This window comes from Diabrotica virgifera, chromosome 6 (genome assembly GCF_917563875.1).
Source record: "Diabrotica virgifera virgifera chromosome 6, PGI_DIABVI_V3a".
Lineage (NCBI taxonomy): Eukaryota > Metazoa > Arthropoda > Insecta > Coleoptera > Chrysomelidae > Diabrotica > Diabrotica virgifera.
In genome coordinates this window covers 99494967-99639145 of record NC_065448.1, presented here as the reverse complement: position 1 = coordinate 99639145, position 144179 = coordinate 99494967, and the positions used below count along the sequence as shown (strand labels likewise).

The window sequence follows — 144179 nt, the reverse complement described above, 5'->3', positions numbered from 1 at the left end:
ACTAATGTCACCATATGTCACCTCTAATGTCACCATATGTGGCCACTTACGTCACCATGTGTCGCCACTACTGTCACCATATGTCACCATGTGTCACCACCAATGTCACCATATGGTTCCCCACGTTGGGCGCCAAATTGTAACGCGCAAGACGGGTTAGCACGTAGATAAATACTAAAACAAACACCACAGCACTAATGCTACTCACCTTGCAGTTATATGTAGGCCGTTGTCGTTCTTCAACGGTACTGGCTCCGAACTAACTCACCGGTGGCGGGGTGGATTCAAATAGAACGATAAAATATACTTGGGCGCCAGCTTCCTTTATTGCCAGCCAGTACAAACAGATAACTATAACTTATTCCCCAAATGAAGCAAAGGAATAATAATAAGACACGAGTAACCCATATACAACTTTTATTACCCTATGATGTAATACTAACGTCGGTTACGAGGTTGTCTCTTACAAACACACTATACAAGTGATTAGGTGACATTAACTATCTGAAATATTCAAAGAGTGACTACAAGTATTTTTTTTTTAGTGACAAATTATCTAAATAATGAAAAAAAAAATAAAAGTGACAAAATTATCTTACAGCAATATAACTATTAAAATTTTAAATCCACTATTTTAAATATATACATTTCCCCTATACCATTAAATTCAATTAAAAAAAAAAACAACAACAAGGCTTGGTAACAAAGACTAAGGCGAACGAACTTCGGGTAACGCGGCGGTTAGCAATGGGCCCATAGCGTACGCAAGCGCAGAATGAAACACACTGTAGGTAATATTTGAAAAGTTTTAAATGATAGATTCCAATAAAATCCCTGCCTTTGTCCCATTACAATTTATACTGTGATGTAGGTATTTTAAAAACTTTAGATATTGTTTACTTTAAATAAATGGTAGCAGTAAAAAAAAAGAAAAATTAATAACTGCCTATTACACCCTAAGGTTATATGTTTCTGTTCATGAGAAATAAGTTACTAACATCGGCAAAAGAAAAAAATCAATAGATACTCCTAATGATCCTAGATGATCTATCCTCTTAATGAAGTTTAAATTAAAAATGTACAAATAATAAAGTTCATCCTCTTAATACTATCAAAAAAATTAAGTCCAAACAAAGCATGAATATAACTTAATTAATATAATGAAGTGTAAAAAAAAACCTTAATTCTGACTCTTCTTCACAGATTACCATATCTACAACGGATTATGTAGGGGCTTATGATTCTACCATCGGGTCCATCAGTCCATTCCCTGACATGCCATGACGCTCAAATGGCCTCTCTGTTGAAAGCGTGTGACTTCAAAAAAAACGTCCCGTACTAAAAGGTCCCGTACTAAAACCCTTAAATAAAAATAGTCCCATTAAGTACCCGAATTATGTACTTTAATTTACAAGATTTAAATATCCCCATAATAACAAGTAGCTGTTTCGATTAAGTATTTTATTTCTCTACAAAAAAATTAAATAGAACTACTTTGAAGAGCACTTCAATAAATAAATGCCTTCATAAAACTACATCTGTATAGTTGATTACATTTAAATCCTCTATGGCAATATAGCCTAACTTTTACCAAGTTATCCCACCCCATGTAATGAAACAAAAAGAATATATTCAAATGCTGCTAAACCCATCCCAGAATATATATTACATTACCAAAATCTGCCGCTTAAATTTAAAATATGTTTTAAAGTTATTCCTTTAAATGTAGCTACTTTTTTATCCAATCAACTTTTTTACACCCACAGTAAAACAGTTGACAAGCAAAATGAATTTGACTCTATTTATTACTAACCTACAGCTATTAAAAAAACAAAAGAACAACGACATACCTGTTTTCTTTCAAACACAGGGTTAAAATTAATTTCTCCACTCAGTTTTATCTCTCCTTCAATGCAATCCTTTTTTTTAACTGGTCCGGTTTGGAGCAAATTTATCCGAAAATAATTCGGCTTTTCCTATTCCCTATTACAAAAGATTCTCAGCACTTCCTTAAGAATCTTACCACAGCCATCACCAATTCGTAGGAAAAATTTCACCAAAAATATGGTCGTATCCAAAACATATATTTTTGATCGCCTTCATCGGCAATTTTACACCATACACTTTTTGTAACAGCTCCAATGACTAGTTTCAACAAAGAACCACACCCAACAACGACTCGTTTGTCCAAAAATCAAGCACCATCGTCTTAGAGAGAAATAGAAAATCACAACGAAACACATGCGCCATCCATCAAAAAGGCCGTGTTTCGAATATGTCAAGTACGTACACATCATTCAACAATATTATTTAATTAGGCATTCCAATGAAACGTCAAACATGGCCGGGTGTGGGCAAAATCTAACCTTACATCGACATTAATTTGTAAAGAAAATCCTGTTTGGTTGTTTTTTTATGTTAATTGTGTAGGGAAATCTGCGAAATTGTGATAACAAATTAAATATGAAGTGGTTTATCGCCTACAGAACTGAATTATCCCATATTAGTTACCAGTTTGTGTCAATAACTACTATGGGATAATTCAGTTCTGTAGGTGATAAACTAGTTTATATTTATTTGCTATCACAATTTCGGTGCACAATTAACAATAAAAAACAAAACCAAACAGGATATTCTTTACAAAAACTGATGTAAACCCTATATTATTAAATTTTTGCCCACTGCCGGCCATATTATATCACGTGATTTGGAATGGTCAATTGTTGGCTTTATCATTGACGTATAGAAGGTAGAACTGGTTGTCTACACTCGAGGAGAATGTCTTAAGTTTCTTGGCAAAATATTATACCGTTACAACATGTGTCCTAAAAATGTGTGTTCCGGGCAGCGAGGCACCGACTTAAGTCGGTGTTCCGCTATCCGCAAATGTTCCCAGTAAATAAAGTTCGGTTATATTTTGTTTTTTTTTTCTTGTCATTTCTTCTTTTTCGGCTTTTCTTTTTCGATTTGTGTACCAGATAATTTTCTTTGAATCCATTTTTATTTAAATAAATAAAAATAATAACTTTAAAACCTCAAGATTATACTTCTGTAGTAATGTGAAACCGTAATTTAACAATAGTACTGAGTAGGTAGCAAATAATTTTATATTAATTGAATGCAGCACTAGATTCTTTAACTTAAAGAGTACAACTGACAAACTATTCTGTAATATTCACATGAAATACCTAATACTAAATCTAAAGAGCTCTACACTAAATATGTAAAATAGTTTTTTAATATTATGTTCTTATGGGATTAATACTTAAATTAGACAGGACAGGCGGCAAGAAAACAGTATCTCAATCTTGTTTGTTTACTAGAAATCATTCATTTCCTCTCATAACTGCTGATACAAAACTAACAACTTGCAAGAATTTGAAGAAAATATACAAAGCATTCTCATCAAGAGCAGAGTTGTTTGGTTGAAATATGATATCTTTGACCAATAAATTATATTACTACATGGTAAGAATTCTACGAGGCATTGCATATTTTTGTATATTTTACATGTGTGATATGCAAAACTAACAAACACAGATTAGGGTATTATGACGAATTTAAACTACATTTAAAAAATGATTTTTCTATTTTAGTATTTTGCATAACACCAGCAAAAAATTCTCATCCTGGCGCCCCCCAAAGAGATGCGCCCGCCTGCAGTGCATCCCTTGCAGGCCCGTTATCGCCGGCCCTGGTGTGTAGTGTATGTATTTAGTAAATGTCGTGTTACTTTGAAAAGGCGATTTCATTTTTTTTTTACAAAGAGACTCTAATTGTATCCGAACGTCTGCAGTCCTTCCGGTGAGTACCGATCCCACAAGGATAGAAACATTTTCATTTATTAATTTTTTAATAAATGGAAAATTTCGCACCGAGCTAAGATTCGGACTCACGACCCCTGAATCAAAAGGAAGATAGGCTCTCTTAACACTGAGCCACAGAGGGGAGTAAAATATGTTTAAAAGACTTTAAAATTGGTATTTTTTCACGTTTCAATTAAAAAATATTTAAATTTTCCCCTTTTTTCCAATTTTTCCAATAGTTTGGGAAAAAATGGAAAAACCTGTTTTTTCCGATATGTTAAATCTCTACATATGCCTCTAGAAAGTACATGACTCATCGTCTCTAGATGCTTCTAACTAGACTATATGAGTCATTTTTATCTAGATTATCAAATAAGATCATAAAAGATTTTAGATTTGAATAGCATACATTGACGCGAGCTGCCGTCTTAACAATAGGAGGGGGTTGGAAAGTAAAATAGAAACTAAATTATAAGATGTTTTAAATAGAAAGCTTACGTCCCCGGTGTCGCTCCGTTCCCTTGTATGATTAGCCAATGCTTTTCATATCAGACATTCTTCAATGTGCCCCGTAAGACAGCCGTGTCGTCCACGTCCCCGCATTAACATAAATCTGGCTTTTAATCATAACTAATAACATCACATTATTGGATTATTTTAAAAATGTGTTTCCTGTTTTATAAATAACTTTTTTTACTAATAAATTATGTACATATTATAAATGAAAGTTTACAAAAGGTAAAGAAAAACATCTGTGCTGGAATGGTTTGAGTCGGTCGATGTCATTCCGGACCCTCTAAAACGTGTCAACTTGTTGTCGACTCTCAAAGCAGCTTTATTACCGAAAGTTTTCGACACCAAATATGTAGTAATAGTAATACAACAAATTTGCGGATATAACTGAATAGGAATGAAGGATCGTCTTCACGCTACATCTTATTCCCACATAACAATGATGTTCGTATCATGTTCTAAGCATATACTACCAACATTCGTCGGAGTATATTCTGTTTAATATATGCGTAGTACAAGCATAGCATGTACCTTAAAAAACATTCTAAATTTCATGTTCTTTGCATATACTTTAAAGTATATTCTCGTACCGAATATACTGAGTACATTCGTGTACGTAGTAACTCGGAATATTCGTAAAAGTTTATTCTTAGAATATACCTTCATCGAATATTCTTAGCACATACTTATAAGTACATTCTTAACACATACTTATAAGTAGATACTATTCTTAGAATATACCTTTATCGAATATTCTTAGCACATCCCAGATAGCACAAGTACGTTTTATGGACATCCAATGGACGTACATCTGTGTACATTGGAACGTCCAATGGACGTCCCGCCAAGGTACAATGGACATCCGATGGACGTCCAACGAACGTCCAGTGTTCACAAAATTGGACGTCCATAGAACGTCCGCTACAAACGTACATTGTACGTTGTATTGGAGCTTTCAGTGTACACCTTATGTACATTCAATGTACGTCTTATGGACATTTGTAGGGCACTTTTCAGAAAGCAATCTAGTATCCATAATTTTGTGAATACATAGCAAAAAGCCTTTATAGGAAATAGTTCCTTATAATACTAAACGTATACTTAAAAATATTACACAAAAGACCTTTTTTATTTCTCTTTACTATAACTTCATTATAATATATACTTTATTATAGGAACTTCATTAATGCACGACTGCACTTGCACGATAAACAGAAAACACAAATATATCACAGGATGTATTTTCATAAAGACGAGATTCAGATAATGACGCCTTAGGAAGCATAAAGCATGCACATTAAAAAGGTTTAATCTCTGTTCTGTTTCTGTTCCAAACTATTTTAGAGTCAGTACCGTTGTTGTATATTACAAGGAGGTTTGCCATTCTGTGAATTATCATAAATAAACCCTCCTTCAGTATTCCACAACAATTAACAGCAATAATCCCCTAAAAGTACCTGCCTAATACCACCTTTCACGACCGATAGCGCGAAGAGCGACAACGTTGTCAAGAAGATTCTCATTTAGTTTGTATTGGGACTTAATATAATAGTCGCGTTTTGTGTAAAATATCCATGGACCACAAATGGATGTCCAATGTACGTTGAAATCAAACGTCCAATGGACGTCCCGTAATGTACGTACATACCCTAATAACACAAAACATTCCATGAATGTTCCTAGAATGTACTCACAGGACATTCCAAACATTCCTGGAATGTCCCCAAATGCACACGAATGTCCCTGGAAAGTCCCTGGAATGTGCTGTGTCAGCATTTTAAATATTCTTAGAATGTTCTGTTGGAACATTCCATGAATGTCTACGAATGTTCTTTGGACATTCACAGTATATGTTTTAGACTGAATGTCTTGTTGAAACATTCCATGAATGTTCTTTGGACATTCACAGTATATTTTTAGACTGAATGTCTTGTTGGGACATTCCATGAATGTTGGAACATTCCATGAATGTTCTTTGGACATTCACAGTATATTTTTTAGACTAAATGTCTTGTTGGAACATTCCATGAATGTCTACGAACGTTCTTTGAACATTCACAGTATATTTTTTAGACATTCTCTGAAATATATCGTCAGTGCTGTGACAATACCTCCTATATCTTTTTTCATGAGGTTTGCAGGAGACGAAAAACATTTTTTAAGGTCACCTCCTGTTGCATACGTAAGTTCTGGCTTGTTTTGTAGTAAATAGATAGTTAAATTTACTGCAAAACAAGTCAAAAAATATATGAAAACAGGAGGTGGCCCAAACAAGTTTTTAGTCTATCTTACAAATCTCATGAAAAAACAGATAGGAGGTATTGTCACATCACTGACGATATGTGGCCATACCAAATAATGCATCCTTGATAAATATAAACATTTTTATTGCAAAAAATTTTTTCATACATTTTTTTAATGTAATTTACTGATATTCCTATAAAAAATGTGTCACATTTGCTTTGTAAACCTTTCTTTTGCCTTTCATAGCCACATATTCCATTTCCTTCCTGGTTTTTTGTAGACCACTTCTCTCAGCTGATTCTAAAAGAAAATAAAATAAATGGTAATTTTTCTATCCTTTACAATTAACAATCAGAAGAAATATTTACAGGTAATAATATGCATATAATAATAATAATAAAATAAATAATAAATTAAATAATATTTAAATAAATAATAAATAATATTTAATAAAGAAAATAATAAAACATTTTGTATTTTGACAACGACGTCCGATGTGGAAGTAGAAACCATAATAAAGTTATTTTTTCAAGTAAATTCTGGCTTATTTCCCCATTAAAATAGTTACAATAATTACAAAAATGCCACAAAGAAATAGCTTTTTCACAAACTAATAAGTATTTTGTTTTATTATATTTATTGTTTTTATTATTTACTTTAACTTAAGATTATAACTTAATTCTTGTTTTCTATTTCTGATGTTTTTATTTATTTGCATTCAATATTAATCTGTTTTCTTGTATAATCTACTTCGCAATAATTATGTGATATATTGGACTTAAAATGAATTCAAAAATTTTTTGTAATTGGGCAACAATGTCAACTTAGATCTCTGATGTAGATAATGAAGAACAACGGTATCTACAGTTGGAAAAATGAAAGAATAGGGCTTTTCATCAATTGTCATTTGTTTCGAGCTTCTGTCATGTGTCACATAATATTAATATATCTACGTCATATGTCTTTGGTTTGTATCTATTATTGTATATACCAATAACGTATGTCGTAGATATATTAATATTATGTGACACATGACAAAAGCTCGAAACAAATGACTGTGAATGAAAAGCCCTATACCCATGAACGATCACATCAATCACTTATTTTGTATTTGCTATCTTTTTCTATTTTAGAACAAATAGAAAATGATATAAAAACATTAAAAATAAAAAACTGGAGAAAAAAAGCACGAAACAGATCAGAGTGGAGAAGAATCCTGGAACAGGCCAAGACCCAGAAAGGGCTGTCGAGCCAATGATGATGATGATCTTTTTCTATAGGTAACAAACGTTTGTGATTTATAGAAAAAGACAGCAAATAGGGCTTTTCATCAACTGTCATTTGTTTCGAGCTTCTGTCATGTGTCACATAATATTAATATATCTACGTCATACGTCTTTGGTTTGTATCATTGGTATATGCCAATAACTTATGACGTAGATATAGTAATATTGTGTGACACATGACAGAAGCTCGAAACAAATGACTGTGAATGAAAAAGCCCTATACAAAATAAGTGATTGATGTGATCGTTCATGGTTATAGGGTTTTTCATTCAGTCATTTGTTTCGAGCTTCTGTCATGTGTCACATAATATTAATATATCTACGTCATACGTTATTGATATAATCAATGATACAAACCAAAGATGTATGACGTAGATATATTAATATATGTGACACATGACAGAAGCTCGAAACAAATGACAATGAACAAAGCCCTATATTGCTTTTCATCGATTGTCATTTGTTTCGAGCTTCTGTCATATGTTATATAATCTGTGTATAATATTAATACAACACGGATTATACGACATATGACAGTAGCTCGAAACAAATGACTGTAAATGAAAAGCCCTATTCTTTAATTTTTCCAACTGTATATTGTAATTGTATTATTAATTGGGTTAAGCATATTACCTGTGTGATATAAGCTATTGGAACAGCACAGTCTCTCAAACGGTTGAAAGTGAAGTTCACGGTTGAAAGTGAAGTTCTGTCAATATCTTTTTCTAAAAAATGTTTTGAACATACTGCTCTATTAACAAATCTGATCAATACTTCATGCCTTCTTCGCAGGATCTTCTGGAAAGCTAAAAATACAAAATATATGCATTACTGAGCATTATTAACAAATTTTAGTTTTAAATAAAAAATATGATTAATGAACTCACAAAATATTATAAAAAGCAGCTTAGAAATTGTTTATTAGTATAGTCGTTTCCCTAGCCACAACTGGCTAGTGATTTTAGTAGGTAATTTTTTTGTTTTTGGCCATTTTTGCCAAAATTACTAACTATTTAGTTATTTTTTTGCCAATTTTACCAAATTGTCAAAATTATTTACTAAAATCACTAGCCAGTTGTGTCTGAGACTAAGTTTAGCGAACCGACTGTACTATTCATACTGTGTATTCATTAGTTGGTACTATTATAGTGTGTGGTCTACCATCCTGTTTATAAACGCATACATTAGCAAAAACGCAAAAAAAATTTTAATTTTACAAATAATCCGTTTGTTATTATCTCTATTTACTATTTTTGTTAGGAATAAGCAAGTTTGTGGCTTATTCGCAATTATTAAAATAATAAATGGATATTTTCTGAAATAGGGGCATGCCTTTGTTTACATATTTGCATATACTAACCTTTGAAACATTATTCCTGCAGATTTTTTATCTACATTGCTTCTGCTACTCCAACTGATTTTATGCACTATATTAATAATACTATTAAAGTTATTATAAAAGTATCCGAATTAAAAAATATTCTTAAAAAGCACAAATAAAAACAAACAACGATCACGCACGGCAAGGTGGCCAAGGCCAAGATGCATGTCAAGATGGCCGAAGCACCGAAGTCTGAAGTGAGGTCATTGGTCGTTTTTAGTCACGTGATGCCCTCTCTAAGCACCATGCACAAATACATGCGCCGTGAGTTTGAAAATGAACATATTAACAAAAGGAACATTGGTAGTATGTTCACAGAATGTCTTATGGTAACATTCCACGAATAATTTAATCAGATGTTCACCGAATGTTCCCTAAATGTCCAGGACATTCAAATATTGATAGAACTTTGGTAGTACATTCCTGGAATGTTGTGTGTTGTTAGGGTAGTACGTCCAGTTTTGGTCCATGGACGTTTGGACTTTAAATGTACGTTATATGGACGTACATCGGACGTTGTGTGCTATATGGGATACTTATAAGTACATTCTTAACACATACTTGATAAGTAGATACTTTTAAAATATCTTAAAAATAATATGTATGTACAGTATAGGAAGTTTATCAACGTTATATTTTAGAATAATTAATAAAATTTATGTATATAGGTAGTATTGGACGAATTTCATTTCAAAATTGTTGTATGGTAAAAAAATTTAAACATTAATTGTATTAACGTTTACATAGATACTATTAAAAATTCGTTTTCATAATTGAAATGACTTTACCATTTCGAGTTTATCATGAATCATGAGTATTTTTATATCCTTGGAATTTGAATTTAGGTACATTTCGCAGAACCAAAACGTGCCAAACTGCACAACCAAAGGCTTTGGCGTTGCCAACCGTCGAGTAAGCTTTTTCCGTCAACTTACCGTAAAAATTCCCACTTTTATAAAAAAAACTTCCCTCCTGTTTACAAAATCTGAGAAGATATATTATTTTCAAATATTTTGATTTTTTCTTAATATTTTACAATTTGGAATGGATAAGTTACCTTTTGAGTTAACTTTTTCCTTTTATCACCTTTTATGTTGAAAATTCCCGCAAAAAGGGAAATTTCTCTCCGTTTGGCAACACTGACCACCGATGTTATTCCACAATACAAACATTCATATCCCCCATCTGACCATTTCTTGAATGGATCAGGGATAGGAAAAAACCGTAAAATATGAAAAAGAAAACAGGCATTATTTCATTATTTGTATCATCTATGGATCTATGCAGTGTTGAGGATGAAGACGAATGATGTAGTACTAGGACTAAAGAACATACATACAATATCTTTATTGTAATATCTTTATTTTGTTTGCGGTGCTTCAAAATACATAAAATATAATATATTTTGGTAACTCATTAAATAGGTAAGTACATATAAGTATTATATAAATTTTAGTTACTTATGCATAGTTTAGTTTAGCTAAATATATAATGATTTATATAAATGACTAAAATTTATAAATATGTACTTACTTTTTAAGTAATATTGTAGAATGTAGGTACTAACTACATTCTCATTTGCAATTAAAATATGTAAATATAATAAGTATTTGGTAGAACCAGTAGAACCTAAGATGAGATTAGGTGATGCTGAAAACATACTTCTAAGCAATATAGCACTTGATAGCACTTTCTTAGAATATTCTTAAAAATATATATATTCTTCCCATACAAAGATGTGCGGTAGTAGGTACGGTCTAAGTATATAAATAGAAGGTTTATAGCACTTCCTTGGAATATTCTAAAAAGTACCTTCTTGGTATAAACTAAAAAGATGTGCGGTAGTATGTTCTAAGTATACACATAGAAGGTTTATAGCACGTCCTTGGAATGTTCTAAAAAGAACATTCTTGGTATATACTGAAAAGAAGTGCGGTAGTACATTCTAAGTATATACATAGAACGTTTAAGTACTGTAATGTAGTATATACTCAGTATGTGCTCTGCACATTCTCAATGGTAATTACGCATATTCTCAGTATATACTTTTTCTGAAAAGTATGTTCTATGAATCTACTAAGAACATGAAATTGTTATGTGGGTTGTACGTTTTGTGTGTCATGCAAAACTTACGACAAAACGTACGTTTTATCAAGTGTATAGATACATATTAACGTTTTTCAAACAATGTGTTCAATATTCGAGACAAAACAATCACGCGACTACAAATCGCAAGTGGAGTTCGGCGCTTATGCTTTTCACATCACATCTTCGATCTGACCTTGGATTTCATTTCGATTCATTTCATTTGTTGTTATACACTTCACAAAACGTACGTTTTGTCGTACATTTTGCATGACACACAAAACGTACAATAAGACTGAGCGTGAAAACAACTCTTAAGAGGAAACAGTAGCGATCAACAGGTAGCGAAAACGCGTTCCAAGATTCTGGCTGTAATTTTGAATATTTTTTCGAGATATTTGGCACACGTATTCGTAATATAATAAAGAATGGCGGTACAGAGCCCAATTTGAAAAATATATTAGGGTGGTTCGCCAAAATAAGCGCCATATTGTGTAACTCGCTTTTTTCTTAAGTCCTTTACATACTGTGTTTCAAATTATGTTGCCAAAGTTAAGTTATACAATAGATGAATATACGCCACTTAACATTAATTAAAAAAAAAAGTATTTTTACAAGCATTTTATGCAATTTTAATGTCAAAATATCAACTCCGAGGCTGTAACCCACCTTGTTTTTTGATCTGTTTTATAGTATTACACACTGAAAAGTTACAAAAGTGCAGATTATTTTATCAATAATTAATTAAAAATCCAATGTAATTTAAAACTGTCAAATTGATAACTTTCATTTTTAAAATTAAACCATAAAAATCTACTACTAAAAACTGTAACCAACTTTGTGCATCAACACCGAGGCCTCATGAAAATATATGAAAATTTAAACCAAACTGCACTCTACCGTATGGCAGGCAGTTTGACAAGAGAGGAACGCTTCAGTCTAACCCAAATTGTGGAAGAAAGTGGACGAAAATGATATCGTTAAGCGATAGAAAATTTTTCAAGGTGTCTTAAGCTAAGCGTATGTTTTTATACAGTCAACACCGAAGCCTTCGTAAAATCCTCATTTTGCTAATTTTTTAATATGCTTTTCTTCTAAGTATGCGCTATAAAGTTTTTTTGGCACACGATGAATAAAGCAGAATTATTTTTAATATTTGTAGAAAGTAGAATTAAAAATGTATGAAATTATCAACACCGAAGCAATCAACTCCGAAGCCTAGTCGTTCCTCGGAGTTGACGAACGTGCCTCGGAGTTGACGAACGTGCCTCGGAGTTGTTGAAAGTGTGTGAGTGGTCATCCTTAAACTAAAAAAATACAATTTAAATTTAGTCTGATATAGGAAACGGGTTACTGGGCAAGCTCTCAAGATGTTTCGGTCGGTTTGGTAAGATTATCTTCTTTTTATAGAAAATGGCTCGTATACACTGGAGTACGACGAAAAAATGAAGGCGAAAACCCCCAAAATAGTTAAATAAAGATTTTATGAAAGAAAATAATATTTTATGCAGCTATGCTTATTTCTGTAAGAATATACCATTTTGGGTAGTCTTTTCTAATGTTGATAAAAGAGAAATTTGTCATTGTAGGTACATTATTTGAAAACATGGAGCTCATGTGTGGAAGCGGATAACAAATCATTATGTTGCGGAGAAAAGATAGAAGAATGTATAGAAAGGAAATGCCAAGATTGTGTTTAAAAGCAGATTAGATTTTTGAAGTTAAACGGAGAAGACACGGCTACATATGGGAAAGTTTTTTCAACACGAAGGCCGGTCTAAATCAACTCCGACGCAATTGATATTTTACATATTTTTCATGTTTTTCAGTAGTAGTTTATATCAAAATGGAAGTGTTTCGTATAGTTTTATTACATACCAATTTTTATTTAATTGTTACTATCATAAATTTCAATTAACAGAGAATTACGTCAACACCGTGGACACTTAGTCAACATTTCCGTTTCTCGAAAAATATTTAAAAATGATCTCTGCTGGTATCATGGGTAAGTTGAATAGCTCATTTTATAAAAAATATTTGAAAATGAACTAATTCTAAGCCATGTTTTAAATTAAATTTCTCTACCTCGAAAGTGCCGTCTATTTTGGCGAATCACCCATTAATATGTGGAAATTACTCTGTAATTAAATACAATATTAAAAAAACGAGCCTGTACCGCCATTAAGAAGAACAAAAAAATACACTTTCTTCAAATAAACTTTTTTATCCGATGCCTAGATTTTGTGTCATTTTGGAACTACTAAAATTTTTTATTTCATTATCTATCTACGAATCCTAAGATATCGTGGGTTTCGCACATTTCCAATGAAGATGTTCTTCAAATGATGAATTCAGAACGTCTGCTCATAAGCATCATAAAGAGGAGAAAAACAGAATACTTCGGCCATATAATTCGAGGACCTAAATACCATCTGCCTTATAATACAAGGAAAAGTGTAGGGAACGAGATGGATTGGTCGAAAGAAACTTTCATGGCTGCGTAATATTAGACAATGGTGTGGCTGCACAGTGGAAGAATTATTTCGCGCAGCAGCCGATAGAGAGAGATTTCAGGAAATTGTAAACATGATGACGGCCAACGTCTGAATACAGACACGGCACCTAAAGAAGAAGAACAGTTAACTGCACTTTAAATGTATTATAAATTTGTAAAAAAAACTTACGTAGTAGCTGAATATTTCTGTATTATGTTCTCCTCGCCAGATTCTTTGAAATTACGGGAATGACTGTTCGTATTAATCGTATTAATTTAATGTTAAAAAATTTAAAGGATAGCTTACATAGCCCTAATAGCACAAGGACGTCCAATGGACGTCCATTGGACGTCCTTCACGGACTTTAGGGACGTCCTTTGGACGTCCGTTTTCGTCCGAGGAACGTCCTTTATACGTCCTATTTTGGTCCAAATGTCGCGCTACCGAACGTCCATTGGACGTCCATCTAAGGTCCGAGGGGACGTATATTGGAACTTAATCGGACGCAAATTGGACCTTAATCGGACGTCCTAGGGGACGTAAATTGGACCTTAATCGGACGTAAATTGGACCTTAATCGGACATAAATTGGACCTTAATCGGACGTCCTAGGGGACGTAAATTGGACCTTAATCGGACGTAAATTGGACCTTAATCGGACGTAAATTGGACCTTAATCGGACATAAATTGGACCTTAATAGGACGTAAATTTGACCTTAATCGGACGTAAATTGGACCTTAATCGGACGTAAATTGGACCTTAATCGGACGTAAATTGGACCTTAATCGGACGTAAATTGGACTTTAATCGGACGTAAATGGGACCTTAAGCGGACGTAAATTGTACCTTAATCGGACGTAAATTGGACCTTAATCGGACGTCCTAGGGGACGTGAATTGGACCTTAATCGGACGTCCTAGGGGACGTGAATTGGACCTTAACAGGACGTCCAATTTTGGTCCAAAGGCCAAGTTGTTAAACGTCCAATGGAGGTCCACCTAACGTCGGAGGGGACGTTCGGTGGACGTCATTTGGGCATTCATAGGATGTCCCAGTTTGGTCCAATGTCTTGCTGCTGAACATCCATCTAACGTCCTGGAAGGTCATTCGGTGGACGTCTAGCGACGATATTTAGACCTGTGGAGAATGTATTGTGGGAAATAAAAAATATATTTTTTAAGGAACTTATATTTCATCTTATATCAAATTACAATTATTGGATATTACAGTATTTACATTAAATTACAATACACTTCTCCAAGAAATTAACGCACCACCTTAAATATGGGGTATATTTGATGTCTCGTATTTCCTAAACCTGTTGTCCCATCTAAGTGATGTTTTTATAATATTATAGCCTAGGCTATAGGTTACCTCCTTAAGCTTGTCATGCTGTAATATATGTATATTATATCATATCGCTCTCTATAGTAATGTGATATAATATATATTACAGTATAGCTCCCTGTGCATGACAAGCATAAGGAGGTAACATATTCTAGGGCCTGGGCTAGAATATTATAAAAAAAATCACCTAGATGCAACAACAGGTTTAGGAAATTCGAGACATCAAAAATGCCCAATTTTTAAGGTGGTGCGTAATGGGCTGTATATACAGGGTGTAACAAAAATACAGGTCATAAATTAAATCACATTATTCTGGGACCAAAAATAGTTCAAATGAACCTAACTTACCTTGTACAAATATGCACATAAAAAGTTACAGCCCTTTGAAATTACAAAATGAAAATGGATTTTTTCGATTATATCGAAAACTATTAGCGATTTTTTATTGAAAATGGACATGTGACATGTGGCATTATTATGGCAGGAATATCTTAAAGAAAAATTATGGTGAAATTTGTGCACCCCATAAAAATTTTATGGGGGTTTTGATCCCTTAAATCCTCCCAAACTTTTGTGTATGTTCCAATTCAATTTTATTATTGTGGTACCATTAGTTAAATTCAATATTTTTGTTTCTTAGTATTTTTCAGATAAGGCAGTTTTTATCGAGTTGCGACTTCTTTTTTAATATGTCCACGTAAAAATTTTATGGGGGTTTTGTTCCTTTAAACCCCCCAAATGTTGTATGTTCCAATTAAACTATTACTGAGGTACCATTAGTTAAACAGAGTGTTTTCAAAACTTTTTTGCCTCTCTGTATTTTTTCGATAAGGCACGTTTTATCGAGTCTGGCTTCTTTTTTAATATGGTTCAAAATATACCTAAAAATGTAAAGCATAAATAAGTTTGCATATTATTACCAAGTCTCCATAATCGTACTTAACCATATACAAATATGTGGTGGATTTGACAAATATTCACAATATTTCGATAAAAATTGACTTTTCGAAAAAGCAATAAGAGGCAAAAAAGTTTTTAAAACGTTGTTTAAATGGTAGGTACTACAATAATAATTAAATTGAAACGTGCACAAAAGCACATTGTTTTCGATACATTGGAAAAAATCACTTTTCATTTTGTAACTTCAAATGAGTGATAAAGGCACAGAGACTTAGATCACGAGGTCACATTGAAAGGATGCCAAAAACGAGGACTCCGAAAAGGGTACTAAACTACACTATAGCTTCAAGAAAGAGAAGAGGAAGACCGGAAAATAGATGGAAGCAAGAGGTCGAAAAAGATTTGGAAAGAATGGTGTTACAGGGTCAGAAAAGAAAAATGAATAAGAGGAAGGAATGGAGAAAAATCACATATCAAGCCAGAGAAGATCTCAGTACATAAAGAAACGTGAAAATGAAGAAAAAACAAACTTTTCAAGCCATGGGCCTCTAAGGCCCTTGGTGCTATTAATATATAACTTCAAAGGGCTGTAACTTTTCTTTTGTGCACATTTGTACTAAGGTAAGTTAGGTCCAATCAAACTATTTTTGGTCCCAGGATATGTGATTAAATTTATGACCTGTATTTTTGTTACACCCTGTATATATATAAAGGTTATATTTGGTTCTTGGGACATCAAAGTATATTTTTTAGACATTCCCTGGATATAGTCACTGATGTGACATACCTCCGATTTGTTTTTTCATGAGTTTTGTAAGAGAGACTAAAAACTTTTTTATGGTTACCTCCTGTTTTCATATATTTTTTGACATGTTTTGTAGTAAATTCAACTATCTATTTACTACAAGACATGTCAAAATTTACATGTGAAAGCAGGAGATGATCCTAAAAATGGTTTTTCGTCTCCTACAAAATTCATGAAAAATCAGATAGGAGAATTTGTACATTACAATTCTCTGATGTTTGGGAAAAAGGGCTTAAGTCAGAAATGCACATCGATAATGTTTTGATGATTTCTGGACCAGAAAAATCGGCTCTTTTTATTGGTACATACAGTTTACGTCTACAACAGTTTTTTGCTGGTCCAGAAATCATCAAAACATTAGCAATGTGCAATTCTGACTTACGCCCTTTTTGCCAAACATAAAAAAAGCAATCTGGTCATAACTGACCAATGAGCAATTTTAATTTAACCTAAATTACTAATGTTTCTTAAAATGAAGAGCTTACCCGATAGCGTCTCTTATCTAATCTAACAAGATCGTGCACTATTCTAACATACACAGCCACATCACGCACTATGCTCTGCTTTTCACTATCACCTATCACTCAAACTAGTTCAAAAGGCTTTGTCCTCTTCAATCTTCTAGTTTGCCCAGTAGTATCGAGGAGGATTTCCTCAATATTCTTGTACTTATTTAAGTTGTTTGTCGGGATTCCTGCTATCTTCTTGATGATTATATCCAGGTTCCATTCCTAGGTATTAATATTTGTTTATAAAGTAATAACTTATTATGCATGGACAATGTTGTTTCTTCCAATTAGCCAATACACTTTTTATATCTTTATTTTGGTTATATCTGGTTTTTTGTAGACCACTTTCAGCTGATTCTAAAAAAAATTAAAATGAACGGTAATTTTTCTATTCTTTACAATTAAAAATCAAAATATTTACAGGTAATACATGCATAAATGATTCGTTTCATAAAGAAAATTGAAAACGGATTTTATAATACTTACATAATTGTTTAAGAGATCCAGCCATAGCCAAAACTAGCATACTAAACAGTACAGTTGAGTACAGCAAAAAAAGCCACTAATTTCCATTTTTCACCCCCTTATCGATGCATTTTTTTCCAATCAAAATTTTTACTAAATTTTTAGGTTATCTTATGATGAAAATGAAATAATTGATGACCAATGACCACGCGACGCTACATAGATACTCGCGCGGCAAATTTGAAAATGAACGCAAATTGAATAGTAAATGGCCTCTCTTTAGAGTATGGAAAATTTTACCCCTCCAGGAGGACATTGTACTCTTTTCATAGAATATCTTGTGGTAACTTTCCAGCCATAATTTAATCAGATGTTCACGGAATAGAACTTTGATAGTAGAATTCCTGGAATGTTTTGTTGTTAGGGGAAACTTTTATTTTATTTATTCTTGAATATTTCCTGTTGTTAAACATTGTAACCAATAATTTACAAATAAGATTTTCATTACATTACATGAAATCAAAACATGTTTTGGATATTAAACTATATAGTTTTATAATTGTAATAATTTAATATACAATTTTGAATTAAGATTTAATCTTTCGATCTAATCGATTTAAACTACAGCAAAACTTGTGTTACCGGCCCCCTGCCAACACCGGCCACCTGTACTAACGGCCAGTTTAAAAATTCCCCACACTAATTACAGTAAAACCTGTCAGTAACGGCCGCTAAAAATGAAAAAGCTATTGGCCGATATAGAAAGGTGACCGGTATTGCCAGTTTTTGTAGTCTAGATATAATTGGTTTGGGGAATTTTTAAACTGGCCGTTAGTACAGGTGGCCAGTAACACAGGTTGTACTGTATATCTAGGCTACAAAAACTGGCAATAACGACCACTTTTCTATATCGGCCAATAGTTCTTTCATTTTAGTGGCCGTTAGTGACAGGTTTGACTGTATTTCATTAACGTAAAGTTAACGCAAGTTAATATTTTATTGAATTATTTTGCTATTTGATCTCGTAATTGGTATAATGTGTCCAATATAAGCGTTCATAAAACGTCCGTATTTCGTCCAGTATGGACGTCCAAAGTCGGACGTCCAAAGGACGTCCATATTTATTCCGTCCGAAGGACGTCCATATTTATTCCTTCCGAAGGACGTCCAACATGGGACGTCCGTTTATAGTCCATGGACGTTAGGACCAAAAATGGACCTATTTTGGACGTCCAAATGACGTCGTGTGCTATTAGGGAGTAATTGTCTCTGATACTTCCTTAGCTGCCTCTCCAGAATACCGGGCTCGTCTATAAAATTCAGAATTAAATATTTAAAAAAAATTAATGTGTTACTTACTTTAGTATCTACAGTTTCCGCTTCTACTAACTCTTTACTCATTTCTGAATAACTAGTGGATCGTCTGCAACAGTAAAATTAAATACATAGTTACATAAATAAGCGGTATCAAGGATGACTTATCTACTTAATTAATATCTATTATTGGTTTTCTTATTATATAGATTATGATATACTCATAAGGAAAAACAATACAATACGCTTCTACATTTCAATTTGAATTACGTAGAAAATTACGAAAATGGCGGGAAGAAAGAGGCTCTCAGTAAGAGAGTAGATTTGTAATTGGTGGACTTTGTTCAGTCCAGTTTTATTATCGAGGTACTTTAGTTGACATCTTTGACAAATGTAATAAATCATTTGATGTGATCATTTGATATGACCACAAACCAATGAACTGTCAATACGGATGGAATAGGCACAAAGACAACTAATGCAGCCACGATACAAGAGAGAGGTCCTAGAGAGAGACAGACAAGGTGGTGGAAACTTTGACAGGCCGTGTAATTTGAGTTGCCTATATCAACTTAAATCGGGGAAATGGACCTCATATTTTTTTAACTGGGCTGATGGGGCAGTATTTCCAAATTTAAATACTTTTTTGTATTTAAATACGTCAGAACTCTCTTCTTCATTTAAAGAAGTACTGGTTTTAATCTGTCTTTTTGTCATTGTCATTAAGTGATACACAATAAAATGACATATATATCATGGCGCAGTTCTAAAACCTACAAAATAGAATATGCCAAAAGCAAAGACTAAAACCAGTACTTCTTTTAATGAAAAAGAGAGTTCTGACGTATTTAAATACAAATGAAGGGATTTAATGCGGTCAGAATGAGAGCAATAGCCAGGGAAAGAGGGAAGATAATCGCCACCTTTCGTAAACAAACAAATTCATAGTGGTAGACGGTAGTTGAAAGTTGTAGTAATAAATATTTTACATCAAAAGACATGAGAGACTATTTGTAGAGGATTGAAATCTATATTAAAAACAGCTGTTAAAATTGTTCTACAAACATATTCCAAAATTTTGTAAAAAATGTTATTCAGTTTTTAAATTAACATGCCACAGTTAAGTTAGGCCACACACATTGCAACAACGCTTTTTTCCAATTTAATTCTTTATTATAAAGCTTTTTTAAAGAAGTGGCACACGAAAGTTAAAAATATTGAACACAGAGGTGAAACTGATTCAGCAAATTTATTACTACATATTACAATGCTATTACCCTTAATAGACCTGTTGGAACCGTTTCCTAAAAGTGTTTATGCATTGTGGGAGTTTAGTTACAATAGAATAAATTGTATGTATATACCTACGTAAAATTATTGAAAAAAAAAGTAACAATAACATAATCAAGGACTTCTTCACTTTATATAAAACACTAATTTAGCATTTAAACAGTTTTAAAACTATTTAACTCCCAAATACTTTAGGAAAGTAGGTATTTGTTTTGATAAATACAAATAACAATTCTGAAAAGTATTTAAACACCAAGTATGGCACTGTGTACTCTATTTATCCCCTAAATACAAAAAAGTGGTTGAATTTTGAAATATGTACTGCCAATCAGCATTAGGCCTTAGCCAAGTTAAAATATAAGTTAAAATATTCAACGAACTGTAAATACTGATTCAATCGGGTCCATTTATATAGGCAACTCAAATTACACGGCCTGTCAAAGTTTCCACCACCTTGTCTGTCTCTCTCTAGGACCTCTCTCTTGTATGTTGGTGTCAATCTTGCTTCACTATTTGAATGGGACATGGCCATTCCATCCGTATTGACAGTTCATTGCCACAAACATATCTACAATCGGCAAAAACTTCCAACAATCCAACAAATAGTTTACTCCTTTAAACGAGAATAAAATTTAATGCGAAAATTATTGGTATATGGATAGATTTTATAGATCATATTTTGACTATAAATTTAAAATTAATTTGAAAAATACAAAAGTAATTAATTTGATTTATGTAAAAAAGTACTTACTTCGTCTATTTCTTCGCCTCTCAGTAACACATTTCTTGTAAAAACGTCCCATATTTTAATTTGCGCAAATAAAGAAATAAATAAAGTCTTTATAAATTAATTTAGTAATATGTACTACATTTATACCACGAACATTCAAAAACTGAACGAAACCGAAAAAGCCATCTCTACCTTTCTAATGACAATGTCACTGTCAACCTAATGTTTACATCTGCAGTTTCCATACCAGTGAGAATTTTACTACACGTAATTTGCCGTGTAAAGACAGAAAAAGTAGGGAAAGCCGTGAAATATTTGTGAATTATGTTCCCATAGCCTTAAGAAAAAATCCCGAAACAGGTCGATTTTCATTTTTAAATTATGATTTTTTCTCATATATACCATACTAGTGACGTCATCGATCTGGGCGTGATGGCGTAATCGATGATTTTTTAAATGAGAGTAGGGATCGTGTAATAGCTCATTTGAAAGGTTATTTAATTTTCTACTCAGTAATATAAACATTACCATAATTATTTATACAAGGTGCTCTAAAACAGTTTTTTAATTAAATTAATTGAGACAAAAAGAAGAATGTATGTAATTTATTTATTTGAAATACATGTTGTTGTTACCAGAAAACAGAAAAAGAAATGTTTATTTTAAAAATAAACATTGCTTTTAGCTTATCAAGTGTTTAAACTGCCAAGAGGAAGGTGGGTGGCAGCTTTAATATTGAATTTAAGCAAAGAAAAATATGTATTTGGCAAATAAAACTTTTTCCTGATTTCTGACAACAGTAATATATTTTTCGAATTAAACAAATTACAGTATTTCTCATGATCATCTTTCAGTGCGTCACAGTTTTTCGATTTCTTTCTAACGCATTAAATTGTATGTGACAGAAAAAAAGGCACGTCGGTGATTACATTTCGTCGGTGACATTTTTATAACATTTATTCTAGTTATTCTAGTTGTCGATAGTGGCGCCATAATAAAAAAATATTTTTTTTTAATTAGATAATAATATTACAAATATAATCTGTATAATAAGCGAAAAGTACGAACACACCTCACAAAGGCACAAAAACACCACCCTAAAAGTGCAGTAGAACGAACGACATTACCCCGGTATTTAGGAGGAAGAGGACTTATGGATATAGGTGAGCAATTAGATAAACAGATTGCTAATTTAAGAACTTATTTTCAGATGCAGGCTGAGACATCTAATCTACACCGCGCCATTTGCGCAGTAGATGACACAACACCGATCAAGCTGAGGGAACCAGAAATGCGCATAAACCACCTTACTAAGGACGAAAAACTGCGCACCTGGATGGGCAAACCTCTGCACGGGCGACATCCCAATGAGGTCAGCCAAGACTATGTCGACAATACAGCGTCGAACTATTGGTTGACATCGGGTAAGATGTTCCCTGAAATAGAAGGTTCAATACTAGCCATTCAGGATCAGGTTATACCAACTAAAAATTACCTGAAACACATCGTCAAAGACCCTCAGATCCAGAACGACAAATGCCGATATGGATGCCGAACCCAAGAAACCATCCAACATCTTACAGGGAGCTGCCAGGCATTTGCTGCAACTGAATACAAGGAACGGCATGACGCAGTGGCAAAAATCCTTCATCAAGCGATAGCTATCAAGCTGGGACTTCTCCAAACGGACCATGTCCCATATTATCAATACGTCCCTGAGAGTATGCTTGAGGATGGCAACTACAAGCTATACTGGGACCGTACTGTGCTCACAGACCAAACAGTGGCGCATAATAGACCAGATCTCGTACTAGTTAATAAATTAACAAGGCAAACAACATTGATTGATGTGGCGATACCTAACAATAATAATCTACGTAGTAAATTTACTGAAAAGATCGCCAAGTACAGAGATCTGGAAATTCAAATACGAAGACAATGGAGAATACAAAGTACCCAGACGATACCTATTATTATGTCTACTACTGGAGTCATTCCGAAGAACCTCCTCGAAAACATAAAAAAGCTGGGTCTAAATGAACACCTTTATAAGACCATGCAGAAAGCTGTACTACTCGCGACGGCCAGATGTGTACGAAAATTTCTGGGAGATACTCCAGCATACCAAGTCACCTTGGGCTCGATAACACGGAAAGAGTCCCACCAGAGCTCAATCCTTTTGATACCGTAGGTATCTGGGATGAGTCAATTTTCCCCTTACAGGGAGTGTGAGCCGTATGGCTAAATCTGGAATCTGTATAATTTATAAGACTATACAAATCAAAGAAAATACCATTTTATAAATGCAAGAAACACTTTTGATTTGTTTTAATTCCAAATTGAAAATAAAATGTGACAACTGTCAGATTTAACTAAAATGTCATGTTAGAATAAATGTCATAAATGTGTATTATCACGGACTTACCCTTTTTCCTATCATTTGTTACGCACTGAAAAATGATCATGAGAAATACTGTACACACATTTTTCTTTTTGTTTCAATTAATTTAATTGAAAACAATTTTTTTAGAGCACTTTGTATAAATAATTATATTAATGGTTATATTTCTGAATAGAGAATTAAATAACCTTTCAAATGTGCTATCATGCGACCCCTATTATCATTTGAAAAAATCATCGATTACGTCATCACACCTAGATAAATGACGTCATTAGTATGATATATATGCCAAAAAATCATAATTTAAAAATAAAAATCGACCTGTTCCTGGATTTTTTCTTAAAGTCACCGGTTTACTAAATAATGAATTTATTCCAACCTTTACGTGCTCACTGTATATCGATTCTGGCACTAGAAATACAACTGCAGGTAATCTTTTATTTAAACATTTTTGTTCAATAAATTTACCCTACGAAGAGACCAAACTAAATATGACTTTAGCAGACGGACATGTACGCCAAGTACAGGCTAGAATTTATAATGCTATTGTAGATCTACGAGGAAGGAAAATTCCCACTACTTTCCTTGCAATACCTGAGCATGAAAATAATAAAACACTCTTTGGTATAGATTTTATTTCAGATGCTCAAATGGTGTTAAATATACCTAAATGGCAGTGGTTCTTTGAGGATGATCCCTTACAAACTTTTGTTTTTTTTAAGGAGCAGATGCAAGATACCTCTTGTGCAATTTCTCAGACAGAACTACAACTTGAGCCTACTGATGGTAAAAATTTAAATCCCAATGAAAAAATTCAATTGGAGTAGTTAATTCAAACACATTCTTCAGTTTTTGAAAAGAGTAAAGAACAAACCTATATGCTGAACATAGTATCCAGTTGACAGATGATTATCCGATTTTCCAAACTCCTTATCGTCTTGCACCTGCTCAGAAGGAAATTCTGCGTTCTTTACTAGACGAACTCCTAGAAGATGGAATCATCGCAGAATGTGAATCACCTTATGCATTCCCAGTGGTTTTAGTTCCAAAACCTGGTGGAAAAATGAGACTTTGTATTGATTATAGGCGTTTGAACAATATTAGTGTACATATCCAATACCCATTACCTAAAATTGATGATTTACTTCATCCTACTGCCAAGGCCGTTTTCATTACCACGTTAGATTTAAGAAGTGGATATCACCAGATACCAATGAAGGAGGAAGACAGAGATAAAACATCATTTATCACTCCTTTTGGTACATATAGGTAGAATGCTATGCCCTGTGGATTAAGGACAGCACCAGCTACATTTCAGCGTCTTATGGAACGTTTCAAATCAGGCTTACCACATATCTCTATGCTTGCTTATTTGGATGACCTCATAATAATGTCTCCTACTTTTGAAAGGCATCTCAAAGATTTGGATGAGGTTCTTAGAAGACTAAAAATTTTTAAACTTCACGTTAATCGTGCCAAATGTGTTTTCAGCACCGATAAGGTAAAATATATTGGACATATTGTTAATCAGGATGGTTTCACCCCCTGCCTAGACAAGATAGCTGCTATTAAGGACATGCGTGTTCCACAAAATGTAAAACAGGTCCTTAGCTTTCTACAGACCTGCTCTTGGTTCCGAAGATTTGTGCCAAATTTTGCACAAATTTCCAGACCTTTAAGCCAACTTACTCGCAAGAGATCTACTTGGGAATGGGGTCCCTCCCAAGAAAATGCCTTCACCGAATTGAAACGGCTATTGACTCACTCCCCTATACTGGGTCAGGCTGATCCTACTAAACCATTTATCGTTAGAACTGATGCTAGTTCATATGCCTTAGGAGCAGCTTTACTCCAGGGGGAGGGTCCTGAAGAAAGACCAATAGAATATGCAAGTTGTTTGCTCACTGATGCACAGAAGAATTATCATACCACAGAAGGTGAGGCTCTAGCAGTGGTATGGGTTTTTTTCGAAATTTCGTGGATACATAGAGTACACACATCATTAAAAATTATTTAAGATCGAAAATGATTCAACAAAGGTAATATTGGAATATTAGCAATTGAACACGAAATTTTTGATGGAATAAATTTTAGCAATGTAATTAATAAACTTGTAACAGCAAATTCTCGAAAAAATATCGCTACTAGAATAGCGATTTTTATTTTTCTATTCTACCTAGATTTGATTTTATCATGAAGTTACCTAGGTATTTTTTATCAAAAGTATCTGCATATTTTTTAAAATATCTACATAATTATAACTAGAAAATATTACTTACAGTGTGTCTGCGTAATACTTAGAACCATATGGGAAACTTTTTTAATATCAATTTTACGAAAAAAAGTTATTCTTTATAAAGTGGTCTGCATAGTCTGAAACCTTAGATGCAATCATCGGATATCAAATTTTATCAATAATATACGAGGTATGTCAGAAAATATGAATTTCGCTCAAGAGTAAAGTGCCTTGATATTTCACAATATCGAAAATTGTTATCGAAACAATATCGAAAAAGAAAAGTTGATTGGAATTAAAAATTTATAATATACATTTACACTCTTCTAATTGTAAAAAACAATTTTTTTAAAATTTTACTCAAATTGCGGATACCCAACATCATTTTTATTTAAGATAACTCCGTTATTATTAATTTTGCAAAAAAAAATAATCTTTATAAAAATGTCTGAATAGTCAAAAAACTAAGATGCAATCATAATATATCAATTTTATACGAGGTATGTCAAAAAACATGAATTTCGCTCGAGAGAAAATGCCTTTATAGATACAAGAACAAGGGTGTGAACAAGAATTTATTTTAATTTATTTTGATTTGATTCTGTTTGTTTCAGTTTGATATTTTAGTCTGAAATTAAACATGACTTCTAAACTTCAGTTTTTTGCTTAATTTCAAACACCTACCAACCTACTTTCGAATAAATAAATATAAACATGATCCCACATGCCTTAAAGGGTGCCAAAAACTTTTTTTGGGCACAGGCGCCAGTAGCTCTTACGAGACACTCATGTTTATTTATTCACTGCTTAAAACTATGCCTCAAATTTGTATGTGTAAAAGCCGCGTTCCACCATCAAATAATTTGATCAAACTGGTTTGAGCAAACTGAAAGTGACAGTTAGTGACGTCACATCCTGAGTGTTCGTTGTGGATAATAATGAAAAATTTTAATTTTAAATAAAGTACAAACAAGTTAGACAACTCAATACAAAAAATTTGATCAAACTAGACTGATAGTGAGAGCACAGATTTTTAGAATTTCAAAAAAACTGCAATTGTGACGTCACTTTGACGTACTTCCTCAAGTACTGACGTACTTCCTCAAGTACGTCAAGTTTGCTCAAACTGTTTGATGAAATTATTTTATGGTGAGACGCGGCCTTCAGGTGCCGAAACGTAGTGAGTGGTTTCCGAAAGTCGTTATAACGTACGTGAATATCGTGATAATGTTAGGTGCTTCAGAGTGGTCTTCAGTTTTGCAGAAAAAATTTTTAAGGTGAAATACTATTTTCGGTCATACGGAAAAGTGCACGAAAACTGTCCAAGCTTAAAATCAACAATGGTTTCAGAAGGACGGGATAACCTGTCACACTGCCAGAGTCTCTTCGAATACTGCGCGATCATTTTGGGAGTTACCACTCACCAGATGCGTACATATGGGGAATGCTGAAGGAGTCCAGATAGATCCACCGTCTGCCATTTGGGAGTTGAGGACTAGAATTAAAGACTTTTTCGTGGCAGAGGCAGTGGCAGATCTAGAAATTTGCCTTAGGGGGGAACTTCCAATGAAAAACCAACCAAAAAATACAAACTCAGGTTACATAAAAGACATAAATAATAACTTATATGCTTTAAGGCCCGTTTCATAATCAACTTAAAGTGAACATTAACTAAAGTTCGCTTTAAAGTTGACATTTACCCACAGGAATTGCATTGTAAAGGTACCAACTTAAATTTATAATACACTTTAACTTTATTATGAAATCGAATGTAAGTAGCGTGTTTATTTGGTTTGGATTTGTCTTTCTGTGGTTTCGATTTCATATTAGCTAAGTATATTTTTATGTTTGAACACTTTTTTTTTTCAAAAAATTTTGGACCTTGTTAGGGGGGAAATTTCCTTATTTTCCCTCCCCGTAGATCCGCTATTGGCCAGAGGGCATCTTTAACATCGGTTTTATCGGGAACGTGCGTCGTCGGGAATAATGTTTCCAAGGCTATATCAGTATACTAGATATATAAATAATCATAAGCATTTTAATATTCATTTCAGTACTGTTTATTTTGCCGCATACTATGTACTTCTACAATTAAAAACTACACAAATACAACTAAAAAACTGTTAATGGTGAAAAACTTAAAAAAAAACAAACACAAAATTCGACAGTTTGCCTCCCAGCGTTTTCATAAACGCCAAAGTCTTGGAATGTCCTATTGGTACGGTATAGGCCATTCCAAGATGGTGTCAATTTTAACTCAATCTGACAGCCGGGCGGCAAACATAAATGTTATTCTATCAGTTCTTAATGTGTTTTAGAATATTTAAGTTGCATTTATTTGTAATTTTGTTTTGTACAAGGATTAATTTAACATTTTTACTGGAATAATCGATAATATGCTTCATTTCTATTGTGTGGAATGCGAAGTAATCGTGATAAAGTTCAGTTTTATCGGTTACCATCAGTGCTACATTTTAAGCATAAAACCAACTGAACTAAATAAGTTATGATCTGAGAGACAAAAACAATGGTTAAATATAATAATAAAGCTATAAAATGTCCTATAAAAATGCTAAACAAGTCACTACTGTACTTACTATAGCAACATCTGTATTGTCTGCCAACAACTTTCGAAAATATTCACTCGTCTTTATTTATTCACTGCTTAAAACTAAATAAAATCGTTCAAGTACTTCTACAACTACAAACTACACAAAATCAACAACAAAATGTTCGCAAAATACAACTAGAAAACTATTACGCCCGGTTTCATAATCAAGTTTTAAAGTGAACATTAACTAAAGTTCACTTGAATGTGTATTACAATTCCATTGATAAAGGTACCAACTTAAAGTTTAAAGTCTACTTTAACTATTATGAAACCGAGCGTAAAGGGGGTAAAAAATTTAAGAAACACAATATCAAAAAATATAATCAAATAAAATATGTTCATTCGTGGACCCTGTCGCGGACTTTTAGGCATGGCATGCTCCACTTGTCGCAGACTAGTCCCTGACTGTCTCTGCTAATACACTTAGGCCTTTCGCACACGCAGCTACTAAAAAGAAACTAAACTAGTTGGTAACTAGAATTATCAACTGGGCCATGTTAAACAAAAAGCAACCAACCCTCAATTTGTAAATTAAGAGAAAATTAACTTTTTATATTTTTCTAAATATTTAATTTTTCGTCGTATTTTTTTAAATGATAACTTCACTAATCAATAGTTTAATTTTAGAGCAAGTTTATCATAGTATTATCAAAATTATCCTAATAAATGTTTACAAAAAAAAAATAGCCATATTGAGGGTTGGTTTCTATTTGCTGTTGGAAATATATCTAATAAAATGCAATCTGCAAAATCCAACCAACCCACAAAATCCATGAATAAAACCGAATAATTTCAGTCAACTCAGTAATTCCATACAATAGAATTTCGACTATTAAACATAATATCAATACAAATAAAAAATATGCGATAATCAGTCAAAACAACAAACCATAATATTTAAAAAGTAAGATAAACATAGCCTTAATCCTAAAACTTAAAATTTTCTGCAATTTCGCGAGCCGCTTTAATTATTATACGCTCTGAGCTTCGCTGGTGGCGCTCCTAGCAGATTACTAATTCAACTTTCACCGGTAATTTTTAAATTTATTATTTAATTGTTATCGCTTAATATTTACAACGCAAAAAAGTAATTAAATTGTAATCGATTTTTTTTTTAATTTTGCTAATCATTTTGACGTTCTATTGATAAAATATGAATTTTTTACTTCAGATACTTTCACAATTATCGTGTAGATGGCGCTAGTTAATTTATAATTACATATTACGGAACATTAAAAAAACTTAAATTCGGTATTTAAAACGTAATTATATTTAAGGTAAAAATATGTACCACAGCTTTGACCAACTAATATTTTTTATAATTAATGTTTTTAATTTTAATTTTAAATTAATCACTTTGACATTTATGTCAAATTTCCGGTAAACGTTTACAGACTTGCCACTATTGGCGCTCACGAATTTGTAAATATCCCCTCTACGTACGAGCTCACAGCGTATAACAGTTCTTGATTTAAACATATTTTTCGCATTAAAGATTAAAAGATTTCTTCATAATATAATAGATATAACACAATAAATATTTTAATATTTAAGCACGAACTAATATTGGTCAGTACCTACACGTAAAAACAAAAAGATGCAACATTCCAGGAACCGTAATCGGCATAACAATATCAACCCACTTGGCTGGTACTTTTCGACAGTGAAATGTAATAATGGGTGCGTTCGGACGACCACAGCGGCTGGACAGCTGAGCCAGCAGTAGCTGTCAGACGTCACCGCTGGAAGCCAGCCGCTGAGAGATTTACTAAGCTTTCCCTATCACGGCTGGATGCAACCACTCAGCCGATTTCTGCTGGCAGCCAGCCGCTATGGTCGTCCGAACGCACCCAATATGTTCAGTCACACGGACAATCCAAGTGGGTTGGTTGTCTTATGCGAAATCTTAAATGAACTATTATTAAACAGAAATAATTTGGAGTAGTATTTTTCATGGTTTAATATTTAGAATAGCTTGGTTGCTTTTTACACAATGTAGAATACACATTTTTAAATCGATATGTGACATTATCTTGTTTTCCTCAAAAATGTGGGTTGGTTGCTTTTTGCATAACAAGGCCCAACTATGGCTCGCACACTACGCTACTGAAAATTAATAAAACGAGTCACTTCTTGACTACTTTGTATGGACCGCGATAGTCGTGACGTCAAAACGTCAAAAAAAAAGGTTTCCAAACACGTTGTGTCTAGGTACACGCTAAAATTTACGCAAATAAAAAAGTTAAACTTCGTCAAGCTAGTGTGACTATTTAGCGTGGGCAGTGACTGTATATATTTTGATACACGCTATTTTGAAATTGTTTGATAGAAAAATAATTTGTTATGACCTTTAATTCTACCTAACTTTTTTATTTGCGTACACGTTAGCGTATACCTAGACACAACGTGTTTGGAAAAATTTTGACGTTTTGACGTCACACTATCACGGTCCGAGTAGCTTTGTTAGGCGGAGTTTAAGTTTATATATGTTGTTCTGAAGCTATTTTCTTGTGGAATTTTTGATAGAAAAATAATTTGTTATGACCTTTAATTCTACCTAACTTTTTTATTTGCGTACACGTTAGCGTATACCTAGACACAACGTGTTTGGAAAAATTTTGACGTTTTGACGTCACACTATCACGGTCCGAGTAGCTTTGTTAGGCGGAGTTTAAGTTTATATATGTTGTTCTGAAGCTATTTTCTTGTGGAATTTTTGTAATTAACTAGTTTTTGATGGGAAATAAGCCACAATTTTACTAAAAAATGATTTTATTAACGTTTCGATGTCCAAATCGGATGCCGTTGTCAAAATACAAAAAATATTAATGAATTAAACAAAAATGTTGTTGCTTAGTAAAAAATTCTTCTAATAATTATTTATTTAATCTGACTCATTTATATCGGCAATTCAGACATATATTATACATTTTAAAGTAGAAGACTTTAAAATGATATTGTTGTTATCATTTAAGTTGGATTTATAGTTTGACGTAGCGTAGACGTAGACGCAACGTAGACGTAAGAAACGGACTGGAGACGGAAGAAAATAGGGAGTTTTTGTGCACACAAATACGTAAACGTAACGCATCTTTTTGACATATACGCTTGCGCATTAATGGTTGAACTCCCGTATCGCGATACGTATTACCCAAGGTCCCTATACCATAGGTTGTATGGTAACTTTGACATTGACAAATGAAATATTGTCATCGTGACGTCACCCAGACGATCAATTTTACGAATTGTTTGTAAACATAATAGGATACGTGGTTTGGAGGCTATATTTTGTTATTAAATATCGTTAGTGTTTAAATTTGTGTTTATATCTTGCGATATAATGTATCTATAGATATCATTAAGTGTTTTTAGTATAATAACTTAAACCCAAAACTCTTTTACAAGAAGTGTTACGCCTAGAAGTGTTACGTTGACGCCTAGCCCTATTTCTTTCGCATTTTCTTTAAGCTCCACATACAGTTCTGTAATATCTCTTGTGGTTCTTCACATCAAGTTTACATCATTTGTGTACGTTACAATCTGCTTAGACTTATTGAACAATATATCATAATCATATATCTAATTAAGTCTATAGATAATAGATCTATTATATGTACCTAATTGTTTCATAAAAAATTATAACTAATATTGCAGCCATCTGAAGATCGTTTGAATAAACAATTATAAAGTAAATGAATATATAAAATGGGGAAAATTCCCTTTATTGCACACAAGAATCTACAGGTCGAGCAAGTCTCGTAAATTTCACGATTGCGAGCCACGCTTCACGCAACCGTGTTTGCGTACTTGTGTTTCGAGTTGCGTGGTCGTGCGGAGTTATATTTACCAAATTTAAATATAATCGTTTTCAAAATTAAATCAATATGGCTACTGGGTGTAAAAGATAAATCTTATTCTATCTGTTCTTAATGAGTTTTAGATAATTTTAGTTGTATTTCTTTGTAATTTTGTGTTGTACAAAGATTAATTTAACATTTTCTCTGGAAGTATTAATTTAGAAAGATAATAAATATGCTTCATTGGTGTTGTGTTTTGAAGTGTGAAATGCAAAGTAATTGTGATAAAGTCAAGATAAAGTTCACTTTTAAACTGAACTAAATAAGGTATCTGAGAGATAACAATGGTTAAATGCAATACAATGTACAGGTTTTACTAGCGAAATGAAAATTTTCCTGTCCTGTCTGCTGTAATCATTTTATATCTGGTAAGTTACAATTACAACAGTAACGATTTTTGAAGATGTTAACATTTTAATCTTATAGGAAAACCAGCCGACTTAATCGATAATAACAATCTCCAGATTGGGTTCCTTCAATAAATATGGTCTATAAACACAATGAAATAAGTTCCCCAAAATCTAAAATGGAGTGGTATCAAAGGAGAATTAAAGGGAAAAATATTCATATTGAAATTATTTATAAGGCACTGGACTGTCTTAAATTCTACAATAATACTAGGTGGGTAAATGATTTTAGACATTTTTCATTAAGAGTAGATTAAGATTAAGTAGATTGTCATTCAGTAGATTTAAGACTTGTTTACACGGGTAGAGTAATGATGCAAGTACTTGATAGAGTAGAGTAACTCTACCTGTAAAAATGCTCAGCACAGTAGAATAGCTAGTAGAGTGTATAGTAGGAGTTAAAGTAGAGTGACTAGCAACATATGGCAAAGTAACAACTACTCTATGACCACCACCACTGCCAAAATGTCTACTCGGCTGCACACTCTACCCATGGAACACGCTCAATTATGGCAGAATAGAGTAGGTAGGAGAGTACATGGGGGCGCTGTCATTCTGGCTGGAATTGTGTTTTGTGTAAATAGTGAAAATGAAGTTCACCGAAGATGAAACTTTAAAACTTGTAGAGCTATAATAGGCGAATACCAGTGTTTATGGAATTTAGGTACCCTAATAACACAAAACATTCCATGAATGTTCCTAGAATGTACACACAGGACATTGAAAACATTCCTGGAATGTCCCCAAATGCACACGAATGTCCCTGGAAAGTTCCAGGAAAGTGCTGTCAGCATTTTAAATATTCTTAGAATGTTCTGTTGGAACATTCCATGAATGTCTACGAATGTTCTTTGGACATTCACAGTCTATTTTTTAGACTGAATGTCTTGTTGGAACATTCCATGAATGTTCTTTGGACATTCACAGTATATTTTTAGACTGAATGTCTTGTTAGAACATTCCATGAATGTCTACGAACGTTCTTTGAACATTCACAGTATATTTTTTAGACATTCACTGAAATATATCGTCAGTAATGTGACAATACCTCCTATATGTTTTTTCATGAGGTTTGCAGGAGACGAAAAACATTTTTTAAGGTCACTTTCTGTTTTCGTACGTATTCTGACTTTTTTGTAGTAAATAGATAGTTGAATTTACTGCAAAACAAGTCAAAAAATATATGAAAACAGGAGGTGGCCGAAACAAGTTTTTAGTCTATCTTACAAATCTCTTGAAAAAAACAGATAGGAGGTATTGTCACATCACTGACGATATGTGGCCATACCAAATAATACATCCTTGATAAATATAAACATTTTTATTGCAAAAAATCTTTACATACATTTTTTAATGTAATTTACTGACATTCCTAAATATTATAAAAAAATGTGTCACATTTGCTTTGTAAACCTTTCTTTTGCTTTTCGTAGCCACATATTCCGTTTCCTTTCTGGTTTTTTGTAGACCACTTCTCTCAGCTGATTCTAAAAGAAAATAAAATAAAAGGTAATTTTTCTATCCTTTACAATTAACAATCAGAAGAAATATTATTTACAGGTAATAATACGCATAAATAATAATAATAAAAAAATAAATATTAAATAATATTTAAATAAATAATAAATAATATTTAATAAATAAAATAATAATAATGAACATTTTGTATTTTGACAACGACATCCGACGTGGAAGTAGAAACCTTAATAAAATTATTTTTTCAAGTAAATTGTGGCTTATTTCCTCATTAGAATAGTTAATTACAAAAAAGCCACAAAGAAATAGATTTTTCACAAACAAATAAGTATTTAGTATTCATTATATTTATTGTTTTTATTATTTACTTTAATGTCCTACTGGTACATTATTTGACAAATAATGACATTTCGAAGTCTGTTAAGTATGATATAACGCCCTTGGGCATTAAATTTAAATAACGACTTAGATACTGTCAAGTTGACAAATATCAACCTAAGTAAAACTATGGTTACCACAATTATGTTACTACTGTTACTGGTAAATGTACTTATTTAAAAACTAATCAATTCAAAATTCATTCAAATTTTTCGCATATAAAGAATAATTTAGTCAGACATTAAACGTTGAAGGCACCACAGGTATTATAATAATAACGCTTTCAGTCAACGTATATCCCTCAGGCCCTTGTTAAAAACACCATTGACCTCAAGCGTTATTATCCTTATAATACCCTTGGTACCTTAATAACTGTAACATAAGATTATACCTTAATTCTTGTTTTCTATTTCTGATGTTTTTATTTATTTACATTGAATATTAATCTGTTTTGTTGTATAATCTACTTCGCAATAATTATGTGATATATTTGACTTAAAATGAATTCAAAAATTTTTTGCAGTTGGGCAACAATGTCAACTTAGATCTCTGATGTAGATAATGAATTACAACAGTATCTATATTGTACAGACTGTATTATTAATTAGGTTATTTATTTATTTATTTATTGAAATATACATCCACCAGGTATAAACCCATAAAGGTGTACATAAGAAAACTACATACATTGACTGAACACTTGATGACAAAATATAAAATAAAATAAAGAATAACCAAAAATGTTTCTGTTGTTAATACACATACACAATAATAAACAAAGACCTTAATAAAGAAAAATAACATGGCATCAATTCGATAAGCTATTGCGTATTTTGCGTTTAAAGATGTTAAAACCAAGAAAAAAAATGCATATACCTGTGTGACATAAGCTATTGGAACAGCACAGTCTCTTAAACGAACAGATGAAAGTGAAGTTCTGTCAATATCTTTTTCTAAAAAGTGTTTTGAACATACTCCTCTATTAACAAATCTGATCTATACTTCATGTCTTCTTCGCAGGATCTTCTGGAAAGCTAAAAATACAAAATATATGCATTACTAAGCATTATTAACAAATTTTAGTTTTAAATAAAAAATATGATTAATGGACTCACAAAATATTATAAAACAGCTTAGAAATTGTTTATTAGTATAGTCGGTTCCCCAAACTCTGACACAACTGGCTAGTGATTTTAGTAGGTAATTTTTTTTGTTTTTGGCCAATTTTGCCAAAATTACAGTAATTATTAACTATTTAGTTATTATTTTTTTTTGCCAATTTTACCAAATTGGCAAAATTATTTACTAAAATCACTAGCCAGTTGTCTCTGAGACTCAGTAGTACTGAGACTGAGTTTAGCAAATCGACTATAATATTCTGTGTATTCATTAGTTGGTACTGCATATTATAGTGTGTGGTCTACCATCCTATTTATAAAGGCATACATTAGCAAAAACGCAAAAAGAATTACTTTAGTTTTACAAATCCTACTGTTATTATCTCTATTTACTATTTTAGTTAGGAATAAGCGAAGTTTGTGGCTTATTCACAATTATTATTAAAATAATAAATGGATATGACCAATTATTAAATTATAAAATAAAATAATAATTCTTCTGATTTATGCCTTTTATTCACTTTGTTATATCTAGGTTACTTAAAAGATTTTTTATGAATAGTATTATTAGGGTATTAATAGTATTAATTTATTTTCTGAAATACAGGGCATGCCTTCGTTTACATATTTGCATACTAACCTTTTAATAGGGCTTTTCATTCACAGTCATTTGTTTGGAGCTTCTGTCATAATTGAAACGTTATTCCTGCAGATTTTGTTATCTACATTTGTTTCTGCTACTCCAACTGCGTTAAAAACAGGACACCATTTTATTCACTATGTTAATAATACTATTAAAGCTATTATAAAAGTATCCGAATTAAAAAAATATTCTTAAAAAGCACAAATAATACCAAACAACGATCCACCCACGGCAAAGCAAGGTGTCCAAGATGAAGATGCCAAGATGGCCGAAGCGAGGTCGTTGGTTGGTCGTTTTTAGTCACGTGATGCCCTCTCAAGCGCCATGCACAAAAATATATGCACGGCGAATTTGAAAATGAACGCAAAAGAAATAAATATAAATGCCTCTCTTGGGTTTTGCATAAGTTATAAGTATTTTTTTTATGAACAAAATCGCATTCCAAATTGAATATTCGCGAACAATAATTTTTATTACATTTGTATGTTTATAATATTGTATTAATTGAACTTGGGAAACTCTTTAAATTTGACATATTATTGCACTGTAGGCCTAAAGTGTCACTTAGTTTGTCTGGTATGTTATATAAGTAATGTTGTATCTGTTACATGTATGTATTATTTCGCAACTTAAAATATAGGAACATTGGTAGTATGTTCACAGAATGTCTTATGGTAACATTCCAGGAATAATTTAAACAGATGTTCACCGAATGTTCCCTAAATGTCCAGGACATTCAAATATTGATAGAACTTTGGTAGTACATTCCTGGAATGTTGTGTGTTGTTAGGGTAGTGTATACTACAGAAATAAAAGTTTGCAGCAAGCTGCAGAGGATGAAATCATCGAAAGAATGGCAAAGGGGGCTTTGGAGTAAACGAGCTTAAGCAAAAAATTAAGAATTTAAGGTGCACTTATAATCAAGAGTGTTTAAAAATACAAAAATCGGTTTCACTATACTAGCATCAGTACTATACTTGTACTCTCCTCATGTGAATGGTATCAAGCCATTTTTGGTAGAGTACTACCACTACTCTACTCTCCTCAAAACTCTACCCATGTAAACAAGTCTTTAGAAACAGTGGAAAATGAGGTAGCTAGTAGAGTAGTAGTAGAGTAAAATATACTGGTTTAGCAAATTACAATGTTTTAAGGTAATACAGTAGCGATAAACAGGTAGCCAAAACGTGTTCCAAGATTGTCACTGTAATTTTGAATATTTTTTCGAGGCATTTGGCACACGTATTCGTAAAATAATAAAGAATGGCGGTACAGAGCCCAATTTGAAAAATATGTTAATATGTGGAAATTACTCTGTAATTATACAATATTTAAAAAACGAGCCTGTACTGCCATTAAGAAGAACAAAAAAATACACTTTCTTCAAAAATAAACTTTTTTATCCGATGCCTAGATTTTGTGTAATTTTGGAACTACTAATGAAATAAAAAATTTTAGTAGTTCCAAAATAACACAAAATCGGATAAAAAAGTTGTATTTGAAAAAAGTGTATTTTTTTGTTCTTCTTAATGGCGGTACAAGCTCGTTTTTTTATATTGTATTTAATTACAGAGTAATTTCCACATATTAATATATTTTTCAAATTGGGCTCTGTACCGCCATTCTTTATTATATTACGAATATGTGTGCCAAATATCTTGAAAAAATATTCAAAATTACAGCCGCAATCTTGGAACACATTTTCGCTACCTGTTGATCGATACTGTTTCCTCTTAAGATAGTTTTAATAGTTATTTATGATATAAGTATTAAAAGTACAATTTTAAGACGCGCATGTGAAAGTTAACTTGAAAAAATAATTTTATTAATGTTTTGACTTCCACATCAGATGTCATTGTCAAAATACAAAATATTCATTATTATTAGGTTTGTTCTAGCAAACAGTCAAACTAGTCAAAAACCATCAGCAAACAGTTGGTCAGTAAAAGAACATAATACAGTCACCAGTGCGATCCCCTCTACTCGCGCTGGTCCACTATTCGCTGATGGTTTCAAACTGATGCCAGAACAAACCTATTATTATTATGCATATCATTATCTGTAAATAATATTTCTTCTGATTGTTAATTGTAAAGGATAGAAAAATTACCATTTATTTTATTTTTTTTAGAATCAGCTGAGAGAAGTGGTCTACAAAAAACCAGGAAGGAAACGGAATATGTGGCTACGAAAGGCAAAAGAAAGGTTTACAAAGCAAATGTGACACATTTTTTTGAAATATTTAGGAATATCAGTAAATTGCACTAAAAAAATGTATGAAAAGATTTTGTTCAATAAAAATGTTTATATTTATCAAGGATGTATTATTTGGTATGGCCACATATCGTCAGTGATGTAATAATACATCCTATCTGTTTTTTCATGAGTTTTGTGAGACTAAAAACTTGTCTTAGGGTCACCTCCTGTTTTCATATGATATTTTTTGACTTGTTTTGTAGTAAATTAAACTATCTATGAACTACAAAACAAGTCAAAACTTACATATGAACACAGGAGGTGACCTTAAAACATGTTTTTCCATCTCTCATACAAAACTCATGAAAAAACAGATAGGAGGTATTGTCACATCAGCAAGGATGTACAGTGATGAGTGCCCTAATAACCGGCAAAATATGGGCAACATATTTAGTTGTGAGATAAAAAGAAATGAAACTAGTCGAGCTGGGAAATTTAGCGAAATTAACCTTTAAATTTACGTTATATTGATCCCACCTTTACACATATCGGAGGAGTATGTCAACTAAAACTGTCACTGTGACAGTGGTAGTTTCTAAACTCGTCTGATACGTCTGAAGGTGGTACACAATCAATACAATCTAAATGTATAAGTTAATATCGCTAAATTTCCCAGCTCGACTAGTTTCATGTCTTTCTATCTCACTACTTAATACATCTTTTGTGCTATTTTGCCGGTTATTAGAGCGCTCATCACTGTATTTCTGGTATATCCAGGGAATGTCTACAAAATATATTTTGAATGTCCAGAGAACATTCGTGGACATTCATGGAATGTTCCAATAAGACATTCAGGTAATGTTTAAAATACTGACACAGGATTTTCCTGGGATGTTCAGGGAACATGTTTTCGGGGATATTCCAGGAATTTTTCAATGTCTGTGTACCTTCTATGGACCTATATGGAATATTTTGGTGTTATTACCGCCGCACTCCACTTGCGATTTGTAATCAGGAAGATTGAACACATTGTTTCAAATACAAGTCAATCCATTTGTGACTAAATAATCATGGATTGACTTCTATTTGAAAGAATGTGTTCAATCTTCACAACTACAAATCGCAAGTGGAGTCCGGCGCTTAGGGCTACTTCCTCTTCGGTATTATGTATTATACTACAGAAATCAGGAACTTTCCTTCTAAATATATGTATGCATCTTGGCCATCAAACATATTCTTCCAAACATTTTTTTAAGGGGTTATATAGGTATTGTGGGTAAAAAAGTGACTTTTAAAAAAAATTATATCTCGAAAACTAAAATTTATTTTTATTTATAATTGGAACATGTAAAAGTATAGTACTTAAGGTAGTCTCAAAAAAAGTTTCAGCCAAAAATATTCATTTTTGTAGAGTTTAAATTTTTTTGCGTTGGCAGCATAACTAAGTCCAGTCTCATCTGAAATCAAAAAGTTTCTTGTAGTTTATACCTCTGGCTAGAATATGAACGAAGGAATTAAAAAAAATGAAATTTGAAGATTTTACATAAGTTTAAACACATTTTTGACCCCAATTTTTCTCATTTTTAAAGTAGTTTTTTTTATAAAACAAAAATGACCTCATCTAATAAAAAATCCTTTGTTCATTCACTAGCCAGAGGTATAAACTACAAGAAACTTTGATTTCAGATGAGACTGGACTTGTTATGCTGCCTACCGCAAAAAAGGGCTGTTGTCGAAAAATTGCAGTCAACTCTACAAAAATGAATATTTTTGGCTGAAATTTTTTTGAGAGTACTATACTTTTACATGTTTCAATTATAAATAAAAATAATTTTTAGTTTCCAAGATATAATTTTTTTAAAAAGTCACTTTTTTACCTGCAAGACAACAACTTAAACCACAGAATCAAGCAATCAAGTTACACAAATTTTCAAACACCTCACCTGACACAGCGTCTCAAGTACGATTGCGCGAATTGGTAAATATAACTCCGCACGACCACGCAACTCGAAACACAAGTACGCAAACAAGGTTGCGTGAAGCGTGGCTCGCAATCGTGAAATTTACGAGACTTGCTCGACCTGTAGATTCTTGTTTATTGCACTGAAATTGTATTTTTTTATAATTTTCTGTTAATGTAAAACTTCACAGGTACCTATTGAATGGAATCATAATGTTTTAATAGTTTTAGATATCATCCAGTACCTAACGTAATCAGATGCTCTTATGTTAAACTTAAGGGAAAAACTACTAATTTTGATAGGTACATAAATCTTTAGTTGAATCTCTTTTTCACCATGGTTTACATGTTAGAAGGAATTTATAATAATGTACTACATGCACTATCCCCAATTCAAAATGATTATATACCTACTCAAAATCATTTAAAAAAGTAAATTGTATTCAACCCATTATTAATATACCTAGGATATTTGAATGATTTAGTCCCATATATAAACACAAGAAAGAATCTACTTCTGCTTTAATTAAGTAGTAATTCTATTCTACTGCATATATTTAATTGCAATTATATTCTATGATTTTTGTAGCTCTACAGGTATCTACCACATTTTTTAAAGAATATATTAAATAAATAGTCATTAAAAATCCAAACGTATTTTTTTTAAATATACATATATATTTTCAATCATTAAAAACATTCCTACTTTCCGAGTTCACTTCAATGAGTGAAGTGAATGAATTTGAATGCAGCATTCTGGGTGACGTCACTCCCGCCATTAGATTCTCAACGCTGATTGGTGGAAAGTTACCATGCAACCTGTCTATTTATGAACCTTGCGTATTACCTAAGGTTACGGGCTGGTACGTTAGGTTCATACGCATCCCTATCGAGCCGAATGCACACGAGGATCTTGCCCGATTACCTACCAAATGAACATTTCATCAGCGTACTACCCGTTTATAAACATTTTAAGGTTATATTGGTTATTGGTTTAGTCTATTTGAGTAAAATTATTCTGTGTTTGTAATTGGAATTTGGAACTTCATAATAGATTTAAAATTTTATTGTTTTTAAGTTGTCTATTAATAAAGCAAAACAAACAAATCTTGTATTAATTTAAGAAATACAGTGATCACCACAATTAATAACTAGATAAACAAATGACCTAGTTTCAGTAAAATTTTCAAATAAATATTACCACACTATTTACATTATACCTACTGGAATTCTGATGTAGGTATACAATAATTTACAACTATAAAGTAGGTATAAACAAAAATAAAAAAATTTTAACCTAAGGAAAAATAATATTTTTATATTTAAATAGAAGCAATTAAAACCATACAATTTCATCATTCATTTATCTTTTTTTACATTTGTATATTAATTGTAGGTATATTGTGTGAACATTGTTTTATTTTTTTGAATGTCAACGGAATTTAAAAATGACTACGATTTGCTTTACGTTACGTTAAAGCAGTTACAAAAACTACCTATTTTAACATTCATCCTCTACGACACGTTAGTTGCTTTACGTATTGGCTCCGTGCGTCTCCCCTCTACGTACAGTCACGTGATACGCTGTCAGATTTTGTAAGGACGTTTTAACATTGAGTCTTATGGGATTATTTTGTTAAACTTGAATATTTTATTTTGTAGTGATAATAACCGAATACAATTGTTAGAATTCATTAGTTATTAATTTATACTGTAATTTATAGTGCAACAAAATATTTTCTTTTTCGTTAATAAATATTTATTGACATAAACTGCGATAGTGAGGTTATGCATACAAAATCAAACTGATATTCAATATTGGAAAGTGAAGAATTTATAGTGCGTTTTTATTTTCTGTTTATATTAATACATAATATCACTAGCGTGACACGACATTTTTTTAAATGTCTCATTTAAACATACACAAAGCGTCCTTATAAAATTTCAAAAAACCGCCACCATGAGCAGGTCGGTCGATTTTGCTTTGACACTTTGTTAACGCTCGGAGCGAATACGGAGATGCGTACGTTACGTAGCAACAAAAACTCCCTAATATTATGTCAATTTATAGATCGACGTAGCGCAAGGTTCATAAATAGACAGGTTGCATGGTAACTTTCCACCAATCAGCGTTGAGAATCTAATGGCGGGAGTGACGTCACCCAGAATGCTGCATTCAAATTCATTCACTTCACTCATTGAAGTGAACTCGGAAAGTAGGAATGTTTTTAATGATTGAAAATATATATGTATATTTAAAAAAAATACGTTTGGATTTTTAATGACTATTTATTTAATATATTCTTTAAAAAATGTGGTAGATACCTGTAGAGCTACAAAAATCATAGAATATAATTGCAATTAAATATATGCAGTAGAATAGAATTACTACTTAATTAAAGCAGAAGTAGATTCTTTCTTGTGTTTATATATGGGACTAAATCATTCAAATATCCTAGGTATATTAATAATGGGTTGAATACAATTTACTTTTTTAAATGATTTTGAGTAGGTATATAATCATTTTGAATTGGGGATAGTGCATGTAGTACATTATTATAAATTCCTTCTAACATGTAAACCATGGTGAAAAAGAGATTCAACTAAAGATTTATGTACCTATCAAAATTAGTAGTTTTTCCCTTAAGTTTAACATAAGAGCATCTGATTACGTTAGGTACTGGATGATATCTAAAACTATTAAAACATTATGATTCCATTCAATAGGTACCTGTGAAGTTTTACATTAACAGAAAATTATAAAAAAATACAATTTCAGTGCAATAAAGGGAATTTTCCCCATTTTATATATTCATTTACTTTATAATTGTTTATTCAAACGATCTTCAGATGGCTGCAATATTAGTTATAATTTTTTATGAAACAATTAGGTACATATAATAGATCTATTATCTATAGACTTAATTAGATATATGATTATGATATATTGTTCAATAAGTCTAAGCAGATTGTAACGTACACAAATGATGTAAACTTGATGTGAAGAACCACAAGAGATATTACAGAACTGTATGTGGAGCTTAAAGAAAATGCGAAAGAAATAGGGCTAGGCGTCAACGTAACACTTCTAGGCGTAACACTTCTTGTAAAAGAGTTTTGGGTTTAAGTTATTATACTAAAAACACTTAATGATATCTATAGATACATTATATCGCAAGATATAAACACAAATTTAAACACTAACGATATTTAATAACAAAATATTGGCTCCGTGCGTCTCCCCTCTACGTACAGTCACGTGATATGCTGTCAGATTTGTAAGGACGTTTTAACATTGAGTCTTATGGGATTATTTTGTTAAACTTGAATATTTTATTTTGTAGTGATAATAACCGAATACAATTGTTATAATTCATTAGTTATTAATTTATACTGTAATTTATAGTGCAACAAAATATTTTCTTTTTCGTTAATAAATATTTATTGACATAAACTGCGATAGTGAGGTTATGCATACAAAATCAAACTGATAATCAATATTGGAAAGTGAAGAATTTATAGTGCGTTTTTATTTTCTGTTTATATTAATACATAATATCACTAGCGTGACACGACATTTTTTTAAATGTCTCATTTAAACATACACAAAGCGTCCTTATAAAATTTCAAAAAACCGACACCATGAGCAGGTCGGTCGATTTTGCTTTGACACTTTGTTAACGCTCGGAGCGAATAGCCTCCAAACCACGTATCCTATTATGTTTACAAACAATTCGTAAAATTGATCGTCTGGGTGACGTCACGATGACAATATTTCATTTGTCAATGTCAAAGTTACCATACAACCTATGGTATAGGGACCTTGGACGTAGCGGAATTTTTGCGCATGAGTAGAAAGAGTAAACAATGACTTAATTCTAATTCAACAACATAGCCTATAAATTATACGAACAGTAAACAAACTTTGTGTTTATTTATTTATACTTATACTATTATTTATTATAATATTTATCTGTTTTGTGTGTTACATGGATTAGGAAATAAACGAAAGTATGCTCTTTGGTGCCGCATGCCATGGGATTTCCAACTATTTTGTTCCATTTCCTGGTCTTTAAATGTTTATTGGATTTACCTATCGTATAATATGTGTGGATAACCACGAATTAGGCTAATAACAACTCATATTTATCTGAAATATTGAAATGACTCTATGATATATTTTTATTAAATTAATAACTTAACATCCATTGTATTACAAATAATTAACAAAATTCGAATATGTTGACAATCAACTTTTTACACAACACAAGGAATGAGAGGGCGGGGCGGGTCCACTTTGAGTGACAGAACAAAATTCTGCCTTATGATTGGCCAGACGGAAGAAACGCACTGTAAAAGATGAAAGTTGGTCATCTCTTATGTTACGTTACGTTTCTCTTACGCTCCGTCAGGCGCTTGCGTTCATCTATAAACACGAGTACACAAAATTCGGTGTTGATCTTTTCCAGTGCGTCTCCGTTGCGTCTACGTCTACGCTACGTCAAACTATAAATCCAACTTTAGTGTCACCGTTGCATGTGGTTGTATTTTTAAAGACAGATCACATGTTATGATTTTTTGTGACGGATATTCTTGAGTTGGGGTTGATTTCATGTAATCGAATGAACTATCTTTTAGTAAAGTCCGTCCCAGGAACGCAACTCATAAATATTGGCGATATCATTTTAAAGTCTTCTACTTTAAAATGTATAATATATGTCTGAATTGCCGATATAAAGCAGAATAAAGATATAAGTCAGATTAAATAAATTATTAGAAGAATTTTTTACTAAGCAATAACATTTTTGTTTAATTCATTAATATTTTTTATATTTTGACAACGGCATCCGATTTGGACGTCGAAACGTTAATAAAATAATTTTTTTAGTAAAATTGTGGCTTTCTTTCCATCAAAACTAGTTAATTAAGTTTATATAGGCACGGATGTTTTCCACTTCTTGCACTAATTTTATATTAAACCTCTTCCGCCGATTTCTAGAAACTAGTCCCCAAGCGAACTGGACTGGTTTCTTTTTAGTAGCTGTGTGTGCGGATGGCCTTATTAATTACCTCCCAGCGATGACATAAACGTCACAGTCTTGAAATGGCCTATAATTTATACCTTAGAGCATGGAAAATTTTTTTACTCTCTCTGGAGATCTAACAGGATATCTATTTTTCGAACGAAAGTGAAGCCTTATTTTAATACGGTTGGTTCTCATTGAGATTTGACACCACTTGTTTTATTAGTGATTTTTGTGCGATTTCTGAGTGAAAACTAGCAATTTTTTTAACTCTTTATAGTGGTGATGTGTTCGGCTTACGGTTGTAAAAGCGACAGCAGAAGGAAAGAAGTGGGAGTTACATTTCACAGGTAAATAAATATTTCTGTTATGTGTGCGTAAATGAAAATTCAATAAATACTCCTATATTCTTAGATATTGCCTCTTAAACGGTTAATAGTTTGAAAATTAACACTTCAATGTACCTTATTACATAATTAAAATTACATGATTAAGTTATAAAATGAGAAAAATTTACATGTAAAATTAATAGTAACATAAACAATCTCCATTTTACCAGTGGTGTAGGTACGAAACGGTACGAAATAAATGAAATTATAAAATATATTGTGGCAACTTCGAAAATGGAATTAATAGCGTATATTTTATTGACTTTTTTGTTAAACATTTTATTGCTTGATTTTATTTTGTTTATATGTAAAAAATTTATTTAAGAGCACAGGCGCAAATATTTTACAGCTATCTACTTTTTCTTTTTTTACACGGCAAATTATATGTATAGTATTTTTACTACAAAAGCGATATTACGTAGGTCAAAATATTTGACGTAAGAGAACTGTCAAAACATTAGAATGTGACTTTTCGTTATTGCCATGTCTGTTATAAACATGGCAATAATGAAAAGTCACATTCTAATATTTTGACAGTTCTCTTACGTCAAAAATTTTGACCTACGTAATATCGCTTTTGTAGTAAAAATACTATAGTAAAGTTTTCACTGGTATGGATACGTATGTACATAAACATTACTAAGTGACAATAACATTGTCACCATTAACTTAGAGGTGACTTTTGAATGTTCTTGGATAACTGTTACCAAACTAGTTTATCCTGATATAAAGACGCACACTTCAAGCCAAACTAGTTTATCCTGATATAATAAAGATTCACACTTCAGGATAAACTAGTACGGCCTTCTTCTTCTTCTTCTTCTTCTTGTAGTGCCTATCCGTTTCGGATGTTGGCGACCATCATGGCAATCTCTATTTTTCACACTGCTGCTCTGAAAAGACTTGTAGTGGTTGTGTTGAACCACGTACGTAGATTTTTCTAGGTCTTTTTTAGATGCGTCTGTAAATACGATATGATGATTTTTCAAATAATTTTCTATGTCTGAATTAAACATCATATTTCTCGCGCGCATTAAGTGTGCACAACGCCCGCAAAAAGCGCGCATAGAGTACGCAAAACACGCACATAACGCGGGCAAAACACTCGCAAAAGGCGCGCCTAAAACGCGCCTTGTGCGAGCATTACGCGCGCGCTTATGCAAGTGTTTTGCGCACCCTAGACGCACGTTTAGCGCGCTTTTCGCGTGCTTATGCAAGTGTTATGCGCGCGTTTTGCGTCTTATGCGCGCGTTTTGCGTCTTATGCGCACCTTATGCGCACTATATGCACACCGTATGCGCGCCTTAGACGCGCGTTTCCCGCGCTTATGCAAGTGTTATGCGCGCATCTTGCGCACCTTATGCGCGCGTTTTGCGCTTCTTATACGCGTCTTGCGCGCGAGATATATGATGTTTAATTCAGACAGAAAATTATTTTAAAAATCATCATATTTACAGACGCATCTAAAAAAGACCTAGCAAAAATCTACGTACGTGGTTCAACACAACCACTAAAAGTCTTTTCAGAGCAGCAGTGTGAAAAGTAGAGATTGCCATGATGGTCGCCAACCTCCGAAACGGATAGGCACTATAAGAAGAAGAAGACCGTACTAGTTTATCCTATTTATTATATCAGGATAAACTAGTATGGCCTGAAGTGTGCGTCTTTATATCATGATAAACTAGTTTGGCCTAGGCCAAACTAGTTTGGCCTGAAGTGTTTATTTGTATCAGGATAAACTAGTTTGGCCTAGGATAAACTAGTTTGACCTACGCGTGATAGGATAAACTAGTATGGCCTAGGCCAAACTAGTTTATCCTAAGGCGGTTAGGACAAACTAGTTTGGCCTAGGCCAAACTAGTTTGTCCTGAAATCGGGTTTGTCCGGTAACAGATACATCCCTACATAGTACATTGAGAAGAATATCAATTTTGTATGTCTGTGGGTCTGTGGCTGCCAATCAGTGAAACTGATCTGTATGCGTTTCAGACCGGCCGTTTTAAACGGTCAAAATAGTTTCATCATGTGTGATCTCTCATACGCATCTATGGCAGAAACTCAAACGTAACTGAGGGTTGCAGTTTCGTTACTTTTGCGTTTCACCGTATGTGCTGGCCGTAAATCTTTCTATGTAAGCCATGCATAATATTATGTAATTAATAAAGATAGAAAATTGAACTAAACCTACGAGCAATATTATTTAATTATGTAGTTTTATATAGTTCCTTCTGGCCTACGCGATACTCCACTGACACTCGTGTTTGGTTCTCACTTGGTTTTTGCTTCAGTTTTATTACCGTTGCGGTATCTCCTGAGAGAGAAAAAATTTTCCATCCTCATACCAACTCTGACAACGCTGTCTCAGCGTTGTGATTAACGTCAAACTGTTAGAATGCCCTATGATAAAAAAATAATAAATTTATATAATGAATGTACCAAGTAATTTTATTTTTTGGGTGTAAAATTTTTATTGAAAAACATATAATTTGGAATGAGATGGAAGTAAAACAAGAATTTAGTGACGACACCTGCAAAATCGAAATATATTGTAATAAGGTAGATGATGCTCTTTTAGATGGCTTGAAAAGTGAAATTAAAGAGAATCCTAGTGGAGAAACTACTCATAATCCATGTAATTATGTAGATTTACAGGAATTCTCCTTAAAAACTTCCATAGAAGATGAAAATCAACTGATGTTATTGGAAGAAAAACAATCAAATATAGGTAGGTAAATATTTACACTCAACCAAACTTATATGGAATCATCTGATATTTTTTATTATTTTAAGCGAATTAAAGCTAAATTTAATTTTCTTTCATTGAGCCTCTTCAGAGCCTAACTACAGATCCCAGCACCAAATCAACATACCTGCGAGCTATTAAAGTTGGTTGGATGAAAGTATTTTGAAAGATGATTTTTTGTACTGATCTAAATTCCTTCCCAGAACATGACCCTTCCTCTTTTTGTGAAAAAACCTGGCAGTTTCCGTTCTTGCTTGTTTTCCTCGCCTTCTAAGTAGGTACATGAATTCGTTGATCATATAATTTTACATAATATCCTACTTTCGTTTGAAAATAGCACATTTTTCCAATTTCCAATGTTCCAGTCTTAGTGTTGAAAGTTGAAGACACCAATTTATGTGATCAATCTTGTGCTGCCTGGTTAAATCATAATCCTATAACTTTAGTCCTTGCGCAAAGGAACTCTTCTTATCAGTTTAATTAAAATTGTTACACCTATAGTTTCCAAAAGCTGCAGATTTCAAATACATAGTGATTCCATATAAGTTTTTCTGAGAGTATATTATAGATTCATGTAGGAACATATAGTCCGTCCGCTATAACTTTTCCCATGCAGTATGATTCATTTTCAATTAAATTAAGTCAAAACAGAAAGTGAAACCTACGCCGATGTGTGTAGTATAATAGTATACAGTATACAAAATGTATATACACATCGACGTTCGTTTCAATTTATGTTTTGACTTAATTTGATTGAAAATGAATTGCACCGCATGGGAAAAGTTATAGCGGACGGACTATACCTACAATAGTTAAGTAGACCTACCTTTAATCATCTTTGCAATTTATATAAACATACCATTTTTCCTTTCTAATTTAATCTGTCAACATATCGCACCCTCAGTGCAAGATATGCTGTCAGATTTGTAAGGACGTTTTAACATTGAGTCTTATGGGATTATTTTGTTAAACTTGAATATTTTATTTTGTAGTGATAATAACCGAATACAATTGTTATAATTCATTAGTTATTAATTTATACTGTAATTTATAGTGCAACAAAATATTTTCTTTTTCGTTAATAAATATTTATTGACATAAACTGCGATAGTGAGGTTATGCATACAAAATCAAACTGATAATCAATATTGGAAAGTGAAGAATTTATAGTGCGTTTTTATTTTCTGTTTATATTAATACATAATATCACTAGCGTGACACGACATTTTTTTAAATGTCTCATTTAAACATACACAAAGCGTCCTTATAAAATTTCAAAAAACCGACACCATGAGCAGGTCGGTCGATTTTGCTTTGACACTTTGTTAACGCTCGGAGCGAATAGCCTCCAAACCACGTATCCTATTATGTTTACAAACAATTCGTAAAATTGATCGTCTGGGTGACGTCACGATGACAATATTTCATTTGTCAATGTCAAAGTTACCATACAACCTATGGTATAGGGACCTTGGACGTAGCGGAATTTTTGCGCATGAGTAGAAAGAGTAAACAATGACTTAATTCTAATTCAACAACATAGCCTATAAATTATACGAACAGTAAACAAACTTTGTGTTTATTTATTTATACTTATACTATTATTTATTATAATATTTATCTGTTTTGTGTGTTACATGGATTAGGAAATAAACGAAAGTATGCTCTTTGGTGCCGCATGCCATGGGATTTCCAACTATTTTGTTCCATTTCCTGGTCTTTAAATGTTTATTGGATTTACCTATCGTATAATATGTGTGGATAACCACGAATTAGGCTAATAACAACTCATATTTATCTGAAATATTGAAATGACTCTATGATATATTTTTATTAAATTAATAACTTAACATCCATTGTATTACAAATAATTAACAAAATTCGAATATGTTGACAATCAACTTTTTACACAACACAAGGAATGAGAGGGCGGGGCGGGTCCACTTTGAGTGACAGAACAAAATTCTGCCTTATGATTGGCCAGACGGAAGAAACGCACTGTAAAAGATGAAAGTTGGTCATCTCTTATGTTACGTTACGTTTCTCTTACGCTCCGTCAGGCGCTTGCGTTCATCTATAAACACGAGTACACAAAATTCGGTGTTGATCTTTTCCAGTGCGTCTCCGTTGCGTCTACGTCTACGCTACGTCAAACTATAAATCCAACTTTAGTGTCACCGTTGCATGTGGTTGTATTTTTAAAGACAGATCACATGTTATGATTTTTTGTGACGGATATTCTTGAGTTGGGGTTGATTTCATGTAATCGAATGAACTATATTTTAGTAAAGTCCGTCCCAGGAACGCAACTCATAAATATTGGCGATATCATTTTAAAGTCTTCTACTTTAAAATGTATAATATATGTCTGAATTGCCGATATAAAGCAGAATAAAGATATAAGTCAGATTAAATAAATTATTAGAAGAATTTTTTACTAAGCAATAACATTTTTGTTTAATTCATTAATATTTTTTATATTTTGACAACGGCATCCGATTTGGACGTCGAAACGTTAATAAAATAATTTTTTTAGTAAAATTGTGGCTTTCTTTCCATCAAAACTAGTTAATTAAGTTTATATAGGCACGGATGTTTTCCACTTCTTGCACTAATTTTATATTAAACCTCTTCCGCCGATTTCTAGAAACTAGTCCCCAAGCGAACTGGACTGGTTTCTTTTTAGTAGCTGTGTGTGCGGATGGCCTTATTAATTACCTCCCAGCGGTGACATAAACGTCACAGTCTTGAAATGGCCTATAATTTATACCTTAGAGCATGGAAAATTTTTTTACTCTCTCTGGAGATCTAACAGGATATCTATTTTTCGAACGAAAGTGAAGCCTTATTTTAATACGGTTGGTTCTCATTGAGATTTGACACCACTTGTTTTATTAGTGATTTTTGTGCGATTTCTGAGTGAAAACTAGCAATTTTTTTAACTCTTTATAGTGGTGATGTGTTCGGCTTACGGTTGTAAAAGCGACAGCAGAAGGAAAGAAGTGGGAGTTACATTTCACAGGTAAATAAATATTTCTGTTATGTGTGCGTAAATGAAAATTCAATAAATACTCCTATATTCTTAGATATTGCCTCTTAAACGGTTAATAGTTTGAAAATTAACACTTCAATGTACCTTATTACATAATTAAAATTACATGATTAAGTTATAAAATGAGAAAAATTTACATGTAAAATTAATAGTAACATAAACAATCTCCATTTTACCAGTGGTGTAGGTACGAAACGGTACGAAATAAATGAAATTATAAAATATATTGTGGCAACTTCGAAAATGGAATTAATAGCGTATATTTTATTGACTTTTTTGTTAAACATTTTATTGCTTGATTTTATTTTGTTTATATGTAAAAAATTTATTTAAGAGCACAGGCGCAAATATTTTACAGCTATCTACTTTTTCTTTTTTTACACGGCAAATTATATGTATAGTATTTTTACTACAAAAGCGATATTACGTAGGTCAAAATATTTGACGTAAGAGAACTGTCAAAACATTAGAATGTGACTTTTCGTTATTGCCATGTCTGTTATAAACATGGCAATAATGAAAAGTCACATTCTAATATTTTGACAGTTCTCTTACGTCAAAAATTTTGACCTACGTAATATCGCTTTTGTAGTAAAAATACTATAGTAAAGTTTTCACTGGTATGGATACGTATGTACATAAACATTACTAAGTGACAATAACATTGTCACCATTAACTTAGAGGTGACTTTTGAATGTTCTTGGATAACTGTTACCAAACTAGTTTATCCTGATATAAAGACGCACACTTCAAGCCAAACTAGTTTATCCTGATATAATAAAGATTCACACTTCAGGATAAACTAGTACGGCCTTCTTCTTCTTCTTCTTCTTCTTGTAGTGCCTATCCGTTTCGGATGTTGGCGACCATCATGGCAATCTCTACTTTTCACACTGCTGCTCTGAAAAGACTTGTAGTGGTTGTGTTGAACCACGTACGTAGATTTTTCTAGGTCTTTTTTAGATGCGTCTGTAAATACGATATGATGATTTTTCAAATAATTTTCTATGTCTGAATTAAACATCATATTTCTCGCGCGCATTAAGTGTGCACAACGCCCGCAAAAAGCGCGCATAGAGTACGCAAAACACGCACATAACGCGGGCAAAACACTCGCAAAAGGCGCGCCTAAAACGCGCCTTGTGCGAGCATTACGCGCGCGCTTATGCAAGTGTTTTGCGCGCCCTAGACGCACGTTTAGCGCGCGTTTCGCGTGCTTATGCAAGTGTTATGCGCGCGTTTTGCGTCTTATGCGCGCGTTTTGCGTCTTATGCGCACCTTATGCGCGCGCTTTGCGCACCTTATGCGCACTATATGCACACCGTATGCGCGCCTTAGACGCGCGTTTCCCGCGCTTATGCAAGTGTTATGCGCGCATCTTGCGCACCTTATGCGCGCGTTTTGCGCTTCTTATACGCGTCTTGCGCGCGAGATATATGATGTTTAATTCAGACAGAAAATTATTTTAAAAATCATCATATTTACAGACGCATCTAAAAAAGACCTAGCAAAAATCTACGTACGTGGTTCAACACAACCACTAAAAGTCTTTTCAGAGCAGCAGTGTGAAAAGTAGAGATTGCCATGATGGTCGCCAACCTCCGAAACGGATAGGCACTATAAGAAGAAGAAGACCGTACTAGTTTATCCTATTTATTATATCAGGATAAACTAGTATGGCCTGAAGTGTGCGTCTTTATATCATGATAAACTAGTTTGGCCTAGGCCAAACTAGTTTGGCCTGAAGTGTTTATTTGTATCAGGATAAACTAGTTTGGCCTAGGATAAACTAGTTTGACCTACGCGTGATAGGATAAACTAGTATGGCCTAGGCCAAACTAGTTTATCCTAAGGCGGTTAGGACAAACTAGTTTGGCCTAGGCCAAACTAGTTTGTCCTGAAATCGGGTTTGTCCGGTAACAGATACATCCCTACATAGTACATTGAGAAGAATATCAATTTTGTATGTCTGTGGGTCTGTGGCTGCCAATCAGTGAAACTGATCTGTATGCGTTTCAGACCGGCCGTTTTAAACGGTCAAAATAGTTTCATCATGTGTGATCTCTCATACGCATCTATGGCAGAAACTCAAACGTAACTGAGGGTTGCAGTTTCGTTACTTTTGCGTTTCACCGTATGTGCTGGCCGTAAATCTTTCTGTGTAAGCCATGCATAATATTATGTAATTAATAAAGATAGAAAATTGAACTAAACCTACGAGCAATATTATTTAATTATGTAGTTTTATATAGTTCCTTCTGGCCTACGCGATACTCCACTGACACTCGTGTTTGGTTCTCACTTGGTTTTTGCTTCAGTTTTATTACCGTTGCGGTATCTCCTGAGAGAGAAAAAATTTTCCATCCTCATACCAACTCTGACAACGCTGTCTCAGCGTTGTGATTAACGTCAAACTGTTAGAATGCCCTATGATAAAAAAATAATAAATTTATATAATGAATGTACCAAGTAATTTTATTTTTTGGGTGTAAAATTTTTATTGAAAAACATATAATTTGGAATGAGATGGAAGTAAAACAAGAATTTAGTGACGACACCTGCAAAATCGAAATATATTGTAATAAGGTAGATGATGCTCTTTTAGATGGCTTGAAAAGTGAAATTAAAGAGAATCCTAGTGGAGAAACTACTCATAATCCATGTAATTATGTAGATTTACAGGAATTCTCCTTAAAAACTTCCATAGAAGATGAAAATCAACTGATGTTATTGGAAGAAAAACAATCAAATATAGGTAGGTAAATATTTACACTCAACCAAACTTATATGGAATCATCTGATATTTTTTATTATTTTAAGCGAATTAAAGCTAAATTTAATTTTCTTTCATTGAGCCTCTTCAGAGCCTAACTACAGATCCCAGCACCAAATCAACATACCTGCGAGCTATTAAAGTTGGTTGGATGAAAGTATTTTGAAAGATGATTTTTTGTACTGATCTAAATTCCTTCCCAGAACATGACCCTTCCTCTTTTTGTGAAAAAAACCTGGCAGTTTCCGTTCTTGCTTGTTTTCCTCGCCTTCTAAGTAGGTACATGAATTCGTTGATCATATAATTTTACATAATATCCTACTTTCGTTTGAAAATAGCACATTTTTCCAATTTCCAATGTTCCAGTCTTAGTGTTGAAAGTTGAAGACACCAATTTATGTGATCAATCTTGTGCTGCCTGGTTAAATCATAATCCTATAACTTTAGTCCTTGCGCAAAGGAACTCTTCTTATCAGTTTAATTAAAATTGTTACACCTATAGTTTCCAAAAGCTGCAGATTTCAAATACATAGTGATTCCATATAAGTTTTTCTGAGAGTATATTATAGATTCATGTAGGAACATATAGTCCGTCCGCTATAACTTTTCCCATGCAGTATGATTCATTTTCAATTAAATTAAGTCAAAACAGAAAGTGAAACCTACGCCGATGTGTGTAGTATAATAGTATACAGTATACAAAATGTATATACACATCGACGTTCGTTTCAATTTATGTTTTGACTTAATTTGATTGAAAATGAATTGCACCACATGGGAAAAGTTATAGCGGACGGACTATACCTACAATAGTTAAGTAGACCTACCTTTAATCATCTTTGCAATTTATATAAACATACCATTTTTCCTTTCTAATTTAATCTGTCAACATATCGCACCCTCAGTGCAAGACTGCAGTAACTCAAAATTTTATGAAAATTAAGTAATCATGGAATTCGATTGTAAACATGCATATCTATCCCCTGTAAAACTTTAGTAACTTTCAAATGCTTAATGGGCTAAATATTACAACAACAACAGTTTAACTATCTTGCGTTTTTGAACATAAGTTCCGTGCAAAACTGTTGTAATTCTAATGTAACAGAGTTACAACAGTTTTGCACGGAACATTGCATCGGATTCGATAACAAGCAATAACAAGCAATGAAAAAAAGTAAGATATTTGTTATTTTAATATCTATATCTGTGGTGTTTAATTTTAATATACAGCATTTAATTTTATTAATATATATTATGTCTACGTAATCCATTAACGGCTGAGACATTATATTTATTATTATATTTATTTTCCATAAGATGTGTGCGATGTCGTTTGACCATTTATTTGTTAGATTGTATTAAAACCACATAAATTAAGACTAATTTTTTACGATCAAAAAGTATTTTTTCTCATGAAAGGAAAAACAGTTATCTTAAAACTTGTGTATTGACAATACTGAGAGGTCAAAAATATCTATTCTCAGAAAACTTGCCAAAGAACAGCCAAAAATTCAAATGGCCAAAAAGAAAGATTTGGTATACTTATGCCATTCGGGTATGATACCAGAAGCCCACCATAGTTTTTATAAAAATATTTTGGCACAAGATGATGTACGAGAAGAGGACAACAACTATGGTAAAACCTGTCAGCAACGGCCACTAAAAATGAAAGAACTATTGGATGATATAGAAAGGTGGCCGGTATTGCCAGTTTTTGTAGTCTAGATATACATAATTGGTTTGGGGAATTTTTTAACTGGCCGTTAGTACAGGTGGCCGATGTTGGCAGGTGGCCGGTAACACAGGTTTTACTGTAAAAGTAAATGTGTCTACTTTTTACAATTTTCTCCGTGCAAAACTGTTGTAACTTTGAAATTCTAATACTAAATGTGTAGTGATTAACAATTTTTTCCGTGCAAAAGTGTTGTAACTTTGAAATTCCTAATTTTTTTTGCATTATTATTATTTTATTTAAATTTCTATATTTGGTTAATGTAATATAGGCTGAAAAGCATGCAAAATCATAATTAAATATTAATTTTTCTTAAAACTTGTGTCTTATTTCAACGATATTAGCAAGAAAATAAACAAAATCGTCTTTATCTCGAAACTTACTTATTTTGACTTAGTGCAGTCTTGCACTGAGGGTGCGATATTTACAATAATTTAATAAATGAGAAACTGTTAAAAGTTACAGTGTATATTCGTTGGTTGTGTTATAGTTTTTTGATAAGAAGGAACTCTTCTTATCGGTTCAATTAAAATTGTTACACCTATAGTTTCCAAAAGCTGCAGATTTCAAATACATAGTGATTCCATATAAGATACATATTATAGATTCATGTAGGAACATATCTAAAATAGTTAAGTAGACCTACCTTTAATCATCTTTGCAATTTATATAAACGTACCATTTTTCCCTTCTAATTTTACAACAATTTAATAAATGAGAACATCACAGCTCATGTAAGAGTAAAGTTAAAAGTTACTGTTAGAGGTTACAGTCTTTATTCGTTGGTTGTATTATAGTTTATATTTTCTAATATTGTTCTGAAGCTATCTCTTTGTGGCATCTTATGCAATTTACTATTTTAGTTGTAGGGGAGTAAATGTAGATTGAAAATTTGCATTGTTTGAAAAAATCAAACAAACTTGTATTTTTTTAAATCCTTTTTTGGTGGTTTATAAAAATATGATAGGGTAAAAAGTTTCCAATAGGTTCTAAGTTATGCACACATACTGTATAAGAGCTCAAAAAAAATTTAAATATTTATTATTTTTTAAGCTTGTTATTTTAAATATATTTTAGATAAGTTGAACAGAACAAAGTTTTGATGACTTTGTATAAACATTTTTTTAGTGATATTTTTCGGTTTTTGTGTTAATTTTTTTATCTTTCCTAATTTTTTCAAAAATAAGTTGTTTATTTCATTTTTAAAGTAAAATAATTTATTTATTTATTAACCTTTTCACTGCGGCTAGTTATAAAAGTAGTATGGTCTCTGGCACGGCTGTTTCATGCCTGTGCTGATCAACCCGGTTGTGACTGTTAATTTGTTGGTGTAATAATACTTTATTTGAAATAGGATAACCTAATATAAACATGGTGTTAGATTCATGAAATGTATGAATTTTTAAATGTATTTCAAATTTTGATATACCATGCCTAACTCTCTTCTATGGGCAACATACAATACGCAAACAATATCTGATACACACGGTTGCCGCAGGGAATGCTGAAAAAGGCTACTCATATTTAGCTGGTTCCCGTTGTATGGGCCCAAAATTATTTTACGTATATGTCCGGTTCCTGCAGTGAAAAGGTTAACAGCATCCATTTACAGTTTTAACAAAATTTTACCAAAGCTACAACTTAACAATAAATGTTTAAAAATCAAACAACTCAGAGTAATAAACTATAACAAATTTTAATACAGCTACCAAGGATAGACCAGGGTGGACATGTAAAAGAGATCACTTATTATAAGATACATTTTAATGGTTTTCAAATGGCACTGAAAAAAATTCTGACTATCACTTGCTTCTACAAGAAACTTTAAGATTAATAAGGGATAACAATTGAGGACAATCTACAATACTGCCGTGCTAAGCCCAAAGGCGGTAACTGATTTTTTATCGAAAATGACATTTTTGTATTTCTAGGTAGGTTTCATTATATTATAATGCTTCTACAACTCCAAAGACTTTGTAAATATATTCTAGATACCCATTATAATAGTTATACAACTCTAAGGACTTGGTAAAAATATTCTAAATACCTATAATCTACGTAGAAATACAACAATCTCATTTTCGATAAAAAATCAGTTACCGCTGTTGGGCTTAGCACGGCAGAATAGCATTAACGACTTTGTGTAGGAAACATAAATCTAACAATGTTCTCCTTGACTCAAGTGTTGGTAAATTAAGAGTATCTCTTACCCACTGATAGTCATATTCCTTTCTCTGGTATCCACTCTTATAAGCTGCTGTCTTCAAAAATTTATTTAGTAAATTTTAATGCCTACATCTTAAGCAATTAACTATTTTTAATGGAAAATAAGCCACAATTTTACTAAAAAACATGATTTTATTAACGTTTCAACGCCCAAATCCGATGCTGCTGTCAAAATACAAAAAATATTAATGAATTAAACAAAAATGTTATTGCTTAGTAAAAAATTCTTTTAATAATTTATTTAATCTATAAAATTTATTTATTTAATCTTTAAAAAAACACCTATAAAATTGTAATATATAGTTTTCATTTTCAAACAAGTTATTAAACAGTAGTTTCAAACATACTGTCAATGCAATAATTAAGAAATGGCTAATATTAGTGCTCATATTTAATAAAGTTATATTGTACATTTATATTTTACTGTGTTATAATATATTTAACACAATATAACTTTATGAAATAAACAAAACTTATAAATTGCAATAAACACAACAAATATGCTAAAGTCACTATGCTTCTTTTCAAGAGGGGTCATCCATAAACTACGTCGTTGAGAAGAGGGGGGAGCTTGCTTATTACGACGGAGTACGATAGGGGGAGGGGGGTATGAGTGCCCATTCGACGTCGTTTAATATATTGGTATATTTAAATTTGTCGCTATTGTGTCTATAAAAATAATTTTTTACTAGCTTCTACCAGCATTAAAGTATCAGATATTCATATAAAAACGTATAGTTTTTGATATGAAATTAAAAATAAAACAAAACGTTTACGAATAAATATACCTTTGTTAAAATTAAAAATAATAATTCTATTATAGATACTTTTATCGCATACTTTTCATTTCGTTTTTATCAGTCACGGCGTTAAAATAATATTAGGTAGCACTTTTGTACAGGATAACAAACAATAAGACATTGTTCTTTGGGTTAAAGCAATCGCTTCTATGTATATACAGAACAACGTCTGGAAGCAAAAAAATATTAAATTGTTAGTTCATTTATGTGCTGCATACTGTGTGTGAAACAACAGTTCTGAAGGAACGAATAGAAATAAAATATTGTTTTCTATTTAGTTAGTAAGTCGTATTTATACTTTAGAAGAAATGGCATCGAAATCAAAACAAAATAAATATAAAGATTTATATGATGCAGTTAAGAAAGCATAACCCGCAAAATCTTGGTCCAATGCTATTTAAATACATCCATTTTTTTCGAATACTAAGAAAACTAATAAAGATTTTTGAAAAATTTAAACGCAGATTGAAGGATTGCATTATTGCCGAGGGCCAAAAGTTCCTGAAAACATCTGTAATGTTTATTTTAATAAGTTACAGGGGTGGCAATAAAAAAGAGAAAATTTTGTCTGATTTTTCATTTAAAATATTTCATTCAAAAGAAACCTATTGTTTATTCTAAGGGACTTTCAACCCTCGGTAATAATGTAATCTTTTATTCTACGTTTAAATTTTTCAAATATATTTATTAGTTTTCTCAGGATTCGAAAAAAATTAATGCATTTAAATAGCATTGGACCAAGATTTTACGCCTACCCCCTCATATTTGATTAAAAAAAAACAGAAATAATATTGATTTTTTTTTAATCAATGAAAGGGGGTCGCGAGTTGCAACGACGACGTCGACATGGGGGGGGGGGTGGGGTCGTCTCTAAATGACGAATTACGACGGAGGGGGGAGGGTATTAAAAAGTTCAAATTTTTTACGACGTAGTTTATGGATGCTCCCTGAGCATTTTTCAGTGCGTCACAAATGATAGAAAAAAGGGTAAGTCCGTGATAATATACATTTTAGTACCCGTGTTGAGCTGCCGCCCCCCCCCACTTGCAAAAATTAAAAAACAAATAGCCCTGATTTATGAGCTCTCATATTCCGCAAATTAAAAATTTTGAGCTCGTTCCACTGAGCAGGAATTTAATATTTTAGTGGGGCAAGGCTGACTCAGCACCCCACTACTTAAAAATAGGAATATTGAATCGATTTTTGCGGCAGAATTACGAGCTATTTATGAGCTCTGGAAATGATATAGTTTAGATTTTTGAGCTCATCTCCTTCACCCTCAAACAACCCTTTAATTGATTTAACTTAAGAGAAAAATGCTGAGAAAACTTAAAATATATCGTATTGCGGATATAATTCCTATAGCTTATATATTCTAAGAATAAACTATTAAATCACGTGCATTTCGATTATTGAGCTACAACCCCTTCGCAAGAAAACTACTCCATCTTTCCTGCTTAAGAGAGAGTTGTACTTAAAATGCATTAAATTAATTATTTGGCGACTACATATCATTTAGTAATTTATGAGCTCCCAAATTACACGCATTTAGATCAGTAAATTGCAATTTATTTTGTATAGTGCAGTCACTGAAGGTAAAAATCAACGATTACCTTCAATTTCGGTGAATCTTCATCGATTTTCACGAAAATTGGTCAGTGGTTAGAGGATAGATTAAGAAACAAAGGTGACATGGTGCCACCTTGCGCCTTTACCCTGAGGGTGGATACCGCCCCTTCTCGGGGGTGAAAATTGTTTTATAAAAAATAACTGGACAAATCAATAAAAGGACAAATTATAAGCAACATTTGTTATATAAAGTTCTTAAAATAAGTCAATACTTTTTAAGTTATTAAAGATCAAAGATTTTAATTATTCGTGAAAAAAAATGCGTTTTGAAGCGGTTTTTCGTAAATCACTGAAAAAATAAGTTTTTACAAAAAAGTTAATAGAAGTTTAATTCGTATACCTATTCTAAGTACTTTGACAAGTATTTAGTAAGTGTTACAAGTAAGCAATTTATTATATTTTTTATTAGCTTCAATTTTAGTGATGAAAACTTTTTTGTAAAAACTTACAGTTTTTGAGTTATTTATGAAAAATCGCTTTAAATCTTTTCGCATGCAATTTTACATGCAATTGGAATTTCCGGACGCTGCCGCATCTGTTACTAAGTATTTGCTATTAAATAATTAATTATGAACCAACACGACTTTCAAGAATAAACTGGAGAATGTGTAATTATAGATGCATGTGACGTCAATTAAGCTTCATTATAAAATAGGATGCACAAGGGTTTTTCATTTATTGTGCTCTGCTTAGTAGTCCGTTCTTTAACGATAAAATATCGTAAAACCTCTAAATTTTAAAGAACCGCTTAGAATGACATGAAATTTGGCACACACATAGCTAACATGTCAAAGAAAAAAAGTGATATTGTGCCGATATGTGCTTTTGCCCTGGGGGTGGTTTTCACCCCCTCTTGGGGGGGAAAATATTCGTCCAAAGTAAGTCAGGAAATGGATAATTTTAAGTAACTTTTATTCTATAGAGTTTTTTCACTAAGTCAATACTTTTCGAGTTATTTGGCAGTGAATATGTTCATTTTTTCAACAAAATAACCACGCTTTTAGACAGTTTTTCGCAAATAACTCAAATAGTAAGTATTTTGCCGAAAAAAGATTCTTAGCAAAAATATAGCCTGTAAAAAATTAAAAAAAAAATGGTGTATATATCATGTCTCTATACCTAGTAGAAGCAGAGTTATAGCTAATGAAAAATAGGTTCATATTCGTCAAATTCCAAATGGAATACGTTAACGTGAAATAACCAAAAATGAAGCACATTTCGGGGGAAAACTCATTACAACTTATTTAAAGTGTTTAAAAAAAACTTCATTTTTGTTTTATAAAAAAAATTTCTAGCATCAAAAGTAAACAAGTTACGCTCAAAATACAGTTAGTCCCTTTTTGTTTTGGTAAAAAAATCGAGAAAATCACCCCCTAATTAGTATCTTAAATGAACTTAATCGTTACAACTTCACAAGTTTCTTGACTCGTGTATGTATTGTTTATATGATCTGTAAGTTTCATCGGTTCAAAGTCCTTGTTATTGAAAAGGCTGTAGTTAAAAGGGGTTGAACGAGTCACTGATCAGGAATGTATGCAAATTTAGAAACTTAATCCATTTTTGTCTAACAGAAAAACAAAAAATACATGATATTCAGAAAAGCAATGCTGACTTTTTTTGTTTTTCGAGATTTTTGGTATCTCTAACAATTTTTAAGTTATATTGAAAAAAGCATATTTTTCAAAATAAAAATTTTTAAAAATTTTAGTTTGAAACCAAATTTTTTCAAAAATAAGCACTTTGAATCAATGAAACTTACAGATCATATAAACACAACATAAGTAAAATAATTTGTGGAGCGGTAACGATTAATTTCATTTAAGTTGCTAATTAGGGGGTGGTCTTCCCGATTTTTTTTGCAAAATCAAAAGGACCAACTTTATTTTGAGCGTAATTTCCTTAAATTTAATGCTAGAAACTTTTTATAAAAACAGAAATAAAGATTTTTTTAAACATTTTAAAAAAGTTGTAATGGGTTTTCCCCAAAAAGTGCTAAATTTTTTGGATATTTCACGTCGAAATATTCTATTTGAAATTTTGTGAATATGAATCTATTTTTCATTGGCTATAACTCTGGTTCTATGAGATCCAGAGACCTAACGCGTACACCATTTTTTTTACTTTTTTATAGGCTATATTTTTGCTAAGAACGTTTTTTTGACAAAATACTTACTTTTTGAGTTATTTGCGAAGAACCGTCTAAAAATGTGGTTATTTTGTTAAAAAATGAACATATTCACTCGCAAATAACTCGAAAAGTGTCGACTTGGCGAAAAAGCTCTATAGAACAAAAGTTACTTAAAATTAGTCAATTTACCCATTTCCGGACCTATTTTAGACATATAGTTTTTCACCCCCCAAGAGGGGGTGAAAGTCACCCCCAGGGCAAAAGCACACATCGGCACAATATCACTTTTTTTCTTTGACATGTAAGCTATACGTATGCCAAATTTCATGTCAATCAAAGCGGTTCTTTAAAATTTAGAGCAAAAACCGTGAAAGAATGTACTATAGCAGTAACGAAAAAAGTTGTTTGTGTCTAAAAGTTATGTAGTGACTCGAATATACCGAGGTAGGTTTTTCTTTTTTATGATTTTGTTTTTAACTTGTACATAATTGTTTTTGTTTTTGCATTCTTTGTATGAGTACACATAGTTTTCTCGATTTTCGTCTTATTTGTTTTATTCGTACAGTATACATATTATTTCTCTATTTTCATGTAGTATACACACTATTTCGATAAAACCGATATTTTAGTGTACTTCGACAGAAATTTCAGTTTTACTCGCTATATCTATTCTCTATTTTAATATTTTTTTTTTGATTTTTCATTGTTTGCTATTATCTTATGCCAATAGTTTTAGTTTGAATTTCATATACAGTTGTGTATTCAAATCAATAAAAATTGAAGGACCAGCCATATTTTATTCTTTTCTATTTTCGTAGCATTCGTTTTTATTCGTAAAAGTATATATACATATTGTGATTTTCCGTTTTGCTATTATTTCCTAATAGTTTTAGTTTAATTTTCTAAATATATACAGTTCGCTAAATGGGGGCCAATATAAAATGTTTTTAAATTAAAAATGTTTTGTTGCTATTGGATTTACGCTTCAAATTCGTTTTATAGTTATTATAAATGGACGTCACAAAACTTAATAAGGCTACTGTTATTGCAGAGAGGTCAGGAAGTCAAATAAGAAAGCTGAGCCCGTCGGTGTACCCCACAAAATAGTGGCAGCAAAAGAAGTTAATACCCAATTCGGGAAATCAATCCTTCTTGAGTTGGAAAAGGAGGAGGTGACATTCTCGCTGCCAATGGTGACCGCCGTATACATTCCATATCTGACGTATTTCGACGAGGGAAAATACAGCTTGGTATTCAGAGGAAACGTTGCCACTAAGAAGTCACAACCAGCCGTCTCATTCGAAATCATCGAACACTAGGAACCAGAAATTAGAAGGGTGAGCAATTTTTAGTATTTTTTAAATTTATTTGTCGTATTTTTTTTTATAAAATGTCTTCGAATAATATCGATAATATCATCAAACAAACGGACGGTGTTGTACTAGCAATTAGAAAGTTACGAAAAATTTAATTTGATAATTTTACAATCAGTGATGCGGAAGTGTGGTTAAATAGATTACAAAAACAAATTAGATTATGTAAAATGGTAATCCGTAGTAGAAAACACAATAAATTATCTGTAGGGACTTGTAGAAAAATAGAAACAAATTTGGGTCATTTTAAACATTTTAGAAAGCTTAAATAGACATATTGGGGCTGGTCTTCACCTAAAGTTGGGGCAGAGGGTTAAATGGGAAAATGTACAATCAAGCTTTCAAAGTAGAATCAAAACCGGAATTATAGCTAATTTACGCCATAAGGATTTAAATAAATCTTTAGGAGATTGCGTAGTTGTTTTTAAAAATAAAATCGGTAAAACTTTAAAAACCCATTCTGCACGTAAAGTAAATACAGCATTTTGTGGGGAGTTTATTAGAAAATCAGGAGATAATGAGAGTGTGGAGATTAAATATTTTAATTCTAAAAATTATGTTATTGATACATCAACTCAAATATACGAATGGCTCAAAGAAAATGTAGATAAACTTTTAAACGAATTATCGGAATTTGCCGAAAAAGATTCGGGATTTGTATTAAATAAAATTATTTCTTTGGATGTTAATATCAATAAATTTCAACTTGGGAACGGTTCATCTTACATTAGACTCCCAGAACCGATTAAAAAAAAGCTTGTATCAATGTAAAAAATAAGGATCAGAACTGCTTTTACTGGGCTATCGTAAGCGCTCTTCGGGGTCCTAAGTATAAAAATCATGCAGAAAGAACCTCCTCATATCCATATTTTACGGAAGTTTTACAAACAGAGAATTTAGATAGTCCTATGCCATTATAACAAATTTCAAAATTTGAAAAATTAAATATCATTTCAGTCAATGTTTACGCTATAGAATTAATTGAAACAGAGAAAACATCGTTTTACACAGTAGTACCGGCCAGATTGACGGAAAAAACTATGCAATTAAATAAGAACAATCACAAAAAATTTATTTGCGATAGATGTATGAATTATTTTCATCAGCAAAATAAATTTGTTGAGCATGAAAAAGTGTGTTCTAAATTTAATAAACATAAGATTAACATTCCAAAAGAGAGCCACGTCGAATTTAAAAACTTTACATACCAGCAAACTACTCCTTTTGTCGTTTATGCAGATTTTGAGTGTCAGTTAGAAAATTATAACCAAAGCAACGTAAAAACTAAAACTTTAAAATATCAAAAATATGTTACGTACAGCGCAGGCTACTATGTAAAATGTTGTTATGATGATAGTCTTTCTTATTTCGATAGTTATCGAGGTGCAGATTGCATTGAGTGGTTTGGGGGTCGTATGCCGGACGTTTCTAATTGTGTTGGTTCGAAACTAAAAACAATAGTGCCTATGATTGAAAAACCAAATGCAAGTACAGCAACATCTTGTCATATTTGCAGTAAAAGTTTTTCATCCAAAGACATTATTGTTAAATACCACGACCATTTCAATGGGTCATTTAGGGTCTTCTCACACCAAGCATGCAATCTTAACTTTAGAAAATTGTTTGTAGTGCCCGTCGTTTTTCACAACTTGTCAGGATATGACAGTCATTTTATGATTTCAAATTTATGTAAAAAAGGTTACTTGAGTGTACTTCCCATCAACAAAGATAAATACATATCCTTTACGCTGCACACTTAAATTGCGATTTATAGACTCTTTTTGATTTATGGGGCTTCTCTTGATGAATTATCTTCAATTTTAGTCGATTCAGAAAAGAAAATTTTAAAGAGGGAATTTCAAGGCTTAGTGACTGAGAAATTTAATTTGTTAACGTGTAAAGGAGTTTTTTTACTATGATTACATAGATAGTTTGTCAAAATTAGATGAAACTTCTTTACCTCCAATTGAAAATTTTTATAATAAATTAAATTATGAGAATATAAGTGATGAGAAGTACGCTCATGCGCAATCTGTTTAGCATCAATTTAACATTCAAAATATAGGGGAATATTCCGATATGTATTTAAAAACAGATATTTTGCTTCTAGCGAACGTTTACGGACAATTACGCAAAAAATGTTTTTCCACCTATGGTCTGAATCCTACGTGGTACTATACAGTGCCTGGATATACGTGGGACTGTATGCTCAAGTATACGGGATGTAGGCTAGAATTACTAAAGGATCCAGACATGGTGCTGTTTTACGAGAACGCCATAAGAGGTGGAATATCCGTATGTAGCAACCGATTTTCTGAGGCTAACAATAAATATATGTCTGATTACGATCCTAAAAAGCCGTCCAAATACCTTATGTACCTGGATGTTAACAATTTGTATGGTTTTGGTGGATGATGTAACATCGCTTGATGTGACATTAATATCCGACAACTCTGACGTAGGGTATATCCTACAAGTTGATCTATCATACCCACAATAGTTGCATGATAAACATAAAGATTTTCCGTTTGCAGCCGAACGCAGCGTACTACCCAGCGGCGAAGTAAAATTACCGAAATTAATGACAACACTTAATGATAAAAAAGAATATACTGTTCACTATAAAATTTTAAAACAAATGCTAGCAAATGGATAAAAGTTAACGAAAATTCATAAAATTTTACAATTTCAACAGGCAGCCTGGTTGAAGCCTACATCGAGCTAAATACTCGAAATAGGGCTGCGGCTTAGACAGATTTCGAAAAAAATTTGTATAAATTAATGAACAACGCTGTGTTCGGTAAAACTATGGAAAATTAAAAAAACACCGTATTTACAAAATCGTGAAATCTTGGGATGGTCGGGCGCCGCAAATTTCGAGTTTTAGATTCCATAGTTGTACAATTTTAATGGAAAATTAATGGTGGTTATCGAATTAAAAAAGCTTGAAATAACGTTTAATAAACCTCTATATGTAGGGCAGGCAATTCTAGACCTCTCGAAGACAGACATGTATGATTTTCATTACACCTATGTGTTACCAAAAAATTGGAGCAGATAGGTGTAAGCTTATGTATATGGACACCGATAGTTTTGTCTACGAGTTGCAGTGTGAGGATGTATATGAGGAGGTAATTAAAGCTAAACGCTATTTAATTCCAAACAGTTTTGATACACTTCCGTGGGGCTATTACAGTATTTTAGAGTAGGGTTGTTTTGTTATAGATGAACACTCGGTAACAACACTAGCTGTTAGAAAAATTTGCGATACTATATTATCGGCAGCAGATTTCATGGAACAATCCCCCCTACCATGGAAGTTAACCAAGATGATTGTCAAAAAATTTCCTTCATTTAAATGGCGTGCTATCTTCAAACAAGCTGAAAATGATCTTGAATCTTCACATAAAGGAATTCAATTTATTACATGTTCCAGAGAAATAGACCAACATTTAATTAACACTATATTAGGAAGATCAGATTGGGATTATGTTTTCGAAGACTATTCTAGTTATTACCTATGGTCAAGTGGATATTGGCTTCAACAATATCGTCTTAACGTATGCAAAATATGTTTTTCTAAATTTAAACATACACATGAAACTTTAAACAAATATATATATTTGTTAGCTATGATCATTCTCACGAGATGTACGATGCTCATGATATAATTGAGGATGTATACTAAGAAAAAAAGTATTGGTGTCAAAGCTGCTTTAAAAGAGTATTATTTGAATTAAAAGACGATGAATCGTGTACTCGTGACTTGCATGAAATGCCAACAAATACCCGATTTGATGATTCTGATATAGATAGTGGTATTGACTCTTGAAAATAATTAACTTTTTTTTCGACAAACAAATTTAAAAAATATATAAAAATTGTTCATCCCTATCCTAATTAATGTTTATATCTGTATATATATATTATACTTTGTACATGTATTTCTGTAAATAAAAAGACTTTATTATAAAATATTCTTTTCATTTACATTTTCCCAATACAAATCCCCATTTAGACATTAATCGTTCATAAAATAAATTTACTTTGGATAATAAGGATTTCCGTTGTTTTATTAATCCATTATCAGGACAAGGGAACCCTAACATTCCAGTTAAAAGTACCTTTTTCAACGACACTTCTTGTAAATTCATTAAACTGGTAATAAATGTTATGCTTTAAGAAATATATATGCCCATCATCATTGTAATTAAATGCTGATGTAATATCATTTGGTATTCCTGGAAAAACGTCACTTATGCGTCTTCTAGAGATAATGTCTTTATCATTAAATTCAATAAATGAGCCATTAAAACAAACCCATTTTTTTCCTGAATTTGTTTGAAATAAACCGTTAATACTTCTTGCGTTATTTACTTCAGGTACCATGTTATCTGTAGGAATTCTTAAGCTGAATTCTTAAGCTGCTTACACCAATCAAATCTCCATTGGTACTTTGAAAAACATGTGTTACGTTCGTAATTCCCCTTGGAAAATATCTTATAAATTGTTCAGCATTGGTGGGTATCTTTTCATTATTAAAGTCATATTTCCATACCAGATCCTTACTTACTATACAGGGTGAGGCAAATAAAGGGCCTATTAGAAATATCTCGAGAACTAAAGGCAACAGAATCATGAAAATTGGAATAACGGGGTTTTGAAGGATGATCTATTAAATGAAAATATTTTCATCTCTTTGCAACTTCCAGTTATACCAGAAGTTGCTTATAACTTCGATTTTTTAAATGGGACACCCTGTATATTTTTACATTCTTGGATTCTCTTCGATGTCTTCTTTCTTAAAATATAAGGTTTTGTAATATTATACAGGGTATTTTAAAAAATAGTTACGTTTTTTATTAATTTCGTAGCAAAATTAACACCCTGTAGAATTGTAGTAGTTTGACATCTAAAACTCTACTTACGTTCAAATGATTTTTAATATACTCTACTATTGTTAAGAATTATTAGTATAGTTAAATTTTTAATTTTAGTAGACAGGGTTGGTCGAAACTCGGAATGAGTATTTTCTTAGTTTTCTTAAGTGGAACTCCCTGTATTTTAGTACTGTAAAATAGGACGGCTGCGTTGGATGGGACATGTAGAAAGAATGGAAGAAGGCGAAATACCAAACAAAATATTCAAACAGATGCCAGTAGGAAAAAGAACAAGAGGAAGACCGAAGCTGAGATATTTAGAACAAATAGAAAATGATATAAAAACCTTAAAAATAAAAAACTGGAGAAAAAAAGCACGAAACAGATCAGAGTGGAGAAGAATCCTGGAACAGGCCAAGACCCAGAAAGGGCTGTCGAGCCAATGATGATGATGATGACTATTGTTAAGAATCATTAGTATAGCTAAATTTTTTTAGTATACAGGGTTGGTCGAAAATCGGAATGAGTATTTTCTGAGTTTTCTTAAATGGAACACATTGTATTTTAGTATTGTAATGAAATGATATTTTATGGTACTTTTTTATTTCTTAAGCATTCCCTATACCTAACTGCTTTAATTTGTGCTTAATTGTTAATCGCACCAACAATCTTAACTAAGTAGGTATTTCGATAGCTAAACCATTATTGGTAATTTTAAGGACCGGTTTGGATTAATATGTTTTTATTTCTGAAAAATTATTTGGGATTGAGTATTTTCACGGCCAACCTAATAAAATTTTACGTATTTTTTGTTGCAATTAATGTTTAGCTTGAATCACCAATAACTCACAAATTAAAGCAGTTAGGTATAGGGAATGCTTAAGAAATAAAAAAGTACTATAAAATATCATTTCACTACAATACAAAAATACAGGGTGTTCCATTTAAGAAAACTCAGAAAAACTCATTCCGAGTTTCGACCAACCCTGTATACTAAAATTAAAAATTTAGCTATACTAATGATTCTGAACAATAGTAGAGTATATTAAAAATCACTTGAACGTCAGTAGAGTTTTAGATGTCAAACGACTACAATTCTACAGGGTGTGAATGTTGCTACGGAATTAATAAAAAAACGTAATTATCTTTTAAAATACCTTGTATAATATTGCAAAACCTTATATTTTAAGAAAGAAGACATCGAAGAGAATCGAAAAATGTAAAAATATACAGGGTGTCCCATTAAAAAAAACGAAGTTATAAGCAACTTCCGGTATAACCGGAAGTTGCAAAGAGATGAAAATATTTTCATTTAATAGATCATCCTTCAAAACCCCTTTATTCCAATTTTCATGATTCTGTTGCCTTTAGTTCTCGAGATATTTCTAATAGGCCAGTTATCTGCCTCACCCTATATACATCCATTCGGTATGTTGGAAATGATGGAGCGTATGCTAAAAATCTTAAATCTGGATATTCCAATTCACATACAGTCGTTATAACATGTTGCTTTGATTTATTAGTCCTAGCTGCTGTGGTTGTCGTACTCCTAGATCTTTCTGTTGTGGTTATCTTTAATGTTGGTGAACTACTCCTAGTAACACCAGGTTGAGTTGGAATAGATGCGGATTTACTTTTAGGTCCATATAACTTTTCTAAACCCCTTTTATCATCACCAGTTATATGGGTAGGAAAGGTTTCATAAAACGGATACATTACAGCTTTCTTATTGCTATTGTGTGCTAAACATAAAGCGTGACCAACTTCATGGAGGAGGACTGCAAAGAAATTTGTTCGACCTTCTGCTGTAGAATTCAAACTGAAATCCCATGTTCGATTGCTACTCATATGAATTTCTATGCATCCAGATGTAGGTGGAAAATAAGAATGTGCTAATACACCACTTGTAAATTTAAAAGGACATTCGTCGTTACCCTGACAATTGTATCGAAAATAGTGCTTTTTTGGAACTACTGTTATAGATATATCCGGATTTGGAGTTCTCAGATAAGTAAACTTAAATTTTGATGCTTCTTCCCGTATTTCAAATACTCTTTTAGTGACTGTCAAAGCTTCAGGGGTTGCTTGTGGAAATACCATTTTATATCAAATTTTTTCCATGCTGATTTTACAGCGTAAGCATTGTCTCCTTGTGTACATCGTGGTTTCTGATTCGTGGTGATTCATCCACCGATAAATTATATCTTTCTTGAAACTGTTCTAGTGTTTCAGTAATATCAGTGTTTGCAGTTTCACTGGTGGTGATATAACCATATTGTTCTAACCATGACACCGCATTTGTCTCAGTAAAATTTCCTCCTAAGCAAAAACTTATGCTGGTTGTGATGAGCAGAACAACTTTATTGATATGCATCTCGAATGATACTGGGTCAAATAAGAAAACATCACTGTGATATAAGTAAAAGTTGGCGCCTATAAAAGAACACTTTGGCCCCACCAGCCGGACTTATATGATTACCGCGGTGTGTTCAGCAAAAATACTTATCTTTTAATTTCTTTAGTTTCATAAAATAAAACATCAGATATATATTTTTACAAGCTTTATTAAATTCTTTCAAGATCATTAGCGATCCTATGTTTACAGAAAAATATAAGTTGCCTTAACGCTATATGTTGTAAAGTATATCCTTCCTGTGTAAATGTATACACTTTTGATTGGCGTCTGAAAACGTATAATTTTGATTACTAAAACTATCGCGAACAATATTAAGCGTGTTATAATAAAAATTTGGAAATTCAATAGTCTCTAGCATTGTCAGATATGGTGTTAAAAGTTCGTTATTTGCTCCTAAAAGGGTGTTCACTTGCAGTTCTGAGAGACAAAAGTTAATGTCGTTCTTGGTTATTTTCGAGGAATTTCATGGCTGTCTTAGATTATTTGTCGAATTCTGCAATAGTCACCGCACTGAACTTCAACAGGATCATCAGGAAAGTTCACGTTCTCATAGAAAAAACTATTCTCATTGAGTTGGGCAATTAATTGTCTCCATTAATAGGTACTGAAAAATATTTTCTGCCATGGTGATTTCCACATAATTACAGCAGGCGCAGGAGTATATGTTCTGCCTGGACTTGGACCATATCCAAGTTGGTGTGATCCATTTAACAACTGTGTGTACAGCAGATAATGGGTCTCGTTCTTGGCTGCTTCTTCGTACTTCTCTAGAAGAGCATCCAGCTCATGATCGTAGTCTTCACATACGATTGATGTTTCGGATGATGGTGAAAGGGTGACATCATACTCGCTGCCGCTTGAGTATCCAGTATCTTGGGAATACATTTTTACTAGCTACTGACTGCAACAAACTGAGAACGAAAAACATGTTTCTCCTCAATTTTCCATGCTTCGGTTCCCCCACTTTTTTAGATAACAGCGTCATTATCAATCCAACTATCATGTTTTGCATCAAGGCCAAGCCATTTGACGTACATTTTTTATCTTTACAACGTAAAACTTTCAACTAAGTCAATATCAGGATTGGCTGTTTTCTGTAACTCTTCATCGTAAAAGGCTCCTTTGATCGGTGCACCTTGCATGTCTTCGAGCATGTACGTTGCAGGGTTGGTAATATTGATTTTAGTAACTTTAAATAATTCTGTTGTCCAACTTGGAACGTATCCCTTGTCGAATAACATTTTGGTTTTGCTGATGCGTACAATGTCACCAACTCTAAATTTTCGTGGAACTGCGATTTTTAAATGCGTAAACTTGTTTTTAAAATCTCCTTTTCATTTGTTTTGTTCACTTGTGATGGTTTGTACCCCGTTTTTGAATGCTTTGTATTGTTGTATTCAGACGTAACTTTGGGTAATATGTTAATCCACATGTAAGTGCCGTGTAAGCTGAAATACTTGTAAAGTTTGGATTTTAACGTTCTAACGACGCGTTCAGCCATGGCTGCTTTCATGGTAGTGAAAACAGAGTAGTGATTTATTTTATGTTTTTTCATTAAATTTTGAAACTTGTAAAATTCAGTTCCTTGAACCGACTGCAGATTTTTCGGTGTTCGTTTACTGTATGCGAGGATATCCGAAAATGCTCGAGTCAGCTCCTCACCCGTCTTTGTCTTTAATGGACGAGTCCAAAGATATTTCGAAAAACAATCAATAACAACTAAAATTAATTTAAAATTTCTATTGTTATGAGAATGAGATCGCATTTCAGCCAAGTCCATCTGCCATAAATCGTCTAAGCCTTTAATTATTGTACGTCGTCTTGGATAATTTTTTCGAGCAGGTTTGTGTAGCTCGTTAACTAGTTACACCTTTTCCATGGACGATGCCATTTCTACCTTCTAAAGCTTTAACTCTTTGGACTAAAGGGTGTAAATATGTGTTAAATATAGCAAGTGTATCTTGAATTTCTTTTACTGCTGCAGATAAACTTTCATCCAACGCGAACAAAGTCTTTGACAGCTCTGATACTCTACTATCTAATAAAGATCTCATATCGAATGCTTTATTGCTCAAGATCATGAATCCTATTATCATTTATGGTTTGTGGATTTAATTGTAACTCGCTTAGTAATTTATTATGTTTTTTACCTTTCACCTTTTTTGCATCAGACATCTTCACTCTGCCTAAGTTGTTTACGTTCTAACGATTTAATTCGTTGTTCAATAGGTTTTATGCAACTCGTCCATCAATTGTCTCTATAGATAATCTTATTAGTTTCGATGTATTCTTCTACTACCTTAAGACGATTGTCTAAATCATGTGAATTAAAATCCGTTGTTTTAATCTTTTTTTCCATTTCCAACGATTTCAACATATTTTGTGCGCTTTGGTGAGCAGCATCTGTAACGTTCTTATTCATTTCACGTTTAAATAAATCTAATCATTTTTAAACTCGTGCACTTGTTTTGATAAATCGGATATTTTCATACCATTCACTTTGTGCCCATCAGACAACAAATTAATTTTTTTTTAGAATCACCTTCTATTATTTTACTAATGGTGTCTGAGATTTTTTGTTCAAGTTGAACATGTTTTGCATTATATTCTTTGCGTAACAAATTAACCTCTTTTCTTACAAAATACTTGACATGAACAATGTGGTCATCTACGTATTTCTTGTTGGAAAGATATGTATCAGCTACAGGAGGATCCCGTTTCATATCCTTTACTGAATGTATCTGGTTTTGTACATCCAAAATAGATTGTTTTAAACCTTCACGTAGCTTTTTAACAGCTTGTTCATTAGAACGATAATTATGGCGACCAAACTTGTCAACACTCATATTGGAAATGAAGCTCTAATAATATAACCTAACATTAAGGGGGCATGTAAACGCCGCAGTCAAAATGGTTGTTGATCATAGGAACTAACGATTAACAATTTCTTTCAGTAGATGGCAGCACGTATATATATTCGAACATTTTAATAACGACGAATTTTAATTCTATTAACGACGGCGTTGTTGCCATTGCCAAGTACCTACTAAATAGAACTTATGATCGTTACCGATCGATCGGTACCGTTCGCCTTCAATCGTACTTGTATTGTGTTTACAGATGAGGGTGTTTAATTCTTTACCTGGAAATGGTAAATTCTTACTAATAGATAGCATTGTATAACTAGACAAATTTTTATCTTTTTTTAAACAATGGTAATAGATACAAAACGTTTCATTTGGAAATATTTTATCACTTATTGTATTTAGATTATATTTGTAATAGTATTTGTCTTCAGACGACAATTATTAATTCTTTACCTGGTCAAAAATATTTATTTTAAACTGATAAAGAAATTTGCAATTGTTTGAAATACAAGTAGTAAATATATACATTGAATCACGGTTTTTGCTCTAAATTTTAAATAATCGCTTGGATTAACATGCAATTTGGCATACACATAGGTAACATGTCAACCAAGAAAAGTGATAGTGTGCCGATGTAAGATTTTGCCCTGAGGGTGAGTTTTACCCCATCTCGGGGGGTGAAAAATATACGTTCAAAATAAGTCTGAAAATGGATAAACAGACTAATTCTAAGCAACTGCTGTTCTATAGGATTTTTTCACTAAATTAATATGTGAGTTATTTGCGAGTAAAAAACACGTTTTTAGGCGGCTTTTACAAATAACTCAAAAAGTAAGTATTTTATCCGAAAAAAACGTTCTTAGCAAAAATATATAGCTTCTAAAAAAGTATAAAAAAATGGTGTATTAGACCTGGATCCCGCGTTCCAAAAAAAAGTTGATTAATAGCAAGCTGAAAATTTGTTAATAGCTTAACGGTGTCTAGTCGGACAAACTTTGATGTACGGGAGGGAACACTGGAACAGGGGAACTTCGTAACAGGGGGTTACGAAAAAATCCCAGGTATTTTGTCGGACAGAACATCCAATTGATTTGTTACCCTTTCATTAAACTCTCATGCAAACATCAGACTGCTATTACTATATTACTAACCGACTTGATTACTGTCATTTGACATGTTCTTCGTGTTCCACTCATTAAAATACCCAGTTGGTGATAAACACCAGTCTGATTTTTACATGAAAGTTTAATGAAATGCTAACAAATCAATTGGAAGTTCTGTCCGACAAAATACATGGAACGTTTTCGTAGTCTAACGTTCCAAATTTTTAAGCTGTTCCACAAATAAAACTTCCCTGTTCCAGTGTTCCCATACATCAAAGTTTGTCCTAGACACCGTTAAGCTATTAACAAATTTTCAGCTTGCTATTAATCAACTTTTTTTAGGTAGTCGGGATTCAGGTCTATATATGTATGAACTCTATGGACCCAGTTGAAACAAAGTTGTAGCTAATGAAAAATAGTTTCATATCCGCCAAATTTCAAAGTGAATATTTCAACGTGAAGTAACCAAAAAATGATGCACTTTTTTGGGGAAAACTCATTACAACTTTTTTAAAGTGTTTAAAAAATATTTATTTTTGTTTTTTTTTTAAGTTTGTAGCATCAAAACTAAGCAAATGCTCAAAATATAGTTGTTCCCTTTTTTGATAAAAAACCTCGGGAAAATCACCCCCTAATTATCATCTTTAATCAAATCAATCGTAACCACTTCACAAGTTACTTTCTATCTATCTTTGAGCCTTAGGACCGGTATTTTATGTCCTGGTTAGCTAATCGGGGTTTAATCGGGACAGAAAACTACCTCTTAGGGTCTCTTGCGTTGTCCTCCTCCTCCTAAGTGCCTTCTCTATTGAGGTTGGCGATCAATATGGCAAATTTCTCTCTGTTCTGGGCTTGATGGATTAAGTAATTCCCTGTTGTGTGGGTCCAATCTCTGATGTTTCGGAGCCAGGATTTTTTCTTTCTTCCTATACCCCGTTTACCTTCGATTTTGCCTTCTAATATTACCTGAAACTGCTCAAATTCCCTATGGCGCATTATGTGTCCTAAATATGACGTCTTTCTAATTTTGATTGTATTGACCAGATGAGGACGTGTGTTCATTATTTCCAGTACTTCTTCATTTGTAGTTTTGCTGGTCCAGCTTATTCTTAGCATTCGGCGGTACATCCACATTTCGAATGAATTCAGTTTGTTGACATCTTACTGTTTTAATGTCCAGGTCTCACAGCCATATAGTAATAGAGACCACACATAACACTTTATTGTTCTCAATCTTATTGTGACTGATAGCTTGGGGTTACAGAGCATTTTAAGCATGTTCATGAAGCCAGATCTTGCTATTTCAATGCGTCTTCTAATTTTTTTGAGTGGTCTAGTCTAGCTGACTGTTTAGCTCTGTGCCCAGGTATATGAAGCTTTGGGAACTCTAAAGGGTGATACCATTGATTTGTATGTTGAAATGTCAACACGGGAAGTTTTTTTCCTCGGAAAATTTTACATTTTCATCTCATTTCTAATTCTTCTTCATGTGCCTTGTCCGTTGTGGACGTTGGCTATCATCATAGCAATTTTAATTTTGTTTACAGCGTGTCTATAACTCGATCGATGTTAGTCCAAACCATTGGCGTAAGTTTTGAAGCCTTGAGTGTCTTCTTCTTCCGGGTCCACGTTTACTCTCTATTTTACCCTATATTATCAGCTGCAGTATACGATATTTATCATGTCTCATAATATATGACCGAGGTGTTCACGTTTTCGTTTTTTAATTGTGAAAGATATTTCTTTTTGTTTTCCCATTCGGCGCAATACCTCTTCGTTGGTGGTGTGGGTCGTCCAGAATATTTTGAGGATACGTCGGTACACCCACATTTCGAATACCTCTAGCCTTTTCGATAATGTTTCCGTTATTGTCCAGGTCTCTGCTCGATACAATAAGACTAGAAATACATAGCATTTTAGCAGCCATATTTTTAGTGAGACAGATATGTCGCAATGATTGAATATATTTCTCATAGCTCTGGCATTTTCAATTCTACCTCGTATTTCGGTTGTTTGATCCCATTTCGAGTTGACGACTGTTCCAAGGTATACATATAATTGTACGTGTTGAATTGGTTTTTTATTTTCAATTGTTTGGCAGGTTGTTGAGTTTTGCTCACCAGTGTGCATTTTTGTTTTATTTATGTTGAAGGTTAAATTCTCTTTTTTCACTCGCTCTTTGTAGGTACCCTGTCCATAAGATGCTGAAGTTCATCAATACTGCTAGCAACCACAACTGTATCGTCTGCATATCGGTTTATCTAATTATTACTCCAGTAAATTTCAATATTTTTTTTCACTTACGGAAATATTTGACATAAATTAATCAATGACTATACAATATTGTTTTGTCTACAATTTTTTTATTAGGATAATGCCTCAACAAATACTAATGGCCATTGGCATGTGTAATGTGTGTAAAAATGTCGATGTCATCGTCTTTACAAAGAGACGCTAATTGTATCCGAACAATGCATTATTTGGGCCCTATAAAAATTAAATTTGCCAGAAAGTGAATAAAACTGAAATTGTTTTTAGATACGCCCCACATAACATACTAGAGCTTATGTTATCTATGTATTATGTCAAAACTAGTAGAATCCCCCAGTAAACACTTTGAGACATTTTGAGCCTCGTTTAACTTTCAACCATTTGAATAACGACACGGTTTCAAGCATAAAAAATGTATATTTGTATTGTTAAGACACTGTGACGTTATACAATCATGATTGAAAGTCAAACAAGGCCCAAAATGTGTACTGGGAGGGGGTGGGGCCACTTTTCTAAACAAAACCGCGTGATTCATCGTATTTCCGTGGTTACAAAACTCGTTTTCAATTATTTGCAGATTTTCTTAAAATCCGGCAAACGCGCGTCTGTCGCCATTTAATACATCACTGCTGCCATCTACTAAATGACACGTGAACTCATCTCATCTATTAAGTGACAGCGGAACTAATTTATCACTAGAAAAATGCCAACTTATTACTGTAATATGCCTGTAATATACTGTAATTATGTAATATTTTGACAAAAAAATGCACTTAGGTTGTTTTACCTTTAAGCAAAAATACTTTATATTGCATAAAAGGAACTAAACAAAAACCTAATTTTCAATTAATATTACTTATTTTTTCTTAAAAAACACAAATTTTACTCTTTTATAACACTAAAGCTACTTATAATCTGACAAAAATTCTACAGGGTGAGTTTTTAGTGCGGGATCGGTCGATAACTCCATTATGGTATAAAATATCGAGAAAAGTTATTTAAAAAAAAATGTAGGCAATGATATTCTCCACGCTAGGAAAATATGTCCATTTCTACAGGGTGATCAGTAACTGCGTGGTATATCAAACATATACTTTTTTAAATAGGACACCCTATATATTTTTTCATATTTATATTCCTCTCATAATTCTTGTTCATATAATATATGGTTTTGCATTACTATACAGAGTATTTAACAAGTTATGACCATTTTTATTTCGAAATCACTATGAGATTAACACCCTGTATATAAAGAAGTAATTCGTAGACAATAATGTGTTTTATGTAATAAGATAAACAATATACTGTAGTTTTTAAATTAAGTCCAATTCACATAATTGACGAATATTTGTATACAGGGTGAACTACAAAACCAAATTAAGATTTTCTCTATTTTTTTAAATAGATCACCCTATATTTTATTTCTCAACATTATTGTATTTAATATACTCTTTCATTTTTATATAGCATTCCCTATATCTAAACTGATTACTTTCCGAGATATTTTTAGTTTTCTTCAAATTTCGGGAATACATTCAATTTTTCTAGTAGAAATAAGTTAGTATCGAGTGATAATTAAACAAAATTATTTTTATTAGATAAATAACTAACACAAAATATAAACCATAGCAATATGCAGTGAGTATACCAATAAATGTGATATTAAGAAATTATCATATTTCCCTAATATACAAGAATCGTAAAATTCCTACAAAAAAACTTTGTATTGTATATATTAATATAACAAGATTATTTTTATTCAATAAATAACTTACATGAAACATAAATCAAAATAATATACAACTGACGTAACAGTTTTTAGATTGGTATATCAACAGCATTCTAAGCCAAGAATTTTTTAGTAGAACATTCATTTTTATATAGCATCTCTTATACCTAAACTTATTATTTTCTGAGATATTTTTAGTTTTCTTCATTTGCCGGGAATACATTAAATTCTTACAAATATAAATAACTTAACAAATAAGTATTATGTAATAATATAACAAATATTTTCATTCAATAAATAACTAATAGAAAAATAATAAACCATAACAAAATTTAATGAATATACCAATTAATGTGATGTTAAGGATATAAGTCTAAAGTAAATGTTGAAAATGACCACTTTCAACGTCTATGCAATTTTGCAACCGATATTCAAATGACCGAGCCACATTTATTATAACATTTTTGTAAGTCAATATTATTAAAAGCTTCTTTTATTCTATTTTTATATCATCAGGCGTTGTTGGATGCTTCTGGTATACAAGGTTTTTTATAGAGCCCCACTTGAAAAAAATCAATTTTGGAAGAACTGGAGCACCGTGGTATAAAAACCTCAACCGTCAAAAAATGTGGACCAATCACATAATCTCTAATAATATCACCTTAAACATTTATAGATCACCTAGTTTGAGTGTTAACAAAGTAGGGATTCCTTGATGCCTATTAATGAAATTTAATATGAAAATTATATTATTAATAACTACGGGTCACAATCTGCAATTAGGAATGTGTTACTAAAAATTTCTTGGCTTAGAATGCTGTTAATATAATAATCTAAAAACTATTAAATTAGTTGTATATTGTTTTGATTTATGTTTTGTGTGAGTTGTCTATTAAATAAAAATAATCTTGTAATTTTATTATACACAAGATACCTTTTGATATTTTTTGTAGGAATTGTATGATTCTTGTATATTAGGGAAATATGATAATTCGTTAATATCACATTTATTGATACATTCATTGCATATTACTATGGTTTATATTTTGTGTTAGTTATTTATTGAATAAAAATTATTTTGTTTAATTATCGTTCAATACCAACTTATTTCTACTAGAAAAATTGAATGTATTCCCGAAAGTTGAAGAAAACTAAAAATATCTCCGAAAGTAATAAGTTTAGATATAGGGAATGCTATATAAAAATGAAAGAGTATAATAAATACAATATTTTTGAAAAATAAAATATAGGGTGATCCATTTAAAAAAATAGAGAAAATCGTAATTTGGTTTTGTAGTTCACCCTGTATACAAACATTCGTCAATGATTTCAATTGGACTTAATTTAAAAACTACAGTATATTGTTTATCTTACTACATAAAACAAATTATTGTCTATGAATTACTTCTTTATGTACAGGGTGTTAATCTCATAGGGATTTCGAAATAAAAATGGTCATAACTTGTTAAATACTCTGTATAGTAATGCAAAACCCTATATTATATGAACAAGAATTATGAGGGGAATGTAAATATGAAAAAATATATAGGGTGTCCCATTTAAAAAATTATATGTTTGATATACCACGCTGTTATTGATCACCCTGTAGAAATGGACATATTTTCCAAGCGTGGAGAATAGCATTACCTACATTTTTTCTAAATAACTTTTTTCGATATTCTATACCGTATTGGAATTATCGACCAATCCCACAATAAAAACTCACCCTGTATGTACTCGTCGTGTTCGCCGTTGGCATCTTCTTTGGAAGGCAGCAGCGCTTGCTTTTTTCATTGTGTTTTTGCGGCTTTGACTCATGCGGCAAATCATTATAAAATTGATGGTAAATGGGGGTATGAAATCTAGCAGCTGTTGTAAATTTTCCCATTTTTGATACTTAATTTTTTTTATTTTGCTTGATCTCCAAGAGATCTCCACAGGCTCTAAAGTAAGATTATTCACCGGTTGTCCAATTGGTTTTTATTATATTTAAACCACTTAATGTCTCTCCATTTGATCACATGATTTTCGCTATCCTTTTTTTTAGATCTTTAATGAAATTATTTAAATTTGAAAGGGACACAAAATCTGTCAGTTTAAGAACAACAATTTTTTTTGAACACTTTTTTTATTAAGTCACACCAGTGAGCAGGTACAAATATCTCAGGATTTTTATAGTTTTTCTAATAGAGCGAAACTCCGATCACACTCCATATAGGTGAGACCAGGTTCAAAAAATTTGTGGTCAATATTTTCAATATGTGTAGTGCGAACAATGTGCATGAATAATTTGCTTATATTTTTAGTCTTATTCTGACCGCCGCATAAGTCACTGTAAGCAATCACATTTACTTGATCATTTCTTAACTAATAGATTCTTATTTTCTGTTTTTTCCAAAAATCATTATGACTTACCTGACTCAAAAATATGATCCAAATATTGTAATGACAAAATATATAATTTCTGCAAACAATAGTATCACTTAAAACACTGCTATTAATCTACTAGAGTAGTATAACCTACACTCCATAAACAAATCCAAACCGTGAGTGAAACACAAACAACATAAGTAATAAAAATATATTATTTATTTCCAGTCGCTTGTTTGGAAGTAAAACAGCCTAGGTGCACTAAGGCGATTTCTGCTCTTAACGGTTGGTAAATTTCATTTTGGTTGTTTTTTCTATTCATCAAAAGATGACGATAAAGTAGGGTTAGAGCGTAGTCGATTTTACTACCAAACAATATAAGATATTCAGAACGTGAAACAGCACTAAAGTCGTTTTCGTGAAAATTGCACTTAGGCGGTTTTACTTCTAACCCCTTCATATATAATATCTGCTTCCCGTAATTCGTTGATAATGGCAACAATTTCGTTATTGAGGGATATGGTGTTTCCTGCTTTTTTGCTCAGCAATCAACAATTTGAGACGCTCACAAAGTTCGTTTGGGTCATCCCAATACACATATTCTACATGATCATCGTTGTATAACCAATGCGTCGGTAATCCTGAGCCGACCTCTTCTCTACCAGATACTATTACGACGAAATGATTTAAGATTAGGTTTAATAATTTCACTCCACTTGTAGGTTTTGGTTCCCTTTAGTGAACCATTCCGTTTTCTATGAACATCGGTTAATTCCAACAATGAAATATATCGTTTAGCATCGTCCTCAGTGTAATAATCAGGTTCTTTGTAAAATATTAATTCATATAGCACACGAATTCCAACAACATAGTCTCCTTTCGTCACAATCCAACCATTATGAGTGAAATCAATATCAGTTTTTCAAGTTTCCATTTGGAAGTTATAGGATCATGAGTTGGACCGTATACTGTATCTATTTTATCTGAGTACTGCTAATGATCTTTCACATAAGGACGAATTAGAGGATGGTATTGTTCTAGGTAAGCTTGAAATGCTTGTTCATATACTTCATCTTGCGATTGGTTTGTTTCTATGTTATCTTCGTATTCTTCATCTGATTTATCGTTGTTTTCAAATACCTCTCCATCACTGATATATGATGTATTTTTTATGGTGTTGATATCTTCTGCACCTTCTTTTTTAATTTGTTCTTCTTTTTCCATTGGTTCTTCTTTTTTAATTGGCTCCGTTTTAACGCTAGCATGGTATTGTGATGTTTTTGCTAGTACACTGGTTATGGATTTAAACATTTTTTTCAAAGTTTCGTTTTACCTAGTTTTAACCTTTAACTACCCGCGCATCAAGTTATAACATAACTACACGCGTGGCGTACTTTGTACGCCACAAGAAAATACACTTAAAAACAGCGGATTTGTTTAATTTTTTTTGAAAAAATACACTTAGTTGTTTGTTATAAACCTTATTCGGCAGCAGTGAATACTTGGAGTTCCTTTTCAGTAAGCCAATTGGGATTTATAACTGGAATCATGGAATAACTGGATTCCATGATAAATAAAATTACTAATAAAAATTTTTTTTAAATGTGATTTTTTACAGGAGAAAAAGTATTGTTTACAAAGAAAAATATATTTTTTGCCATAATGACTAAAAAACAATTAAAATATGTACTTATATTACGACTTATAGTAATATAATCCTGGGGTATATTGTCCACCACCGGAAACAACAAATAATAAAATGTAAATTACGATCTTTCCAGAACGCCGATTGTAACGAAACTAAAACCAAATTGTAAAGCACATTCCAGTGATAGGTTAGAAAAATAAGCAAGGTCAAAAATTAAATTTTTAAATATATTTCCAGTAGAATTCTTATATCTGGCGTACAAAGTACGCCAGCGCGTGTAGTTAAAGGTTAAAGGTAAATACTTTTTGCGAATAGCTCTAGCTAATCCCGCAACTTTTCTTGTTTGTCCAACATGTTGTTATATAATGCAGGTGTCTCAGCCACACCTAAACTTTTATAAACTTGTCGAAACCTTTACGATATCGTCCGTTAGAAATGTCAAAATTCTTAACAATAACGGATGTACCATATTTGTCCTTCCAACATTCAGAACAAAATTGTTTAAATTGCTCAAATGTCATGTCAGGCGAGACGTGATCGTCAAAGACGTGTTTTAAATTGAGCTCATCCTGTTTAAACAATACAATAAGGTTAGCATTATCACGTAGGAGTTGTTTGCCTGCTCGACTGTAGGATTGCCATAGGTATGCACAATCGGAATTTTTATGTCTTCCCATACAGTAATATGCACGTATTGTTTGTTGCGGATCCGTTGATACATCATCAAATATGAATACAGAGTTTGGTTTGGCTTTACGTTTGGTGAGTTAAGTGTAAGAGTAGTCTAGGCTAAACTTCGCTCATTATTTTGTATGTATATTGTTTTTTTTTTCTTTTTCTAATAAAGACCTTTATTATTATTATATTACCAGGACTTATTACGGCATCATTGTCTTTAAATGGGAAATAGCCCACCTCTTTCACAGATGCCAACACTTCTTTCAAAAATTGATACTTGAGTTGAAACAACGACTTTGAATAAACGTAAACATTTTGAAATTTAGCGCCATTAGGGTCAAACAATAATGCCAACATAACATTAGTTTTTCCACACCCACTTGGGCCACATATGATAGCACGAAAAGAATGTGGTAGCAATGCACCATGTTTACTGGTTCTTGTCACGTTATCTACAAAATCTAAGTTTTACACTGCTAGTGTCTTGTCTTGTTGAATAACCTTCATCATGTGATTGAGATGTATTTTATGCACTTGGTTATATAAAAAAGGAATTTTGCGAGGAACGATTCATTTCAATGTTGATTGTTCAAGGTGAAGGAGTTTTAAATTCTTTAATCAATAGTCTACCATTTGAATTGCACGCTCCTGGCTACCAATATCTAAGACCTGGAACTAAATTACAGAAACGTGTAGCACGAGGAGATCCTGGTATAAATCCATTAGATGAGGCTGCGAGAGATCACGATACTGCATACTCTTAAAGTAATTCCTTAAAAGATCGACATAAAGCGGATTGGGTGTTGGGAAATAAAGCGTGGGAACGAGTTAAAGCAAAAGACGCATCTTTGGGTGAAAAAGCCACTGCCTGGTTAACTACTACAGCGATGAAAGCCAAACGAAAACTCAGTACGAGTGTGAAACGTGGTAAAGGTGTTAGTTCATTTAAGCGACATGTGTTGCAACCAATTATCAGAAGATTGAAACATACTCCTCCACCACCAAATCTGCACTTGCAGCAGCTAAAACGGCCGTTAAGAACGTAGGTGGAAAAAAATGTGCGGGTTCCAAGAATTATTCCATTTGAACCAAAATCAGGTAGTATTTTACCCTTAATCCCTAACTTTGCAGGCTTATCAGCTCTCAGTAGTTTGACAGGAGGCGCTAGCGCTATTGCCAAAACAGTAATCGATTCAAAGAATGCTCAAAAGAAACTAGAAGAAGATAAACGTCATAATAAAGCAATGGAACATCTAGGCAAAGGTTTATACCTACGAAAAAACGCTAAAGGTGGCTTTGGATTATACTTGAATAAGTCAAAAAACTCCCGCTGAAGCTACCTAATAGACCTTTAACCAATGTGGACTTGAATAAATTTGCTAAACAATTAAAAATTTCAAATTTTCGTGGAGTTTTTATGCAGGTTAATTTACCTCATATCCCCCGTAAACACGAATGTGCTATTATTAATCTTGATATTTACAAGAACCCTGGTACACATTGGGTAGCTTACCGAAAGATAAATAACAACATAGAATACTTTGATTCATATGGTTGCTTGAAGCCACCGCGGGAACTTGTATCATATTTGAGTGGTGGACAAATTTTCTTTAATAACGACGCATACCAAACTTATAACCAAATTAACTGTGGACATTTATGCTTAAAGTTTCTCTACTATGGAACCATCTAACGACATCTTGAGACGTGCCACATGCATTTTTATGGAAAATATAACGAGCGGTGTTTGGTATAAACTACCCCAAGATATTCGTCTCGCACTAGGAGATCATTTACCTTGCAAGAAAGATCATAAACATGAATGGGGTGATGTTTACGGCAATATGAAATCTACATGTGTATTGTGTGGTGCCTATGAGAGCGGTATCTATGAGCAAAATGTAAATAAGGCAAAACCATGTAACAGTATAATAAGAAAAATAAAGAAATTTTTAACATAATATATTGATATTTAACTTACTACACCTTATATTACGTATCAGTCATGTCTCGATTGTTAACCTTGACAAGTACTACAAACGAATTTTCGTTTACTCCTCAAGTGACTCTTGTACTTGATCAACTTCAGCAGTATTATGTAGCAGTGTTGGGATTTCATACATTTAATTCAATTCTAAACATCGATGGTGAAAAGTTTTATTTCTATGAGCAAAATAATCGTAAAAAGTTTCGTCATATCGAAATTATGTTATGAAATTACCGATATCGAAGCGTACTTTCAGTTCAGGAGTTCACTTTAAGACCGAACAATACGTTTAAATGTGAAATTTTCTGCCAAGAGCATACCATTACTTTCGAGAAAGACGATAGTCTTGGTAAAATATTGGGTATCTCCTCAAATAGAATATTGGCACCAGGTAAACTGCATTCTTCAGATCAACTTGTAAACATTATAAAAGTATCGAGTCTACTTTTTGAATGCAACATTACCGAAGGAACCTTCTACGAGGACAGAACTGCGCACACTATTCTACATTTTCCAATAAGTGTGAACGTCCTCATAACCCTATATACATAAGCAGCAGCATACGTGAAATTACCAAAATTACCGTTAGTGTAGTCGATCAAGAATTAAGACCAGTCAACTTTAGAGGGGAGAAAAGTACTCTGCATTTGGCTTTTAAGGAACGATAGATGGGTTTAGATCTAAAACACAACTCTACATATCCATATCCATTAGTCTCACACGGATCCTGCATGGGACGTGACGCGTCTGCTGACAATAAAGTTTTTCTTGTTTCCATTGGATTACAGCTGAAGGATGTCAAAACGTCACTATATTCGACGCCAGGTTCATCAGCAGGAACCTCAACCACATATTTTCGATCTTTATCAAAAACCCCGGTTCGATACTATTAGAAAAGAAGAATTTCGTACATATACACCTTACATCAATGCATTTAACAATAGTGACGTTATCGAGTTTATCATAAATAAATCAGATGCATTTTTTGCGATACACGACACACTATTAGAAATTAAAGGAAGTATAAAGAAAGCTGGTAATGGAACTGTTTCTCTGGCACCGAATGCTGGATCCTTCTTGTTTGATACTTGTACATACATCCAAAGTTCACATGACATGGAGATAGTTCGAGATCCAGGTGTAGTCAGCACTATTCGCAGTTTGTTGTGTTATACACCTGAAGATTCCAAATTTCTCAATACTGCAGGATGGAACTATCCGAATTATCCTCATTTATCGGGAGACACCTTTAGTTTACTGATTCCAATCAAACATATTTTCAACATTTTCAACGATTATAATAAATTAACCTACGGTCGTCAAGTGTTTCGATTTGTTCGTGCGCGTAATGAGAGATTGCATTGTTGTCCAAGAACCTATGATGATGTGAAAATCGAATTAATGACTCCGATTAATACGCCGATAACTATACCTTTTCGTAAATGGGAGCTCAATGAACTACCTTCACTTACGGCAGGATCTCGACGAGAGATATGGAGTGTAAAGACAATTTCAGCTGTTGAACGTCTACGCTATGTCATTGTAGCTTTTCAAACTTCTAAACGAGATGATATTCACGCTGATCCAACGTTATTCGATCTCATTAGAATGTCCAGCGTACGAGTGGTTATTAATGGTGACTATTGGCCTAACGAGAGTATGCAATTGGATTTCGCAAACAATGATTACGCTATAGCTCACTACAATTATACCGAATTCTTTCCCAGTTATACTCGTTCGTCAACAAAACATCCCATCTTAGATTACATCATTTAGATCAGGAACTGTTGATGTTAAATTGGACGTCGAAGCAGATGAAGGTTTTCCGGCAGACACTCGAGCGTACTGCTTAATTGTTCACGACAGTCTACTCGAATACTTTCCTCTAACGGAAATTGTCAAAAATATTATTTAAATGGGAATATCTAATATTATGACTTTCAGTATCGATCGCCACATCATGAGGATCGCATTAGTTGACATACAGGGATTCACCGTAGATGGGTGGTTTGTACTCAAAGAGCTTACCATTGAAATTGGTTACAAACGGTGTCATTACATATTTACGTCTCCACAACCGTTTGCTACATTGAGTAATCAAGATAAGAAGACTGTGTCTTACTTGGAGAAAAACCTGCATGGCCTTCGGTATTCTCATGGGGATGTTGAAAATTCAAAAATAAATGAAATACTAGAATCTAAGTTGTTGTATGCAGCTGACTACATCTACGTTCGTGGTGAAGAAAAAGTGGAATTTTTACAAAAGAAATGCCATATTTTTGGAGTTTTTCCCATCATTATTGATGTTTGTAAATTTGATAATACGCTTCATGATACTGGAAAGTTTATTCACACTGCCAATCCTTTCCACACAACTGGACTCTACCTATATAATTTGATACAATACTAAAATAAAAAAAGTTTTTTTACATACTGTTTTATTTATCCCTTTATAACATTATCCACTTTATTTCTATATATAACATTTAAATATATTTTAATACCTATTTTCAAAATTAGTACTATCATTAATGACATTGTACAATTTGATAACGTTAGTAATTTATACAATTCATCTTTACCGTTAGGCAGTTCTTTATGCTTGAGCGATGATTCACTAATCAGTTGCTGAGTCGAACACGACGTCATGTTATTTCTCCAAAAGGGTTCATGTACTTCAGTCAAATCGTTAAAAATTAATTTGAATTTATAATTTTTCATATTCTTAGGTATGCCTGCTGCAAATATCCATGTTTTTCTCTCAAGCCTTAGACTCATCATTTGCCATTGAGTTCTATTACATTCATGCTTCTCCCCAGTTGTATCGAAACACACCACCATATATTTTTGCATTTTAGGTGTAAGCGTAAACAACGTTCCATTTATGATTGCTACAAATACTAATATGTTGGAAGCTAATACCATTTTGTAGGAGTAATTCTCCGTAGAGGATATTGTACTTTTGCCAGTTTTCTAGTAGACACATGAAACTCTGCAAACCTTTTTTACAATTGTGGTTCTATCTTCGTACCACTGAATATCTACTTTTAATGTATGTATTTGTTTGCAAAACTCTTCTAATCTGCACTGTATGGAAGACATTGATGGAATGAAGCACGTTTAACGTAAAGAATAAATATATATTAATTTTATATTTTTTGAAATTTGCCTTAGTCCTGACCTGTACCTAATGATAAAATATAATGTCTTACATAGTACCCAGTTTATTCTTGAAAGTCGTGGTGGTTCATGATTAATTATTTAATAGCAAATACTTAGTAAAGCAACAGATGCGGCAGCGTCCGGAAATTCCAATTGCATGTAAAATGCATTCGTTGCTAATATTAGAGATAAAAATGGGATTCTCGGAAAATACCATTCTGTATGTGTTAGTTGCAGTAATTTTCATTTGCATAAAAAATACATTCGACTCTAATATTATAGATAAACATGGGACTCCCTCGGAAAATACCATTCTGCATACGTTGAGGTATTTTTGAATATAATTTTTAGTAATAAATAAATTCATCGTTTGTCTGATAGATACTAATGGGACTCCCTCGGAAAACAGGACTTCGTAAGAGGAATCCTATTCTGCATGTGTTGAGTGTCAGTAAATTGCACATAATTGATATCTAGTACTTAAAGAGGATCATATTCTCGGCAGACATATTTTTAATTTTTAAATATACCATCTACAAATATAGGTGTGTGATTGGAACCCACGCTTCTTTTCAGGAATTAGAGCTTTTCTGTGCATCTGACGCCTTAACCACTCTGCCATCCTGACTTAAAATATTTCAATCTCTTCATTTGTAAATTACCTTGGATAAAAAATGGCGAACGATATCTGAAACACAATGGCAGAGAACATTATAAACGAAAAGATTTGGTATATTTGGAAAAAGACGAAGATTTGACAACTGTGAAACAGAAGATTTGACAGTGACAACTGTGGTGTAAAACAGAAGATTTGACGGTTGCTGAAAAGAAGATTTGGTAGCTACATAATTTATAAAAATATTATGGAACATTGCCGGATGACTAGTGACGTCTAGCGGATAAAAGTTGAACTATAAGTCAGTAGATTCCTTCGACGGTGCGTCGGGGCATGTGACATCATCTGTCTCTCTCCAACACATTGATAGAACGCTCTGTCTAACACATTGATTTCCCTATGTGGGGCCTTTCCGGCATAACCCCACTACTGGCTTAAGTAATAAAAGCACTCAACTATTAATTAAAAATTGTCTTAACAAAAACACTCAAATATTAGTCAGAAATAGCAACTATCAAAATATTTATAAAACTGAATGTCAGTGTCAAAAAGAATGCCAAACCTAATGAATTAATGGCGAGGACATCCAATACTACAATGATATGGCGTCACGACCAATGAGGGCTGGCTGCTATAATTAGAATTTTTAATCGTCTTTAGGGGCCAAACGAAAGACAATAAAACTTTTATTTTTCTTTGATATATGTTTTAAATTATGTTCTGTTGAGATTTATAGCATTTTTTTTTCGATTCAAAATTGTATGCTAGTTCCCTATAGGCACTGATATTCGAAATTTTCTGTTTTGTAATTTGTGCATTATACTTTTTTTATTTATTTTGGTTTTTATTTTAGACTTTCCTGAAGATGCGGATGCTATGGAAGTTATGAAATCAATAGATGAAGATTTGTCTAATAAAGAACAGCCTGTCAGTCAACCTCCAGAAGAAAAAACATTGAAATGTGCAATTTGTGATAAACAGTTCCTTAAAAAATTATATTTAAATCGTCATATGAAAACTCACACTGGGAAAAAACCTTTCAAGTGTGAAATTTGCTTTAAGCAGTTTGGGCAAAAAACTTATTTGAAAACACATATGACAGTGCATACTGGAGAAAAGCCGTACCAGTGTGAAATTTGTTTTAAGCAATTTATTCAAGCAGGAAATTTGAAAATACATTTGAGGGTGCATACCGGAGAAAAGCCGTATAAGTGTGAAATTTGTTTTAAGGAATTTAGCCAAGCAAATAGTTTCCAAACACATTTGAGGGTGCATAGTGGGGAAAAAGCTTACAAGTGTGAACTTTGTTCTAAGCAATTTACTACAGCACAACATTTAAAATATCATATAAGAACGCACACTGGAGAAAAACCATACCAGTGTGAAATTTGTTTTAAGCACTTTCTTAATAGGTCAAAATTGAAGAATCATTTGAGGGTGCACACTGGAGAAACGTCTTACAAGTGTGAAATTTGTTTGAAGACGTTGACTACAGCAAGAACCTTGAAAAGTCATATGATTTTGCACACTGGAGAAAAACCGTACCAGTGTGAAATTTGTTTTAAGCAATTTGTTAAAAGGTCAACATTGAAGAATCATGTGAGACTTCACACTGGAGAAAAACTTTGCCAGTGTGAAATTTGTTTCAAATCGTTTACTCAAGCATCCGATTTGAAAACACATATGAACGTGCACATTGAAGAAAAACCATATAAGTGTGAAATTTGTTTTAAGAAGTTTACGCAAGCGAGTAATTTGAATAGACATATGAAAGTGCACACCGAAGATAAACCATACGAGTGTGAAATTTGTTGTAAGCAATTTCGTGAAAAAGGAACTTTGAAATTTCATTTGAGATTGCACACTGGAGAAACGCCTTACAAGTGTGACATTTGTTTTAAGCAGTTTACTCAAGCAAGTCATTTGAAACCACATATGAGGGTGCACACTGGAGAAATGCCTTATAAGTGTGAAATTTGTTTCAAGCAGTTCACTTATAAAAGCTCTTTGGATGTTCATACAAAAGTTCACACAGGAGAAAAACCTTATAGGTGTGAAATTTGTTTTAAGCAGTTTTCTCAGAAAGGGCATTTTGAGATACATTTGAGAATTCATAAAAGATAAAACCTTCTAAGTACCGTGTCCACATTTTAGGCGTGGGTTTTTTTCCTGGAATCCGTCTGTTGTGAACCGGTCGTACTGTAGCCACTTCGCTTATTGTACCATTGTCTTCCATTCCTTTATGAAACCCATTCCAGAATTCTGGATCCCTGTACCAGCTTATACAGGTCCAGCTTATACAGGTCCAGGAGAAAAACCTTATAGGTGTGAAATTTGTTTTAAGCAGTTTTCTCAGAAAGGGCATTTTTTTGAGATACATTTGAGAATTCATAAAAGATAAAACCTTCTAAGTACCGTGTCCAAATTTTAGGCGTGGGTTTTTTTCCTAGAATCCGTCTGTTGTGAACCGGTCGTACTGTAGCCACTTCGCTTATTGTACCATTCTGAACCTCGGAGGTAAACTACACTATGTCGACATGGTGTTTTTTAACAAGTTTTTTAAATCCACTTTTCTTAATAGTCGGATTATAGAAATTGATTATATAATATCATTAAAATATAGACGTATTGTCTACCAACCCATTGTAGCATATATCAGATTTTTTAAAACATTCTAAGTGCTCTAAACTTTGTTGCAAACACACGGTAAACACAGTTGCTCGAAATGACATAGTGTAGTTTACCTCCGAGGTCCAGCATTGTCTTCCATTCCTTTATGAAACACATTCCAGAATTCTGGATCCCTGTACCAGCTTATACAGGTCCAGATGGGTGGGTACCATATATATTTGGAGTCATTTTGATGTCTCCGAAAAGTGTTTGCCGCCTTCGATCCAATGCCTCACAGTCATGCAAGATATGGTTGGCTGTATGCAGGTGACCCTTAACTGGCGCATGCCCAGTGAGGAAACCTTTTATAATTCTGTGCTGATTCCTGCTTGTTTTCAGCAGAAATTCAGCCCTTCTAGCATATGTCCGTTTGATATACATCTTGCCATGTGTTTGACCGGATATACTCTCTCTGTGTGGGTTATGTTAAATTCGGATCTAGGCTTTTTGGCCTGACAATTGGCCTGTATCGTTCTCGCTCTTGCGCGGCATGTAATAATTAATCTGCTGATAAGCCAGTCCATTGACGAAGGTTTCGGAGCCATCAATATTTCTTCCTACCAATTCCTCTTTTTCCTTCGATTTTTCCAGTGAATATTAACTTTAGTATCCTGTATCTGCAACCTCTCATTATATGTCCCAGATATTTAAGTTTTCTCGTTTTTATCATCTTAATTAAGTCATCTTTGCATTGAACTACTCTGTTTAAGACTTCTCTGTTTGAAATGCGTTGAACCCATGATATTCTGAGCATTCTACGATATGACCTCATCTCGAAGGCTTCTAATTTGTTCATCATATTAACCTTCATTATCCAGGTTTCACATCCATATAGTAATACATGATACACATAGCATTTTAGGAACTTGATTCTTAGTTGTATGTAAGTTCAGCTGAGAATTGCTCAGAATGGATCTGTTTCATAAATGCTCCTCTTGCAATTTCTATACGAGTTTTGATTTCTTCATCCGGATTTATTGTGTCATTTATCAAACATCCTAGGTATTTAAAATGGTTAACTTTGGTATCGGTTCATTACTGACAATTAGTTGCATAGGGCCGACGTCTTGTTTACTAACTACAAGTAACTTCGTTTTTGTTGTATTAATGCTAAGTCCGTTATTGGAGCATTCCCTAGTGACTCAATCTATAAGGAATTGAAGACCTTCGATACTTAAGCCATAATCTGCATATCTGATGTTGTTAATAGTTTCTCCCCCGATCCGAACTCCTCGTTGCCCTTTCAAGGCTTCGTTAAAAATTATTTCTGAGTTAACGTTAAACAAAAGTGGGGACAACACATAGCCCTGCCTGACATCTCTTTGAATGCAAATGTTGTCTGTTTATTTGCTGTTTACCAGGATAGAAGCTTCTTGATTCCAATATATGTGTTGTAAAAGTCTCAGATCTTTATCATCTATTCAAATCATTTCTAGATATTCAAACAGCCTATCATGTTGAACCCTATCAAATGTCTTCTCAAAATCTATAAAGCAGATTTAAATTGTTTCTGCACTTCACATGATCGTTGAAGTAACGTTCCAAGTAAAACCTTACATAAGTGTGAAATTTGTTTTAAGCAGTTTACGCAGACAAGCAATAGGGCTTTTCAACGATTCTCATTAGTTTCGAACTTCTATCATATGTTGTATCTCTCTCTTCAATCCTGACCCCCGGAGGGAGTGTAGTAGTCGACGTGATGTCGTGTATTGTCCGTCTCCAAAGATCTGTCTCTGGTCATTTCTTTTAACTCATGCATAGGTCTTTTGCATATTCTTGTGATTTCAGATCATATAATACACAGATTATACAACAAACTACATACATGTTGTATAATATGTGTATAATATTAATATACGGCATAAATATGCACCACCGGACACCGAAATATGACTGAAGCTCGAAACAAATGAGAATCGTTGAAAAGCTCTGGTTGAATAGACATATGAAAGCGCACACCGAAGATAAACCATACGAGTGCGAAATTTGTTGTAAGCAATTTCGTGAAAAAGGAATTTTGAAATTTCATTTGAGATTGCACACTGGAGAAAAGCCTTACAAGTGTGGAATTTGTTTTAAGCAGTTTACTCAAGCAAGTCATTTGAAACCACATATGAGGGTGCACACTGGAAAAAAGTCTTATACGTGTGAAATTTGTTTCAAACAGTTCACTTATTAGTCCATGTGGTGAGACCGCTCCCGTCTGAAAAAAATTTCTGATTCGGTTTCTTTGTGGATTCCCATTCAAAAATGTCCCCTTTAAACAAATCGGAAGGGTGCCGGGCGGAATTTTTGGGCAGAAATTGTTTAAACAATTTTTTTAAACAAATACAAAAGATCATGTTTTCTTGCTCTGGAATATATATTTTTAGATTTTTTGGTTCAATCTAAACAAGAAAGGTATCTTGTAATTTTTCTCAGAAATTGATAGTTTTGGAGTTATAGGCGATTTAAAATCTGAAATATGCGAAAATACGCATTTTCGAGGCTTAAAAACTCATATTTAAATTAGTATTTTTGAGGTTGCCAGATACTTAGATTGAAAACTGAACATTCAGCTTCAAGATTCTGAAGAGTGATCGTGTCTAACTTTAACTTATACCGTTATTTTATAATTGTTAAATATGCGTGTTTATCCGATTTTTTTGCCGGTGCGGCGCGCTCCATTTCAAAAATCTCCTATTTTTCTCCGAAAAATATTTTTTCTAGATTATTTGTGATATTCTAAATAAAATATGTTTTTCGCCATTTTTCTCAAAAGTTAATAGTTTTTAAGTTATAGGCGATTTAAAATCCGAAAAATGACAAAAAAACGCATTGTCGGATTTTAAATAGCTTATAACTTTAAAACTATTAACTTTTGAGAAAAAGGGCAAAAAACATATTTTATTTAGAATATCACAAAGAATCTAGAAAAAATATTTTTCGGAGGAAAATAGGAGATTTTTGAATTGGAGCGCGCCGCACCGGCAAAAAAATCGGATAAACACGCATATTTAACAATTAAAAAATAACGGTATAAATTAAAGTTAGACGCGATCACTCTTCAGAATCTTGAAGCTGAATGTTCAGTCTTCAATGTAAGTATCTGGCAACCTCACAAATACTAATTTAAATATGAGTTTTCAAGCCTCGAAAATGGGTATTTTCGCATTTTTCAGATTTTAAATCGCCTATAACTCCAAAACTATCAATTTCTGAGAAAAATTATAAGATACCTTTCTTGTTAAGATTGACCCAAAAAATGTAAAAATATATGTTTCAGAGCAAACAAACATGATCTTTTGTATTTGTTTAAAAAATTGTTTAAACAATTTCTGCCCAAAAATTCCGCCCGGCACCCTACAGATTTGTTTATAGGGGACATTTTTGAATAAGAATCGACAAAGAAACCGAATCAGAAATTTTTCCAGACGGGAGCGGTCTCACCACATGGACTATATAAAAGTTCTTTGGATATACGTACAAAATTTCACACAGGAGAAATGCCTTATAAGTGTGAAATTTGTTTTAAGCAGTTTTCTCAGAAAATGCATTTTGAGATACATTTGAGAATTCATAAAAGATAAAAACCTTGCAGGTGTGAAATTTGTTTTAAGCAATTTGCTAAAAGGTCAAAATGGACGAATCATTTGAGACTGCACACTCGAGAAAAATTTTACAGTGAAATTTGTTTCAAATCGCGTACTCAAGCATCCTACACATGTAAATAATCTAGCTGTATTAACAGCTTTAAATCAATTTTAGCTGCAAATACGAAAATAAATGTATGATTTTAATATTTTTTGTTGTTTTTTCGATTATTGTACCTAGTCCAGAAAGCCACTGCGCATCCGCTAGGAAAAATATTCTAATTCGGATTTTTTGCACAATATTACTCAAAAAGGACCCCTTTTAACGAATTTGCATGTTGCCAGGACCAAAAGTTGGTCAAAAATTTTTTAAACGTTTTTTTTTTGTTTTTTTCCTAACATTATTTTTTTTGCATGGAACAAAATTTTTTTAGGTTTTTTGGATCATTCCAAACAGAAAAGGTCTAGAGTGACTTTTCTCTAAAGTTGATAGTTTTTGACATATAAGCGATTAAAAATTGAAAAATCGCGAAATCGGCCATTTTTAACCCTCAAAAACTATGTGAAAAATTGAAAATTTGAATGTTGCCAAGGTAGGTAGATATTCTTTAAACATCGATTGATGAAATCTCGAAGAGTTTTTTGCAATACAATATTCAAAACTCCTTTGTTTTTTAATTGCTAATCAAGCGTGCGCGACACTATTTTCCACCGCTATGTGTATGCAGTATGGTGCAAATGAAAGGAATAAATTCGTTATTTCGTAAACCGGCGACTTTAAGAAAAAATCCCGAAACAGGTCGATTTTTATTTTTAAGTTATGATATTGTGACATATATGGTATACTAGTGACGTCATCCATCTGGGCGTGATGACGTAATCGATGATTTTTTTTTAAATGAGAATAGAGGTCGTGTGCTAGCTCATTTGAAAGGTTCTCCAATTCTTTATTCAGTAATATAAACATTTCCATATTTATTTATACAGGGTGTCCAATAATTTAATTTTTTTGTCAATTTGCCAAATGATTTAATTTAATAAAAATTTTTTGGACACCCTGTATAAATAATTATTATGTACATGTTTATATTACTGAATAGAGAATTGAAGAACCTTTCAAATGAGCCAGCACACGACCCGTATTCTCATTTAAAAAATCATCGATTACGTCATCACGCCCAGATGGATGACGTCACTAGTATACTATATATGCCACAATATCATAACTTAAAAATAAAAACCGACCTGTTTTGAAATGTTTCCTTAAAGTCACCGGTTTACGAAATAACGAATTTATTCCATTCATTTGCACTATACTGTATACACATGCAAGGGTGGAAAATAGTGTCGCGCACGCTTGATTGCCAATTAAAAAACAAAGGGGTTTTTGACATTGTATTGCAAAAAACTCTTCGGGATTTCATCAATCCATGTTTAAAGAATATCTACCTACCTTGGCAACATTCAAATTTTCAGTTTTCACATAGTTTTTGAAGGTTAAAAATGGCCGATTTCGCAATTTTTCAATTTTTAATCGCTTATATTGTCAAAAACTATCAACTTTAGAGAAAAGTCACTAAAGACCTTTTCTGTTTGAAATGATCCAAAAAACCTAAAAAAATTTTGTTCCATGCAAAAAAAATAATGTTAGGAAAAAAACAAAAAAAAAACGTTTAAAAAATTTTTGACCAACTTTTGGTCCTGGCAACATGCAAATTTGTTAAAAGGGGTCCTTTTTGAGTAAGATTATGCAAAACATCCGAATTAGAATATTTTTCCTAGCGGATGCGCAGTGGCTTTCTGGACTAACCAACTTGGACGGTAATACTGATAAGAATGGCTATAAAAAATTTAACAAAACTTCAATATGCGTTTTTAGACCGTCGCCCCCGCTAGCGAAATCATTACGATTCGATTTTTTTGCACAAACTTACTCAAAAAGAGGTCCTTATAACATATCCACGGGGTGCCGGGCGGTGCCGTGGTCGAAAAATTGTTTAAACAATTTTTTTTAAACAAATTTACAAAAATAATTTTTTTATTTCGAACAATTTTTTTAGATAATTTGGGTCATTCTGAGCAAAAAAGATCTCTTGTCATTTTTTTCTACAATTGGTTGTTGTCGAGTTATATGCGATTAAAATTTGAAAAATTCGAAAATGGCCATTTTCAAGGCTTAATAACTCGATTAAAAATTATTATGATGAATTTCAAAAAGTGACAAAATCAAGTTTCAAACCCGTTCTTCAAGGTCCTGAAGAGATGTTTGTCATTATTTTATTAGGTACAAAGCTGTTATTTTTAACTATTAACAATTAGCGCTATAGTGCAGGATGTATCGTCGCCCCCGTTAGTGAAATTATACCGATTTTTTTTTGCACAAACTTACTCAAAAAGAGGTCCTTATAACATATCCACAGGGTGCCGGGCGGTGCCGTGGTTGAAAAATTGTTCAAACAATTTCTTGTGAACAAATTCACAAGAATAATTGTTTCACTTCGAACAAGTGTTCTTGTTTTTTAGATAACTTGGGACATTCTGAACAAAAAAGGTCTCCTGTGATTTTTGTCTAAAAGTGATTGTTGTCGAGTTAACGCGATTTAAAATTTGAAAAATGCGGAAATGGCCATATAACTCGACAACAATCAATTTTAGAGAAAAATCACAAGAGACTTTTTTGCTCAGAATAACCCAAAAAAATCGTTCGCAATGAAAAAATTTTTTTTGTGAATTTGTTTAAAAAAATTGTTTAAAGAATTTTTCGACCACGGCACCGCCCGGCACCCTGTGGATGTGTTATAAGGACCTCTTTTTGAGTAAGTTTGTGCAAAAAAATCTAATCGAAATAGTTTCGCTAACGGGGGTGACGATACAGTTGGACTATAGCGCTAATTGTTAATAATTAAAAATAGCAGCTTTGTAATCAAATAATGACAAAAATCTCTTCAGGGCCTTGAAGAAAGGGTTTGAAACTTGATTTGGTCACTTTTTGAATTTCATAATAATAATTTTTAATCGAGTTATTAAGCCTTGAAAATGGCCATTTTCTCATTTTTCAAATTTTTAATCGCATATATACGCAACAACAATAAATTTTAGAAAAAAATTACTAGAGACCTTTTTTGCTCAGAATGACTCAAATTATCTAAAAAATATTGTTCGAAATAAAAAAATTATTTTTGTGAATTTGTTTAAAAAAAATTGTTTAAACAATTTTTCGACCACAAAATCCTCAAAAAAAGGATGCTTAGACCTGGCAGAAGTCAAAGAGACGTTGCTGAGGTCCTCCACATGAACAGAAATGTTTGTGGTTAAGGTTTAATGAAATTGGTGACGTTGCTGAACGTCATACAGGCCGTACAAGATAACCAACCAGATTAAAGACCGTTTTATTAGGTTGAAGGATTTGCGATATCTCACTATAACTGCATCACAATTTTATAAATAAGGCTGCAAGAGACCCATCAGGTGTTTGTAAGTTGCCAAACTATTGGAAATAAACTAGATGAAATAGGTTTAAATGCTCGTAGACAGGGCCCCCGCAAGGCTGACTGGCGCCCGCGTGCGGGACATATTTTAGCGCCCTTTAAATCTACTATATAAAACTAATAAACATGTTTGAAAGATTTAAGCGCAGAATGAAATACTACATTATTACTGAGGCCGAAAGTCCCTGAAAACTTCTATAATGTTTATTTTAATAAGTTACAGGGTTGAAAATAAAAGAGAAAATTAGTGTGTTTTTAACCTGGGAGCAGTCGCGCTGTTAGAAAAATTTAACATTTGTTCCTTTTTCGTGATAACTCGATGAAAAATTTTGCAACATAACTTTCCACTCGTAAGTGCTTCGAGGAAGGGTGTAGTAATGCGTGGGTTTTTTTTCTTTTAAACTAAAAGTTTGTTATAAATTCGTATTTAAATTCGTTTTGTTAGATAAAATCTAACGCGCGACCGATTACGATGAAGCACCCTGTATATTAAATTAAAAATATACATTTAAGTAAATAAACAATATATTTGGTAATTTCAAAGTTTTCAAACAAATTTTATATAGGTTGTCTGCATATGGGAAACTGTTTTATTATTAATTTTACGAGAAAAAGTTATTCTTCATAAAAAGATCTTCATTGTCTAGAACTCAAAATACAACCATCAAATATAAAATTTTAGGAATCTTATACGAGGTATGTCAAAAAATATGACTTTCGGTCAAGAGCAAAGTACGTTTAGTTTTCACAATATTGAAAAGTTATTATGAAAAGTTGTTCAGCATTAAAAACTATGTTTCTATAATATGCGATTACATCCTTCTAATTAAAATATTGTGATCTAGAAAGGCACTTTACCCTTGATCGAAACTCATATTTTTTTACACATATTTCATATGCAATTGATATTTGATAGGATGTGATGATTGCATTTTAGATTTTAGATCATACAAAGCTTTTTATAAAGAACTTTTTATCATACAATAATTGTAATTTTCAACAACGCCCTTTTCGTTTATTAGAAATAATGTGATAAGTCTTTTATTATTAATAATTAGCCCTTTTCATTTATTACAAATAATGTGATAACTCTTTTATTATTATTAATTAATTAATCATTAATAATAAAAGAGTTATCACATTATTCATAATACATAAAAAGGGAGTTGGGTGTCTGTAATTTGAGAAAAAAAATTTTCAATTAAAAGGATGTAATGGCATATTAAAAATAGTTTTTAATTAATTCCAAACAACTTTTCACAATAATAATTTTCAATATTGTGAAATATAAGGTACTCTTGATCGAAATTCATATTTTTGATACTCGTATAAGATTGATACAATTTTATATTTGGTTATATTTTAGTTTTTAGACTATGCAAACCATTTTATGAAGAATACATTTTTTCCGTAAAATTAATAATAAAAAAGTTTCCCATATGGTTCCAAGTTACGCAGGAGCATTGATATGGCGTTTAAGGGCTATTTATAAACTCGACGTTATAATGATGGCATGGCTTTAATTTTTATCCCCGTTGGTTCGAATTTCAATATCTTAATTAAATCCCTCCCATTTTCAATCCTTTTTACAGTTACGTCATTCTTCATCTAAAATTTTTTAAATATTTAAAATAGGGATTAAATAAAGAGTAACCGTCCGGAGCATCGGTATGGCGTTTATTCTTACAATGATGGCTTTTAGTTTCATCCCTATTGGTTCGAATTTCATTATCGTAATTTAGTCCCCCCATTTTCAACCCTATTTACAGTTGCGTCATTATTCATCTGAAACAAGGCTTAAAATGGTGCGTATTTCAATAACGACACAACTACCCTATAGTAGCTTAGCACATAGTTACAGTTCTTTAGTATTTTAGAAGTTAATTACGCAATAAATAGGAATTTACAAAATTTGCAGTTACGTCATTCTTATTCCGGACCGGCGATATGAGGGTGCACACTGGAGAAAAACCTTGTAAGTGTGAAATTTGTTTTAAGCAATTTTCTCAGAAAGGGCATTTTGAGATACATTTAAGAATTCATAAAAGATAAAAACCTTGCAAGTGTGAAATTTGTTTTAACCCATTAGGCCCACCACATACATACAACTTTTAGTCGAACAACTATTTAATATTTAATTGTGTATCATAAGTCTGTAGGAATATAGTGAAGTACCCCAGGCTGTGGGTGAAAAATAGGTCGATTTCAGGATATAATTCAGGAATTTTTGAAACCTATCAGGTGTTGCCAGGAATAACTTCTACTAAAATGTAACAAAAAATATTATGCGCTTTTTTTATTGCGATTTTCATTTGTTAAATTTGCAATTTTTAATGATTTTTAATTTTGCAGCTTAGGATATTGATTTTAGAGAAAAACTTTTTTATAGAAAGTTGTAGTAAATTAAAAAACCTACAATTTGAGGTACCATAAGTTTAATTTGGTTAATTGGTTATTGCAAAACAGCCTGCGAAAAGTCCAAAATGGCCGTTTTTTACAATTGCATTATTTATTGTACAAATAATTTTTTTTATTTTTTAAAGCTTTAAAATGAAGATGTTTCAATTCCAAACATAAAAAAAATTGTAAAGCCATATTAACGAATTTGTTGCTTAGATATTATAAATTGTTTATCCCAAGAGGTCAAATGTCGAAGGCTATAACTTTTTGAAAAAAAAAATCGTAGAGAGTTGGTGAAACATCCAATCTCCTTCTAAAGAGTTATATTTTCATATTCTGATGTAAATAAATGCGTAAAACATTTTTAAACCTCTAATTTTTGGGTTTGAAAATAAGGGGGCAAATTTCGTTATAAACATTTAGAGCTGAAGCGGCCCTGTACATCCTATGAGTTTTTAACTTACAGATTATTGTTGCTGAAGATGAAACGAAGATTTATAAAAAAATAAAAAATTTCTACGACCAACTGAAGCCGAGATAAGTTTTGGGTTTGAAAATAAGGGAGCAAATTTCGTTATAAACATTTAGAGCTGAAGCGGCCCTGTATATCCTATGAGTTTCTAACTTACAGATTATGGTTGCTGAAGACAAAACGAAGATTTATAAAAAAATAAAAATTTTCTACAACCAACTGAAGCCGAGATAATTGTTTTTTTTTCTTAAGTCGTAGTGCCTTTATTTATAACAATTAAGAAATTATTTTACAGTCATACATATGACTATATATTTATGAAATATATAACTATATTTTTAATTTTTTCATTGTTATATAAATGTAATGTAATAATAATAATGTTACTTCTTACTATAATATACAATATAAAACTTTTTCTTCTTGTAGTGACTATTCTTTTTGGATTGCACATATAAAAGTTTATCAAGAAAAACAAATACAGTGGTAAATAGACTGTATATTATAATGGTAATATTATTAAATTGTTTTCTGTCAAAATTTAATACAAGTTACGTAAAAATTTTCCGAGCGCGCGGATTTGAAGCGAGCCGGGCGATTTGCAAAATTCGGCCGCTTTCAAAAGCACCGATTTAAAAAATAATTTTTAATAATTAAATGTAATTATACTTTATAATAACTTTTATTTTAAGATAATATAAGTCTTTCTTTAGTCGATGACTAAAATAATTTCTTAATTGTTATAAATAAAGGCACTACGATTTAAGAAAAAAAAAACAATTATCTCGGCTTCAGTTGGTTGTAGAAAATTTTAATTTTTTTATAAATCTTAGTTTCGTCTTCAGCAACAATAATCTGTAAGTTAGAAACTCACAGGATATACAGGGCAGCTTCAGCTCTAAATGTTTATAACGAAATTTGTCCCCTTATTTTCAAACCCAAAAATTATCTCGGCTTCAGTTGGGCGTAGAAATATTTTATTTTTTTTATAAATCTTCGTTTCATCTTCAGCAACAATAATCTGTAAGTTAAAAACTCATAGGATGTACAGGGCCGCTTCAGCTCTAAATGTTTATAACGAAATTTGCCCCCTTATTTTCAAACCCAAAAATTAGAGGTTTAAAAATGTTTTACGCATTTATTTACATCAGAATATGAAAATATAAATCTTTACAAGGAGATTGGATGTTTCACCAACTCTCTACGATTTTTTTTTTCAAAAAGTTATAGCCTTCGACATTTGACCTCTTGGGATAAACAATTTATAATATCTAAGCAACAAATTCGTTAATCTGGCTTTACAATTTATTTTATGTTTGGAATTGAAAGATCTTCATTTTAAAGCTTTAAAAAATAAAAAAATTATTTGTAAAATAAATAATGCAATTGTAAAAAACGGCCATTTTGGACCTTTCGCAGGCTGTTTTGCAATAACCAATTAACGAAATTAAACTTACCATAGCTCAAATTGTAGGTTTTTTAAATTTACTACAACTTTATATTAAAAAGTTTTTCTCTAAAATCAATATCCTAAGCTACAAAATTAAAAATCATTAAAAATTGCAAATTTAACAAATGAAAATCGCAATAAAAAAAAATCGCACAATATTTTTGGTTACATTTTACAATAGTAGAAGTTATTTCTGGCATCGTCCTTTACAACACCTGATAGGTTTCAAAAATTCCTGAATTATATCACGTTTTTTCACCCACAGCCTGGGGTAAAGTGCGCATACTGTCAACACAACAGTCGCTCGACAAAAAAATCAAAAGAGCTCCTCGATTGCCTCTTGAGTGAAAAGTCGCAAAACTATCGATAAGCAGCTGAATTCCTATGGCATTGGATGTGTGCTATAATAATAGAGATTAAGATTTTTTATAGGTATTATAAGATTCATTAATAGATATATTAGTATAGACAATATGACAAATTTTGAAGGAAATCAGTTTCGAACAAATGTCCTTGAACCTTGTTTTTCAGACCATCGCGGACAGTATACATATTAGTATAATAAAAACATCAAATAAATTAAAATCAAGTGTTTGCACTAGAGCCTTTACACAGGAAGGTATTTTAAAAATGAGAAACTTTTTATCAGTGTTAGACTGGGACATTTTTAATAGTGATTTTGATGTAGATTACTTAGCAACGTTTTTAATAGATAATTATAATCATACAGTATCCCAATATTTTCCACTAAAAACATTGGTTATTAAAAATAAAAAATGTCCTGTAGATTGATTCAATGACAACTTAAAAAATATGAGAAATGATCTGCACTCTTACAAAATACGTGCTGATTCTAGTAAAAATCCAATACATTACAATGAATATAAAAAATACAAAAATCATTATAATGCCGAGTTGAAAAACGCGAAAAAGATGGCTTATGATAAACTAATATTAACTTCAAAGAATAGATCCAAGACGTGTTGAAAGATAATTAACTATGAGCGTAACAAAACCAATAGTTCACATAATATAACAACCAATATATCTTGTGACACTTTCAATAACTTTTTTGTTGAAATTGCCGAGAACATTATAAAAACCTAAAATCCTTTATAAAAGGTATATTTGTTAAAATCACTATACTACATCACACTACATCAAAGACATAACTAGTTTTCAATCGGTTGACCGATCATCATCAGTGTATTCTCAGAATCTAACATGCTAACCACCAAAGTAAAATATATTTGGGTATATACCCTTTATAATTAATCGGTCATAGAAACATATGAAAATGATGTGGTTTTGAACATGGATGTATAAAATATCCAATGTTTCACGCTCGAGGTACCATGGAGCTCAATTTGAGTCAAATTGAGCTCGAGCTCGAAAGTGAAAACGCATGGTACCTCGCGTAAAAGCGTACCTCGAGCGTGAAACATTGGATATTTTATACATCCATGTTCAAAACCACATCATTTTCATATTTTCCTATGACGGATTAATTATAAAGGGTTTATACCCAAATATTTTTTACTTTGGTGGTTAGCATGTTAGATTCTGAGAATACACTGATGATGATCGGTCAACCGATTGAAAACTAGTTACGTCTTTGATGTAGCCCTGTATAGGGATTTTAACAAATATACCTTTTATAAAGGATTTTATGTTTTTGTAATGGTATACAGCCAACTACAGGAAAATTTTTTCCTCGTGGATTATAAAAACCCTTCCTAATACATCAGACGACATAATCTTGAACTATCAAAACTTCCCAGCTTCATCGAGTTCGTTTTTTCTATCTCCAACTACTCAACAAGAAGTATCAGAGGTTATAAATTCATTAAAAAATTCAAATTGTTTAGATACAAATCAGCTAAACGCTTCTTTTATAAAAAATACTTGTGAAATAATTACTGAACCTTTAACACATCTCATTAATAACATTTTTTCAATCGGGATATTTCCAACTGGATTTAAATACTCCAAAATTGTTCCTATTTTTAAAAAGGGCGATCGTGATCTTGTAGACAATTATAGACCAATTTCTATCATTCCCATATTCAGTAAAATAATAGAAAAAATTCTGAAGCAACGCCTAATATCGTACTTTGAAACCAATAACTTTCTTACCAGTTCACAATATGGGTTTAGAAAGGATTGTTCCACAACTCATGCACTCTTAGATGTGATGAGTGGCATAGTGGATGGCCTGGAGAAGCATAACCAAACTGCCGTAACGTTGTGTGATCTTCAAAGGCCTTCGACTGTGTTTCTCATGATATCCTACTAAAAAAGCTGCACTTTTACGGTATCAGAGGTACTCCTCTAGAACTAATTAAATCGTACCTAAGTGATAGATACCAAGCAGTCAGATACGGAAATTGTCTCTCTGAATTTAAGCATGTTAAGCATGGAGTTCCACAAGGTTCTGTTTTGGGCCCTCTATTATTTATTATATATGTTAATGACTTGCCCAATTTTATGGCTCCATGTAAAACAGTATTATTTGCAGACGACACTACTTTTATTTTTTCCGACAGAAATCGTTCTCTTTTAAAAACCACTTCTACGAATGTAAATTCAAATGCTCAATCATGGTTCGCAGCAAATAAACTTAAACTAAATGACAACAAAACTCAAAATTTATTCATTTCATCTAATCCATTCGATGCTCGTGTGGAAAAAAATACTGTAAAATTGCTGGGCATGACAATTGACAACACACTGACTTGGTATAACCATATTGACCATCTCAAAGGTAAACTTTCAAGTACTTTATTTTTACTTAGACAACTAAAACTTGTTACAAGTGTTGATACCTTAAGAACAATTTACTTTTCTCTTTTCCATTCGTTTTAAGCTACGTTGTTATTTTGTGGGGAAACTCTTGCAATGCACTAACAATATTTAAATTGCAACAAAAAGCAATTCGAATAATTGCAAAAGTTGGTTACTTGGAATCTTGCAAACCATGATTTATTAAATACAAAATAATGCTCTTGCCAACACTATGGCTATACAATGTCCTCGTGGAAACTCACAAAACTGCAGGTACTTTAATTAAACAGTCTGACTTGCATAATTACAGCACAAGAGGTGCCAATAATATCAGAGCAGTCAAATATCGTTTGAGTAAATCACAAAAAAACTCTATTGACTTTAACATATATAATGTCCTACCTACGGATTTTAAAAACCTTACAATCAATAAATTTAAAGTCATTCTGAAAAAATATCTTCTGAGATTTGCTTTTTACTCTGTTAGTGAATATTTTGATCATTTTAAAGCAGTATCATGGACGTGAATATTCCTCACTATGTTTTCCGATGTCTCAGTTTGTGAATGTGCGTGAATGTATTTATATTTCTATATACAGTGAGCACGTAAAGGTTGGAATAAATTCATTTTCTCGAGAATGGACTACTTTGGAAAAAATCCCGAAACAGGTCAATTTTTATTTTCAAATTGCGACTTTTTGGCATATGTATCATACTAGTGACGTCACGCATCTGGACGTGATGGCGTCATCTATATTTTTTAAATGAAAATAGGGGTTGTATGATAGCTCATTTGAAAGGTAATTCAATTATCTATTCAGTAATGTAAACACTAACATAATTATTTATACAAGGTGTCCAAAAAACCTTTTTTTGAATTAAATTTATTGACATAAAAAGAAGAATCTGTGTAATTTATTTAACTCAAAATACATTTAATTGCTATCAAAAAACAGGAAATAATGTTTATTTGACAAATAAATATTGTTGTTTGCATAAATTCAATATTAAACCGACATGCACCCACCTTCCTCTTGACAGTTTGAACATTTAATTTAAGCGAAAAGCAATGATTATTTTTCAAATAAACATTTTTGTCTGTTTACTGAGTGCAGTAAAATGTATTTTGAACTAAATAAATTACATTCATTCTTCTTTTTATGTCAATAAATTTAATTCTAAACATTTTTTTTTGATACCCTGTATAAATAATTATGTAAATGTTTATACTACTGAATAGAGAAATAAATTACCTTTCAAATGAGCTATCACACGACCCCTATTCCTATTTAAAAAAAATAATCGATGACGTCATCACGCCCACATGGGTGAAGTCACTAGTATGATATATATGCCAAAAAGTAGTAATTTAAAAATATAAATTGACCTGTTTCGGGATTTTTTCCAAAATCGGCCATTCTCGAGAAAATGAATTTATTCCAACCTTTACGTGCTCACTGTATAATATGTTATTTGTATATACACATTATCTTATATGTCTTATATATTTTATAACAGATTGACTTGCTACAATTAAAATTTTTTTTTTGTAAACGTAGTCAATAAATTTTTGAATCTTTGAATCTATTAAATAATATCCAATATTGAACTGGGCCAAGATTGTGAAATGTCGAGTAACAAAATGTATCATTCTTTTTCTAAGTATTGTGTGCTAATTCTTGAGCCACGGGTGCAATAACCCTCATTGATTGTCCAAAATAATACAATGGTAGATCATAATAAACTTGGTGTCCGTAGATTAAACCTGAAGTCCTGAAAGACCTGAAGACGTGGTTGTCCTGAAGACTACCACCCTTTACCTCCCAGGGTAGCAGCATATATCCGATATACAATATAAGCAATATGGCAAGCACAATAGGAATTTGCCGCTAATTAGTTGTGGAAAATTTATTTTGCCGCTTTTTTATTTTTTGTTTAATCGGTGTTTCGCTAACTTCATATGAAGTTAGCGAATCACAACAGCAAAAAGTATTTCAAATTCAAATCGAGTTGGTGCTGAATTTGCCGCCTTTTGCCGCTAATTAGTTGTGGAAAAAATAATTTTGCCGCTTTTTATTTTTTTTTAAATATCCGATGTTTCGCTAACTTCATATAAATCAAGCGAATCACAAATGCAAAAAATGTTTCAAATTCAAATCGAGTTGGTGCTGAATTTGCCGCTAATTAGTTGTGGAAAAATTAATTTAGCCACTTTTTTATTTTTTTTAATATCCGATGTTTCGGTAACTTCATATGAATCAAAACAGTGAATAATGTCTGAAATTTAAATTGAGTCGGTGCTGAATTTGTCGCTTTTTGCGGTTAATTAGTTGTAAAAAAATTAATTTTGTCGCTTTATTATTTTTTTGAAGTGAAAACTTCTTTAGGGACGTTGTGCACTTTTTGGATAGGGGAAAAAGCATTGAATTCGCGACCGTCATCGCGACTGTCATTGCGACCGTCATCGCTTATGCTATATATTAGGTGTATGTATACAGTGCTAGTCAAAAGTCCGTACCCCCCCTCGTATCTTTTGAACGGTTATACCTATAATAATGAAATTTGGAGATAGGAAATAAACGGACGTAAGCTTCTTAACTAGTCATGACAGGTGACGTAATAGTGACAGATGACTTTACAGCGCCACTGTGACAGATAATTTTAAATGGGACCTTATGGCAAGTGACACCTCGTTTGAAAGGTATTGAAAATACCTATTCAGTCATACTAATATTGTTTAAGTTTAAGCTAATTTTGACGAATTAATGAAATAAATATAAAATTGTAGTTTCATTTAATTAATTCAAAATTCCGCCTATGATTACTTTTCAAAAAGGTTGACGTTGACGTAAAAACTACTAGAGAATCGAAAAACGTCAACTTTTTTGACAAAAAAACCATAGGGGTACATTTGAATTTTTATTAATTAAATGCGAAGCTACAATATTATATTTATTTAATTTATTCACCAAAATCAACTAAAACACAAAAAAATTAGTATGGCTTAGTAGGTATTTTGAATACCTTTCAAACGAGGTATCACTTGCCATAAGGTCCCATTTAAAATTATCGGTCACAGTGGCTCTGTAACGTCATCTGTCACTATTACGTCACCTGTCATAACTAGTTAAGAAGCTTACGTCAGTTAATTTCCTCCATCCAAATTTCACTATTATAGGTAAAACCGTTCAAAAGATAAGAGGGGGGTACGGACTTTTGACTAGCACTGTATATAAATTGTGTAGAGGTATTCTAATTTAAAATAAATGTAAAACATATTTTAAGATTTAAGGGAAAAAGGATTTATTTGGCGACCGTCATCGAGACCGTCATCTCTTCGGTGAAATAAATTTTGTACGTATGTATATTTGTATATTTTGTGTATGTATATATAAATTGTATAAAAGTATTTAAATTTAAAATAAATGTAAAACCTATTTTTGGATGGGAAAAGGATTTTTTTGGCGACCATCATCGGGACCGTCATCTCTTCGGCGAAATAAATTTTGTACGTATATTTAGTATGTGTATGTATATATAAATTGTTTAGAAGTATTTAAATTTAAAATAAATGTAAAATCTATTTTATGATGGGGAGAAAGGATTGATTTAGCGTCTTTCATCGCGACCGTCATCGCTTCGACGAAATAAATTTTATACGTATATTATTATAATGTACCTACGTATAATAATAATACTGTTATTGAAGTGAAAACTTCTTTAAGGACGTTGTGCATTTTTTATATGGGAAAAAGCATTAAATTCGCAACCGTCATTGCAACCGTCATCGCTTCGGCGAAATAAATGTTGTATGTATATGTATATTATTATGTGAACGTATATATAAATAGTGTAGAACGCACGCAACGCCTATATAATACTGGTATAACACCTATTTTTGGATGGGGATAAAGAATTGATTTCGCGACCGTCATCGTTCGGCTAACCCGGATCGATTTTCATCAGATAAAATAAAAATGTTTTCACTTTGACTGAGTTTTTTACCAAGAAATAAACAATAATGTATACAACTGTACGTAATTTAGATGTACTGGACATAAGTATTTCATTTTTTTGGCAATTATAATTAAGTTTATCTGTAAGAGTACCGTATTTTATTAATTTTTACCATATTATCCGGCTAACCCGGATATTCGATAACCCGGATCGGCCGCGGTCCCGATTAATCCGACTTATCGAGGTTCCACTGTATATATATTATCTTGTTCTTCAGCCTGTTAGCATCCACTCCTGGACAAGGCCTCCCCATGAGTTCTCAATTCTTCTCCGTTTTGTGCTAGTTGGTGCCAGTTTCTCCCCATTTTTGCCTTGATGTCGTCTAGTCGTCGTTTTGGTGCTACTACGTTTGTGCCCGCGTGGTATCCAATGTAAAATGGTTCTCGTCCGCGTTTCGATGTTTTGTCGTGCCACGTGTCCTACCCAGGTCCGTTTCATTTGCATTTCAATTCTTCCAATTACATATTCCACTTTCGTCCTGCTTCGCACGTCCTCATTTTGTATATATGTTCCCTCAGAGATACCCCTATCATAGCTCGTTTGATCGCCCTCTGTATCGTTCTCAATCTATTGGCTGATACCTCTGTAAGTGTCATCGTCTCCATTCTATAGGACATAATTGATAGAATACAACTGTTGCATACCCTTTTCTTTAGATTTATTGGTATCTTTTTGTTCTTCAACACACCACTGAGTCTTGCTACTGCTGCCCAAGTCATTCAGATTCTTCTAGTTATTTCTGCTGTTTGATTCTGTTTGCCTAGTTTGATCGTGTGACCTAGGTATATACACTTTTCGACACTTTCGATATCACTTCCATCTAAGTCGATTGTGATATATTGATTTGTCATCATTTTTGTTTTATTTGATTTTGTCCTCTGTCTAACTTCTCTCTTCGTTCTTATTCTGCTTGTTGTTAGACCTTCTGTGACATTTATTTGCATACTTGCATTGTCGTATATTATGTATTTGAAGAGTATCCTATATTTAGAATCAATCCTTGCGTTATTCATTCCTTCTAATACGGCCCAGAGTTCTATGGAATCGACTGCCTTATTGTAATCCACAAATCCCAAATGAAGAGGTTCATTGTATTCGTTGCACTTTTCGATAAGTGTCGTTATTGTTTGTAGGTGTTCTATGGTACTATGTCAACAGGCTTGTAACTATAGAATTTATTTGATGTCCTGTTAGTAATTATTTTGGCAAGCATTCTGTACGGACGTGACAACAGGCTCATTGGTTTGATATTTTCGGGTTTGTGGTACCTACATACCTACTGGAATAAATTCATTTTCTCGAGAATGGACAATTTTGGAAAAAAATCCCGAAACAGGTCAATTTTTATTTTTAAATTACGACTTTTTGGCATACATATCTTACTAGTGACGTCATCCATTTGGGAGTGATGACGTCATTTATGATCTTTTTAAATGGAAATAGGGGTCGTGTGATAGCTCATTCGAAAGGCTATTTAATTCTCTATTCAGTAATATAGACATTTACATAATTATTTATACAGGGTGACCAAGAAAACATTTTTTTTTATTTAATTTATTGACAAAAAGAAGAATGCTTGTAATTTATTTAATCCAAAATACATTTTACTGCTCTCAGCAAACAGAAAAAAGTATTTATTTGAAATATATTCATTGCTTTTCGCTTAAACTAAATGTTTAAACTGTCCAGAGGAATGTGGGTGACGGCTTTAATATTGAATTTAAGCAAAAAATAATATTTATTTGTCAAATAAACATTATTTCCTGTTTTCTGATAGCAGTAAAATGTATTGTGAGTTAAATAAATTACACACATTCTTCTTTTTATGTCAATAAATTTAATTAAAAAAATTTTTTTTGGACACTGTATAAATAAATATGTTAATGTTTATATTACGAAATTGAGAATTAAATTACCTTTCAAATGAGCTATCACACGACCCCTATTTCGCCAAAAAGACCCCAAAAAGTCGCAATTTAAAAATAAAAATTGACCTGTTTTTGGATTTTTTTTCCAAAATCGTCCATTCTCGAGAAAATGAATTTATTCCAACCTTTACGTGCTCACTGTATAATAAATAGTATAGAATGCACGCAACGCGTTTATAATATAGGTATACAACTTTTTTTGGATCGAGAAAAAGCATTGAATTCGCAACCGTCATCGCTACGACGAGATATTAGCAATTTATATACTATAGGTTGAATTGCGTATGTATAAGTTCGAACGAAGTTATAATGGTTGAAGGAGGGATAGAGTGTGTACCCGAAGAAGCTTGCGAAACAAGCGCATAAGGGGCACACGGTCCCTACTCCAATCATTATAAGTGATTAGTGTTTAAAGTATTTTTGAAGTGAAAACTTCTGTAGCGATTTTGTGCATTTTCTGGATGGGGAAAAAGCAAATTCGTAACCGTCGTCGCTTCACCGAAGTAGATTCTGTACGTTTATGTATTATGTGTATGTACATATAAATAGTATAGGATGCACCCAATGCGTATAAATATAATGTATTTATATCACTTCTCTTAATATAGGTTAAATTGCGTATAATTTCGACCGAAGTTATAATGGTTGGAGGAGGGATAGAGTGTGTACCCAATGGGGCTTGCTTCGTAAGAAATTTTCACTTCTGTCGGCACTCCCACGTGTGCCTTAATTTTTTTTTATTATCAGGTATTTGGCTAACTTCATACAGGGTGGGGAATTAGTGTGAAGAAGTAAAATTACTCGTTTATCGTAAGAGATACGAAAAAAAGTTATTAAAGTAAAAGTTGCTGCACAGACAGGACCATAATTTAAAAATATTGTCAAATATACAGGGCTACCCGTATTGACAGGCTGACACAAAATTATGTTTTTTTTTAATGGAACACCCTGTATATTTTTACATTTTTGGATTCTCCTCTATGTCTTCTTTTTTAAAATAGAGTGTTTCGTAATATTATACGAAGTAGTTTAAAAGATAATTACGTTTTTTTGTTAATTTCGTAGCAATATTTACACCCTGTAGAATTGTACCTAGTAATTTGACATAAAAATTTCTATTTATATTCAAACGATTTTTAGTACATATAGTCTACTATTGTTAAAAATTATTAATATAGAGAAACGTTTAGTTTTAGTATAGGTACAGGGTTATTCACTATATTTTGACCCCCCTGGAAACTGCTTTATTTACAGAATTAGAAAAAAACTACTTCAGTCAATTAGAAAAAATGTGAAATACGAAAGTTACATTATATTTTATGTAGTTTTCGAAAATAATAGATGGTAGAAAAACAAAGAAAGTGCAAACAAAATATCCGCAGATGTTAACTTCATAATATAGGAAATAAACGTTTATTATAATATATCACCCACTGCACTAATAAAAAATCGTGTAACTTTTGTATTTTACATTTTTTTCTAATTCTATAAATAAAGCACTTTACAGGGGGGGTCAAAATATAGTGAATAACCCTCTACACGGTTGGTCAAAACTCGGAATGAGTATTTTCTTAAATGGAAACCCCGTATTTTACTATTGTAGTGAAATGATATTTTATGGTACTTTTTGTTTCTTAAGTTATTCGTGATTTTGTTATTCGTGATTCTTTAAGCAAAACATTATTAATTGCAACAACATAATAATCTAGACTGATCGTTAATTTATTAATATTGGAAGAGATATCAAAATACCTACGTAGGTACCTACTTAAGATTGTTGGTGCGTAACATATTAACAAAAACAATAATATTCTACATGACTATGACATTAAATTTGCTTAAACATTTGACATGATACTATTTCTGTAGTTCCAGTTACATTGTTACCATTACTAATATTTTTCTAATGAGGAACTGATTAATTGATTAATATGTTTTTTGTGCTAGAACTGTATACGCTGTGAGCTCGTACGTAGAGGGGATATTCACAAATTCGCGAACGCCAGTAGTGACAAGTTTGTAAACGTTTACTGGAAATTTGACATAAATGTCAAAGTGATTAATTTAAAATTAAAATTAAAAACATTAATTATAAACAATATTAGTTGGTCAAAGCTGTGGTACCTATATATTTTTACCTTAAATATACTTACGTTTTAAATACTGAATTTAAGTTTTTTTAATGTTCCGTAATATCTAATTATAAATAATCTATTATAATCTTAGCGCCATCTACACGATTATTGTCAAAGTATCCGAAGTAAGAAATTGATATTTTATCAATAGAACGTCAAAATGATTAGAAAAATCTTAAAAAAATCGATTACAATTTAATTACTTTTTTGCGTTGTAAATATTAAGCGATAACAATTAAATAATAAATTTAAAAATTACCGGTAAAAGTTGAATTAGTAACCGCTAGGAGTGACACCAGCGAAGCTCAGAGCGTATACGCTGTGAGCTCGTACGTAGAAGGGATATTTACAAATTCTCGAGCGCCAGTAGTGACAAGTCTGTAAACGATTACTGGAAATTTGACATAAATGTCAAAGTGATTAATTTAAAATTAAAATTAAAAACATTAATTATAAAAAGTATTAGTTTGTCAAAGCTGTGTTATATATTTTTACCTTAAATATACAATACGTTTTAAATACTGAATTTAAGTTTTTTTAATGTTCCGTAATATCTAATTATAAATTAATATATTAATCTTACCGCCATCTATACGATAATTGTGAAAGTATCCGAAGTAAGAAATTCATATTTTATCAATAGAACGTCAAAATGATTAGCAAAATCTTAAAAAAATCGATTATAATTTAATTAGTTTTTTGCTTTGTAAATATTAAGCGATAACAATTAAATAATAAATTTAAAAATTACCAGTGAAAGTTGATTAGTGATCCGCCAGGAGCGACACCAGCGAAGCTCACAGCGTATACGCTTTGAGCTTCGCTGGTGTCGCTCCTAGCGGACTACTAATTCAACTTTCACCGGTAATTTTTAAATTTATTATTTAATTGTTATCGCTTAATATTTACAACGCAAAAAAGTAATTAAATTGTAATCGATTATTTTAAGATTTTGCTAATCATTTTGACGTTCTATTGATAAAATATGAATTTCCTACTTCGGACACTTTCACAATTAGGTATCGTGTAGATGGTGGTAAGATTAATAGATTAATTTATAATTACATATTACGGAACATTAAAAAAATTAAATTCAGTATTTAAAACGTAAGTATATTTAAGGTAAAAATATATACCACAGCTTTGACCAACTAATATTTTTTATAATTAATGTTTTTAATTTTAATTTATCACTTTGACATTTATGTCAAATTTCTGGTAAAGGTTTACAGACTTGTCACTACTGGCGCTCGCGAATTTGTAAATATCCCCTCTACGTACGAGCTCACAGCGTATAACAAAAATGGGCTACTAGCAATAAGAATTTATTATCAGCAATTCCCTAGCTAGTAGACGACAACAAAGAAGCGCAAAGTTTACTGGAACGGTTTCAAGGGACTGGACAATTATATTATGAGAAATCTGATCTAACAAAAACTATTATAAATGAATAAATTGAATTATATGTACCTATCTAATCCTTAGTGTCACTGAGGATCTGCGTATTAGTACGACCGTTCTCATAATCTAAGTGTCTAGTTTGTTGAAACCGTTTTAGTATACTTTCAAAAGTTTCTCTTTTTGGTTGTCGTCTATCAAGAAGTTTCTGATGATAAATTCTTATTGCTAGTAGCACATTCTTGTTATATTTTCCAAGCACAAAAACCATATTATTCAGTTCTTCATTAGAAAAGTTCATATTAGTAATGGTAACAAACAACTGGAACAATAAAAACAGTATAATGTCAAATGTTTATGCAAATTTAGTGTCATAACCAACTAGGTAGAATATTATAGTGTTTTTATTACCAGAGAACGGCAGTTCTCGCCAGTGGCGCACACCTACACCCCCTACACGCGACAGTATATATACACGAAATTTTCAACTTTCTAAATCTGACTGAATTGGAAATTGGGCCAACTCCCATCTTAAAGTTCAGGAAAAGACTCACCCATTCATATGTCAACCATCCATTTTGGTCCAAATGTGTGGATTTTACGGTCCTTCCTATTTAGGGACTGTTTTTCGTTCTCGTCCCCAAAACTCCCAAAAACTTCGAAAATTTAATTCCGACCTTTGCGGCTTCTAATAGAAGCGATCATTACCTTTCCAACGCATGTCTAATTCAAATAATAGTTCAAAAGTTACCGAGCTCAGAAATATGAGTCAATTTTTATTTAAAAAAGGGAAAATGTTTGTGGATATGTATGTATGTATGTGTGTGGAAAAGTTAAACCGATCTGAATTTTTTTTCTGTGTTTGAAGAGGGGGTGAGGGCCGATTCAGAACCGGTGTAGTTTGTGAGTTTTGACTACCCATAAACCAGCTATAGGACTTGGTAGGTAAAAAACGGCATATTTTTTGGCGGTATATATCTTCGGTTCAACAAGAGACAGGAGAACAGTACATACACCAAATCAATAGCGTTGAGTTAAGCTTTCAAATGGTGTCTAAGCTGTCAAGATCAGACATACACACGGCTCAGTATAGCCGAAAAACTGAAAAAGTAAACTTTGAAAATTTTGGTTTTTAGGCAATTACTCAAAATTTCAACCTACGAATTACGCCAATAACTGAGCGTTTGTAGAAGGACTCTAGACGAATCTAACGGTGTATACCTTATATCCGGGAAAATTCGAATTTTTAAGTTATAGACTTCATAAGTATGATCAAATCTATTTCTTATGGGAAAAACGGTTTTTCAAGCTCAATAATTCCTGTAACAGCTTCAGTTATCATACTTGACCTTAGATGCATAAGATAACACTTGTCAATACGTTTCAAACTCATGTTTAGTGAACAAAATCGGTTAAGCCGTTTAGAAGTTATTAAGCTACAAAAGTATAATCCAATTAACGATTATTTCCTAAATGGTTTATGTAGTTGTAGTGGTTACGACGCTAATTTGATCTGGCAACGAGCAATCCGTGTTTATTTACCGGCCATCCCAATATTTTTTTCAATCTTATTTCGAATAGAAAAAAAATATAGTGTACATTCGATGGACACTAGATCATTTGGGAGATAATGCGACAAAGGCGACCATTTATAAAGCTTAACGTGTAATCGAGAAACATTGCATTCAACTTTATACATTTAATTTATAAATAACTTTGAAAAACTCCTGATACAAGAATAAAAAACCCGCTGAACGCCGTAAAAATAAGTGGCGCATACAATATTCCAGCTACAAAAGATCTGATATCAATATTACGTTCTAGCTACAAAATAAAATTCTAGTTTTATTTTAAAAGATTTTTTCATAATATTTTGCTAAATTTGAAGTAAACGCGCCACAAAAGAGTGTCAAAATTCAAACTGTATCAAAGTTACTCTTTTGTGGCGCGTTTTAATTCAAATTGGGCAAATATTATGAAAAAATTTTTTAAAATAAAACTAGAATTTTGTTTTGCATCAAAATGAAAATACATTTTCGAGCCACGTAATATTCATAACAGATCTTTTGTAGCTGGATGCGCCACTCATTTTTACGGCGTTTAGCGGTTTTTTATTCTTGTATAAATTTTACGCGGCAACAATTGTACGTAGGTATTTTGATATCTCTTCCAATATTAATAAATTAACGATCAGTCTAGATTATTATGCTTTTTTTTCGAAAAATTATTTTTATTGAATATTTTCACGGATACCTAATAAAATTTCACGTATTTTTTATTGCAATAAATAATGTTTGGCTTAAAGAATCACGAATAACTTACAAATTAAAGCACTTAGTTATAGGGAATGCTTAAGAAATAAAAAAGTATCATAAAATATTATTTCATTACAATACTAAAATACAGGGTGTTCCATTTAAAAAACTCAGAAAATACTCATTCCGAGTTTCGACCAACCCTGTATACTAAAATTAAACATTTAGTTGTGCTAATAATTTTTAACAATAGTAGACTTAATAGGGCCGGTTGTTCGAACGCTTATTAAGAAGTTGATTATAATTAAGTCCCATTAACAAACACCAAATAACAAAATCCGTTGTTCGTACGCCAATCAGTTGATTGTAATCAATTATTAAATTATCATTATGTTATGATAATTAACATAATTGATTAATTAATTAATTATTAATTAACATAACAATTATTAACATAACTAATCAATAAATCTCATAATTGTAATCAATTATGTTTTCAGCAAACCAATCAAAGTTGGCATTGACAGTTGGTGACAGTAACAGTAATTAAATATTTAATAATGATCAGTTGATTCTATTTTTGATTAGCGTTCGAACAACCGGCCCTAAGTAATCGTTTGAACATATATATATATATATATATATATATATATATATATATATATATATATATATATATATACGTAGGATGTATATATGTAGGGTTTTCTGACTGCAACCCTAATAAACCACTTGTTTGTTGATATTGACAGTCACTAATATCCAGTATTTCTTGTATATATATATATATATATATATATATATATATATATATATATTGTAATGATATATTATTTTTGATATTTATAATGGATATTATTGTGAAATAGGGTTTTTGTCGCGGTTCTGAAAGAATTAGTTTGTTAAATAGTTTTTTAAATGTTTTTATTATAATCTAAATTGAACATAAAATTGAATGTTTAAATGTGATAACAAAAAAAAAATAGAAATCTAAATTTGAAAAACAATAACTTTAACTTGAAAAACTTCCTACAATTAAATAAAACAAATTCCAGTACCTTATAATTACTGTCACTGAATGCCTTCTTATTAATATTTTATAAAATTTGAATTGTTGGATGGCTGAAAAATTAATGGATGTAAGACCAGGTCAATTGTCAGTGTCAAAACTGTCAAATAAAATATTTCTTTTCTTTCTTCTCAATTTGAATTCAACTTTCAACTCCAGGATCAGGAAACAGGATACTATTATTAATATATTGTTTCAAAAATTATTAATATTTACAATTATGGATACTTCACAAATTCTTCTTTATATTTCTAATAAATTATCCACACTATGCTGGTTCAAATTCAGGATACATAGTATTTTTATATATTAAAGGATACTTTACCAAATTATAAGTAAGTTTTCTTCAAATATTTATCTAATTTCTTTTCGATTATACCAAATTTATCATGTTTATGCTAAATTATTATATTTTCTGTTAATTTTCAAATCTTTTTCTCTATCAAATTTATAGCTTCATTTCTAATTTCTTGACTGCCTCCTCTTGTCATTGTGACACCTCTTTTTATCAAATTTTTATTCCAGAACATTCCAAACGAAAAACAAAAAACATTATGACAAATAGAAAACTTCAATTCCTTCTTTTTTTAACATGCTATGTCAAATTAGTATGTCATCCACCATCCTATAGAGTTATTTTTGTTTTATTATTTATTTTAATTGATTTTAAGGCATTTCAGATCAGAATTATTACTTCTGTATAAAATTAACATCTTAAATGTTAAATATTATTATTTTAACCTATAATTATTGTTTGAAATGTCCATTTATCTATTTACATTATCTCAATTATTAAAAAAAAACAAATATAAGTCCCTACATAAGGTTTTAATAAATTTCTTATGCTAATTTTGAATGTCCTCATATAAATGATATGATCTTTAATAATTTTTATACTATTCTATGGTATATTTTCTATAAATTACATCTATAATCGCCATTTCAGTCCATTTTGGTTTCTAAACACTTTAATCGGATACTACGTTCTCTGATCTTCGACATACTCTGTTTTAGGACATAGTCATATCGTTACAATTACCCCAAAATAATGTTAAAAAAAATTGAATGTAATTAAAATTTTTTCAAACATTAATTTTCCTTTATTCTATGCAAATTCTTAAATCTAATATTAATCTAATAAAATAACTCAAAAAAAATTCATAAACAAACTAATACATTCATCCCATTCATCTGCTATCATCTAATACTCTTTTATGTAAAAAAATGCCTCATGACGTAACACAAATAACCTGACTACTAACTGTCACTCATGGAACATACTGAACATACCTTAAATTTATATATGTCAAAATTGTCAATGTCAATTCAGATGCCATTTTGTGTTTAGTGTTTACATGTTTACATTTACATTTTGTATGTATTTACATCTTCTAATGCTTCTAACTACTGTATTTTTATATTTATATCAATGCAAAAATGTGATATTTTAAAACCTATACCATTCTGTGTTTTTTTTAAACGCTAGACTGTGTCGTTCTTAGCAGTTGGAATTACAAATTTTATACAGAAAATCTCTGGCAAACAATGTGATTTATAGTAAGTATTACATACTTTTAAAAGTTATTCAGTCTCATCATGATAATATTTGAAAATATCATTAATGTGGAATATGCCTCTAATTTTATTATCTGCATCCATCAACACATAACTATTTATTGCATTCTGATTTGTTATGATATAAGGGCCTTCAAATAAGGGTTGAAATTTTTTACATAGATTTTCTCTCAAATTTCCTCTTCTGAGATTTCTGACTAGTACTTGTTCTCCTCTTTGAAATGTTATTGGTTTCTTTATTTTTCGATTATGTTTTCTCACATATTTTTCAGCTTTCCTCATGATTCTTTGATTTACTTTTTGTAACACTGCTTCATACTTATCTTTATTATATTCACTAATCCATTTTCTATTTCCTATAAGTCCAAACATTAAATATTCTGGTATTTCTTCTGTATTTAAATTATGGGTATTATTTAAAAAATATTCTACTTCATGTACATGCTGCTCCCAAGTTAGATGATTTTCATAACATACAATCCTTAAATATTTAATTACTTCTTTAATATATCTTTCTGCTGGGTTTGCCTGTGGATGCCTTATACTTGTAAAATGCATCTTGATACCCTTTTTCTCACAAAATGTTCGAAGATTTTGGTTGTTAAAATAGGTAGCGTTATCAATGATACAATTTCTAAATGGTCCTATTTCTTCAGAAAATTGATTAATATATATCTTTAATGTTTTAACATTTGTTCTTGAGCATGGATATAGCTTAATAAATTTTGTATATAAATCAACTATCACTAGTATATGCTTTTTTCCTGTTGGACTGGGAATTAAATTTGAAATAAAATCCATGGAAACTGTGTTTAGTTTTTCATATGAAACATTAGACTTATATGTGTTTTTATTTTTGAAATTCTTTTCTTTATTTAATTGACATACATGACACTGTGTAGTGATTTCTTTTGCTATGCTCAGATCATTCTTTGTAAAATAATTATCCCTAAAGAGCATCCAAAGCTTTCTTGATCCTATATGCATGTAATTGTTATGTAAATCTTTCATTATTTCCTTGGTCAAACTTCTACTGATTACATATACTTCTATTCCATTGATTATTTTATAATACACCCCATCTTTACTAAGTTGCTTTTCCTTTTCCTCAAGATTGATTTGATCTCTCATTATCTGTTCTTTAGAGTATAACCCTGTGCTTTCTACTAATTGATTTATTCCAACTTTTAGTGTTCTTTGTCCATTTTGTGGTATATTTTCTAACCTTGACAAAGCATCTGCCACTATGTTTGATTTTCCTGAAATGTATTTGATTTCAAAACTATATTCACTTAGTAGTAGGCTCCAACGGTGGACTCGACTGTTTCCATATTTGTTTTTTAATATAGATGTTAATGCTTGATGATCTGTTTCGATGGTAAAATCATTACCCAATAAATAAAATCTTAATTTTGTGACACAGTGTATGATACTTGCTAATTCTAATTCTGATACTGAGTACCCCTTTTCGTGTGGCTTTGTAATTCTTGAAATAAATTGTATCGGGTAATCTACCCCATTATATGTTTGTAATAATACCCCCGATAATCTCTCAATTGATGCATCTGTTCTTAACGTGAATGGTTTTGTATAGTCAGGATGGTATACTTGTAAATTTGTCAGAAAAATATTTTTTATTTCTTGGAATGCTAGTTCTCTCCTCTCGTTCCATTTCCATCGTACATCTTTTCTTAATAGTTCAAGTAATGGAATTTCTTTTTTACTTAGGTCTGGTATCATCCTTTTATAATAATTAACTATACCAATAAATCCTCTTAAAGTTCTTAAATTGTGTGGTGTTTTATATTCTTGAATAACCTGTATTCGTTCTGGATCCATCTCTATTCCTTTAGTGTTAAGTTTATATCCTAGATATATTACTTCTTTTTGAAAGAATTTACATTTTTCTTGATTTATTTTTAGTCCAACTTCATCTAATCTGTCAATTATAATTTTTAGGTGTTTTCCGTGATCCTCAGCCGTTTTAGAAAAAATTAATATATCATCAATGTAGTGAATTACAAAATGTTCATATTGATCCAAGATATCATGAAGACATCTACATAAAGCACTGCAAGATGATTGAAGTCCAAATGGTACTACTTTGAACTGATAGACAACTCCATCTATCTGAAATCCTGTATACTGTCTACTTTTCCTTTCTAGGGGAATTAACCAGAAACTATGCCGCAAATCGATTTTTGTGAAAAAAGACATTCCTGTAATTCTTCCTAATATTCCATCTATACTCATTGGTGCTTCAAATTGCTTTTCGGTGATATTGTTAATATTCCTTGCATCTAGACATAATCTGATTTCACCTGATGTTTTACGTACCACTACTATTGGGTTTATAAAACATGTATCTGCCTTTTCAATGATGCCATCTTTTAGCATGTTCTTAATTTCTCTGTTTACTTCTTCTCTATATTTATATGGTACTTGGTATGATTTTATTTTAAAGTCTTTTTCTTCCTTAACCTTTATACTATGGGTATAATTTTGTGCAATTCTATTTTCTTTATTGATAAGCCCCTTGTGTTGCCGCAATATGGAAACGACTATTAATTTATATTGTTCAGGGCAACTTAAACTTTCTATAACTTTTTCTTCTTTACAAATAAAATTATTTTTCATTATAAAATCATTAGTCCTTCCTTCCAATTTTACGCACTCCGCTCCGTAGGCATCCTTCTGCTCAAATTTACCATTCCTTAAATATTCATTATAATTATTATTCTTTTTAATATTATTGGACATTTCCCTATCATAATACATTTTCTCTTCATCAACATAATTATTTTCTTGTAATATTATACCATCAACTCTTACTCCTTGTTCCACCTCTTCTCTCTCCATAAACCCTATTTTTTTCCCTTCCAAAGTTACCATTTTTTCTTCAAAATCTATCTTTACTTTATTCTTTTCCAGTTCGTCATTTCCCATTAAAATGTCAACACATAAGTCCTTGACAATAAATCCTTGCATACTAATTTGTTTATTAAGAATATCAATTTTAAAATTAACCAGTTTATTAATTTCTCCCAGCTTCTTATTATTTGCACCTATTATTTTAATTTTTGGAATCTTGATTATATCTGTTAATTTTAATGTATTAAAAATAAAATTTTCCGAGACTAGAGTACTTTCTGAACCAGTATCAATCATAACCTTAATCATGTTATTTTGGGCCATAGCATTTATATAAATTAAATTAATAGATTCAAAATTTTTATATTCATCTAAAGAAATAAATTCCGAAGGTTTTTCATAATGACAATGGCCCAACTTGAAATTCAGAAAGTCCTCTACATAAAATTTGGATTATTAGGATTGTCAGATTGTGTCTGATCATTTGGATCTAATCCTCGATGTCTTTCACTGCTTTCACTTCTACTATTCATATTTTCTTGCCATGTACTATTCCGTTGACTGTCTTCGCAGCTCTGACCCCTTACATAATTTACCTGTCTGTTGTAATTATATCTTTGTGCATTTCTCCTGGTGTTAAAATCTTGCCTATTATAATTATTATTATTATTAAAATTCTCTCTATTACCTTGTCTCTCTTGTCTATTATCATTAGTATTATTATTAAAATTCTCTCTATTACCTTGTCTCTCATAACTAGTATTATTGTTGTTATTAAAATTTTGAGAATTACTACCATACCTATTATTGTTATATGATTGTCTATTTTTACTATTATTACTTGTAATATAACCTCTTTGTACTCTTTGAATAAAGTTAATAAAACTGTCTACTGTTTGAATGTTTTGTACTGTGACTGTTTGCACAACGTCCGCATCAAAGTGTCTAGAAACATTCAAAACTGTTTCGTCTTCTCTAAGTGGTGGTTCTAAATATTTTGCAACAGTTATTAATTTCAAAGCATAATCTACCATATTTAAACTTAAATTGCGATTATACTTTCCAAAATATAAAACTTCCCTAAATCTAGCTTGTTCTAATTCACCCCAATAATAATTTAAGAATTTATTTTCAAATGTTTGCAGATTATCTAAATCGTTTTCAATGCTGGCAAACCAGGTTGCTGCATTGTCACTTAATGTCATTCTAATATAATCTTTTATATCATTAATATTATTCACTGATCTTAATTTATGTTTTAAACTATTTATGTATACTCTAGGATGTAAATTTTTTATGTTACCAGAGAATTTTATACCTGTCTCATTTGTTAAATTCAAGTAAGGTCTCCCTATGTCTCTTATTTGTGAAATGTCTTCTATTCTCTGTTCTACATTCCTTATGTGATGGTTGTTTGTTTGGATATTTTGTAGCATATCATCAAATTTTTCTTCAGTCTTTCTCCTTTCTTCGTAAATTTTTGCTTCTAAGTTATATTTTTGGATTTCTATGTTCCGTTCCATATCTATATTATTATTTTTAATAATCATATTTATTTCTTTCCTTTCATTTTCTATTATTTTCTTGTAGTCATTACGTATATCTTTTATTTCACTTGCTAATTTTTTCTCTAAAGCATCAAATTTTTCATCCATCTGTTTTTCTAATCGTTTCATAATTTTAGCATTATTTTCTTCCATTTTTCTGGAATTCTCTTCCAATTTTTGTTCCATTTTTTTCATATCTTCTTTGATTTCTTTAGAATTCTCTTCCCTGTTATATTCCATTTTTTTCATATCTTCTTTGATTTCTTTAGAATTTTCTTCCAGTCTTTTGTTGATCTGCATCATTAAAGACATCAATGCTGTCATATTGACATTTTCCTCTCGTTCTTGTGTTATTCCTTTTGTCTCTTGTAGAACTTGAGTTAAACTCTGCTCTTGTTCCGCCTGCTGAGTTTCTCCGTCCACTTCCACATTTTCTTCCACTTCCACATCTTCTTCGTTCTTTTTGTTTCTTAAACCTTTCCTTCCTTGAGACATTTTTGAGATCTTACTTGTTAAAATCCAATTTAAAATAAAATATAAAATTGATTCTAATCAAAATTATTTCAATTATATGAGAGCATTTATTTTAACAAACTAATTCTTTTAATTAGGAGGTCCTACGTTGTGACGCCAAATTTGTAATGATATATTATTTTTGATATTTATAATGGATATTATTGTGAAATAGGGTTTTTGTCGCGGTTCTGAAAGAATTAGTTTGTTAAATAGTTTTTTAAATGTTTTTATTATAATCTAAATTGAACATAAAATTGAATGTTTAAATGTGATAACAAAAAAAAAATAGAAATCTAAATTTGAAAAACAATAACTTTAACTTGAAAAACTTCCTACAATTAAATAAAACAAATTCCAGTACCTTATAATTACTGTCACTGAATGCCTTCTTATTAATATTTTATAAAATTTGAATTGTTGGATGGCTGAAAAATTAATGGATGTAAGACCAGGTCAATTGTCAGTGTCAAAACTGTCAAATAAAATATTTCTTTTCTTTCTTCTCAATTTGAATTCAACTTTCAACTCCAGGATCAGGAAACAGGATACTATTATTAATATATTGTTTCAAAAATTATTAATATTTACAATTATGGATACTTCACAAATTCTTCTTTATATTTCTAATAAATTATCCACACTATGCTGGTTCAAATTCAGGATACATAGTATTTTTATATATTAAAGGATACTTTACCAAATTATAAGTAAGTTTTCTTCAAATATTTATCTAATTTCTTTTCGATTATACCAAATTTATCATGTTTATGCTAAATTATTATATTTTCTGTTAATTTTCAAATCTTTTTCTCTATCAAATTTATAGCTTCATTTCTAATTTCTTGACTGCCTCCTCTTGTCATTGTGACACCTCTTTTTATCAAATTTTTATTCCAGAACATTCCAAACGAAAAACAAAAAACATTATGACAAATAGAAAACTTCAATTCCTTCTTTTTTTAACATGCTATGTCAAATTAGTATGTCATCCACCATCCTATAGAGTTATTTTTGTTTTATTATTTATTTTAATTGATTTTAAGGCATTTCAGATCAGAATTATTACTTCTGTATAAAATTAACATCTTAAATGTTAAATATTATTATTTTAACCTATAATTATTGTTTGAAATGTCCATTTATCTATTTACATTATCTCAATTATTAAAAAAAAACAAATATAAGTCCCTACATAAGGTTTTAATAAATTTCTTATGCTAATTTTGAATGTCCTCATATAAATGATATGATCTTTAATAATTTTTATACTATTCTATGGTATATTTTCTATAAATTACATCTATAATCGCCATTTCAGTCCATTTTGGTTTCTAAACACTTTAATCGGATACTACGTTCTCTGATCTTCGACATACTCTGTTTTAGGACATAGTCATATCGTTACAATATATATATACACTGTTTTTAGACTTCAACGCCCTTCCGGTAGGGATCCATGGAGGAGTGTCACCGAGCCGCAAGCCCTTATCCCTTGCCGTACCGCTCCTCCATAGGCCGATCAGACACCAGCTTATTCCAGACCAAGTCGTAGATTCTTTTTAGAATTTTAGACTACGACGTCAGCCTTTTTATTTTTCTATTCACAGGGCTGGGGCACGAACCTCGATCGTCTCGACCGCATATCCACTAGATTTGTCAATCGTGCGCCTCAGTCCGCTTGGCTAATCTGATCGTTTGAACATAAATAGAAATTTTTATGTCAAATTACTACAATTCTACAGGGTGTGAATGTGGCTACAAAATTAACAAAAAACGTAATTATCTTTTAAACTACTTCGTATATTATTACAAAACCCTCTAGTTTGGGAAAGAAGACATAGAGGAGAATCCAAAAATGTAAAAATATATAGGGTGTTCCATTTAAAAAAACAAAAGTTTGTGTCACTCTGTCAATACTAGCAGCCCTGTATATTTGAAAATATTTTAAATTATGGTCCTATATGTGCAGCAACTTATACCTAAATAACCTTTTTTCGTATCTCTTACGATAAACTAGTAATTTAACTTCTTCGCACTAATTCCCCACCCTGTATGAAGTTAGCTAAATACCTAATATTAAAAAAATAATAATAATAAAGCGACACACTTAATTTTTCCACAACTAATTAACGGCAAAAAGCGGCAAATTCAGCACCAATTCAATTTAAATTTCAGAAATTATTCACTGTTGTGATTCGCTAAGTTCATATGAAGTTAGCGAAATATCGGATATTAAAAAAATTAAAAAAGCTGCAAAATTAATTTTTCTAGAACTAATTAGCGGCAAAAAGCGGCAAATTCAGCACCAACTCGATTTGAATTTAAAACATTTTTTGCTGTTGTGATTCGCTAACTTCGTATGAAGTTAGCGAAACATCGAATATTAAAAAAAATAAAAGAGCGGCAAAATTAATTTTTCCACAACTAATTAGCGGCAAAAAAGCGGCAAATTCCTATTGTGCTTGCCATATTATTTGCGAGAAGTGATTCGCTAACTTTATGTACATAAGATCAATTAGATGGCGATCCTGCCAGGATTGCCATATAAGGAAATATAGGGTTTATGAAGTTGTAAGGGTGGACTGAAAACGTATTGTCAAGTGGAGGCCACGAGAAGAAGCACTACGGAGCAGAGGACGACCACCAACCAGATGGGCTGACGATCTGAAGCGTGTTGTCGGTAACTGGATTCAAGCCGCACAAAAAAGAGATAGATGGAAAGAACTAAGGGAGACCTATGTCCAGCAGTGGACGCGTACGGGTTGATGATGATTAAGGGTGGACTACCTTTGTGATGCGGTTAACTAATCACGACCACCATGTTTCCTATTAAATACTTTATTAGTACTATCCCATTAAATACTAAGTACATTTATTACTGGTTTCTAATAGCCAGTTGACGATGGAATGAACGTACTCTGTTCGAGGTGGCACTTTCTAAAGTAACCCCAACATTATACTGCCCGAAATATCCCAATGTATCAATACTTATTGATTACATATGGTTTTGATACTTTCGTATAAGTATGTCAAGATTATTATGTCAATAATAATATACAGAAATGCAATCTTGCACTAATACCTACATGTGTAAGTTTAGTTTACAAGACTTGTGTAATCTCCGGCTCAGCTCTAGAATCTATCGCCCTTGGTGAAACACCAAATTAAAGATGATAATTTATTTCTGTAACTACACTATCTACCCGGGAGACCTAATAACGATGCTTTACTGACCGATTCGTTTGACGGTACAACTGATAATCATTTGATGATGCTACATGTTGACTGTTCGAATTCATTCGATTGAATGTATTTAAAAGCATATCTTGACTCGTTGAATTGACTCGAAGGAATGATTCTTATGTATACTTATATATATATTTCTTAGCGTCACTAGTATTGGGTCAGCCCACGCGCTGAGTATATTTACAAAATATTGAGAACAAAGAAATATATTCGATCATCAACATAAATATGCAATTGCCCAAAAATATTGTTTATGATTTGCAATAATTAAACTACATTAGCAGGTCACACCTGCAATTATACAATAACAAATTTCGTTAGTGTGATATTCGGGGTGGTAAAAAGATTATTTAATAGCGAATATGAAAATTGAATGTTAGAGATTAAACATATTGCCCGGGGACAACTAGCTTCGAACACGGCGACAGTAAAGCAACGACAATAAAATGATAATAAGATATTTACAACACAATAGTTGAATATGTAATATGTGATGTGAAGACAATTGTCTTTGAACAACTCATAAATCCTCAAACTGCAACAAAATTACTTATGTAATATTTTAATCAAAGTTTTAAATCACTACAAAGTTCAGTTATGTAAAGGTAAAGGAAAAGGTATTGAGTGTTATAGATGTTTCATTGTGTTAATTATTGTATTAATATTGTATGGTATTAGACGAGGGCATTTATCACAAAATAAATCTATTTTTAAATACAGCACCTGGAGACTTGCATTTTTTGCCCTTATGTTCGGGATGACATCAGGAAAAAAGTCTGCTATTCAAAAATAGGTGGAACTGCATAATTGCACTTTAAAGTGCATAAAATTCATCCAAAAGTGCATCAACATGTCAAAATCAGTATACTAAGGACCAAATTTTGTTATTCGGAGAGTTTTTGGGGTCACTGAACACGAATACGCCCTCAGAACTGACCCCAGGATAACCTGGTGCCCAAGGTCACTGCAAGGGACGTCATCTTCTTGAGTTTCGAGGGTTTTTGGCAATAAATTTATGTAAACGGATTACTCATGGGTTTTTGGGGTCGCTAGACACGAATATGCCATCATAGCTGAGCTTCGGAGTACCTGGTGCCCAGAGTCGCTACTAAGTCACGTCATCTTCTAAGGTTTCGAGGGTTTTCGGCATTTAATTGATGAAAATGGATTACCGGAGGGTTTTTGTGGTAGCTAAACACGAATATGCCATCAGAACCAACCCATTGTGCACTTGGAGCCCAAAGTTACTGCAAGGGCGTCCTCTTCTGGAGTTTTGAGGGATTTCGGCATTAAGTTAATAAAAATGGATTACTCAGGGGGTTTTTAAGGTCGTTAAACACGTATATGCCATCAGAACAGACCACCGGATCACCTGGTGGCCAAGGTCACTGCAAGGGACGTCATCTTCTGGAGTTTCGAGGGCTTTCGGCAGTAAATTGATTCAAACGGATCGCTTACGGATTTTTGGGATCGCTTAACACGAATATGCTATCAAAATTGAACTCAGGAGTACCTAAGTTACTAGGGCACGTCATCTTCTAGGGTTTCGAGGGTTTTTGCAATTTAATTGATGCAAATGGATTATTGGAGGGTTTTTGAGGTCGCTAAACACAAATATGCTATCAGAACCAACCCCCTATGCACCTGGTGCCCAAGGTCACAGGGAGGGATGCCATTTTCTGAAGTTTTGAGGGATTTCGGCATTAAATCGATGAAAATGGATTACTCGGGGGGTTTTTGAGGTCGTTAAACACTAACATGCCATCAAAACAGACCATCGTAGCACCTGGTCCCCGGGGTCACTACAAGGGGCGTCATCGTCTGGGCGATGTTTTTCGGTACTATATTGATGCAAACAGATTACTTATACGTTTGTGGGATGATGAACACGAATACCCCATCAGGACAAACACCGAAGCACCTGGTGTATAGGCACGTCGTCTTCTGGAATTTTGAGAGTTTTCGGTACTCAATTGATGCAAACTGAATACTTATGGGTTTTCGGGGTTGCTGAACACGAATATGTTATCAGAACAGACACCGGACCAGTTGGTGCCTAGGGCACGTCATCTTCTAGAGTTTCGAAAGTTTTCGGTACTGAATTGGTGCAAACGTATTATTCATGGCTTTTTGGGGCTGCTGAATACGAATACGCCGATAGAACAGACACTGAAGCATTTAGTGCCTAATGCACGTTATCTTCTGAAGTTGCGAGAGTTTTCGGTACCAAATTTATGCAAACAAATTACTTTTGGTTTTTGGCGTTGTTAAATTGATTTATTATATACTCGTACTTATTTATATTATGTCGTTGCTGTTTATTGGTTTGATTGTTGTTAAATATAGTAGGATTTTTTATAACATACTTATATTTGAAATGTAAGTGTAACAGGATTACTCCTGTTAATAAAAAAATAAAGATATCATAAATTAATATAACCATAAATTATTAATATAAAATATTAAAATTTTAATTGGAAAAAATAAAGAGCAAACCGTATTAATTATTATATTCCTTTTTATTTGTATCAGCCCTGGATAACAAATAACCCAGAGGCCTTCATCTACGTCATAATCGTAATCAAAAACCTCCAAGTATACGGTATGTACCAATTTAGTGTCGAAAAGCCTGGAAATTCTAAAACATGACGTGAATAGCAGTCACTCTGGACATTAGGAAATCTGAGGGTCGGTTCTGATTTTTGTTAAAATCCTATGAACAATTGATGAGGTGCTCCGGTGTTTGTTCTGATGGGGTATTCATCTTCAGCAATCCCAAAAGCCCATCCCAAGTAGCAATTTTTCGACGCATTGGTTGTCAGTACAAACAAATACACTGTATATAACGTTGCCACAGTGGACTTTCAGTTGTTTCGGCCAACGACCCCTAACCCGACTGACATTACGATGTTACAACGTTAAGTAATATCTTTAGTTATATGGGCAACTAAGTTATTACTATTGTGACAACTACATATCACAGTTAAGTTTTTTCAACAATCGCAACTACTTAAAAACGTTATAATGCTAAACTAATTTACGCCCATGGGTTTTCTGGCCGACTAGGTAGTTGTCTCTCACGACCCCAGGGCCTTTACGTATAGTTCTATAGATGTGTGACACGTTTACGGCAACTTCAGGAGCAAAAAAAGAATTTACTTTATAACCTTACTTTTTTCTTATTATTTTATATTTTATTTTGCTGGAAATTTTCGATTTATTTAACAACCTGTTTATTTGTTTTTTATTAGCTGGTTTCTCCATTGTCCATTGTTTTATCAGTAGATTTGATAAGCTTAAATCTTTGTATCAGCTTTGCTAGACAGGGTTGTCAGGCCAGTTCTTACTCTTTCAGTACTATATCCGTTGCAAGATAGTTTGGCTGAAACTCCGACAAAATATGTACTTTTTGTACATATTTTGTCTGAATTCCATCCGAATTATCTTGCAGCGGATAGTAGTTTTGCTTTCAAAAAATCAATAGAAATCAGTAGATTCTTTTTAGGCCCTGTAAATACAGTAAAATCTGTGTTAACGGTTACCTGTCAAAATCGCCCGGTTTCATAATCAACTTAAAGTAAACATTTAAGTAAAGTTCACTTTAAAGTTGACATTTACCCATATATGAATTAGATATGATAAAGGTAGGTACCAACTTACTTAAAATTTAAAAAACTGATTATGAAACCGAGCGTTACAATCATTTTGAAAATTCTCCAAACCAATTATATGAAGATTTCCTTATTTAGATCTGGTATTTACCAGTTTCATTTCTCTGTCCATCTATTATCATCATCTACGTCCTGAATCTTATTTTCGGTAATGACATTGGGAAATTGTAACAAAATGTCTGAAAATTAATTTAGAAATGGGGTGAATACTATTAAAAAGCAAATTTTATTTTAGTGAAAATTTTTTGCTCAATTAGAAATCCAATGAAATCAATTAATTTGTGGTCATCTGATTGAATACAACCAATAAAACCAAAATTATACTGAAAACAGATCCCATGGGTTGTTTTCACTCAATCATGTAGTTATGGATACCTACATTTCGTTTCATTTCGATTTTGACATTTCAAATATTCAATATTTCAAAATGTCACGATTTGGTTGTAATACTGATGAGAATATTAATGAAATTATCGAATCACAAAGAATTTTTACAGTAAAAAATTTGTATGGAAAGCGTTTATGGACTTTTGCAATGATAGAAAATATGAATTAGATGGAAATCGGACGGTGGAAGAATTGTTAATTGCACATTTAAATAAATTGTTTCTGCTCTGTATTTTTTTTCATAACCAGCAAAAAATTTTCTATCCGAATAACCCTCGAACATTGATAAATGCTCAAAAATTTTTTAACAACTTTCTCAAGCTTGTTGCTTACAGGCAACAGACCTCCGCCTACGGCGTCGGTCTGTTTCCAAGCAACAAGCTTTCGAAATCTGTTATAAAATTTTTTCGAACAATTATCAATGTCCTTGGGTTATTACTACTGATAACAAAATATTGAAATATACCAAACATCTAATAAAAAACATTTAATACTAGAATTTTTTAAATAATATCAAAAATATACCAAAACAGTAGATATCTACTAAATGTGGCAACGCTGTTAAGGAGAATGATGCACTTCATTGCACTGGTCACGTGACCTCTGTCACCCAATAAGAGGGTGCGTTCTAAAGTGGTTGGGATAGTCGGTCCAGGCCGTGTTTGGTCGGCGATTGGACTTCTCGGTTGTCTCATCCGTCTATGGTTGGTAATAAGGTATATTTTAAGTAATATTGGTAATGTTGTTTAATGCACCATTTTGGTTTTTTTGGGATGTAAAGAAAATAAAAACACAAAATATAAAAAATGCAGGCATTTTCTAATACCTTTAAAAGCACCATCAATACATTAAATTTATACAAAACATCTTTAACATAAATTCTGGCTTTTATATTAAAATTAGATTTTTTAAATTTACATATTTTTTGTTAAAAAGGTGATAAAAAATGAGCGCGTGTGTTTTTTAAAGGTGGAATATCCATATTTGACGGTAATCTAGATGCGTTTATATATTTCACATCAGGTAATTTTGTTTAAGTCCTTATTTATGTATTTATATAAATTTAAATACCTGATATGATGTCAAAATAGTTTACTTTTTATATAGGTAAAAAAACATAACCAGTCCGACTCTTTGAGCAACCATTGCAGGCAGGCACTTTCTATGGTCGCTTCAGTTGTCTTATGCAACGCTTAAGGTTGCCTAGGCAACGTCAAGACAACTCAAAAATCGTCCACCAAATTAGTGCAGAATTGGGTCGTCTTCTAGGCAATAACAACGTTGTAACAAAACGTTGCCACGCGGTAGACAACGTTGTCGCGTCGACAAATTGCTACTTGGGATGAGTAATCCGTTTGAATCTATTTAATGCCTAAAACCCTCGAAATTTCAGAAGATAACGTGCCTTAGGCCCAGGTGCTCTGGTGACCCTTCTTATGGCGTATTTGTGTTTAGCAACCCCAAAAACCCGTGAGTAATCCGTTTGCATCAACTTAGTACCGAAAACTCTCGAAACTCCAGAAGATGACTTACCCCAGGCACCAGGTGCCCTTGTTTCTGTTCTGATGGCGCATTCGTGTTCAACAAACCCAAAAACCCATGAGTAATCCGTTTGCATCAATTTAATGTCAAAAACCACCGAAGCTCCAGAAGATGACCTGCCTTATTCACCAGGTGCCCCGTGGGTTGGGTCTGTTGGGATATTCATGTTCAGCAACCTCAAAAACTCAAGAGTAATTCGTTTGCATTAATTTAGTACCGAAAACTCTCGAAATTCCAGAAGATGACGTGCCCTAGGCACCAGGTGCTCTAGTGTCTGTTCTGATGACGCAATCGTGTTCAAAATCCCATGAGTAAGTAATCCGTTTGTATCAATTTAATAATAATAATAATAATAATAGCTTTATTGCCCAACAGTTTCCCATTTACAGGACAATGGTAAAAATATTACATAATTTATAACACCTATAAGTAAAATAAAGATTTAAGCAGTATTACAAAAAAAAAAATAGCATTAATAATACAAATTAGAAAAAATTAATATAAATAAGTCAAAGAGAAAAAGAAAATAAATTAATAAAAAAAATTAGTGCTTATTTCAGATACTCAATAGCTACTTTTATAAAGTTCCTTTGAGAACACGAAAAAATGTCACAATGCTTACCAATAACATTAAAATTTCTATACATTACATTAATAGGAGCCTTACATAGAATATTTGTACGAGCTCTTGTACACCTAAATAATACATTTGTTCTTAAATTAGACCTTGGAATATTAAAATTAATGTTTTCTAATATTGAAATACAATCAATTGCATTATTAACAAGTTTGTACAAAAAAATTAAAGATGCAAATTTTCTTCTTAATTCTAAACTACATACAGGGTGTCCCGAAAAGATTGGTCATAAATTATACCACAGATTCTGGGGTCAAAAATAGGTTGATTGAACCTCACTTACCTATATACAATAGTGCACACAAAAAAAGTTACAGCCCTTTGAAGTTACAAAATGAAAATCGATTTTTTTTTCATATATCGAAAACTCTCAGAGATTTTTTATTGAAAATTGACATGTGGCATTTTTACGACAGCAATATCTTAAAAAAAAAATTAAGTAAAATTTGTGCACCCCATACAAATTTTATGGGGGTTTTGTTCCCTTAAACCCCCCCAAACTTTTGTGTATGTTCCAATTAAATTATTATTGTGGCACTATTAGTTAAACACATTATTTTTAAAACTTTTTTGCCTCTTTGTACTTTTTCGATAAGCCAGCTTTTATCGAGATATTTTGAATATTTGTCGAATCCACCACATATTTGTATATGGTTAAGTACGGTTATAGAGACCTGTTAATAATCTGAAAATTTATTTATAATTTACATTTTTAGGTATATTTTGAAAAAGAAGCTACATCTCGATAAAAGGTGACTTATGAACAAAAGACTAAGAGACAAAAGTTTTAAAAACACTGTGTTTAACTAATGGTACCACAATAATAGTTTAATTGGAACGTACACAAACATTAGGGGGGTTTAAAGGAACAAAACCCCCATAAAATTTTTACGTAAATATATTGAAAAAGAAGCCGCATCTCAATAAAAACTGGCTTATCGAAAAAATACTAAGAGGCAAAAAAGTTTTAGAAACGTTGTGTTTAACTAATGGTACCACAATAATGAATTAATTGGAACGTACACAAAAGTTTGGGGGGGTTTAAGGGAACAAAATCCCCATAAATTTTTTATGGGGTGGACAAATTTCACTATAATTTTGTTTTAAGATGTTCCTGACATAAGAATTATACATGTCCATTTTCAATAAAAAATCTCTAATAGTTTTCGATATATTGAAAAAAATCGATTTTCATTTTGTAACTTCAAAGGGCTGTAACTTTTTTTGTGAGCACATTTGTACTAAGGTAAGTTAGGTTCAATCGAACTATTTTTGACCCTAGAATATGTGGTATAATTTATGACCATTCTTTTCGGGACACCCTGTATAATAAAACGATCACACAAGTAATTATTATCTACACCTCTAGCCGGATAAAGACCATTTACTTTAAACATTAAAAATTTTAGAAATTTTCTCTGAACGCTTTCATTTGCAATGTTATGACAATCATAGAAAGGACTCAATATAATACTGGCATATTCAAGTTTAGAGTGGACATAAGTATAATATAGCAATGTTAATGATTTTATATTATTAAATGACTTACAATTGCAAATTAAAAATCCATAAGTCTTCAACGCTTCAGAAACTTTAACACACATGTGTTCCACAAAAGTGAGTTTTGTGTCAAAAATTACACCCAAATCCTTAACCGTGTTCTGCCTTTCTAATATTCTATCGTGACAACTATAGTTAAATATAAATAAACTTGATTTCCTAGAAAAAGTGACTACTTTACATTTTTTCGTGTTAAGTTGTAATTTGTTGCTGTTGCACCAATTTTCCAATATTTCTATATTCTGCTGAAGTTGGTTACAATCATCCAGCCCCCTGATAGTAGAAAATATTTTCAAATCATCAGCAAAGCCCAGTCCTTCGCATGAAATATTTTCAAGAAGGTCATTAATAAATAGTAGAAAGAGCAAAGGACCGAGATTGGAACCTTGAAGCACACCAGACGCAGCAAGATAATTTTCTGAGGCATAACCATTATATGCTACAAACTGCTTCCTTCCCTGAAGATACGATTTTAACAATAAAAGAGCAATGTCAGTAAAACCAAATGTTGAAAGCTTGCTAAGTAATACTTGATGATCAATTCTGCCAAAAGCCTTCGAAAAATCGGTATATATAACATCAACTTGGCCATTATTGTCAATAACTTCAGAAAGATATTGGGTAAAATATACCAAGTTGGTCACAGCTGATCTTTTATCAACGAAACCTTGCTGATGAGATGAAATATAAAGTTGAACAGAAGATAAGATCCTATTATATAATACGATTTTGAAAACCTTTGAAAAATTAGATAAAATAGAGACAGCTCTATAGTTTTATATTTCTGACTTCACCCCAGCCTTAAATATCGGACACACCCTTGCTTCCTTCCATAGTTCTGGATACTTCATTTGTTGTATGGATAAGTTTATAATCTTGGTTAAAGGTATGACAAACGCACCAGCGCAATCTTTAATAAGAAACGAGGGAATCTTGTCAGGGCCTGATGTCATCTTATCTCTTTTAACTTTCTGATAGCAGCATTTATTTTATCCTCTGTAACCGATTGAAAACTAATTGATGTCATATATGGGTTTACTGGATAACTGCAACAACCTTCATCATCAGAAACTAAATAAACACTACTGAAAAATTCCGCAAAAGCGTTCACTATGGCTTGCGGATCTTTGTAATTACTTCCCTTAAAACTCGTGTTGCCAGGAATTCATGATGACTTATTTCTAGAGTGAATGTAAGACCAGAACTTAGTTTTGTCTTGAGAAATATTTGTTTGAATATTCTCCAAGTACTTAATTGTCATATTATGCCACCTTGACCTGATATTTTATTAGTTGTCGTAATCTTTTAAACTCAATAAAATCGGAGTGAATTTTAGATTTTTTATATTTGCGTCGGAATTTAACTTTTAATTTTATGTTTTTTATAATCGCGGAATCAAACCAAGGTGGATATTTATGAGCATGATTTTTGTAAACCGAAATATGCTTATCAAAAATTTAATAAATTTTATCATAAAAAGTTTGTACACCAATATCTACTTCGTCGCAGCATTCGATAAAACTCCAATCACTCTGTAGGATACTTAAATATAAGTTAACAAAATCTGCATTCCTAAAATTATAAGCTTTATCAAGTGAATTTGGAATAAACGTTACTTCTTTAGAAAATATGTTGTTAAAATTTATTAATAGAGCCGGATGATGATCGTCCTCATCTACAAGAGGTAAATCCTCGTGGGACACAGTACATTTTATATTGGATGCTATCAAATTAAGTATTCGTTCAAGTGTATTTTTTATATTATTATATTGATCCAAATTATTAGTATTCAATAAATTTAAAATTGCTGCAGTTTTTCTATCCGATATGTCATTCTCAATAAATTTAGACGCATTAAAATCTCCCAAAATAATCACAAAATTATTATTTAAATAATCAAGTTGCTCTAAAGATTCAAAGAAAAATTTAAAATCTAATAAACTTAACTTATCAGGAATATATACAGTGCTAGTCAAAAGTCCGTACCCCCCTCGTATGTTTTGAACGTTTACAGCTATAATAGTGACATTTGGAGGGAGGAAATAAACGAACGTAAGCTTCTTAACTAGTTGTGACAGGTGACGTAATAGTGACAGATGACGTTACAGAGCCACTGTGACCGATAATTTTAAATAGGACATTATGGCAAGTGATACCTCGTTTGAAAGGTATTTAAAATACCTATTCAGTCATACTAATTTTTTTGGGTTTAAGTTGATTTTCATTTTGGTGAATAAATTAAATAAATATAATATTGTAGTTCCGAATTTAATTAATAAAAATTCAAATGTCCGCCTATGGATTGTTTGTCAAAAAAGTTGACGTTTTTTAACTCTCTAGTAGTTTTTACGTCAACGTCAACCTGTTTGACAGGTAATCATAGGCGGAATTTTGAATTTTTATTAATTAAATGCGAAACTACAATTTTATATTTATTTCATTTATTCATCAAAATTAGCTTAAACTCAAACAAAATTAGTACGACTAAGTAGGTATTTTCAATACCTTTCAAACGAGGTATCAGTTGCCATAAAGTCCCATTTAAAATTACCGATCACAGTGGCTCTGTAACGTCATCTGTCACTATTACGTCACCTGTCATGACTAGTTAAGAAGCTTACGTCCGTTTATTTCCTTCCTCCAAATTTCACTATTATATGTATAACCGTTCAAAAGATACGAGGGGGGGTACGGACTTTTGACTAGCACTGTATAATACCATTACATAAAAAACGATATACCTTATGCTGCATTTTTTAATAACTAACATATCAATTAATGGAAACTGAAGATCAAATGGTGAAGTATCCATTACCTCGGACTTTATAAAATGTTTTATTGCAAGCAAAACGCCACCGCCTTTTGTTTTATCTATCAACTAACTCAAATTTGCGATCTTTTCGATGTACATCGTATTCATCAGTAAATAATTCATTACTGAATACTTCCTCATTTAACCAAGTTTCACTTATAGCAATTATATCAAATTCAGAAACACTAATAGCAGCCAAAAAAGTCTTCACTTTACTGTTCAATCCACGCACATTTTGATAGTAGCATAATAAATCTTATTTACAAGTTGAAAAGCTGTTGGGATTGTTTAGTTTAAATTTTGGACTATTCTTGGCACACCATTAATATATTTTATTCGGAAGTTTTGTTGGCCGTCCGAATTTTTTACAATAAGTTCCTCTTTTAATTTCTTATAATGTGTAATTTGACGAGGAGTGCGGTCACTCGCAACAGAAACATTTTTTTATAATTTCCACTCCTAAGAACTTTTGAATTGCGAATTAATTTTAATACTTGATTTTCATCCCGTAAAACTAATTTGATCGGTCGACTTTTTTTATCAGAAAATCGACCAACCCTGAATAGCCTTAGATTTGAAATATCAAATTGCAGATCTAAGAGTTTAATAATTTTATTAACCTCCAGCTTATCATCAACGACTTCACCCTGTTGACTGTGATCTGGAACTCCAAAGATGACCAAATTTTGCTTGCGTCTATTTCTGTTGTTAAGTTCCTCGATGACTTCTTCTAAATCCACATGCTGTGCACTAGGTTGTATTTTCACATTTTCAGCTTTGAACTCTTGAATATCATTTTGAAGCGATATAATTAATTTTTTCAAATCGCTTATTTGATTGCCAATTACTCTACAACTTCTTCTTCTTCTTCTTCTTGTGCCACTCCTATCGGAGATTGGAAATCATCAAGGCTACCCTGACTTTGTTTACAGCTGACCTAAAAAGTTCATTAGTGGTGCAGCCAAACCACTCTCTCAAATTCGGCATCCACGACATTCTTCTACGGCCTGGATTCCGTTTTCCTTCTATTTTTCCTTGCATTATATTTTGAAGTAATGCGTATTTATGATCTCTCATCAGGTGACCCAAATACTCGAGTTTTCTTCGTTTTATCCTTAATAAAATTTCTGGGTCTCTTCCTATCCTTCGTATTACTTCAAGATTTGTGATTCTTTCAACCCAACTTATCTTCAGCATTCGACGGTAGCACCACATCTCGAAACTTTCAATATTTTTTATGTTGTTCTGTTTGAGAGTCCAGGCCTCTACACCGTATAATAGCGTGTTAAATACGTAGCCACTTAGCATTCTTAATCGTAGAGGGATGCTTATATCTCTGTTGCAGAAGAATTTTCTCATCTTTATGAAGGTGGCCCTGGCAATTTCGATACGTCTTTTTATTTCATTGTTTTGGTCTCCAGTTTCGTTTATTAAAGTTCCCAAGTATTTATAACTTGATACTTTTTCAATTTGAATGCCGTTTATACTAATATGTGCTGGTTATGTCATGATTTTACTGAAGACCATATACTTGGTTTTTTTGATATTAATGTTTATGCCTTAATTGTTGCAAGCAATATTTATGTTTGTAAGTAATCGTTGTAATTCTTCTACTGTTCTTGCAACTAGTACAGTGTCGTCTGCGTATCGAATATTATTTACAACCTCTCCATTGATTACGATTCCTTCATTTGCTTGCAAAAGGGCTTCCTGACAGATGCTTTCACTATATACATTAAATAGCAGTGGTGACAAAATGCATCCCTGTCTTACTCCTCTACGTATTTCTATTGCTTTTGATATCTCGTTTTCTATTTTGATGTTAGCTTTCTGATTCCAATATAAGTTGAGAATTATTCGCAGATCTTTATTATCTATGTCTTTTCTTTCAAGAATGTCTCTTAGCCTATCGTGGCGTACTCTGTCAAACGCTTTTTCAAAATCGATAAAACATGCATGTACTTCTTGATTAACGTCTAGGCATCTTTGTGTAAGAACATTCAAACCGAAGAGAGCTTCTCGAGTACCTAGTCCTTTTCTGAACCCCATCTGTGTATTACTAATATCTGACTCCAACTTTTGATAAACTCGGCTGTGGATGATTTTTAGAAATATCTTTAGTAGATGGCTCATTAAAGATATTGTTCGATGTTCTGAACATTCTTTTGCATTGGATTTCTTTGGCAGTGTAACGAATGTAGACAGCAGCCACTCTTGAGGTATAATACCAGTATTGTATACTGTGTTAAATAAGTGCAATATTATACCTATTGATTCATCATTCAAGAGCTTTAGTAATTCAGTAGGAACCTCATCGAGTCCATTTGCCTTTCCAGTTTTGGAATTTCTAAGTGCCATTTCTACTTCACATTTTAGGATTTCAGGTCCCGTTTCACCATTTACCTTGTCAATGTTATTTCTGTTGTCCTCAAACAATTCTCTTATGTATTCACTCCATCTATTAATTTTTTCTGTTAAGTCTACAATAATATTTCCGTCTTTGTCCTTAAGCAAACTTATTTGATGTCTTCTTTGGGTTGCTGTAAGTTCTTTTACTTTTTTATGTATATTGAATGTGTCATACTTTCTTTCATAGTCTTCCATTTCTACACATTGTTCTTTAATCCATGATTCTTTGGCCTTCTTTATTATTTGCTTTATGTTCTTATCAACCTCTCTGTATTTTTCTGAATTATTCTTCAATTTGCGTCTTTCATCCATTAGTTCTAGTATGTCTGGTGTCATCCACACCTTATGTTTCTTTGGAGATTTGGTTAGGTGTTTCTTTCCCGTAGTTCTTATTATAGTGTTTATATACTTCAGTTTTTCATCTATGTTGTCTGTTCTGCGGATTTGGTTTTCTGCTACACTGAGGTCGGTGTTGATTTCTTCGCGCACTGTTTGTTGTCGGTGTTCACTTTTAAGCTGACTTAAGTCTAACGTTGGGATGATGGTTTTTCTCATTTTCTTTGGTCTAGCTTCTAACACAGATACTACTGGATTATGATCCGAACCGATATCAGTTCCAGGGTAAGTTTTAGTAGATTTCACGGCATTACGGTATCTTTTTGTCACCATTATGTAATCTATTTGGTTTCTGATTACTTTTTCTTGTGTGTGTTGAGGTGACGTCCACGTATATAGTCTCCTTGGGAGTAATTTAAAGAATGTGTTAGTTATTATTAAATCTTCGCTTTGACAAAACCGAACTAAACGATCACCCCTTTCATTTCTATTACCTAAGCCGTATTCACCGATATTTTCTCCAACTTTACCCTGACCTACCTTGGCGTTCAGATCGCCCATTACTATGTTAATGTGTTGTCTCTTTGTTGTTCTCATCACCTCTTCTAAGTTATTATAGAATTGTTCTATTTCCTCTTCGTCTTTGTCTGCTGTAGGAGCGTACACTTGTATGATGTTTATTATGTTCTTATTATCTTTCAGTTGTATTAACATCACGCGCTCTGAGAATGGAGTAAAATTTGCTACAGCATCTTTCCATTTTTTTGAGATGATGACTCCAACTCTGTATCGATGGGTTGTGGTGTCACTTCCGGCATAATAAAACATACCATGATTAGTTGTGGTGCATTTGCCATTTCCTGGCCATTGTGTATCGCTTATGCCTAATATGTCTATACCCAAACGATCCATTTCCAACACGGCGTTATCTAATTTTCCCGAAGAGAATAAGCTCCTCACATTCCACGTAGCAATTTTTATGGTTGTCTTTTTCTTATTACAAGGGTTTCGCAGGTTTACGACCGAGGAAGCCTTGTACTTATCTATTTGTCTTCCTCTGCCGGATCTTGGTATCCGATGTCCATGATCAGTACTTCTCCTTTGCATGTCCACCATGATGATTACTACTAGAGGTACTCTATGAGTCCTTAATGCAGTGGTTCCCCGTTGTCTTCTGCATCCTTATGCCGTTGACCATTCTGTAGGGTTCATCCGCCTTCGAGACCGATTTCTCAGTCTCAGGACAAAAGAGTGCCCTAACACTTACTAGCTCATCCACCCGAAGCTGTTGGCTAGTAAGTGGAGATTGCTTATACCGGCAATCGCTCGGTGGTTACTCTACAACTTGAACAAGACCAATTGTATCCTTTATCAGGATCA

General features: G+C 32.2%; 2 protein-coding genes and 4 long non-coding RNA genes across 7 annotated transcripts; 2 read left to right on the top strand and 4 right to left on the bottom strand.

The window, feature by feature from the left end:
- Positions 1 to 400: 400 nt before the first annotated feature.
- Positions 401 to 2296, bottom strand: LOC126886666 (uncharacterized). Its single transcript, XR_007698745.1, has 2 exons — positions 1851 to 2296; positions 401 to 1361 (listed from the first exon to the last, which is right to left on the bottom strand). It is a non-coding gene; the product is annotated as an uncharacterized LOC126886666 (long non-coding RNA).
- A 4393-nt stretch (positions 2297 to 6689) lies between these two features.
- On the bottom strand, positions 6690 to 9685 carry LOC126886660 (uncharacterized). The gene is made up of 3 exons (XR_007698739.1): positions 9210 to 9685; positions 8483 to 8655; positions 6690 to 6863 (listed from the first exon to the last, which is right to left on the bottom strand). It is a non-coding gene; the product is annotated as an uncharacterized LOC126886660 (long non-coding RNA).
- Positions 9686 to 32150: 22465 nt separating this feature from the next.
- On the top strand, positions 32151 to 38612 carry LOC126886663 (uncharacterized). Its single transcript, XR_007698742.1, has 3 exons — positions 32151 to 32645; positions 32704 to 32898; positions 38431 to 38612. It is a non-coding gene; the product is annotated as an uncharacterized LOC126886663 (long non-coding RNA).
- Positions 33991 to 37095, bottom strand: LOC126886664 (uncharacterized). Its single transcript, XR_007698743.1, has 3 exons — positions 36297 to 37095; positions 35415 to 35572; positions 33991 to 34171 (listed from the first exon to the last, which is right to left on the bottom strand). It is a non-coding gene; the product is annotated as an uncharacterized LOC126886664 (long non-coding RNA).
- A 9616-nt stretch (positions 38613 to 48228) lies between the features above and the next one.
- LOC126886652 (zinc finger protein 226-like) lies at positions 48229 to 95185 on the top strand. 2 transcript variants are annotated; one of them, XM_050653648.1, is made up of 2 exons: positions 48229 to 48593; positions 90906 to 95185. In XM_050653648.1, exons 1-2 carry the CDS (start codon positions 48299 to 48301, stop codon positions 92174 to 92176), a joined length of 1566 nt encoding a protein of 521 aa, XP_050509605.1. In that variant the 5' UTR covers positions 48229 to 48298; the 3' UTR covers positions 92177 to 95185. The 2 variants fall into 2 exon arrangements, with proteins under 2 accessions (XP_050509605.1, XP_050509604.1); XM_050653647.1 differs by lacking the exon at positions 48229 to 48593 and adding an exon at positions 54056 to 54419.
- A 29388-nt stretch (positions 95186 to 124573) lies between these two features.
- On the bottom strand, positions 124574 to 125659 carry LOC126886130 (GATA zinc finger domain-containing protein 4-like). The gene has a single exon (XM_050652975.1). It carries the CDS (start codon positions 125657 to 125659, stop codon positions 124574 to 124576), a length of 1086 nt encoding a protein of 361 aa, XP_050508932.1.
- Between the last annotated feature and the right edge of the window lie 18520 nt (positions 125660 to 144179).

What these genes read in the sequence shown, in the direction of transcription:
- LOC126886652 (XM_050653648.1), top strand. Translation starts at nt 48,299, where the DNA reads ATGTACCAAGTAATTTTATTTTTTGGGTGTAAAATTTTTATTGAAAAA. An exon ending in AGAAAAACAATCAAATATAG is followed by an intron (nt 48,594 to 90,905) that starts GTAGGTAAATAT and finishes TTTTTATTTTAG; the next exon opens with ACTTTCCTGAAGATGCGGAT.
- LOC126886130 (XM_050652975.1), bottom strand. Translation starts at nt 125,659, where the DNA reads ATGGAACGGAACATAGAAATCCAAAAATATAACTTAGAAGCAAAAATT.